The sequence below is a fragment of the Oncorhynchus nerka genome, linkage group LG26, assembly GCF_034236695.1.
Source record: "Oncorhynchus nerka isolate Pitt River linkage group LG26, Oner_Uvic_2.0, whole genome shotgun sequence".
Taxonomy (NCBI): domain Eukaryota; kingdom Metazoa; phylum Chordata; class Actinopteri; order Salmoniformes; family Salmonidae; genus Oncorhynchus; species Oncorhynchus nerka.
Genome location: NC_088421.1, coordinates 21,928,927 through 22,064,359, shown reverse-complemented (window position 1 = coordinate 22,064,359; position 135,433 = coordinate 21,928,927). Strand labels below are relative to the sequence as shown.

At 45.9% G+C, this 135,433-nt stretch overlaps 6 protein-coding genes and 1 pseudogene across 9 annotated transcripts; 3 read left to right on the top strand and 4 right to left on the bottom strand.

Annotated features, from left to right (window-relative positions):
* Nucleotides 1–38,875: 38,875 nt before the first annotated feature.
* Nucleotides 38,876–53,223, top strand: LOC115110720 (serine/threonine-protein kinase SBK1-like). Its single transcript, XM_065010249.1, has 4 exons — nt 38,876–39,142; nt 44,282–44,520; nt 48,788–48,990; nt 49,415–53,223. Exons 2-4 carry the CDS (start codon nt 44,334–44,336, stop codon nt 50,195–50,197), a joined length of 1,173 nt encoding a protein of 390 aa, XP_064866321.1. The 5' UTR covers nt 38,876–39,142; nt 44,282–44,333; the 3' UTR covers nt 50,198–53,223.
* Nucleotides 53,224–62,016: 8,793 nt separating this feature from the next.
* On the bottom strand, nt 62,017–69,025 carry LOC115110716 (transcription factor 20-like). 2 transcript variants are annotated; one of them, XM_029636580.2, is made up of 6 exons: nt 68,899–69,025; nt 65,960–68,005; nt 65,521–65,614; nt 65,379–65,428; nt 65,028–65,099; nt 62,017–63,258 (listed from the first exon to the last, which is right to left on the bottom strand). In XM_029636580.2, exons 2-5 carry the CDS (start codon nt 68,000–68,002, stop codon nt 65,058–65,060), a joined length of 2,229 nt encoding a protein of 742 aa, XP_029492440.1. In that variant the 5' UTR covers nt 68,003–68,005; nt 68,899–69,025; the 3' UTR covers nt 62,017–63,258; nt 65,028–65,057. The 2 variants fall into 2 exon arrangements, with proteins under 2 accessions (XP_029492440.1, XP_029492441.1); XM_029636581.2 differs by lacking the exon at nt 68,899–69,025 and adding an exon at nt 68,625–68,867.
* A 332-nt stretch (nt 69,026–69,357) lies between these two features.
* LOC135564674 (myosin phosphatase Rho-interacting protein-like) lies at nt 69,358–91,771 on the bottom strand. Of its 3 annotated transcripts, XM_065010248.1 has the most exons (23): nt 91,524–91,771; nt 90,455–90,532; nt 90,235–90,300; nt 89,575–89,726; nt 89,063–89,147; nt 88,732–88,897; nt 87,969–88,158; nt 86,838–86,943; nt 77,675–77,779; nt 77,380–77,436; nt 77,089–77,157; nt 76,862–76,951; nt 76,634–76,743; nt 75,937–76,471; nt 75,711–75,815; nt 72,926–75,583; nt 72,602–72,749; nt 72,321–72,438; nt 71,908–72,067; nt 71,551–71,652; nt 71,167–71,253; nt 70,811–70,970; nt 69,358–69,816 (listed from the first exon to the last, which is right to left on the bottom strand). In XM_065010248.1, exons 1-23 carry the CDS (start codon nt 91,647–91,649, stop codon nt 69,800–69,802), a joined length of 5,490 nt encoding a protein of 1,829 aa, XP_064866320.1. In that variant the 5' UTR covers nt 91,650–91,771; the 3' UTR covers nt 69,358–69,799. The 3 variants fall into 3 exon arrangements, with proteins under 3 accessions (XP_064866320.1, XP_064866318.1, XP_064866319.1); XM_065010246.1 differs by having other exon boundaries at nt 69,358–70,970; XM_065010247.1 differs by having other exon boundaries at nt 69,358–70,970; nt 75,937–76,468.
* A 1,592-nt stretch (nt 91,772–93,363) lies between these two features.
* On the bottom strand, nt 93,364–101,030 carry LOC115110719 (splicing factor U2AF 65 kDa subunit-like). The gene is made up of 11 exons (XM_029636585.2): nt 100,740–101,030; nt 99,822–99,996; nt 99,585–99,688; nt 99,270–99,421; nt 99,027–99,143; nt 98,778–98,916; nt 98,574–98,653; nt 95,782–95,904; nt 95,575–95,661; nt 95,228–95,470; nt 93,364–95,039 (listed from the first exon to the last, which is right to left on the bottom strand). Exons 1-11 carry the CDS (start codon nt 100,786–100,788, stop codon nt 94,902–94,904), a joined length of 1,407 nt encoding a protein of 468 aa, XP_029492445.1. The 5' UTR covers nt 100,789–101,030; the 3' UTR covers nt 93,364–94,901.
* Nucleotides 101,031–105,501: 4,471 nt separating this feature from the next.
* On the top strand, nt 105,502–107,539 carry LOC115110728 (dehydrogenase/reductase SDR family member 7C-B-like; annotated as a pseudogene).
* A 12,433-nt stretch (nt 107,540–119,972) lies between these two features.
* On the top strand, nt 119,973–124,506 carry LOC115110723 (heparan sulfate glucosamine 3-O-sulfotransferase 3B1-like). The gene is made up of 2 exons (XM_029636589.2): nt 119,973–120,708; nt 123,219–124,506. Exons 1-2 carry the CDS (start codon nt 120,260–120,262, stop codon nt 123,838–123,840), a joined length of 1,071 nt encoding a protein of 356 aa, XP_029492449.1. The 5' UTR covers nt 119,973–120,259; the 3' UTR covers nt 123,841–124,506.
* On the bottom strand, nt 124,340–130,409 carry LOC135564862 (germ cell-specific gene 1-like protein). Its single transcript, XM_065010939.1, has 4 exons — nt 130,109–130,409; nt 127,603–127,755; nt 125,852–125,963; nt 124,340–125,559 (listed from the first exon to the last, which is right to left on the bottom strand). The coding sequence occupies exons 1-4, from the start codon at nt 130,407–130,409 to the stop codon at nt 125,253–125,255; spliced, it is 873 nt and encodes a 290-aa protein (XP_064867011.1). The 3' UTR covers nt 124,340–125,252.
* Between the last annotated feature and the right edge of the window lie 5,024 nt (nt 130,410–135,433).

Genomic DNA, 135,433 nt, shown 5'->3' with positions numbered 1-135,433 from the left:
AAATGCAGCGGAGAGGGATCCTAACGTAGTGGGAAGCCTGTCCTCTGTGTCCGTTTAGAAGTGCAGCGGAGAGGGATCCTAACGTAGTGGGAAGCCTGTCCTCTGTGTCCGTTTAGAAATGCAGTGGAGAGGGATCCTAACGTAGTGGGAAGCCTGTCCTCTGTGTCCGGTTAGAAGTGCAGCGGAGAGGGATCCTAACGTAGTGGGAAGCCTGTCCTCTGTGTCCGGTTAGAAGTGCAGCGGAGAGGGATCCTAACGTAGTGGGAAGCCTGTCCTCTGTGTCCGGTTAGAAGTGCAGCGGAGAGGGATTCTAACGTAGTGGGAAGCCTGTCCTCTGTGTCCGTTTAGAAATGCAGCGGAGAGGGAACCTAACGTAGTGGGAAGCCTGTCCTCTGTGTCCGGTTAGAAGTGCAGCGGAGAGGGATCCTAAGGTAGTGGGAAGCCTGTCCTCTGTGTCCGGTTAGAAATGCAGCGGAGAGGGATCCTAACGTAGTGGGAAGCCTGTCCTCTGTGTCCGGTTAGAAATGCAGCGGAGAGGGATCCTAACGTAGTGGGAAGCCTGTCCTCTGTGTCCGGTTAGAAATGCAGCGGAGAGGGATCCTAACGTAGTGGGAAGCCTGTCCTCTGTGTCCGGTTAGAAGTGCAGCGGAGAGGGATCCTAACGTAGTGGGAAGCCTGTCCTCTGTGTCCGGATAGAAGTGCAGCGGAGAGGATCCTAACGTAGTGGGAAGCCTGTCCTCTGTGTCCGTTTAGAAATGCAGCGGAGAGGGATCCTAACGTAGTGGGAAGCCTGTCCTCTGTGTACGGTTAGAAGTGCAGCGGAGAGGGATCCTAAGGTAGTGGGAAGCCTGTCCTCTGTGTCCGGTTAGAAATGCAGCGGAGAGGGATCCTAACGTAGTGGGAAGCCTGTCCTCTGTGTCCGGTTAGAAATGCAGCGGAGAGGGATCCTAACGTAGTGGGAAGCCTGTCCTCTGTGTCCGGTTAGAAATGCAGCGGAGAGGGATCCTAACGTAGTGGGAAGCCTGTCCTCTGTGTCCGGTTAGAAGTGCAGCGGAGAGGGATCCTAACGTAGTGGGAAGCCTGTCCTCTGTGTCCGGATAGAAGTGCAGCGGAGAGGGATCCTAACGTAGTGGGAAGCCTGTCCTCTGTGTCCGTTTAGAAATGCAGCGGAGAGGGATCCTAACGTAGTGGGAAGCCTGTCCTCTGTGTACGGTTAGAAGTGCAGCGGAGAGGGATCCTAAGGTAGTGGGAAGCCTGTCCTCTGTGTCCGGTTAGAAATGCAGCGGAGAGGGATCCTAACGTAGTGGGAAGCCTGTCCTCTGTGTCCGTTAGAAATGCAGCGGAGAGGGATCCTAACGTAGTGGGAAGCCTGTCCTCTGTGTCCGGTTAGAAATGCAGCGGAGAGGGATCCTAACGTAGTGGGAAGCCTGTCCTCTGTGTCCGGTTAGAAGTGCAGCGGAGAGGGATCCTAACGTAGTGGGAAGCCTGTCCTCTGTGTCCGGTTAGAAGTGCAGCGGAGAGGGATCCTAACGTAGGGAAGCCTGTCCTCTGTGTCCGTTTAGAAGTGCAGCGGAGAGGGATCCTAACGTAGTGGGAAGCCTGTCCTCTGTGTCCGGTTAGAAGTGCAGCGGAGAGGGATCCTAACGTAGTGGGAAGCCTGTCCTCTGTGTCCGGTTAGAAGTGCAGCGGAGAGGGATCCTAACGTAGTGGGAAGCCTGTCCTCTGTGTCCGTTTAGAAATGCAGCGGAGAGGGATCCTAACGTAGTGGGAAGCCTGTCCTCTGTGTCCGTTTAGAAATGCAGAGGAGAGGGATCCTAACGTAGTGGGAAGCCTGTCCTCTGTGTCCGTTTAGAAATGCAGCGGAGAGGATCCTAACGTAGTGGGAAGCCTGTCCTCTGTGTCCGGTTAGAAATGGAGCGGAGAGGATCCTAACGTAGTGGGAAGCCTGTCCTCTGTGTCCGTTTAGAAATGCAGCGGAGAGGGATCCTAACGTAGTGGGAAGCCTGTCCTCTGTGTCCGTTTAGAAGTGCAGCGGAGAGGATCCTAACGTAGTGGGAAGCCTGTCCTCTGTGTCCATTTAGAAATGCAGCGGAGAAGGATCCTAACGTAGTGGGAAGCCTGTCCTCTGTGTCCGTTTAGAAGTGCAGCGGAGAGGGATCCTAACGTAGTGGGAAGCCTGTCCTCTGTGTCCGGTTAGAAGTGCAGCGGAGAGGGATCCTAACGTAGTGGGAAGCCTGTCCTCTGTGTCCGTTTAGAAGTGCAGCGGAGAGGATCCTAACGTAGTGGGAAGCCTGTCCTCTGTGTCCGGTTAGAAATGCAGCGGAGAGGGATCCTAACGTAGTGGGAAGCCTGTCCTCTGTGTCCGGTTAGAAATGCAGCGGAGAGGGATCCTAACGTAGTGGGAAGCCTGTCCTCTGTGTCCGGTTAGAAATGCAGCGGAGAGGGATCCTAACGTAGTGGGAAGCCTGTCCTCTGTGTCCGTTAGAAATGCAGCGGAGAGGGATCCTAACGTAGTGGGAAGCCTGTCCTCTGTGTCCGGTTAGAAGTGCAGCGGAGAGGGATCCTAACGTAGTGGGAAGCCTGTCCTCTGTGTCCGGTTAGAAGTGCAGCGGAGAGGGATCCTAACGTAGTGGGAAGCCTGTCCTCTGTGTCCGTTTAGAAGTGCAGCGGAGAGGGATCCTAACGTAGTGGGAAGCCTGTCCTCTGTGTCCGGTTAGAAGTGCAGCGGAGAGGGATCCTAACGAGTGGGAAGCCTGTCCTCTGTGTCCGGTTAGAAGTGCAGCGGAGAGGATCCTAACGTAGTGGGAAGCCTGTCCTCTGTGTCCGTTTAGAAATGCAGCGGAGAGGGATCCTAACGTAGTGGGAAGCCTGTCCTCTGTGTCCGTTTAGAAATGCAGAGGAGAGGGATCTAACGTAGTGGGAAGCCTGTCCTCTGTGTCCGTTTAGAAATGCAGCGGAGAGGATCCTAACGGAAGCCTGTCCTCTGTGTCCGTTTAGAAATGCAGCGGAGAGGGATCCTAACGTAGTGGGAAGCCTGTCCTCTGTGTCCGTTTAGAAATGCAGCGGAGAGGGATCCTAACGTAGTGGGAAGCCTGTCCTCTGTGTCCGTTTAGAAGTGCAGCGGAGAGGGATCCTAACGTAGTGGGAAGCCTGTCCTCTGTGTCCATTTAGAAATGCAGCGGAGAAGGATCCTAACGTAGTGGGAAGCCTGTCCTCTGTGTCCGTTTAGAAGTGCAGCGGAGAGGGATCCTAACGTAGTGGGAAGCCTGTCCTCTGTGTCCGGTTAGAAGTGCAGCGGAGAGGGATCCTAACGTAGTGGGAAGCCTGTCCTCTGTGTCCGTTTAGAAGTGCAGCGGAGAGGATCCTAACGTAGTGGGAAGCCTGTCCTCTGTGTCTGTTGTCCGGAGAGGGATCCTTAGTGGGAAGCCTGTCCTCTGTGTCCGTTTAGAAATGCAGCGGAGAGGGATCCTAACGTAGTGGGAAGCCTGTCCTCTGTGTCCGTTTAGAAGTGCAGCGGAGAGGATCCTAACGTAGTGGGAAGCCTGTCCTCTGTGTCCGTTTAGAAATGCAGCGGAGAGGATCCTAACGTAGTGGGAAGCCTGTCCTCTGTGTCCGGTTAGAAGTGCAGCGGAGAGGGATCCTAACGTAGTGGGAAGCCTGTCCTCTGTGTCCGGTTAGAAGTGCAGCGGAGAGGGATCCTAACGTAGTGGGAAGCCTGTCCTCTGTGTCCGGTTAGAAGTGCAGCGGAGAGGGATCCTAACGTAGTGGGAAGCCTGTCCTCTGTGTCCGGTTAGAAATGCAGCGGAGAGGATCCTAAGGTAGTGGGAAGCCTGTCCTCTGTGTCCGGGAAGCCTGTCCTCTGTGCAGCGGAGAGGGATCCTAAGGTAGTGGGTGTCCTCTGTGTCCGGTTAGAAATGCAGCGGAGAGGGATCCTAACGTAGTGGGAAGCCTGTCCTCTGTGTCCGGTTAGAAATGCAGCGGAGAGGGAGAGTGGGAAGCCTGTCCTCTGTGTCCGGTTAGAAATGCAGCGGAGAGGGATCCTAACGTAGTGGGAAGCCTGTCCTCTGTGTCCGGTTAGAAGTGCAGCGGAGAGGATCCTAACGTAGTGGGAAGCCTGTCCTCTGTGTCCGTTTAGAAATGCAGCGGAGAGGGATCCTAACGTAGTGGGAAGCCTGTCCTCTGTGTCCGGTTAGAAGTGCAGCGGAGAGGATCCTAACGTAGTGGGAAGCCTGTCCTCTGTGTCCGTTTAGAAGTGCAGCGGAGAGGGATCCTAACGTAGTGGGAAGCCTGTCCTCTGTGTCCGGTTAGAAGTGCAGCGGAGGGATCCTAACGTAGTGGGAAGCCTGTCCTCTGTGTCCGGTTAGAAGTGCAGCGGAGAGGGATCCTAACGTAGTGGGAAGCCTGTCCTCTGTGTCCGTTTAGAAATGCAGCGGAGAGGGATCCTAACGTAGTGGGAAGCCTGTCCTCTGTGTCCGTTTAGAAATGCCTAACGTTAGAAGCCTGTCCTCAGCGTTTAGGAGAGGGATCCTAACGTAGTGGGAAGCCTGTCCTCTGTGTCCGGTTAGAAATGCAGCGGAGAGGATCCTAACGAGTGGAAGCCTGTCCTCTGTGTCCGTTTAGAAATGCAGCGGAGAGGGATCCTAACGTAGTGGGAAGCCTGTCCTCTGTGTCCGTTTAGTGCAGCGGAGAGGGTCCCCTAACGTAGTGGGGAAGCCTGTCCTCTGTGTCCATTTAGAAATGCAGCGGAGAGGATCCTAACGTAGTGGGAAGCCTGTCCTCTGTGTCCGTTTAGTGCAGCGGAGAGGGATCCTAACGTAGTGGGAAGCCTGTCCTCTGTGTCCGGTTAGAAGTGCAGCGGAGAGGGATCCTAACGTAGTGGGAAGCCTGTCCTCTGTGTCCGTTTAGAATGCAGCGGAGAGGGATCCTAACGTAGTGGGAAGCCTGTCCTCTGTGTCCGGTTAGAAGTGCAGCGGAGAGGGATCCTAACGTAGTGGGAAGCCTGTCCTCTGTGTCCGGTTAGAAGTGCAGCGGAGAGGGATCCTAACGTAGTGGGAAGCCTGTCCTCTGTGTCCGGTTAGAATGCAGCGAGAGGGATCCTAACGTAGTGGGAAGCCTGTCCTCTGTGTCCGTTTAGAAGTGCAGCGGAGAGGGATCCTAACGTAGTGGGAAGCCTGTCCTCTGTGTCCGGTTAGAAGTGCAGCGGAGAGGGATCCTAACGTAGTGGGAAGCCTGTCCTCTGTGTCCGGTTAGAAGTGCAGCGGAGAGGGATCCTAACGTAGTGGGAAGCCTGTCCTCTGTGTGTTTAGAAATGCAGCGGAGAGGATCCTAACGTAGTGGGAAGCCTGTCCTCTGTGTCCAGTTTAGAAATGCAGAGAGGGATCCTAACGTAGTGGGAAGCCTGTCCTCTGTGTCCGTTTAGAAATGCAGCGGAGAGGATCCTAACGTAGTGGGAAGCCTGTCCTCTGTGTCCGGTTAGAAATGCAGCGGAGAGGGATCCTAACGTAGTGGGAAGCCTGTCCTCTGTGTCCGTTTAGAAATGCAGCGGAGAGGGATCCTAACGTAGTGGGAAGCCTGTCCTCTGTGTCCGTTTAGAAATGCAGCGGAGAGGGATCCTAACGTAGTGGGAAGCCTGTCCTCTGTGTCCATTTAGAAATGCAGCGGAGAGGGATCCTAACGTAGTGGGAAGCCTGTCCTCTGTGTCCGTTTAGAAGTGCAGCGGAGAGGATCCTAACGTAGTGGGAAGCCTGTCCTCTGTGTCCGTTTAGAATGCAGCGGAGAGGGATCCTAACGTAGTGGGAAGCCTGTCCTCTGTGTCCGTTAGAAATGCAGCGGAGAGGGATCCTAACGTAGTGGGAAGCCTGTCCTCTGTGTCCGGTTAGAAATGCAGCGGAGAGGGATCCTAACGTAGTGGGAAGCCTGTCCTCTGTGTCCGGTTAGAAATGCAGCGGAGAGGGATCCTAACGTAGTGGGAAGCCTGTCCTCTGTGTCCGTTTAGAAATGCAGCGGAGAGGATCCTAACGTAGTGGGAAGCCTGTCCTCTGTGTCCGTTTAGAAATGCAGAGGAGAGGGATCCTAACGTAGTGGGAAGCCTGTCCTCTGTGTCCGTTAGAAATGCAGCGGAGAGGGATCCTAACGTAGTGGGAAGCCTGTCCTCTGTGTCCGTTAGAAATGCAGCGGAGAGGGATCCTAACGTAGTGGGAAGCCTGTCCTCTGTGTCCGGTTAGAAATGCAGCGGAGAGGGATCCTAACGTAGTGGGAAGCCTGTCCTCTGTGTCCGGTTAGAAATGCAGCGGAGAGGATCCTAACGTAGTGGGAAGCCTGTCCTCTGTGTCCGGTTAGAAGTGCAGCGGAGAGGGATCCTAACGTAGTGGGAAGCCTGTCCTCTGTGTCCGTTAGAAGTGCAGCGGAGAGGGATCCTAACGTAGTGGGAAGCCTGTCCTCTGTGTCCGGTTAGAAGTGCAGCGGAGAGGGATCCTAACGTAGTGGGAAGCCTGTCCTCTGTGTCCGGTTAGAAGTGCAGCGGAGAGGGATCCTAACGTAGTGGGAAGCCTGTCCTCTGTGTCCGGTTAGAAGTGCAGCGGAGAGGGATCCTAACGTAGTGGGAAGCCTGTCCTCTGTGTCCGGTTAGAAGTGCAGCGGAGAGGGATCCTAACGTAGTGGGAAGCCTGTCCTCTGTGTCCGGTTAGAAATGCAGCGGAGAGGGATCCTAACGTAGTGGGAAGCCTGTCCTCTGTGTCCGTTTAGAAATGCAGAGGAGAGGGATCCTAACGTAGTGGGAAGCCTGTCCTCTGTGTCCGTTTAGAAATGCAGCGGAGAGGGATCCTAACGAGTGGGAAGCCTGTCCTCTGTGTCCGGTTAGAAATGCAGCGGAGAGGGATCCTAACGAGTGGGAAGCCTGTCCTCTGTGTCCGTTTAGAAATGCAGCGGAGAGGGATCCTAACGTAGTGGGAAGCCTGTCCTCTGTGTCCGTTTAGAAGTGCAGCGGAGAGGATCCTAACGTAGTGGGAAGCCTGTCCTCTGTGTCCATTTAGAAATGCAGCGGAGAGGGATCCTAACGTAGTGGGAAGCCTGTCCTCTGTGTCCGTTTAGAAGTGCAGCGGAGAGGATCCTAACGTAGTGGGAAGCCTGTCCTCTGTGTCCGGTTAGAAGTGCAGCGGAGAGGGATCCTAACGTAGTGGGAAGCCTGTCCTCTGTGTCCGTTTAGAAGTGCAGCGGAGAGGGATCCTAACGTAGTGGGAAGCCTGTCCTCTGTGTCCGGTTAGAAGTGCAGCGGAGAGGATCCTAACGAGTGGGAAGCCTGTCCTCTGTGTCCGTTTAGAAATGCAGCGGAGAGGGATCCTAACGTAGTGGGAAGCCTGTCCTCTGTGTCCGGTTAGAAGTGCAGCGGAGAGGGATCCTAACGTAGTGGGAAGCCTGTCCTCTGTGTCCGTTTAGAAATGCAGTGGAGAGGGATCCTAACGTAGTGGGAAGCCTGTCCTCTGTGTCCGGTTAGAAGTGCAGCGGAGAGGGATCCTAACGTAGTGGGAAGCCTGTCCTCTGTGTCCGGTTAGAAGTGCAGCGGAGAGGGATCCTAACGTAGTGGGAAGCCTGTCCTCTGTGTCCGTTTAGAAATGCAGCGGAGAGGGATCCTAACGTAGTGGGAAGCCTGTCCTCTGTGTCCGGTTAGAAGTGCAGCGGAGAGGATCCTAACGTAGTGGGAAGCCTGTCCTCTGTGTCCGGTTAGAAATGCAGCGGAGAGGATCCTAACGTAGTGGGAAGCCTGTCCTCTGTGTCCGGTTAGAAATGCAGCGGAGAGGGATCCTAACGTAGTGGGAAGCCTGTCCTCTGTGTCCGGTTAGAAATGCAGCGGAGAGGGATCCTAACGTAGTGGGAAGCCTGTCCTCTGTGTCCGGTTAGAAATGCAGCGGAGAGGGATCCTAACGTAGTGGGAAGCCTGTCCTCTGTGTCCGGTTAGAAGTGCAGCGGAGAGGGATCCTAACGTAGTGGGAAGCCTGTCCTCTGTGTCCGGTTAGAAGTGCAGCGGAGAGGGATCCTAACGTAGTGGGAAGCCTGTCCTCTGTGTCCGTTTAGAAGTGCAGCGGAGAGGGATCCTAACGTAGTGGGAAGCCTGTCCTCTGTGTCCGGTTAGAAAGTGCAGCGGAGCGGGATCCTAACGTAGTGGGAAGCCTGTCCTCTGTGTCCGGTTAGAAGTGCAGCGGAGAGGGATCCTAACGTAGTGGGAAGCCTGTCCTCTGTGTCCGTTAGAAATGCAGCGGAGAGGATCCTAACGTAGTGGGAAGCCTGTCCTCTGTGTCCGGTTAGAAATGCAGAGGAGAGGGATCCTAACGTAGTGGGAAGCCTGTCCTCTGTGTCCGTTTAGAAATGCAGCGGAGAGGGATCCTAACGTAGTGGGAAGCCTGTCCTCTGTGTCCGTTTAGAAGTGCAGCGGAGAGGATCCTAACGTAGTGGGAAGCCTGTCCTCTGTGTCCGGTTAGAAGTGCAGCGGAGAGGGATCCTAACGTAGTGGGAAGCCTGTCCTCTGTGTCCGTTTAGAAGTGCAGCGGAGAGGATCCTAACGTAGTGGGAAGCCTGTCCTCTGTGTCCGTTTGGAAATGCAGTGGAGAGGATCCTAACGTAGTGGGAAGCCTGTCCTCTGTGTCCGGTTAGAAGTGCAGCGGAGAGGGATCCTAACGTAGTGGGAAGCCTGTCCTCTGTGTCCGGTTAGAAGTGCAGCGGAGAGGGATCCTAACGTAGTGGGAAGCCTGTCCTCTGTGTCCGGTTAGAAGTGCAGCGGAGAGGGATCCTAACGTAGTGGGAAGCCTGTCCTCTGTGTCCGTTTAGAAATGCAGCGGAGAGGGATCCTAACGTAGTGGGAAGCCTGTCCTCTGTGTCCGGTTAGAAGTGCAGCGGAGAGGGATCCTAAGGTAGTGGGAAGCCTGTCCTCTGTGTCCGGTTAGAAATGCAGCGGAGAGGGATCCTAACGTAGTGGGAAGCCTGTCCTCTGTGTCCGGTTAGAAATGCAGCGGAGAGGGATCCTAACGTAGTGGGAAGCCTGTCCTCTGTGTCCGTTTAGAAGTGCAGCGGAGAGGGATCCTAACGTAGTGGGAAGCCTGTCCTCTGTGTCCGGTTAGAAATGCAGCGGAGAGGGATCCTAACGTAGTGGGAAGCCTGTCCTCTGTGTCCGGTTAGAAATGCAGCGGAGAGGGATCCTAACATTGGTGGGAAGCCTGTCCTCTGTGTCCGTTTAGAAATGCAGTGGAGAGGATCCTAACGTAGTGGGAAGCCTGTCCTCTGTGTCCGTTTAGAAATGCAGCGGAGAGGGATCCTAACGTAGTGGGAAGCCTGTCCTCTGTGTCCGGTTAGAAGTGCAGCGGAGAGGGATCCTAACGTAGTGGGAAGCCTGTCCTCTGTGTCCGTTTAGAAATGCAGCGGAGAGGGAGAGTGGGAAGCCTGTCCTCTGTGTCCGGTTAGAAATGCAGCGGAGAGGGATCCTAACGTAGTGGGAAGCCTGTCCTCTGTGTCCGTTAGAAGTGCAGCGGAGAGGGATCCTAACGTAGTGGGAAGCCTGTCCTCTGTGTCCGTTAGAAGTGCAGCGGAGAGGATCCTAACGTAGTGGGAAGCCTGTCCTCTGTGTCCGGTCAGAAGTGCAGCGGAGAGGGATCCTAACGTAGTGGGAAGCCTGTCCTCTGTGTCCGTTTAGAAGTGCAGCGGAGAGGGATCCTAACGTAGTGGGAAGCCTGTCCTCTGTGTCCGGTTAGAAGTGCAGCGGAGAGGGATCCTAACGTAGTGGGAAGCCTGTCCTCTGTGTCCGTTTAGAAGTGCAGCGGAGAGGGATCCTAACGTAGTGGGAAGCCTGTCCTCTGTGTCCGGTTAGAAGTGCAGCGGAGAGGGAACCTAACGTAGTGGGAAGCCTGTCCTCTGTGTCCGTTTAGAAGTGCAGCGGAGAGGGATCCTAACGTAGTGGGAAGCCTGTCCTCTGTGTCCGGTTAGAAGTGCAGCGGAGAGGATCCTAACGTAGTGGGAAGCCTGTCCTCTGTGTCCGGTTAGAAGTGCAGCGGAGAGGGATCCTAACGTAGTGGGAAGCCTGTCCTCTGTGTCCGTTTAGAAGTGCAGCGGAGAGGGATCCTAACGTAGTGGGAAGCCTGTCCTCTGTGTCCATTTAGAAATGCAGCGGAGAGGGATCCTAACGTAGTGGGAAGCCTGTCCTCTGTGTCCGTTTAGAAGTGCAGCGGAGAGGGATCCTAAGGTAGTGGGAAGCCTGTCCTCTGTGTCCGGTTAGAAGTGCAGCGGAGAGGGATCCTAACGTAGTGGGAAGCCTGTCCTCTGTGTCCGTTTAGAAGTGCAGCGGAGAGGGATCCTAACGTAGTGGGAAGCCTGTCCTCTGTGTCCGTTTAGAAGTGCAGCGGAGAGGGATCCTAACGTAGTGGGAAGCCTGTCCTCTGTGTCCGGTTAGAAGTGCAGCGGAGAGGGATCCTAACGTAGTGGGAAGCCTGTCCTCTGTGTCCGGTTAGAAGTGCAGCGGAGAGGGATCCTAACGTAGTGGGAAGCCTGTCCTCTGTGTCCGTTTAGAAATGCAGCGGAGAGGATCCTAACGTAGTGGGAAGCCTGTCCTCTGTGTCCGTTTAGAAATGCAGAGGAGAGGATCCTAACGTAGTGGGAAGCCTGTCCTCTGTGTCCGTTTAGAAATGCAGCGGAGAGGGATCCTAACGTAGTGGGAAGCCTGTCCTCTGTGTCCGGTTAGAAATGCAGCGGAGAGGGATCCTAACGTAGTGGGAAGCCTGTCCTCTGTGTCCGTTTAGAAATGCAGCGGAGAGGATCCTAACGTAGTGGGAAGCCTGTCCTCTGTGTCCGTTTAGAAGTGCAGCGGAGAGGGATCCTAACGTAGTGGGAAGCCTGTCCTCTGTGTCCATTTAGAAATGCAGCGGAGAGGATCCTAACGTAGTGGGAAGCCTGTCCTCTGTGTCCGTTTAGAAGTGCAGCGGAGAGGATCCTAACGTAGTGGGAAGCCTGTCCTCTGTGTCCGGTTAGAAGTGCAGCGGAGAGGATCCTAACGTAGTGGGAAGCCTGTCCTCTGTGTCCGTTTAGAAATGCAGCGGAGAGGGATCCTAACGTAGTGGGAAGCCTGTCCTCTGTGTCCGGTTAGAAGTGCAGCGGAGAGGGATCCTAAGGTAGTGGGAAGCCTGTCCTCTGTGTCCGGTTAGAAATGCAGCGGAGAGGGATCCTAAGGTAGTGGGAAGCCTGTCCTCTGTGTCCGGTTAGAAATGCAGCGGAGAGGGATCCTAACGTAGTGGGAAGCCTGTCCTCTGTGTCCGTTTAGAAGTGCAGCGGAGAGGATCCTAACGTAGTGGGAAGCCTGTCCTCTGTGTCCCGGTTAGAAATGCAGAGGAGAGGGATCCTAACGTAGTGGGAAGCCTGTCCTCTGTGTCCGGTTAGAAGTGCAGCGGAGAGGATCCTAACGAGTGGGAAGCCTGTCCTCTGTGTCCGGTTAGAAATGCAGCGGAGAGGGATCCTAACGTAGTGGGAAGCCTGTCCTCTGTGTCCGGTTAGAAATGCAGCGGAGAGGGATCCTAACGTAGTGGGAAGCCTGTCCTCTGTGTCCGGTTAGAAATGCAGCGGAGAGGGATCCTAACGTAGTGGGAAGCCTGTCCTCTGTGTCCGGTTAGAAGTGCAGCGGAGAGGGATCCTAACGTAGTGGGAAGCCTGTCCTCTGTGTCCGTTTAGAAGTGCAGCGGAGAGGGATCCTAACGTAGTGGGAAGCCTGTCCTCTGTGTCCGGTTAGAAGTGCAGCGGAGAGGGATCCTAACGTAGTGGGAAGCCTGTCCTCTGTGTCCGTTTAGAAGTGCAGCGGAGAGGATCCTAACGTAGTGGGAAGCCTGTCCTCTGTGTCCGGTTAGAAGTGCAGCGGAGAGGGATCCTAACGTAGTGGGAAGCCTGTCCTCTGTGTCCGGTTAGAAGTGCAGCGGAGAGGATCCTAACGTAGTGGGAAGCCTGTCCTCTGTGTCCGTTTAGAAATGCAGCGGAGAGGGATCTAACGTAGTGGGAAGCCTGTCCTCTGTGTCCGTTTAGAAATGCAGAGGAGAGGGATCCTAACGTAGTGGGAAGCCTGTCCTCTGTGTCCGTTTAGAAGTGCAGCGGAGAGGATCCTAACGTAGTGGGAAGCCTGTCCTCTGTGTCCGGTTAGAAGTGCAGCGGAGAGGGATCCTTACGTAGTGGGAAGCCTGTCCTCTGTGTCCGGTCAGAAGTGCAGCGGAGAGGATCCTAACGTAGTGGGAAGCCTGTCCTCTGTGTCCGTTTAGAAGTGCAGCGGAGAGGGATCCTAACGTAGTGGGAAGCCTGTCCTCTGTGTCCGGTTAGAAGTGCAGCGGAGAGGATCCTAACGTAGTGGGAAGCCTGTCCTCTGTGTCCGTTTAGAAGTGCAGCGGAGAGGGATCCTAACGTAGTGGGAAGCCTGTCCTCTGTGTCCGGTTAGAAGTGCAGCGGAGAGGGAACCTAACGTAGTGGGAAGCCTGTCCTCTGTGTCCGTTTAGAAGTGCAGCGGAGAGGGATCCTAACGTAGTGGGAAGCCTGTCCTCTGTGTCCGTTAGAAGTGCAGCGGAGAGGATCCTAACGTAGTGGGAAGCCTGTCCTCTGTGTCCGGTTAAGTGCAGCGGAGAGGATCCTAACGAGTGGGAAGCCTGTCCTCTGTGTCCGTTTAGAAGTGCAGCGGAGAGGGATCCTAACGTAGTGGGAAGCCTGTCCTCTGTGTCCATTTAGAAATGCAGCGGAGAGGGATCCTAACGTAGTGGGGAAGCCTGTCCTCTGTGTCCGTTTAGAAGTGCAGCGGAGAGGGATCCTAAGGTAGTGGGAAGCCTGTCCTCTGTGTCCGGTTAGAAGTGCAGCGGAGAGGATCCTAACGTAGTGGGAAGCCTGTCCTCTGTGTCCGTTTAGAAGTGCAGCGGAGAGGATCCTAACGTAGTGGGAAGCCTGTCCTCTGTGTCCGTTTAGAAGTGCAGCGGAGAGGGATCCTAACGTAGTGGGAAGCCTGTCCTCTGTGTCCGGTTAGAAGTGCAGCGGAGAGGGATCCTAACGTAGTGGGAAGCCTGTCCTCTGTGTCCGGTTAGAAGTGCAGCGGAGAGGGATCCTAACGTAGTGGGAAGCCTGTCCTCTGTGTCCGTTTAGAAATGCAGCGGAGAGGGATCCTAACGTAGTGGGAAGCCTGTCCTCTGTGTCCGTTTAGAAATGCAGAGGAGAGGGATCCTAACGTAGTGGGAAGCCTGTCCTCTGTGTCCGTTTAGAAATGCAGCGGAGAGGGATCCTAACGTAGTGGGAAGCCTGTCCTCTGTGTCCGGTTAGAAATGCAGCGGAGAGGGATCCTAACGTAGTGGGAAGCCTGTCCTCTGTGTCCGTTTAGAAATGCAGCGGAGAGGGATCCTAACGTAGTGGGAAGCCTGTCCTCTGTGTCCGTTTAGAAGTGCAGCGGAGAGGGATCCTAACGTAGTGGGAAGCCTGTCCTCTGTGTCCATTTAGAAATGCAGCGGAGAGGGATCCTAACGTAGTGGGAAGCCTGTCCTCTGTGTCCGTTTAGAAGTGCAGCGGAGAGGGATCCTAACGTAGTGGGAAGCCTGTCCTCTGTGTCCGGTTAGAAGTGCAGCGGAGAGGGATCCTAACGTAGTGGGAAGCCTGTCCTCTGTGTCCGTTTAGAAATGCAGCGGAGAGGGATCCTAACGTAGTGGGAAGCCTGTCCTCTGTGTCCGGTTAGAAGTGCAGCGGAGAGGGATCCTAAGGTAGTGGGAAGCCTGTCCTCTGTGTCCGGTTAGAAATGCAGCGGAGAGGGATCCTAAGGTAGTGGGAAGCCTGTCCTCTGTGTCCGGTTAGAAATGCAGCGGAGAGGGATCCTAACGTAGTGGGAAGCCTGTCCTCTGTGTCCGTTTAGAAGTGCAGCGGAGAGGGATCCTAACGTAGTGGGAAGCCTGTCCTCTGTGTCCGGTTAGAAATGCAGAGGAGAGGGATCCTAACGTAGTGGGAAGCCTGTCCTCTGTGTCCGGTTAGAAGTGCAGCGGAGAGGGATCCTAACGTAGTGGGAAGCCTGTCCTCTGTGTCCGGTTAGAAATGCAGCGGAGAGGGATCCTAACGTAGTGGGAAGCCTGTCCTCTGTGTCCGGTTAGAAATGCAGCGGAGAGGATCCTAACGTAGTGGGAAGCCTGTCCTCTGTGTCCGGTTAGAAATGCAGCGGAGAGGGATCCTAACGTAGTGGGAAGCCTGTCCTCTGTGTCCGGTTAGAAGTGCAGCGGAGAGGGATCCTAACGTAGTGGGAAGCCTGTCCTCTGTGTCCGTTTAGAAGTGCAGCGGAGAGGGATCCTAACGTAGTGGGAAGCCTGTCCTCTGTGTCCGGTTAGAAGTGCAGCGGAGAGGGATCCTAACGTAGTGGGAAGCCTGTCCTCTGTGTCCGTTTAGAAGTGCAGCGGAGAGGGATCCTAACGTAGTGGGAAGCCTGTCCTCTGTGTCCGGTTAGAAGTGCAGCGGAGAGGGATCCTAACGTAGTGGGAAGCCTGTCCTCTGTGTCCGGTTAGAAGTGCAGCGGAGAGGGATCCTAACGTAGTGGGAAGCCTGTCCTCTGTGTCCGGTTAGAAATGCAGCGGAGAGGGATCCTAACGTAGTGGGAAGCCTGTCCTCTGTGTCCGTTTAGAAATGCAGAGGAGAGGGATCCTAACGTAGTGGGAAGCCTGTCCTCTGTGTCCGTTTAGAAATGCAGCGGAGAGGGATCCTAACGTAGTGGGAAGCCTGTCCTCTGTGTCCGGTTAGAAATGCAGCGGAGAGGATCCTAACGTAGTGGGAAGCCTGTCCTCTGTGTCCGTTTAGAAATGCAGCGGAGAGGGATCCTAACGTAGTGGGAAGCCTGTCCTCTGTGTCCGTTTAGAAAGTGCAGCGGAGAGGATCCTAACGTAGTGGGAAGCCTGTCCTCTGTGTCCATTTAGAAATGCAGCGGAGAGGGATCCTAACGTAGTGGGAAGCCTGTCCTCTGTGTCCGTTTAGAAGTGCAGCGGAGAGGATCCTAACGTAGTGGGAAGCCTGTCCTCTGTGTCCGGTTAAGTGCAGCGGAGAGGGATCCTAACGTAGTGGGAAGCCTGTCCTCTGTGTCCGTTTAGAAGTGCAGCGGAGAGGGATCCTAACGTAGTGGGAAGCCTGTCCTCTGTGTCCGGTTAGAAGTGCAGCGGAGAGGGATCCTAACGAGTGGGAAGCCTGTCCTCTGTGTCCGTTTAGAAATGCAGCGGAGAGGGATCCTAACGTAGTGGGAAGCCTGTCCTCTGTGTCCGTTTAGAAGTGCAGCGGAGAGGGATCCTAACGTAGTGGGAAGCCTGTCCTCTGTGTCCGTTTAGAAATGCAGGAGAGGGATCCTAACGTAGTGGGAAGCCTGTCCTCTGTGTCCGGTTAGAAGTGCAGCGGAGAGGATCCTAACGTAGTGGGAAGCCTGTCCTCTGTGTCCGGTTAGAAGTGCAGCGGAGAGGGATCCTAACGAGTGGGAAGCCTGTCCTCTGTGTCCGTTTAGAAATGCAGCGGAGAGGGATCCTAACGTAGTGGGAAGCCTGTCCTCTGTGTCCGGTTAGAAGTGCAGCGGAGAGGATCCTAAGGTAGTGGGAAGCCTGTCCTCTGTGTCCGGTTAGAAATGCAGCGGAGAGGGATCCTAACGTAGTGGGAAGCCTGTCCTCTGTGTCCGGTTAGAAATGCAGCGGAGAGGGATCCTAACGTAGTGGGAAGCCTGTCCTCTGTGTCCGGTTAGAAATGCAGCGGAGAGGGATCCTAACGTAGTGGGAAGCCTGTCCTCTGTGTCCGGTTAGAAATGCAGCGGAGAGGGATCCTAACGTAGTGGGAAGCCTGTCCTCTGTGTCCGGTTAGAAGTGCAGCGGAGAGGGATCCTAACGTAGTGGGAAGCCTGTCCTCTGTGTCCGGTTAGAAGTGCAGCGGAGAGGATCCTAACGTAGTGGGAAGCCTGTCCTCTGTGTCCGTTTAGAAGTGCAGCGGAGAGGGATCCTAACGAGTGGGAAGCCTGTCCTCTGTGTCCGGTTAGTGCAGCGGAGAGGGATCCTAACGTAGTGGGAAGCCTGTCCTCTGTGTCCGGTTAGAAGTGCAGCGGAGAGGGATCCTAACGTAGTGGGAAGCCTGTCCTCTGTGTCCGTTTAGAAATGCAGCGGAGAGGGATCCTAACGTAGTGGGAAGCCTGTCCTCTGTGTCCGTTTAGAAATGCAGAGGAGAGGGATCCTAACGTAGTGGGAAGCCTGTCCTCTGTGTCCGTTTAGAAATGCAGCGGAGAGGGATCCTAACGTAGTGGGAAGCCTGTCCTCTGTGTCCGTTTAGAAGTGCAGCGGAGAGGGATCCTAACGTAGTGGGAAGCCTGTCCTCTGTGTCCGGTTAGAAGTGCAGCGGAGAGGGATCCTAACGTAGTGGGAAGCCTGTCCTCTGTGTCCGTTTAGAAGTGCAGCGGAGAGGGATCCTAACGTAGTGGGAAGCCTGTCCTCTGTGTCCGGTTAGAAGTGCAGCGGAGAGGGATCCTAACGTAGTGGGAAGCCTGTCCTCTGTGTCCGTTTAGAAATGCAGCGGAGAGGGATCCTAACGTAGTGGGAAGCCTGTCCTCTGTGTCCGTTTAGAAGTGCAGCGGAGAGGGATCCTAACGTAGTGGGAAGCCTGTCCTCTGTGTCCGTTTGGAAATGCAGTGGAGAGGGATCCTAACGTAGTGGGAAGCCTGTCCTCTGTGTCCGGTTAGAAGTGCAGCGGAGAGGGATCCTAACGTAGTGGGAAGCCTGTCCTCTGTGTCCGGTTAGAAGTGCAGCGGAGAGGATCCTAACGTAGTGGGAAGCCTGTCCTCTGTGTCCGGTTAGAAGTGCAGCGGAGAGGGATCCTAACGTAGTGGGAAGCCTGTCCTCTGTGTCCGTTTAGAAATGCAGCGGAGAGGGATCCTAACGAGTGGGAAGCCTGTCCTCTGTGTCCGGTTAGAAGTGCAGCGGAGAGGATCCTAAGGTAGTGGGAAGCCTGTCCTCTGTGTCCGGTTAGAAATGCAGCGGAGAGGGATCCTAACGTAGTGGGAAGCCTGTCCTCTGTGTCCGTTAGAAATGCAGCGGAGAGGATCCTAACGTAGTGGGGAAGCCTGTCCTCTGTGTCCGTTTAGAAGTGCAGCGGAGAGGGATCCTAACGTAGTGGGAAGCCTGTCCTCTGTGTCCGGTTAGAAATGCAGCGGAGAGGATCCTAACGTAGTGGGAAGCCTGTCCTCTGTGTCCGGTTAGAAATGCAGCGGAGAGGATCCTAACGTAGTGGGAAGCCTGTCCTCTGTGTCCGTTTAGAAATGCAGCGGAGAGGATCCTAACGTAGTGGGAAGCCTGTCCTCTGTGTCCGTTAGAAATGCAGCGGAGAGGGATCCTAACGTAGTGGGAAGCCTGTCCTCTGTGTCCGGTTAGAAGTGCAGCGGAGAGGGATCCTAGAAAAGCGTAGTGGGAAGCCTGTCCTCTGTGTCCGGTTAGAAATGCAGCGGAGAGGATCCTAACGTAGTGGGAAGCCTGTCCTCTGTGTCCGTTTAGAAGTGCAGCGGAGAGGGATCCTAACGTAGTGGGAAGCCTGTCCTCTGTGTCCGGTTAGAAGTGCAGCGGAGAGGGATCCTAACGTAGTGGGAAGCCTGTCCTCTGTGTCCGGTCAGAAGTGCAGCGGAGAGGATCCTAACGTAGTGGGAAGCCTGTCCTCTGTGTCCCGTTTAGAAGTGCAGCGGAGAGGGATCCTAACGTAGTGGGAAGCCTGTCCTCTGTGTCCGTTTAGAAGTGCAGCGGAGAGGATCCTAACGTAGTGGGAAGCCTGTCCTCTGTGTCCGTTTAGAAGTGCAGCGGAGAGGATCCTAACGTAGTGGGAAGCCTGTCCTCTGTGTCCGTTTAGAAGTGCAGCGGAGAGGGAACCTAACGTAGTGGGAAGCCTGTCCTCTGTGTCCGTTTAGAAGTGCAGCGGAGAGGGATCCTAACGTAGTGGGAAGCCTGTCCTCTGTGTCCGGTTAGAAGTGCAGCGGAGAGGGATCCTAACGAGTGGGAAGCCTGTCCTCTGTGTCCGGTTAGAAGTGCAGCGGAGAGGATCCTAACGTAGTGGGAAGCCTGTCCTCTGTGTCCGTTTAGAAATGCAGCGGAGAGGATCCTAACGTAGTGGGAAGCCTGTCCTCTGTGTCCATTTAGAAATGCAGCGGAGAGGGATCCTAACGTAGTGGGAAGCCTGTCCTCTGTGTCCGTTTAGAAGTGCAGCGGAGAGGGATCCTAACGTAGTGGGAAGCCTGTCCTCTGTGTCCGGTTAGAAGTGCAGCGGAGAGGGATCCTAACGTAGTGGGAAGCCTGTCCTCTGTGTCCGTTTAGAAGTGCAGCGGAGAGGGATCCTAACGTAGTGGGAAGCCTGTCCTCTGTGTCCGGTTAGAAGTGCAGCGGAGAGGGATCCTAACGTAGTGGGAAGCCTGTCCTCTGTGTCCGTTTAGAAATGCAGCGGAGAGGGATCCTAACGTAGTGGGAAGCCTGTCCTCTGTGTCCGGTTAGAAGTGCAGCGGAGAGGATCCTAACGTAGTGGGAAGCCTGTCCTCTGTGTCCGGTTAGAAGTGCAGCGGAGAGGATCCTAACGTAGTGGGAAGCCTGTCCTCTGTGTCCGGTTAGAAATGCAGCGGAGAGGATCCTAACGTAGTGGGAAGCCTGTCCTCTGTGTCCGGTTAGAAATGCAGCGGAGAGGATCCTAACGTAGTGGGAAGCCTGTCCTCTGTGTCCGTTTAGAAATGCAGCGGAGAGGGATCCTAACGTAGTGGGAAGCCTGTCCTCTGTGTCCGGTTTAGAAATGCAGCGGAGAGGGATCCTAACGTAGTGGGAAGCCTGTCCTCTGTGTCCGGTTAGAAATGCAGCGGAGAGGATCCTAACGTAGTGGGAAGCCTGTCCTCTGTGTCCGGTTAGAAATGCAGCGAGAGGGATCCTAACGTAGTGGGAAGCCTGTCCTCTGTGTCCGTTTAGAAATGCAGCGGAGAGGGATCCTAACGTAGTGGGAAGCCTGTCCTCTGTGTCCGGTTAGAAATGCAGCGGAGAGGGATCCTAACGTAGTGGAAGCCTGTCCTCTGTGTCCGGAGAGGGATCCTAACGTAGTGGGAAGCCTGTCCTCTGTGTCCGTTTAGAAATGCAGCGGAGAGGGATCCTAACGAGTAGGGAAGCCTGTCCTCTGTGTCCGTTTAGAAGTGCAGCGGAGGGATCCTAACGTAGTGGGAAGCCTGTCCTCTGTGTCCGGTTAGAAGTGCAGCGGAGAGGGATCCTTACGAGGGAATCCGGTCAAGTGCAGCGGAGAGGGATCCTAACGTGGGAAGCCTGTCCTCTGTGTCCGTTTAGAAGTGCAGCGGAGAGGGATCCTAACGTAGTGGGAAGCCTGTCCTCTGTGTCCGGTTAGAAGTGCAGCGGAGAGGATCCTAACGTAGTGGGAAGCCTGTCCTCTGTGTCCGTTTAGAAGTGCAGCGGAGAGGGATCCTAACGTAGTGGGAAGCCTGTCCTCTGTGTCCGGTTAGAAGTGCAGCGGAGAGGGAACCTAACGTAGTGGGAAGCCTGTCCTCTGTGTCCGTTTAGAAGTGCAGCGGAGAGGATCCTAACGAGTGGGAAGCCTGTCCTCTGTGTCCGGTTAGTGCAGCGGAGAGGATCCTAACGTAGTGGGAAGCCTGTCCTCTGTGTCCGGTTAGAAGTGCAGCGGAGAGGATCCTAACGTAGTGGGAAGCCTGTCCTCTGTGTCCGTTTAGAAGTGCAGCGGAGAGGATCTAACGTAGTGGGAAGCCTGTCCTCTGTGTCCATTTAGAAATGCAGCGGAGAGGGATCCTAACGTAGTGGGAAGCCTGTCCTCTGTGTCCGTTTAGAAGTGCAGCGGAGAGGATCCTAAGGTAGTGGGAAGCCTGTCCTCTGTGTCCGGTTAGAAGTGCAGCGGAGAGGATCCTAACGTAGTGGAAGCCTGTCCTCTGTGTCCGTTTAGAAGTGCAGCGGAGAGGGATCCTAACGTAGTGGGAAGCCTGTCCTCTGTGTCCGGTTAGAAGTGCAGCGGAGAGGATCCTAACGTAGTGGGAAGCCTGTCCTCTGTGTCCGTTTAGAAATGCAGCGGAGAGGGATCCTAACGTAGTGGGAAGCCTGTCCTCTGTGTCCGTTTAGAAGTGCAGCGGAGAGGGATCCTAACGTAGTGGGAAGCCTGTCCTCTGTGTCCGTTTAGAAATGCAGCGGAGAGGATCCTAACGTAGTGGGAAGCCTGTCCTCTGTGTCCGGTTAGAAGTGCAGCGGAGAGGATCCTAACGTAGTGGGAAGCCTGTCCTCTGTGTCCGGTTAGAAGTGCAGCGGAGAGGATCCTAACGTAGTGGGAAGCCTGTCCTCTGTGTCCGGTTAGAAGTGCAGCGGAGAGGGATCCTAACGTAGTGGGAAGCCTGTCCTCTGTGTCCCGTTTAGAAGTGCAGCGGAGAGGGATCCTAACGTAGTGGGAAGCCTGTCCTCTGTGTCCGGTTAGAAATGCAGCGGAGAGGGATCCTAACGTAGTGGGAAGCCTGTCCTCTGTGTCCGGTTAGAAATGCAGCGGAGAGGGATCTAACGTAGTGGGAAGCCTGTCCTCTGTGTCCGGTTAGAAGTGCAGCGGAGAGGGATCCTAACGTAGTGGGAAGCCTGTCCTCTGTGTCCGTTTAGAAGTGCAGCGGAGAGGGATCCTAACGTAGTGGGAAGCCTGTCCTCTGTGTCCGGTTAGAAGTGCAGCGGAGAGGGAACCTAACGTAGTGGGAAGCCTGTCCTCTGTGTCCGTTTAGAAGTGCAGCGGAGAGGATCCTAACGTAGTGGGAAGCCTGTCCTCTGTGTCCGGTTAGAAGTGCAGCGGAGAGGGATCCTAACGTAGTGGGAAGCCTGTCCTCTGTGTCCGGTTAGAAGTGCAGCGGAGAGGGATCCTAACGTAGTGGGAAGCCTGTCCTCTGTGTCCGTTTAGAAGTGCAGCGGGAGAGGGATCCTAACGTAGTGGGAAGCCTGTCCTCTGTGTCCATTTAGAAATGCAGCGGAGAGGGATCCTAACGTAGTGGGAAGCCTGTCCTCTGTGTCCGTTTAGAAGTGCAGCGGAGAGGGATCCTAAGGTAGTGGGAAGCCTGTCCTCTGTGTCCGGTTAGAAGTGCAGCGGAGAGGGATCCTAACGTAGTGGGAAGCCTGTCCTCTGTGTCCGTTTAGAAGTGCAGCGGAGAGGGATCCTAACGTAGTGGGAAGCCTGTCCTCTGTGTCCGGTTAGAAGTGCAGCGGAGAGAGGATCCTAACGTAGTGGGAAGCCTGTCCTCTGTGTCCGTTTAGAAATGCAGCGGAGAGGGATCCTAACGTAGTGGGAAGCCTGTCCTCTGTGTCCGTTTAGAAGTGCAGCGGAGAGGGATCCTAACGTAGTGGGAAGCCTGTCCTCTGTGTCCGTTTAGAAATGCAGTGGAGAGGGATCCTAACGTAGTGGGAAGCCTGTCCTCTGTGTCCGGTTAGAAGTGCAGCGGAGAGGGATCCTAACGTAGTGGGAAGCCTGTCCTCTGTGTCCGGTTAGAAGTGCAGCGGAGAGGGATCCTAACGTAGTGGGAAGCCTGTCCTCTGTGTCCGTTTAGAAGTGCAGCGGAGAGGGATCCTAACGTAGTGGGAAGCCTGTCCTCTGTGTCCGTTTAGAAATGCAGCCGGTTAGAAGTGCAGCGGAGAGGGATCCTAACGTAGTGGGAAGCCTGTCCTCTGTGTCCGTTTAGAAATGCAGCGGAGAGGATCCTAACGTAGTGGGAAGCCTGTCCTCTGTGTCCGGTTAGAAGTGCAGCGGAGAGGGATCCTAACGTAGTGGGAAGCCTGTCCTCTGTGTCCGTTTAGAAGTGCAGCGGAGAGGGATCCTAACGTAGTGGGAAGCCTGTCCTCTGTGTCCGGTTAGAAATGCAGCGGAGAGGATCCTAACGTAGTGGGAAGCCTGTCCTCTGTGTCCGGTTAGAAATGCAGCGGAGAGGGATCCTAACGTAGTGGGAAGCCTGTCCTCTGTGTCCGTTTAGAAATGCAGTGGAGAGGGATCCTAACGTAGTGGGAAGCCTGTCCTCTGTGTCCGTTTAGAAATGCAGCGGAGAGGGATCCTAACGTAGTGGGAAGCCTGTCCTCTGTGTCCGGTTAGAAGTGCAGCGGAGAGGGATCCTAACGTAGTGGGAAGCCTGTCCTCTGTGTCCGTTTAGAAATGCAGCGGAGAGGGATCCTAACGTAGTGGGAAGCCTGTCCTCTGTGTCCGGTTAGAAATGCAGCGGAGAGGGATCCTAACGTAGTGGGAAGCCTGTCCTCTGTGTCCGTTTAGAAGTGCAGCGGAGAGGATCCTAACGTAGTGGGAAGCCTGTCCTCTGTGTCCGGTTAGAAGTGCAGCGGAGAGGGATCCTAACGTAGTGGGAAGCCTGTCCTCTGTGTCCGGTTAGAAGTGCAGCGGAGAGGGATCCTAACGTAGTGGGAAGCCTGTCCTCTGTGTCCGTTTAGAAGTGCAGCGGAGAGGGATCCTAACGTAGTGGGAAGCCTGTCCTCTGTGTCCGGTTAGAAGTGCAGCGGAGAGGGATCCTAACGTAGTGGGAAGCCTGTCCTCTGTGTCCGTTTAGAAGTGCAGCGGAGAGGGATCCTAACGTAGTGGGAAGCCTGTCCTCTGTGTCCGGTTAGAAGTGCAGCGGAGAGGGATCCTAACGTAGGGAAGCCTGTCCTCTGTGTCCGTTTAGAAGTGCAGCGGAGAGGGATCCTAACGTAGTGGGAAGCCTGTCCTCTGTGTCCGGTTTGCAGCGGAGAGGGAAATGCAGCCTGTCCTCTGTGTCCGGTTAGAAATGAGCGGAGGGATCCTAACGTAGTGGGAAGCCTGTCCTCTGTGTCCGTTTAGAAATGCAGCGGAGAGGGATCCTAACGTAGTGGGAAGCCTGTCCTCTGTGTCCGGTTAGAAATGCAGCGGAGAGGGATCCTAACGTAGTGGGAAGCCTGTCCTCTGTGTCCGGTTAGAAATGCAGCGGAGAGGATCCTAACGTAGTGGGAAGCCTGTCCTCTGTGTCCGTTTAGAAATGCAGCGGAGAGGGATCCTAACGTAGTGGGAAGCCTGTCCTCTGTGTCCGGTTAGAAATGCAGCGGAGAGGGATCCTAACGTAGTGGGAAGCCTGTCCTCTGTGTCCGTTTAAGTGCAGCGGAGAGGGATCCTAACGTAGTGGGAAGCCTGTCCTCTGTGTCCGGTTAGAAGTGCAGCGGAGAGGGATCCTAACGTAGTGGGAAGCCTGTCCTCTGTGTCCGGTTAGAAGTGCAGCGGAGAGGGATCCTAACGTAGTGGGAAGCCTGTCCTCTGTGTCCGTTTAGAAGTGCAGCGGAGAGGGATCCTAACGTAGTGGGAAGCCTGTCCTCTGTGTCCGGTTAGAAGTGCAGCGGAGAGGATCCTAACGTAGTGGGAAGCCTGTCCTCTGTGTCCGTTTAGAAGTGCAGCGGAGAGGGATCCTAACGTAGTGGGAAGCCTGTCCTCTGTGTCCGGTTAGAAGTGCAGCGGAGAGGGATCCTAACGTAGTGGGAAGCCTGTCCTCTGTGTCCGTTTAGAAGTGCAGCGGAGAGGGATCTAACGTAGTGGGAAGCCTGTCCTCTGTGTCCGGTTAGAAGTGCAGCGGAGAGGGATCCTAACGTAGTGGGAAGCCTGTCCTCTGTGTCCGGTTAGAAGTGCAGCGGAGAGGGATCCTAACGTAGTGGGAAGCCTGTCCTCTGTGTCCGTTTAGAAATGCAGCGGAGAGGGATCCTAACGTAGTGGGAAGCCTGTCCTCTGTGTCCGTTTAGAAATGCAGAGGAGAGGGATCCTAACGTAGTGGGAAGCCTGTCCTCTGTGTCCGTTTAGAAATGCAGCGGAGAGGGATCCTAACGTAGTGGGAAGCCTGTCCTCTGTGTCCGTTTAGAAATGCAGAGGAGAGGGATCCTAACGTAGTTGGAAGCCTGTCCTCTGTGTCCGTTTAGAAATGCAGCGGAGAGGGATCCTAACGTAGTGGGAAGCCTGTCCTCTGTGTCCGGTTAGAAATGCAGCGGAGAGGGATCCTAAGGTAGTGGGAAGCCTGTCCTCTGTGTCCGGTTAGAAATGCAGCGGAGAGGGATCCTAACGTAGTGGAAAGCCTGTCCTCTGTGTCCGGTTAGAAATGCAGCGGAGAGGGATCCTAACGTAGTGGGAAGCCTGTCCTCTGTGTCCGTTTAGAAGTGCAGCGGAGAGGGATCCTAACGTAGTGGGAAGCCTGTCCTCTGTGTCCGGTTAGAAATGCAGCGGAGAGGGATCCTAACGTAGTGGGAAGCCTGTCCTCTGTGTCCGGTTAGAAATGCAGCGGAGAGGGATCCTAACGTAGTGGGAAGCCTGTCCTCTGTGTCCGTTTAGAAATGCAGTGGAGAGGGATCCTAACGTAGTGGGAAGCCTGTCCTCTGTGTCCGTTTAGAAATGCAGCGGAGAGGGATCCTAACGTAGTGGGAAGCCTGTCCTCTGTGTCCGGTTAGAAGTGCAGCGGAGAGGGATCCTAACGTAGTGGGAAGCCTGTCCTCTGTGTCCGTTTAGAAATGCAGCGGAGAGGGATCCTAACGTAGTGGGAAGCCTGTCCTCTGTGTCCGGTTAGAAATGCAGCGGAGAGGGATCCTAACGTAGTGGGAAGCCTGTCCTCTGTGTCCGTTTAGAAGTGCAGCGGAGAGGGATCCTAACGTAGTGGGAAGCCTGTCCTCTGTGTCCGGTTAGAAGTGCAGCGGAGAGGGATCCTTACGTAGTGGGAAGCCTGTCCTCTGTGTCCGGTCAGAAGTGCAGCGGAGAGGGATCCTAACGTAGTGGGAAGCCTGTCCTCTGTGTCCGTTTAGAAGTGCAGCAGAGAGGGATCCTAACGTAGTGGGAAGCCTGTCCTCTGTGTCCGGTTAGAAGTGCAGCGGAGAGGGATCCTAACGTAGTGGGAAGCCTGTCCTCTGTGTCCGTTTAGAAGTGCAGCGGAGAGGGATCCTAACGTAGTGGGAAGCCTGTCCTCTGTGTCCGGTTAGAAGTGCAGCGGAGAGGGACCTAACGTAGTGGGAAGCCTGTCCTCTGTGTCCGTTTAGAAGTGCAGCGGAGAGGGATCCTAACGTAGTGGGAAGCCTGTCCTCTGTGTCCGGTTAGAAGTGCAGCGGAGAGGGATCCTAACGTAGTGGGAAGCCTGTCCTCTGTGTCCAGTTAGAAATGCAGCGGAGAGGGATCCTAACGTAGTGGGAAGCCTGTCCTCTGTGTCCGTTTAGAAATGCAGTGGAGAGGGATCCTAACGTAGTGGGAAGCCTGTCCTCTGTGTCCGTTTAGAAATGCAGCGGAGAGGGATCCTAACGTAGTGGGAAGCCTGTCCTCTGTGTCCGGTCAGAAGTGCAGCGGAGAGGGATCCTAACGTAGTGGGAAGCCTGTCCTCTGTGTCCGTTTAGAAGTGCAGCGGAGAGGATCTAACGTAGTGGGAAGCCTGTCCTCTGTGTCCGGTTAGAAGTGCAGCGGAGAGGGATCCTAACGTAGTGGGAAGCCTGTCCTCTGTGTCCGTTTAGAAAGTGCAGCGGAGAGGGATCCTAACGTAGTGGGAAGCCTGTCCTCTGTGTCCGGTTAGAAGTGCAGCGGAGAGGGACCTAACGTAGTGGGAAGCCTGTCCTCTGTGTCCGTTTAGAAGTGCAGCGGAGAGGATCCTAACGTAGTGGGAAGCCTGTCCTCTGTGTCCGGTTAGAAGTGCAGCGGAGAGGGATCCTAACGTAGTGGGAAGCCTGTCCTCTGTGTCCGGTTAGAAGTGCAGCGGAGAGGGATCCTAACGTAGTGGGAAGCCTGTCCTCTGTGTCCGTTTAGAAATGCAGCGGAGGGATCCTAACGTAGTGGGAAGCCTGTCCTCTGTGTCCGTTTAGAAATGCAGCGGAGAGGATCCTAACGTAGTGGGAAGCCTGTCCTCTGTGTCCGTTTAGAAATGCAGCGGAGAGGGATCCTAACGTAGTGGGAAGCCTGTCCTCTGTGTCCGTTTAGAAATGCAGAGGAGAGGATCCTAACGTAGTTGGAAGCCTGTCCTCTGTGTCCGTTTAGAAATGCAGCGGAGAGGATCTACGAGTGGGAAGCCTGTCCTCTGTGTCCGGTTAGAAATGCAGCGGAGAGGGATCCTAACGTAGTGGGAAGCCTGTCCTCTGTGTCCGTTTAGAAATGCAGCGGAGAGGGATCCTAACGTAGTGGGAAGCCTGTCCTCTGTGTCCATTTAGAAATGCAGCGGAGAGGATCCTAACGTAGTGGGAAGCCTGTCCTCTGTGTCCGTTTAGAAGTGCAGCGGAGAGGGATCCTAACGTAGTGGGAAGCCTGTCCTCTGTGTCCGGTTAGAAGTGCAGCGGAGAGGATCCTAACGTAGTGGGAAGCCTGTCCTCTGTGTCCGTCTAGAAATGCAGCGGAGAGGATCCTAACGTAGTGGGAAGCCTGTCCTCTTGTCCGTTAGAAATGCAGTGGAGAGGGATCCTAACGTAGTGGGAAGCCTGTCCTCTGTGTCCGTTTAGAAATGCATCGGAGAGGGATCCTAACGTAGCGGGAAGCCTGTCCTCTGTGTCCGGTTAGAAATGCAGCGGAGAGGGATCCTAACGTAGTGGGAAGCCTGTCCTCTGTGTCCGGTTAGAAGTGCAGCGGAGAGGGATCCTAACGTAGTGGGAAGCCTGTCCTCTGTGTCCGGTTAGAAGTGCAGCGGAGAGGGATCCTAACGTAGTGGGAAGCCTGTCCTCTGTGTCCGGTTAGAAATGCAGCGGAGAGGGATCCTAACGTAGTGGGAAGCCTGTCCTCTGTGTCCGTTTAGAAATGCAGTGGAGAGGATCCTAACGTAGTGGGAAGCCTGTCCTCTGTGTCCGTTTAGAAATGCAGCGGAGAGGGATCCTAACGCAGTGGGAAGCCTGTCCTCTGTGTCCGGTTAGAAGTGCAGCGGAGAGGGATCCTAACGTAGTGGGAAGCCTGTCCTCTGTGTCCGTTTAGAAATGCAGCGGAGAGGGATCCTAACGTAGTGGGAAGCCTGTCCTCTGTGTCCGTCTAGAAATGCAGCGGAGAGGGATCCTAACGTAGTGGGAAGCCTGTCCTCTTTGTCCGTTTAGAAATGCAGTGGAGAGGGATCCTAACGTAGTGGGAAGCCTGTCCTCTGTGTCCGTTTAGAAATGCATCGGAGAGGGATCCTAACGTAGCGGGAAGCCTGTCCTCTGTGTCCGGTTAGAAATGCAGCGGAGAGGGATCCTAACGTAGTGGGAAGCCTGTCCTCTGTGTCCGGTTAGAAGTGCAGCGGAGAGGGATCCTAACGTAGTGGGAAGCCTGTCCTCTGTGTCCGGTTAAGTGCAGCGGAGAGGGATCCTAACGTAGTGGGAAGCCTGTCCTCTGTGTCCGGTTAGAAATGCAGCGGAGAGGGATCCTAACGTAGTGGGAAGCCTGTCCTCTGTGTCCGTTTAGAAATGCAGTGGAGAGGGATCCTAACGTAGTGGGAAGCCTGTCCTCTGTGTCCGTTTAGAAATGCAGCGGAGAGGGATCCTAACGTAGTGGGAAGCCTGTCCTCTGTGTCCGGTTAGAAGTGCAGCGGAGAGGGATCCTAACGTAGTGGGAAGCCTGTCCTCTGTGTCCGTTTAGAAATGCAGCGGAGAGGGATCCTAACGTAGTGGGAAGCCTGTCCTCTGTGTCCGGTTAGAAATGCAGCGGAGAGGATCCTAACGTAGTGGGAAGCCTGTCCTCTGTGTCCGTTTAGAAGTGCAGCGGAGAGGGATCCTAACGTAGTGGGAAGCCTGTCCTCTGTGTCCGGTTAGAAGTGCAGCGGAGAGGGATCCTAACGTAGTGGGAAGCCTGTCCTCTGTGTCCGGTTAGAAGTGCAGCGGAGAGGATCCTAACGTAGTGGGAAGCCTGTCCTCTGTGTCCGTTTAGAAGTGCAGCGGAGAGGGATCCTAACGTAGTGGGAAGCCTGTCCTCTGTGTCCGGTTAGAAGTGCAGCGGAGAGGATCCTAACGTAGTGGGAAGCCTGTCCTCTGTGTCCGTTTAGAAGTGCAGCGGAGAGGGATCCTAACGTAGTGGGAAGCCTGTCCTCTGTGTCCGGTTAGAAGTGCAGCGGAGAGGACCTAACGTAGTGGGAAGCCTGTCCTCTGTGTCCGTTTAGAAGTGCAGCGGAGAGGATCCTAACGTAGTGGGAAGCCTGTCCTCTGTGTCCGGTTAGAAGTGCAGCGGAGAGGGATCCTAACGTAGTGGGAAGCCTGTCCTCTGTGTCCGGTTAGAAGTGCAGCGGAGAGGGATCCTAACGTAGTGGGAAGCCTGTCCTCTGTGTCCGTTTAGAAATGCAGCGGAGAGGGATCCTAACGTAGTGGGAAGCCTGTCCTCTGTGTCCGTTTAGAAATGCAGAGGAGAGGGATCCTAACGTAGTGGGAAGCCTGTCCTCTGTGTCCGTTTAGAAATGCAGCGGAGAGGGATCCTAACGTAGGGAAGCCTGTCCTCTGTGTCCGTTTAGAAATGCAGAGGAGAGGGATCCTAACGTAGTGGGAAGCCTGTCCTCTGTGTCCGTTTAGAAATGCAGCGGAGAGGATCCTAACGTGGTGGGAAGCCTGTCCTCTGTGTCCGGTTAGAAATGCAGCGGAGAGGGATCCTAACGTAGTGGGAAGCCTGTCCTCTGTGTCCGTTTAGAAATGCAGCGGAGAGGGATCCTAACGTAGTGGGAAGCCTGTCCTCTGTGTCCATTTAGAAATGCAGCGGAGAGGGATCCTAACGTAGTGGGAAGCCTGTCCTCTGTGTCCGTTTAGAAGTGCAGCGGAGAGGATCCTAACGTAGTGGGAAGCCTGTCCTCTGTGTCCGGTTAGAAGTGCAGCGGAGAGGGATCCTAACGTAGTGGGAAGCCTGTCCTCTGTGTCCGGTTAGAAGTGCAGCGGAGAGGGATCCTAACGTAGTGGGAAGCCTGTCCTCTGTGTCCGTCTAGAAATGCAGCGGAGAGGGATCCTAACGTAGTGGGAAGCCTGTCCTCTGTGTCCGTTTAGAAATGCAGTGGAGAGGGATCCTAACGTAGTGGGAAGCCTGTCCTCTGTGTCCGTTTAGAAATGCATCGGAGAGGGATCCTAACGTAGTGGGAAGCCTGTCCTCTGTGTCCGGTTAGAAATGCAGCGGAGAGGGATCCTAACGTAGTGGGAAGCCTGTCCTCTGTGTCCGGTTAGAAGTGCAGCGGAGAGGGATCCTAACGTAGTGGGAAGCCTGTCCTCTGTGTCCGGTTAGAAGTGCAGCGGAGAGGATCCTAACGTAGTGGGAAGCCTGTCCTCTGTGTCCGGTTAGAAATGCAGCGGAGAGGGATCCTAACGTAGTGGGAAGCCTGTCCTCTGTGTCCGTTTAGAAGTGCAGCGGAGAGGATCCTAACGTAGTGGGAAGCCTGTCCTCTGTGTCCGGTTAGAAGTGCAGCGGAGGGATCCTAACGTAGTGGGAAGCCTGTCCTCTGTGTCCGGTTCAGAAGTGCAGCGGAGAGGGATCCTAACGTAGTGGGAAGCCTGTCCTCTGTGTCCGTTTAGAAGTGCAGCGGAGAGGGATCCTAACGTAGTGGGAAGCCTGTCCTCTGTGTCCGGTTAGAAGTGCAGCGGAGAGGGATCCTAACGTAGTGGGAAGCCTGTCCTCTGTGTCCGTTTAGAAGTGCAGCGGAGAGGGATCCTAACGTAGTGGGAAGCCTGTCCTCTGTGTCCGGTTAGAAGTGCAGCGGAGAGGGATCCTAACGTAGTGGGAAGCCTGTCCTCTGTGTCCGTTTAGAAGTGCAGCGGAGAGGGATCCTAACGTAGTGGGAAGCCTGTCCTCTGTGTCCGGTTAGAAGTGCAGCGGAGAGGGACCTAACGTAGTGGGAAGCCTGTCCTCTGTGTCCGGTTAGAAGTGCAGCGGAGAGGGATCCTAACGTAGTGGGAAGCCTGTCCTCTGTGTCCGTTTAGAAGTGCAGCGGAGAGGGATCCTAACGTAGTGGGAAGCCTGTCCTCTGTGTCCGGTTAGAAGTGCAGCGGAGAGGGACCTAACGTAGTGGGAAGCCTGTCCTCTGTGTCCGTTTAGAAGTGCAGCGGAGAGGGATCCTAACGTAGTGGGAAGCCTGTCCTCTGTGTCCGGTTAGAAGTGCAGCGGAGAGGGATCCTAACGTAGTGGGAAGCCTGTCCTCTGTGTCCGGTTAGAAGTGCAGCGGAGAGGGATCCTAACGTAGTGGGAAGCCTGTCCTCTGTGTCCGTTTAGAAATGCAGCGGAGAGGGATCCTAACGTAGTGGGAAGCCTGTCCTCTGTGTCCCTTTAGAAATGCAGAGGAGAGGGATCCTAACGTAGTGGGAAGCCTGTCCTCTGTGTCCGTTTAGAAATGCAGCGGAGAGGGATCCTAACGTAGTGGGAAGCCTGTCCTCTGTGTCCGGTTAGAAATGCAGCGGAGAGGGATCCTAACGTAGTGGGAAGCCTGTCCTCTGTGTCCGTTTAGAAGTGCAGCGGAGAGGGATCCTAACGTAGTGGGAAGCCTGTCCTCTGTGTCCGGTTAGAAGTGCAGCGGAGAGGGATCCTTACGTAGTGGGAAGCCTGTCCTCTGTGTCCGGTCAGAAGTGCAGCGGAGAGGGATCCTAACGTAGTGGGAAGCCTGTCCTCTGTGTCCGTTTAGAAGTGCAGCGGAGAGGGATCCTAACGTAGTGGGAAGCCTGTCCTCTGTGTCCGGTTAGAAGTGCAGCGGAGAGGGATCCTAACGTAGTGGGAAGCCTGTCCTCTGTGTCCGTTTAGAAGTGCAGCGGAGAGGGATCCTAACGTAGTGGGAAGCCTGTCCTCTGTGTCCGGTTAGAAGTGCAGCGGAGAGGGACCTAACGTAGTGGGAAGCCTGTCCTCTGTGTCCGTTTAGAAGTGCAGCGGAGAGGGATCCTAACGTAGTGGGAAGCCTGTCCTCTGTGTCCGGTTAGAAGTGCAGCGGAGAGGGATCCTAACGTAGTGGGAAGCCTGTCCTCTGTGTCCGGTTAGAAATGCAGCGGAGAGGGATCCTAACGTAGTGGGAAGCCTGTCCTCTGTGTCCGTTTAGAAATGCAGTGGAGAGGGATCCTAACGTAGTGGGAAGCCTGTCCTCTGTGTCCGTTTAGAAATGCAGCGGAGAGGGATCCTAACGTAGTGGGAAGCCTGTCCTCTGTGTCCGGTTAGAAGTGCAGCGGAGAGGGATCCTAACGTAGTGGGAAGCCTGTCCTCTGTGTCCGTTTAGAAATGCAGCGGAGAGGGATCCTAACGTAGAGGAAGCCTGTCCTCTGTGTCCGGTTAGAAATGCAGCGGAGAGGGATCCTAACGTAGTGGGAAGCCTGTCCTCTGTGTCCGTTTAGAAGTGCAGCGGAGAGGGATCCTAACGTAGTGGGAAGCCTGTCCTCTGTGTCCGGTTAGAAGTGCAGCGGAGAGGATCCTTACGTAGTGGGAAGCCTGTCCTCTGTGTCCGGTCAGAAGTGCAGCGGAGAGGGATCCTAACGTAGTGGGAAGCCTGTCCTCTGTGTCCGTTTAGAAGTGCAGCGGAGAGGGATCCTAACGTAGTGGGAAGCCTGTCCTCTGTGTCCGGTTAGAAGTGCAGCGGAGAGGGATCCTAACGTAGTGGGAAGCCTGTCCTCTGTGTCCGTTTAGAAGTGCAGCGGAGAGGGATCCTAACGTAGTGGGAAGCCTGTCCTCTGTGTCCGGTTAGAAGTGCAGCGGAGAGGGACCTAACGTAGTGGGAAGCCTGTCCTCTGTGTCCGTTTAGAAGTGCAGCGGAGAGGGATCCTAACGTAGTGGGAAGCCTGTCCTCTGTGTCCGGTTAGAAGTGCAGCGGAGAGGGATCCTAACGTAGTGGGAAGCCTGTCCTCTGTGTCCGGTTAGAAGTGCAGCGGAGAGGGATCCTAACGTAGTGGGAAGCCTGTCCTCTGTGTCCGTTTAGAAATGCAGCGGAGAGGGATCCTAACGTAGTGGGAAGCCTGTCCTCTGTGTCCGTTTAGAAATGCAGAGGAGAGGGATCTAACGAGGGAAGCCTGTCCTCTGTGTCCGTTTAGAAATGCAGCGGAGAGGGATCCTAACGTAGTGGGAAGCCTGTCCTCTGTGTCCGTTTAGAAATGCAGAGGAGAGGGATCCTAACGTAGTGGGAAGCCTGTCCTCTGTGTCCGTTTAGAAATGCAGCGGAGAGGGATCCTAACGTAGTGGGAAGCCTGTCCTCTGTGTCCGGTTAGAAATGCAGCGGAGAGGGATCCTAACGTAGTGGGAAGCCTGTCCTCTGTGTCCGTTTAGAAATGCAGCGGAGAGGGATCCTAACGTAGTGGGAAGCCTGTCCTCTGTGTCCATTTAGAAATGCAGCGGAGAGGGATCCTAACGTAGTGGGAAGCCTGTCCTCTGTGTCCGTTTAGAAGTGCAGCGGAGAGGGATCCTAACGTAGTGGGAAGCCTGTCCTCTGTGTCCGGTTAGAAGTGCAGCGGAGAGGGATCCTAACGTAGTGGGAAGCCTGTCCTCTGTGTCCGGTTAGAAGTGCAGCGGAGAGGATCCTAACGTAGTGGGAAGCCTGTCCTCTGTGTCCGTCTAGAAATGCAGCGGAGAGGGATCCTAACGTAGTGGGAAGCCTGTCCTCTGTGTCCGTTTAGAAATGCAGTGGAGAGGATCCTAACGTAGGGAAGCCTGTCCTCTGTGTCCGTTTAGAAATGCATCGGAGAGGGATCCTAACGTAGCGGGAAGCCTGTCCTCTGTGTCCGGTTAGAAATGCAGCGGAGAGGGATCCTAACGTAGTGGGAAGCCTGTCCTCTGTGTCCGGTTAGAAGTGCAGCGGAGAGGGATCCTAACGTAGTGGGAAGCCTGTCCTCTGTGTCCGGTTAGAAGTGCAGCGGAGAGGGATCCTAACGTAGTGGGAAGCCTGTCCTCTGTGTCCGGTTAGAAATGCAGCGGAGAGGGATCCTAACGTAGTGGGAAGCCTGTCCTCTGTGTCCGTTTAGAAATGCAGTGGAGAGGGATCCTAACGTAGTGGGAAGCCTGTCCTCTGTGTCCGTTTAGAAATGCAGCGGAGAGGGATCCTAACGTAGTGGGAAGCCTGTCCTCTGTGTCCGGTTAGAAGTGCAGCGGAGAGGGATCCTAACGTAGTGGGAAGCCTGTCCTCTGTGTCCGTTTAGAAATGCAGCGGAGAGGGATCCTAACGTAGTGGGAAGCCTGTCCTCTGTGTCCGGTTAGAAATGCAGCGGAGAGGGATCCTAACGTAGTGGGAAGCCTGTCCTCTGTGTCCGTTTAGAAGTGCAGCGGAGAGGGATCCTAACGTAGTGGGAAGCCTGTCCTCTGTGTCCGGTTAGAAGTGCAGCGGAGAGGGATCCTTACGTAGTGGGAAGCCTGTCCTCTGTGTCCGGTCAGAAGTGCAGCGGAGAGGGATCCTAACGTAGTGGGAAGCCTGTCCTCTGTGTCCGTTTAGAAGTGCAGCGGAGAGGGATCCTAACGTAGTGGGAAGCCTGTCCTCTGTGTCCGGTTAGAAGTGCAGCGGAGAGGGATCCTAACGTAGTGGGAAGCCTGTCCTCTGTGTCCGTTTAGAAGTGCAGCGGAGAGGGATCCTAACGTAGTGGGAAGCCTGTCCTCTGTGTCCGGTTAGAAGTGCAGCGGAGAGGGACCTAACGTAGTGGGAAGCCTGTCCTCTGTGTCCGTTTAGAAGTGCAGCGGAGAGGGATCCTAACGTAGTGGGAAGCCTGTCCTCTGTGTCCGGTTAGAAGTGCAGCGGAGAGGGATCCTAACGAGTGGGAAGCCTGTCCTCTGTGTCCGGTTAGAAGTGCAGCGGAGAGGGATCCTAACGTAGTGGGAAGCCTGTCCTCTGTGTCCGTTTAGAAATGCAGCGGAGAGGGATCCTAACGTAGTGGGAAGCCTGTCCTCTGTGTCCGTTTAGAAATGCAGAGGAGAGGGATCCTAACGTAGTGGGAAGCCTGTCCTCTGTGTCCGTTTAGAAATGCAGCGGAGAGGGATCCTAACGTAGTGGGAAGCCTGTCCTCTGTGTCCGTTTAGAAATGCAGAGGAGAGGGATCCTAACGTAGTGGGAAGCCTGTCCTCTGTGTCCGTTTAGAAATGCAGCGGAGAGGGATCCTAACGTAGTGGGAAGCCTGTCCTCTGTGTCCGGTTAGAAATGCAGCGGAGAGGGATCCTAACGTAGTGGGAAGCCTGTCCTCTGTGTCCGTTTAGAAATGCAGCGGAGAGGGATCCTAACGTAGTGGGAAGCCTGTCCTCTGTGTCCATTTAGAAATGCAGCGGAGAGGGATCCTAACGTAGTGGGAAGCCTGTCCTCTGTGTCCGTTTAGAAGTGCAGCGGAGAGGGATCCTAACGTAGTGGGAAGCCTGTCCTCTGTGTCCGGTTAGAAGTGCAGCGGAGAGGGATCCTAACGTAGTGGGAAGCCTGTCCTCTGTGTCCGGTTAGAAGTGCAGCGGAGAGGGATCCTAACGTAGTGGGAAGCCTGTCCTCTGTGTCCGTTTAGAAATGCAGCGGAGAGGGATCCTAACGTAGTGGGAAGCCTGTCCTCTGTGTCCGTTTAGAAATGCAGTGGAGAGGGATCCTAACGTAGTGGGAAGCCTGTCCTCTGTGTCCGTTTAGAAATGCATCGGAGAGGGATCCTAACGTAGTGGGAAGCCTGTCCTCTGTGTCCGGTTAGAAATGCAGCGGAGAGGGATCCTAACGTAGTGGGAAGCCTGTCCTCTGTGTCCGGTTAGAAGTGCAGCGGAGAGGGATCCTAACGTAGTGGGAAGCCTGTCCTCTGTGTCCGGTTAGAAGTGCAGCGGAGAGGGATCCTAACGTAGTGGGAAGCCTGTCCTCTGTGTCCGGTTAGAAATGCAGCGGAGAGGGATCCTAACGTAGTGGGAAGCCTGTCCTCTGTGTCCGGTTAGAAATGCAGCGGAGAGGATCCTAACGTAGTGGGAAGCCTGTCCTCTGTGTCCGGTTAGAAGTGCAGCGGAGAGGATCCTAACGTAGTGGGAAGCCTGTCCTCTGTGTCCGTTTAGAAGTGCAGCGGAGAGGGATCCTAACGTAGTGGGAAGCCTGTCCTCTGTGTCCGGTTAGAAGTGCAGCGGAGAGGGATCCTAACGTAGTGGGAAGCCTGTCCTCTGTGTCCGTTTAGAAGTGCAGCGGAGAGGGATCCTAACGTAGTGGGAAGCCTGTCCTCTGTGTCCGGTTAGAAGTGCAGCGGAGAGGGATCCTAACGTAGTGGGAAGCCTGTCCTCTGTGTCCGTTTAGAAGTGCAGCGGAGAGGATCCTAACGTAGTGGGAAGCCTGTCCTCTGTGTCCGGTTAGAAGTGCAGCGGAGAGGGATCCTAACGTAGTGGGAAGCCTGTCCTCTGTGTCCGGTTAGAAGTGCAGCGGAGAGGGATCCTAACGTAGTGGGAAGCCTGTCCTCTGTGTCCGTTTAGAAGTGCAGCGGAGAGGGATCCTAACGTAGTGGGAAGCCTGTCCTCTGTGTCCGGTTAGAAGTGCAGCGGAGAGGGACCTAACGTAGTGGGAAGCCTGTCCTCTGTGTCCGTTTAGAAGTGCAGCGGAGAGGGATCCTAACGTAGTGGGAAGCCTGTCCTCTGTGTCCGGTTAGAAGTGCAGCGGAGAGGGATCCTAACGTAGTGGGAAGCCTGTCCTCTGTGTCCGGTTAGAAGTGCAGCGGAGAGGGATCCTAACGTAGTGGGAAGCCTGTCCTCTGTGTCCGTTTAGAAATGCAGCGGAGAGGGATCCTAACGTAGTGGGAAGCCTGTCCTCTGTGTCCGTTTAGAAATGCAGAGGAGAGGGATCCTAACGTAGTGGGAAGCCTGTCCTCTGTGTCCGTTTAGAAATGCAGCGGAGAGGGATCCTAACGTAGTGGGAAGCCTGTCCTCTGTGTCCGTTTAGAAATGCAGAGGAGAGGGATCCTAACGTGCAGCGGAGAGGAGTGGGAAGCCTGTCCTCTGTGTCCGTTTAGAAATGCAGCGGAGAGGGATCCTAACGTAGTGGGAAGCCTGTCCTCTGTGTCCGGTTAGAATGCAGCGGAGAGGGATCCTAACGTAGTGGGAAGCCTGTCCTCTGTGTCCGTTTAGAAGTGCAGCGGAGAGGGATCCTAACGTAGTGGGAAGCCTGTCCTCTGTGTCCGGTTAGAAGTGCAGCGGAGAGGATCCTAACGTAGTGGGAAGCCTGTCCTCTGTGTCCATTTAGAAATGCAGCGGAGAGGATCCTAACGTAGTGGGAAGCCTGTCCTCTGTGTCCGTTTAGAAGTGCAGCGGAGAGGGATCCTAACGTAGTGGGAAGCCTGTCCTCTGTGTCCGGTTAGAAGTGCAGCGGAGAGGGATCCTAACGTAGTGGGAAGCCTGTCCTCTGTGTCCGGTTAGAAGTGCAGCGGAGAGGGATCCTAACGTAGTGGGAAGCCTGTCCTCTGTGTCCGTTTAGAAATGCAGCGGAGAGGGATCCTAACGTAGTGGGAAGCCTGTCCTCTGTGTCCGTTTAGAAATGCAGCGGAGAGGGATCCTAACGTAGTGGGAAGCCTGTCCTCTGTGTCCGTTTAGAAATGCAGCGGAGAGGGATCCTAACGTAGTGGGAAGCCTGTCCTCTGTGTCCGGTTAGAAATGCAGCGGAGAGGGATCCTAACGTAGTGGGAAGCCTGTCCTCTGTGTCCGTTTAGAAGTGCAGCGGAGAGGGATCCTAACGTAGTGGGAAGCCTGTCCTCTGTGTCCGGTTAGAAGTGCAGCGGAGAGGGATCCTAACGTAGTGGGAAGCCTGTCCTCTGTGTCCGTTTAGAAATGGATACTCATAGAAATATAACAAATGAACGCCGTTGCCTCGGGCACATGCTCTCCAGTACTCTGGTCACATTCACCGCCTGATTTAGTGCATTCGGGGGAAAAAATGTGAGTGGATGCAATTGCCTACCCGTCACAATAGTTTGAAATATGCGTGCATTGCTATCTACAAATGAACAGCACACCAATTCTCCACCCTCACATGCCAGCAATTTGCAATTGACTAATAACGGTAAATGCTGATTGTGAGAACGTGATTCAATGCAAAAACGGAAATTCTGAACTAGCCTATTCAGCAATGAAGTGGCCTACTCTCAGACTCTAGTCTCTGGCTCACTCCACATAGTCACAGCTTTATACTGGTTCAATGTCACGAAGGCACACTGAGGATGGAAAGAGCTGCCAGGGCAGATCACGGTCAGCAGTACACTGTAATCTTTATGTGGGAATACTTTACTGCCTTGCCATGGTAGAATTCTGCTGTGACCATGAATCAAACTCTCTGAGACATCTTCTCTGAGACCACCACTAAAGGCTACTCCCACTCCACACTCATGATCATCTTCTCTGAGACCACCACTAAAGGCTCCTCCCACTCCACACTCATGATCATCTTCTCTGAGACCACCACTAAAGGCTCCTCCCACTCCACACTCATGATCATCTTCTCTGAGACCACCACTAAAGGCTCCTCCCACTCCACACTCATGATCATCTTCTCTGAGACCACCACTAAAGGCTACTCCCACTCCACACTCATGATCATCTTCTCTGAGACCACCACTAAAGGCTCCTCCTCCCACACTCACTCCACACTCATGATCATCTTCTCTGAGACCACCACTAAAGGCTCCTCCCACTCCACACTCATGATCATCTTCTCTGAGACCACCACTAAAGGCTCCTCCCACTCCACACTCATGATCATCTTCTCTGAGACCACCACTAAAGGCTCCTCCCACTCCACACTCATGATCATCTTCTCTGAGACCACCACTAAAGGCTCCCTCCCAGACTCACCACACTCATGATCATCTTCTCTGAGACCACCACTAAAGGCTCCTCCCACTCCACACTCATGATCATCTTCTCTGAGACCACCACTAAAGGCTCCTCCCACTCCACACTCATGATCATCTTCTCTGAGACCACCACTAAAGCCGCCTCCCACTCCACACTCATGATCATCTTCTCTGAGACCACCACTAAAGGCTCCTCCCACTCCACACTCATGATCACTTGTCTTGCACGATTGCCTCTGACATGGACCTGCTATGGGTCAACCTTGCTTGACCTGCCTGTCTGTGAATTTCAATTACATTTATTATGTAAATAATATCCTTGACTCACTTATTCATTCCCTTGAGTATGTTTGACAATCTAAATGCATGCCTTGTTCTGATTCAGAAGTTGACAATGACAATTCAAACGCCATGCTTTGGCTACTCTTTGTCCCATGGGACATGGTGGTCTAGAATGTAATAGGCCTGCTTTCAGTACCATTTTGACTGCTGCACTAAAGCATCCATAATTGGCATCATTTCAAAAGCCTATGTCCAAACTCCTGACCTGTCAATCACTTGTCCACCTGTCCATATCCTGATGCAGTCACTTTTACCCTGCCTTCATGTACATATGCACCCACTCTCTGCACATTGACCTGGTACTGGTACTCCCTGTATGTAGTTCCATTCTCATGTATTTTAGTTGATTCCTCTTGTGTTTCTATTTTCTATATTATGTTTTAACTCTGCATTGTTGGGAAGGGATCATAAGCAAGAAATTCATGGTAAAGTCTGCACCAGTTGTATTCAGCGCATGTGACAAATACAATTTGATTTGATTTTGACACCTGCTGATACTGTTCCTAGGCCGTCATTGAAAATAAGAATTTGTTCTTAACTGACTTGCCTAGTTAAATAAAGGTAAAATAAAAATAAAATAAAATACCAACACCTGTTCCACACACATTTGTATACTATTTAAACGTCCTGGGTCAAATATTACTCAAATACATTACATTATATCTGCTCCACTCGTTTTTTACTTGTTGTTTATTCCCATTGCGCAAAGAGAGAGAATGTTGGGTATCTGTATGGAGACACAAGACCCCCTCCCTCCCTTATGCCGCGCCGCTGCTGCTTCGCTCTGCTCTCCGATTGGACCGCCGCTGCGGAGGGCTGGCGTTAATGCAGTCTCGCTGCCTGGCGGTAGTTGCATCTAGCAGCCGTAGGCCGACAGAAACAATAGGGCAATACAGTCTGACAGAGGTACTGACGAAGCAGACAGAAGCACCAGCAAGGTGATATTATTGTGCGCCGCTGTGCATATCGGCAACAAAGCGTTGAATCTGCACTATTCAGAGACACGATTTTGCACAGAAAATCAGACCAGTCCTGTAACGGTTTATCCTGCTATACAATTAAAGTTTCTGCTGAACGGAATGACAGCACCAGCTATTGCATGCAGCGCAATCTGAGAGGTAAGAGACATTGATAACAAGGAATCATCATTGTTGGTTGGATCATAACAATTTCAATCAATTTATCAGTGCTTTTATTTTGATTTTATAGACCTGCTTGTTGATTTTGCATAATGTTTCACACATTCATTATTCCTGCTGGTCTGTTTTCATCCCTTAATGGCATGTTTACAAGCAAGTCGATGTGCTTTAACATATGGTTTAGAATTAGCTTGGTGGTTTAAATTGTGTGCTTACATCTCTCAAATGGTTATTTGTTGTGCATTATTGTCTTACAGTAACCTATTATTTAATACCTCTAGGGCATCGTAACATGTAGCCTGAGACCTGTATGTATAGTCAACTGTAGGAGAAGGACAATGGGTATGATAGCCTATGGCTGAAGCCATTTGGCTTGACAGCATCATAGTGAAATAGCCTTCCAATGAATTGCAGTGATATTTGTGTATATTAATACATACCTGTGCAGAAGGCCATTTGAAATGGATATGATGCGCTCAAGTGCTACATATGTCATTGTAAACTGTTGTGTGTTGGTGTGGATGTTCCTATACTCCTCTCCTCAGTGCCTTATCTGTTTGTCTGTTCACACACACACACACACACACACACACACACACACACACACACACACACACACACACACACACACACACACACACACACACACACACACACATTTACCTTTTACACAAATTATTTTTCTATTCTTTTAACACCTACAGTAAAGTTCCATATGAATCCTCCATGCTGCTTGTAGACACAAAATGTCATTGTTCTCGTCGGACGCTGTAGATAATAGTGTCTGACGATAATAGTGTCTATGCTTTGTCTGTGCTGGGACAGGTGATCCAAAGACTTGTGTGTTCTGTGGTCACTTAGCCAGAGCGTTCAGAGGATATCTATTCTAACCTTTGCCTTTGTCAGCTTCATCTCACACTGGCCATACAGCAGTGTGAGATGGAGAAACAGCTGTAGCATTCAGAGCATATGCAAACTATATTCTCTGTGAAGTGTCCCTCACTGACCATACTGTAGATGTAATGGGGATCATATTCAGATACTCAGCATTACCCAGAGCAGCAGGTTGGATGACTTTCCTCTCAGACAGACAGTGACAGTGTTATGTAAGCAATGTGAGTGAAAACAGTTGACTTTGCCGTTGGTGGAGGTTGGATAAACCCCTCTGGTGATTTTGAATGGTTTGTGAGAGACAACAGAAACCCATCCCTCTCTTACGACGCAAACTTAATTCTAGATGTACCGTTATATCGTTCAAATTGTGAGCTTTGTGATTTGAGAGCTGCTGGTTTGGGGGCATTGTGGGTGTTTTCTTACTGGCACTCACCTGTTTTGTATTGGACAATAATACACTAAGGGCATCAAGGTGCCAGTCTGTCTGGCATTTCTCCTTGACTGTGAGAGGGAACAACAGTGGCACCCAGTTCACCTAGTCCTTGGGATAAAGCCAATTTGACCAGTGGACAGACCCCAGGAGAAGGACTTCTGCACTGTTCTATCTTTTGGTCTAAATTGCTCACTGTTACAACACCAAATAAACCATGTTGACCCTTATTATTCATAGGTGTTATGAGTCATGACAACTAAAGCACCCTCCACACAGGCTAACCTATTCTGCACATTAGTTCTGGTACTATACAAACACACAAAACTATATTCACATCCCCTAGCTGTTTGGAAATGTAGGACAATGTACTTTTTTGAGGATGGTAAAATGGGCTGTGTTAGATTCGTTCAAACATTTACAGCAAATACAGGCGAATGGCCCCCACTCCGTAGTTAAACAAAGAAAACAGTACATTGGCTGGATGTTCTGTTTGGGTTTAGGACAAACTCCAACAGCCTGCCAACATGGTCAATGGCCCAGGTAATTGAACTATCTACCAGACCAGCAGAACTCAAATTGCAATCTCACTGCATCAACGGCCTTCCGTCCAGTAAAGCTGTAGTAGGACTTCTCTAAGTAACTGTGATACCTTTGTTGGAATACCTACTGCACTGAACAACAACACAGAGAACATGCTATGCACACACAATCCACTGTAGATGGATGCTGTGTTGCATCCATGGATGAATACATTTTACAACATCAAAGACCATGTCACAGTTTCCATTCGAATCTAAATGGCTAAGCAAGACAAGGCAGTGAACGTGTGTTACAGAGGACATGGGACACGTTTATAAGAGTGCCAGACTCCTCATTTAATCAGGGACTGGGCGGCAATCATCCACATCATAACTGTGGGAGACAGGCAGTGCCATGAAGAATAAATCACAAAACTGTGATCCCATTTCACAGCCAGTCTCTTGATTTGTGTAGATTTTGACATGTTAATCAGTCATCAGTCATTTACATTGTTGTTTCCCCTCTAGAAAATCATACTTAATCACATCAAATCTTACTAACAAAGCTTGAGATTCACAATTTACACTGCATATCTACAAATGAATCACTCCGGCACAGTGATGGTAACATTTTGTAGGTGGATTACCTCTTTACTCCCAAATCTATTGATTAGACATTAGACATTATTATTAGGTGTAAATACTCAAGAATGGACCTTGGCAGGCAGCATTGATCAACTGGCCAAGGCAGCTCTTGCTGTGCTGCTCTTTCTGTTGTGTGCGGGGTGTGTTTGTGCTAGTGTAAATGTGTCTGCGTGCACGTGTGTGAGTGTGGAGAGCAGGAGGCAGATTGCTCAGCACTGACCATTGCTCAGCACTTTATACGGGTTGTCACGTATCCTACCTATAGTCACATAGCACCCAGACTGTAAGTCAATATCCCTGGCATCACCAGCAATTAACTACAGCCTGTCTGCCTGCCTGTCTGCCCTCTATGAGCTGTGAGCTGCATGCAGAAAGGCGACAAAAATGTCCTCAGTGTCCAGGCCTCTCACTGCACTGCTCAGCCCCTCCCCCATCTGCAGTACTACCCAGCCCCTCCCCCATATGCAGTACTACCCAGCCCCTCCCCCACGTGCAGTACTGCCCCTTGGGCCCTCCAGTCACCAATCCTCATCGACCACCTTTTCTCCAGTGTGTTATGCAAAGACCAGCGTCACATGGGGATACAGAAGGAGGAGGGGTGGGGATGAGGGCTGTGACTCAAGGTACACCAGTCAAACTGTGCTCCGTCTGTGCTTTGAATACAGATGAGCTGAATCCCATTGAGAGAAGACATGGCACGGTGGTCACAGTGCTCTATCTGTGTGACAAACAGAGCTTGGTGCTCCCAGAGGTCCTCCTGGCAATAGCGGTGGCATGAATATTCCTGGGACGAGGACTGGGGGCATGAATAATCTGGGGACGGGGACTGGGGGCAGGAAGCGGGGACGGGGACTGGGGGCATGAATAATCTGGGGACGGGGACTGGGGGCAGGAAGCGGGGACGGGGACTGGGGGCATGAATAATCTGGGACGGGGACTGGGGGCAGGAAGCGGGGACGGGGACTGGGGGCATGAATAATCTGGGGACGGGGACTGGGCAGGCATGAATAATCTGGGGACGGGGACTGGGGGGCACGGGGACTGGGGGCATGAATAATCTGGGGACGGGGACTGGGGGCAGGAAGCGGGGACGGGACTGGGGGCATGAATAATCTGGGTACGGGGACTGGGGGCAGGAAGCGGGGACGGGACTGGGGGCATGAATAATCTGGGGACGGGGACTGGGCGCATGAATAATCTGGGGACGGGGACTGGGGGCAGGAAGCGGGGACGGGGACTGGGGGCATGAATAATCTGGGGACGGGGACTGGGGGCAGGAAGCGGGGACGGGGAGCAGCGAGGGAGCGGGCCTGGTGGCTGCTGTGGGGTTGAGTCAGGGCTGCAGCAGAGGAGCAGAGCTTAATTACCACTGTTTGACTCTCCTTTCATCTCCAGACTCTTTGATATGCCACAAACCATGCAAAGTGTGTGTGTGTGTGTGTGTGTGTGTGTCTGTGTGTTTGAGGCGCTGGTTCATCTTCATATGTAGAAGAGAAATGGGCTGGGCTGTTGTGTGTTTTAATAACCTCGTCAGTGGGATGCTGACTGGACTGCTGCTAGTAGTCATAGTACTGCTCTGATGGACAGCCAGCTGGCTCCCCTGTTGAAACAGCCCCCTCAGTGAATTGTCACACATGTACAATGCACAAACTCACAGAAAAACAAGTACACACACACACACACACACACACACACACACACACACACACACACACACACACACACACACACACACACTGTGGAACCGTCCCTGAGGCATACACAGATGGACTATCCACAGGATGTCTCTCGCATCCTGTCTCATTCAACACATTCTTATCTTCATTAATGAGAGATGGCACAATTCTGCTGTACCATCAGGGCCGTGAAGTTCATTCAGTCATTCAGAGATTTGTCTGCCTGGGCGATGAAAGAAAGGATATTGCAAATGAGTGTTTCTTGGCTTGTCGTTACATGGTCTTGGATCAGACGGCCGACTGAAACAGATCTGCGATGAGCTGAGCTGACAAAATTTCACCGGCAGGCAAGATAATGAAAGTGCCTGTCAAGAATGAACCACTGTTGTCGCTGTGTCTCTCCTTTTCCATGCAAGTGAATGTTGAGTTGATGCTCTGAATAATTTGAGGCTCAGACCTAGACTAAAGGTTTTATGGATCTCACAGAACTCTAACAGGAGCTGTGCCCTCCAAAGTTTTGGAGGGCACAGAAGAGTAACAGAAGAAGCATAACCAAATGATCTGAATCCAGAGTGCGAGTGACTGATTAGTGAAGTGGAAAGGGAATTAGTTCTCTGTTCTTTCCTCTTCAGTGGTTGTGTGTTTCCCAGCACTGTTCTCTGGGTGGAAACAGAGGCCTGTGATCTCGGTCACTTGAAAGGGGCTTCACACAGCGGAAAGTAGATCTGTGTTTAATGCAGAATGCAATGGTTACATAAGAGCTTATTTGTCTCGGATACAAAACACTCATTGTCTTTGATGTTGTCGATAAGCGAGGTGTGTGTCTCTCTGTGTGTAGAGAGAGGTGAGACACAAAAGCCATTGGTGTATCCACCATTTTCACTGTATAGGCTACGTGCCTATCTCTCTTTAACCTGGCATTCCTTCCTGCTCATCCTGTTACCTTCTTTAGGAACAACAGCAGTCACCAGATCCCTGTGCTCCAGGCATCTCTCCCAGGCAGAATGAGCTCCTCTCCCCATGGGTCCCACGGGTCTGGGTCCCGCGTCTCCAACGACATCCTGGAGGAGCTGCAGCTCATTGCTGCCCAGAACCTGGAGAAGCTAGACATCAGCAAGTACTATGAGGTCATCAGGGAGCTGGGTAAGGGCACCTATGGGAAGGTGGACCTGGTCATCCACAAAATCAGGGGTGAGTTTGTCTCTGATGGAAGCTACCTGCGCCGTTGAGAATAACCAATGTGTTATATTCATGTTAGTTGGTCTATTCCAGACAGACCATCAACAGAGCTCAACAAAACAGAAACATTGCTTGCTGATGTGAAAAGAAATGAAAAATTCTGGGGTTTTATATCAGTGTTTACAATCAGAACATTTCGATTCACTCCAGATTCCATCTAAAATGTTTTTAGTTTTTTACATGTTTTCCACGGTCACAGTAATCTTACACATCTTTGAAGTATTTAGATCGCTCCACTCTTTAAAGAATTCATTTGTGGACCATAATTACAGTGAATGTGGCGTCCCTAGTTTCGGAATAGCAGTGAAGCACAAACCCCATCCAGATTGCTCAACAAAATGACCCATTTTAGCAAATCTTTTCAATCTTTGTGACATAAAATGCAAGCCACAATGTCAACCATCTGCTCAAAACTCAAAAGTGTGGGGGGGGGCAAATGACCCTCCTACATCTAGCGGAATAAAGACATACACAAGCCACCAAAGTGCACAGTTTGTCCTCCGCTCTTTTAACAAAAAGGACACACCATCTGGAACTATCCAAAACCACTATCACTGGGTTGTCATTAGACCTAAATCATGTCCAAAACCACTATCACTGGGTTGTCATTAGACCTAAATCATGTCCAAAACCACTATCACTGGGTTGTCATTAGACCTAAATCATGTCCCAAACCACTATCACTGGGTTGTCATTAGACCTAAATCATGTCCAAAACCACTATCACTGGGTTGACATTAGACCTAAATCATGTCCAAAACCTAAATCATGTCCAAAACCACTATCACTGGGTTGTCATTGGACCTAAATCATGTCCAAAACCACTAACACTGGGTTGTCATTAGACCTAAATCATGTCCAAAACCACTATCACTGGGTTGTCATTAGACCTAAATCATGTACAAAACCACTATCACTGGGTTGTCATTAGACCTAAATCATGTCCAAAACCACTATCACTGGGTTGTCATTAGACCTAAATCATGTCCAAAACCACTATCACTGGGTTGTCATTAGACCTAAATCATGTCCAAAACCACTATCACTGGGTTGTCATTAGACCCAAATCATGTACAAAAACCCGCCGTGATTGGGAGTCCCATAGGGCGGCGCACAATTGGTCCAGCGTCGTCTGGGTGTGGCCGGTGTAGGCCGTCATTGTAAATAAGATTTTTTTCTTAATTGACTTGTCTAGTTAAATAAAGGTAAAACATATTTACCCAGCTCTCGGATTCCACGCTGCCACCATATTACATTCCCAAATTCAAACATTTGACACTATCAGCTCAGGACATACATAATGAAAAGACTTCTTGCCGTCAGAGATGTGTTGAATAGTATTTATATGATGACTTCTAAATCATGCTGCTGTGTAATTAGGGTGGCTGTAAATTTGGGTATAATCTCAGATTAGCATGATTCATAGGAGAGACCAATCTTTATTTTATAGTTTGATGATGGCTTTGATAATGCTCACTCAATCCATCACACAGGTGGATATTCGCTTGAATGTAGAGCTGTCGTTCTGGAATAATTCATTGCATATCAGTCATCATGTGGGATTACCACAATTCAGCAGAAATGTATATTAGGAAATCAAATCATTTTGAAGCAAGCTATCAAAACAGTTCTTCACTTTCAAATCTGATTTAGTTAGAATTAATATTCACAATTTCTCTGTGAGTGAATATCCATCTAAATCTCTTCAAAATGTACAGTATGTTCAATTAATATTTAGTGTTCACTTTTGTATACGACTATAGAGAGACAATATTAGTTATCTTCTATTTGCAGTGCAAATATTTTCCCGATACAATTTTCTCTATTGATTTTAATAGTTCAACATTCCGTTTTTACCAACATTCCGTTTTTACCAACATTCCGTTTTTACCATATCAACGATCATATCATTTGGTGTAGTTTTAGTTTCATTTATTCACACACAAAAAGACAAGTGAAAGACAAACAGTGACATTAACAAAACAAGGTACAGTAAAGATGTGTGCAGGGGAGGTTAGAAACCCAAGAGGACTGTTATGAAGAAATATACAGTGCATTCTGAAAGTATACATGTTGTTATGTTACAGCCTTATTCTAAAATGGATTCAATAAATACAATCCTCATCAATCTACACACAATACCCCATAATGACAACGAGAAAACAGTTTTACATTTTCTTTTGCAAATGTATAAAAAATCTAAACAGAAATACCTTATTTCCATAAGTATTCAAGACTCTTTGCAATGAGACCTGAAATTGAGCTCAGGTGCATCCTGTTACTATTGATCATCCTTGAGATGTTTCTACAACTTGATTGGAGTCCACCTACAGTAAAGTAAATTGATTGAAAATTATTTGGAAAGGCACGCCGGTCTATGTAAGGTCTCACAGTTGATAGTGCATGTCAGAGCAAAAACCAAGCCATGAGGTTGAAGGAATTGTCTGTAGGGTTCTGAGACAGGATTGTGTCAAGGCACAGATCTGAGGAAGGGTACCAAAAAATGTCTGCATCATTGAAGGTCCTCAAGAACACAGGGGCCTCCATCATTCTTAAATGGAAGAAGTTTAGAAAGACCAAGACACTTCCTATAGCTGGCCACCCGGCCAAACTGAGCAATCAGGAGAGAAGGGCCTTGGTCAGGAAGGTGACCAAGAACCCAATGGTCACTCTGACAGAGCTCCAGTTCCTCTGTGGCGATGGGAGAACATTCCAGAAGGACAACCATTTTCTGCAGCACTCCACCAATGGAAGCCACTAGATGGAAGCCACTTCTCAGTAAAAGGCACATGTCAGCCAGCTTGGAGATTGCCAAAAGGCACCTAAAGGACTCTTAGACCATGAGAAACAAGATTCTCTTGTCTGATGAAACCAAGATTGAACCCAAGCGTCAGGTCTGCATGCTCACTACTTTATGCTCTGACCAGAGCTGAGGTGGTGCTATTGGAGAAGCTTCTCTTTTCCCCTGAGCTCACAGAGCCACTGTGGCACCAGGGAGAGACAGACATTGAGGCATTTCTATCTGGCAAATTTCCATCTCCTAGTCTTGACCTTGTCCCATTCCCATATTTCCTCTGCTAATTTCTGTTTTCCTGTCATTCAGGGAAATAGGCTGTGGTCGGTAGAAGGTTCTGAGACATTTCCTTCCAGATTGCTCTGCGCTATTCCTCCCAGACGACAGAATCCATGTCATGCTTCCTGTGCCTTTATATTATACACTGCATATACCAAACATTAGGAACACCTTCCTAATATTGAGTCCCCCCCCCCTTACCATCAGAACAGCCTAATTTCATTGGGGCATGGACTCTCAAGGTGTCGAAAGTGTTCCACAGAGATGCTGGCCCATGGTGACTCCAATGCTTCCCACAGTTGTGTCAAGTTGGCTGGATGTCCTTTGGGTGGTGGACCATTCTTGATACAGCCGGGAAACTGTTGAGGGTGGAAAAACCCAGCAGCGTTGCAGTTCTTGACACAAACCGGTGCGCCTGGTACCTACTACCATACCCCATTCAAAGGCACTTAAATATTTTTTCTTGCCCATTCACCCTCTGAATGGCACACATACACAATCCATATCTTCAATTGTCTCAAGATTTAAAAATCCTTCTTTAACCTGTCTCCTCCCCTTCATCTACACTGATTGAAGTGGATTTAACAAGTGACATCAATAAGGGATCATATCTTTCACTTGGATTCACCTGGTCAGTCTGACATGGAAAGGTGTTCTTAATGTTTTTTATACTGAGTGTATATGAATCACAAGGATTTACAGACAGGTAAAGGAAAAGCATCTCCCCTCCCAATCATTGGCTCTAATTTGATTAGTGTTGCACTTACTGGCTCTATTTCAGTATGTGTTTACTGCAACACTTTTGTATGTAATCACTTTCAATTTACTGCCAAATCCGCTGCATCAAAGCTGAAGTGCCCATGCAGCCCCATCCCCTCCTCTCTGTAGGTAAAGAGGATGGTGTCATGACTAAACTATTCTGACAGAGGCTTTGGAATATTTATAAATATATTTATAGATCCCCCCCTCAGTGAAAAAAATGTGGTCTTGGATGAAATCCTGTAACCTCACTAAATTGAATTACTCCCAGACAGGTTTTGTAATTAATATCAGTTTAATTGATTTACAAGCCTAAATTTGGTGCCGCTAACTGTCTCATGGAACTCACAGAACATTTCTCATCCAGTACTGTACATTATGTTCTAGGCACTAAGATGGCTCTGAAGTTCTTGAGGAAGAAAACAACCAAACTGAAGAGCTTCTTAAGGGAGTACAGCATCTCTCTCTACCTGTCTCCCTGCCCCTTTATCATCAACATGTTCGGCATTGCCTTTGAGACAGACGACTACTACGTCTTCGCTCAGGAGTATGCCCTGGCAGGAGACCTCTTCGACATCATTCCCCCTCAGGTGAGATGAACAGAGGTGTGTTCATCTGCTGTTACAATAGAAGGTTCTCAACATAATGTCAGAAATAGGAATAACATAAAAGCTATTTTATTTCCAGCTGAAGGATAATGTACAGATTTTACATGATAAATGTTCATGTGTAAAATTAATGTGAGATATTAGTGCTGTATATCTATTTTTAGAAAAAGCTCAGATAGCAACATAATCCAAGTCATTATCTAACCACTCGTCATCCATTGAAGACTATTTATAGAAAGTTATTTTCTATAACTAATGTAATACTTGATAACCCCTAGTCAACATGTACTGTGGAGAGTTACATAAAATCCTTGGCCTATGGCCAAACACACATTCTCATGGACGGATGAAATGTTTTACTTGCTGGTGGATTGTTTGACCTCAGTGTGTACTCGTCTCTGTTTAGGTGGGTCTTCCAGAGACGGTGGCTAAGCGTTGTGTCCACCAGGTCGCCATCGCCCTGGACTACCTGCACTGTAAGAAGCTAGTCCACCGGGACATCAAGCCTGAGAACATCCTCATCTTTGACAAAGAGTGCCGTAAGGTCAAGCTGTCAGACTTCGGCATGACGCGGCGTGCCGGCTCCCCAGTGAAGCGTGTCAGCGGAACCATCCCATACACGGCACCGGAGTTGTGCGACGCCTCGCAGCACGAGGGCTTCTGCGTGGACTACAGCACTGACGTGTGGGCCTTCGGTGTCCTCCTCTTCTGCATGCTCACCGGCAACTTCCCCTGGGAGAAGGCCCTGCCGTCGGACGCCTTCTACCAGGAGTTTGTGCGCTGGCAGCGGCGCCGGACGGGCACGGTGCCCTCTCAGTGGCGGCGCTTCACAGACGAGGGGCTGCGCATGTTCCGCAGGCTCCTGTCCATTGAGCAGGAGCGCCGCTGCTCCGTTAAGGAGGTTTTCAGCTACTTCAACCACCACTGGATGCTGGACAATGAACCGGGCAGCAGCGTTGCGGGAGGAGGGTCAGTGGGCAGTGGGCCCCAGGTGGAGCTCAGCTCGTCGTCATCTGAAGAGGATGTACTGGTGGACAGGCTAAAGCAGCAGAGCCTGATAGAGCCCATGGGCGGACACTACTCCTCCACCGGCTCCCCCTCCTCCACCAGTAGCTACGAACGAGTCTCCCGTGACAATGGAGGGGCCGGACACATCTTGGTCGCCACGCCCATTGAAATCTGTGTGTAGAGATTGGCTATGTGCACACACATACACACACACTAACATACGAAGGTCAAATAACAGAGAACAATCTTCCTGGTTAAAGGAAGAGGTGTGAGAACAGCCTGGTCTCATAGACTAGAAGTAACATCGTAAATGTAAATCCTCGACACTGAAATTATTATGATATGTTACTTTTTGTAAGGTTACATAAGACAGGTGGTTACTTAAGGCAAAAACGAAAGTTGGGTGGTTGGTCAGGCGTATGACTCGAATGTCTAGCAACCCAAAGGTAGCAAATATGAATCTCATCACAGATAACTCTAGCAACTTTTGAACTACTTACTACTTTTTAGCTACTTACCATGTTAGCTAACCCTTCCCCTAACCTTAACCCTTTTAGCTATCCCTAACCCTGACCCCTAACCCCCAGCCTAGCTAACGTTAGCCACCTAGATAGAATTCGTAACATATAGTACCTTTTGCAAATGTGTAACTTAATGTACGTTTAGAAAATTTGTAATATATAATACGAAATGTAATTCGTTATATATCATACGAAATGGGTGATGGACATCCACAAATTATACATACCATACGAAACGAAACTTAACAGATCATGCTAAATGGAGTGTCACGGATTTATGTACAGAGTAATACGAAATGCTCTGAGACCAGGTTGGGGAGAAAGGAAGATGAGGAAAAATGATGGTTGGTGCTTGAAGGAGGTGGTTGTTTCACTATAGATTCTGACAGACATTCCTATTGACGATTAACTCTGAGGGAATGACAAAAGACAATCACAACCAGTACTGATTACTGAACAGATGTGTGGGCGTCTGCAGGCATTTATTGATGTATTGTACTGTAGCTATATTCAGACTAAAATGTACAACAAGATCGGACAGAGACAACAAACATGTGAAGGACAAAACAAGCTTTTACAGAATAGCAACATAATGTCCTAGTAAGTTGTATTAGAGCTCACCAGATCGTAAAGCAATATGTTCAAGCAATTTCTCTGCAAAAATGACTTCTCTGATAAATTGCTCATGGAATAATGGAAGAAATTAAACCATTTTGAATCTGATGTAATTGCATCAGTAAAAGATCATTAGAGAGTGTTGGCTGTCATTATGACTTTTACCATAGTGCAATGTGAAACAATGGTACTATGGTGTGTTTGTATTGTATACCCTTATGTTCTGTGGGTATAAGAGCTTTATGTAATGTAGTTTTTGTTAATATTATTTATTTGAGTCCTTGATTTCTGAACATATATTGTTTCTATTTATTTTATAAAGTAGCATTAGAGATTTGACTTTTTTTGATACTTTACGTTTGCCAGTGTTTTACTGCTAGTGCCATTTAAGCAGCCATTTTGAAAAGGGAAACTGCATTTGACCTTCCCCCATAGCAATGTCATATAATCCCATGGAACTGCTTTTCATCTCATGTGAATGGATTATGTTGATGTTGGCCATTACCTCTTTAGCAGTAGCTATAGTGCATTATTCTGTCAGTCCGAGTGTTGAGTTCACCTCCTCTTGTCTGCGTGCTATGCCTGCTAGGCCTGGTACACCATGACAGTAATGCAGTAATGGATAAGAACACTGATGCTGACTTTACGTGATAGCCTGCAGTATACATAACCATTAGAAGCTTAACGCTACTATGGTTTTACTTTAGTTTATTGACTGTTGTGTCATGGTGACATGAGGACGAAATGTTCATGTTTTATGTAAAGCATAAAGTGGTTTCATTTTGTTTTCTCAGGTATACACTTTATAATGTATTATACCATATGGGTAAAAATAAAAACTACAATACACACCATATACATCCTCTTTTGGGGATGATTTAAAACCTCCAGCTGAACCTAAATGTTCTGTGGGCATGTCGTACCATAACTCATTTCTTATCTTTTTAGCTTTTAACTGTAGGTAAAAAGGGCAGAATCCTAAAAATGAATTTCCTTGACTGGTCTCTTATTTTACACATTAGTTTGGCAAATGTGTACATGCAGATGTCAGATGAAAGCATCAAAGGATGAATGGATGAGCATTTTCTTAATTGCATGGTTTATAAAGAAAACATGTGTGAAATCAGCTCGTACAGTAATTGTTCAAGTGAAAAATATGTGCAAAAAAATGGTTGTATAGTGAAATTTTGCTGTGGCACAAATTTGCATAATTTGATATTGTTCTCAAAACAAAATCTAGGGCTGAAATAGCAAAAAAGAATTGTTCCATTGTATTTGACGTGCTGTATTTGTATAGGCTTCCATCACAAGATCACAGACGATGAAGTGGGACTATGGGGATACTACCTACATGTCCTCAAGAACGTTTGGGATGTGACTTGAATTATTTGTTTTATTTTGTGTGGCTTACCTTTAAAAGGGAAACAATATAAAAGGTGGAAAACAGGATGGGATACTGGATATAATGTCCACCTTGGAAAATCTTAAATACATGAGGCATTTGGGAGAAATGCACAACAGTTCATTTTAGAATAGACTCGACTCTCTCTGCGTGTTGTGTTTTTCAGAAATGTTTGCATGAATCAATATTGCTCTGGAGGAACGCTGTTGAAATAAATCTCTAGAGTGAAAAGTTGCAGTATTTATTTTTCTGCCACTGGAGAAAATACTTATTGTATGTAAACAGAGGCAAACACACTGGGCCCTGTTTCCCCCTCTGCCACACCCACCACCCCCTCAGAAACACACTAGACTGATCAGGAGAAAAATACATTCAGTACTTTTTTGTCTTTAAATAAACATCAATGCATTTTGAAAGCAGCCGTCCAGTTCTGTTGCCTCTCAGCTGCTGATATATTCCCATGAGTAGATATTTCATAAATCTGTTATTTATGTGTTTTGTTATTAGTAACGTTATGGGATTTCCTTGTCTTTCTGTGCCGTGTAATTTTGTTGTGGAGTTTGTCTGTAGAACATGCGCTGCTAGAACTCATCTCTTATTCACTCCATCCAATAGAATGCTGTCTTCCCTAAACTTTCCTCTCCTTTCATTCAAAATGAAATAAAGCAATCTGAAATGAAGCTTGAATCTGTTGTGTGGTTTTGAAGTGTGCGGTGCCTGAGAGGCTGCAGCATGGCTGGCTGGTGGCGACAGAAAGGAGATGTGCTACTAGACTAGATCGCGGTGGAAATGACCACTGTGTTGTGTTGAAAGTATAATTCATCTGGATGAATCATGGTTCTGGTGTTTATTTAAAAGGTATTTTAGAGAGCCCACTCAATGACGCCCCACTCAATTCTGAAACCACTGATGCATTGTTTCTGCTCAGTTGTGATGTACAGTAAAGTGATTCTATCCAAAACAGGGCTGGTCTGTATTATACAATCCCAGATGGGTTTTTCGACAAATGTGACCCAGGATTTCGAGTTAAACCACATTAAACCCTCACTACTAACCAATAACTACTTGCAAAAGGCTTATGTAGTCTAATAATGTAGAGTGTAGTTCGGAGACTACTGGCCACAAAATGTTGCTAGCTCATTTGAAAAATATATATATATTAGATTTTTTTCTCCCCAATTTCTATCTTGTCTCATTGTTGCAACTCCCCAACGGGCTCGGGAGGTCGAAGATCGAGTCATGCGTCCCCCGAAACATGACCCACTAAACTGTGCTTCTTAACACCCGCCCACTTAACCCGGAAGTCAGCTGCACCAATGTGCCTGAGGAAACACGGTTCACCTGACAACCGAGGTCAGCCTGCAGGCGCCAAGCCCGCCACAAGGAGTCGCTAGAGCGTGGTGAGCCAAGTAAAGCCCCCCCAGCCAAACCCTCCCCTAACCCAATTGTGCACCGCCCTATGGGACTCCTGATCACGGCCGGTTGTGATACAGCCCAGGATCAAACCTGGGTCTGTAGTGACACCTATAGCACTGTGATGCAGTTTCTTAGATCGCTGCGCCACTCGGGAGGCCTGAAAAATAGTTGATATTCTTTCTGGGGCCTACACTGTGTATCACATTGATGAAGCGTGTGGAGATAATGAGAAGGGGTGAGTGAAGAGGGTGAGCATCAGTGCTTGAGACAACCAGTACCAGGGCAGGCCTGTGGATCTGCTTGGATGCAGCACAGCAGGGAAACTAACAGCTCACCCTGGCCAAGGCAGTGCTGCTGCTGCTGGAGTGGAAATCATCAGGACTGCATGTTCAGCATAGCAATTACTATAGAGCACTGCACTGCACTGTCATGTTTACTGTCTCTACTGTAGCTGTGGCTAGTAGGGGGAGAGCGGCTGGGAGGATAACGGTTTGATACATCCTTAAATACTATTTGAATGTTACTTCTAATGAAAAAAATACAATGATGTTCAGTCTCCTTAGCTAATCATGCACACAAAGTGTAAGACCACAGAGATGACCTGTACAGATGTAGGATCTTAATTCAATCACCCTGTTACAGGAAAACTTGTAGTGTATTCAAGGTTTAAAAAGGCTTCTGAAGTTTGTAATTTCCATTTCGAAATTTCAGACTTGATTTTGTGTATCAACACCGACAAAAATGTCCATTAGTTATAATCCACATAATCATTTTCCTGCTGTAGCAAACTGACTCAAATGAAGATTTGACATCTTTAGATGTGAATAAAAAGAGTGTGATACTGTATCTAGGGATATTAAACTGGACACAGTGTGCCTGTTTAGACTGTGTGGAAGAGCCTTTATAAGAGCCTTGAGCAAGTGTGTAAGAGCGTGTGAACTCATTGCCAAGTAGAGAGAGGAATGGTTTACAGGTCTAGTGGAACTGTACATTTCATCTCCAAGTACTGGAGGTTGGAAAACCTTGAGGGGTAAACATGCAGGAGGCTTTTCACATCCACAAGAGCATATTGTTGGGAGCAAGTCCTCTACATATAGACATCTCAAATCAAATCAAATATAAAATCAAATCACAGTTTTGCAGATGTTATTGCAGATACAGCTAAATACTTATGATTCTAGCTCCAACAGTGCAGCAATATCTGCTAACACCAATAGACACATAATAATAAAAGAGGGAGAACAAGAAAGACTGGTGTGAAATGGACTCAAATTATAAAAAATATTTTAAAAATCTGACTCAAGCAATAAAATATAATCTGACTCAAACTATGAAAAATAATCTGACTCAGATTATGAAAAATAATCTGACTCAAATTATAAAATAATCAGACATAAATTATAAAAAATAATCTCTATTAGGAAATTATCCATTACAACATGAATAACTATTTTTCAAAGAGTAGATTGAGTCATGGTTACAGGACAATAAAATATTAAATGTGAAGGCGATTCCACGACTTCTTTCACTGAGGATACTAGGTCATTGAACCCAGGGGAGAGAAGAAGCCATCCCTCATGGTCCAACATGTATCACTGTGTCCAATACGTCAACCTGATGCACTCCGTAATTCTCCAGGTTATTTTTGGGCTTCAACAACACAAGCCAATAAGAATTGTAATAGTGTGGTGAAATATTGATTCCCGATTGCGTGCTGCCAAAATGACTCGCGCCGCTGACAAAGTACAGAGCTGTAACCTATGTCACGATGATATACTGTGGGGGCACTTACATGATTTGCAAAGATGGTGTTTGATCTATACTGCCTGGATTGTTGCTGTCTGGCTGGTGGTGCATGTGTGCCTCAAATGTGTGACATCTGATTATGTAACAGAGAATTTGTGAGGGCAGATATTTTGGCAGAGATAAAAGAGTTCTAATGATGTTATTTTGTGTCTTCACGTTTTGTGCATTAGGCATAGGGCATAGGCATGGGTGGACCCCCCCCCCCCCCCCCCATAATTTTAGTTGTCTTTGTTGTTATGAATCCACTGCCCATCCTTAAATTCTCATCTATGCTTCAGAATAGTTGCTTGTCTTGATTGTTGACCAATGACCAATCAATGGTATCGGGTCGCGCATATCCAGATAAGTGACCAGAATTATTTTTCCATTTTGCCAGGCAAAACATAGTAGGCCTACGTTTATCATCCATATAAAATACAGTTTGCCAGAACAATAGTCTACCTGACAATTTGATTTATCATTTCATATTTCTGACCAAGTTTGGGTGGCTTCTGTCTAAGGATAAGCAGCTGCAACATGCCTTCAATATTATGGGATGAAGATGTAACATATTTTGGAAAATGTATTACAATATTTGTGAGGAAGAACAGGGCAACCCTGCTGCCAATGAGCACTCCGCAGGCAGGATGTTCTCCAAAATGATGGCGTGGTGCAGACACAGCATGCTTTCAATCAGATCCTGCAACCTCCACTTATAGTATGCTACAAGCACGCCGTATGATTGCTCTGGACTCCAGAGAAATGACATGATATACCCCAAGTTCATATTGGCTGCTAACATGAATGAATTTCAGCTATAAATGCAGGTATAAAACGTAGTTCTGTAGTCTATATTGCGTTTTGAAAATGCATCACTGTTTATGGCTGTAATGACAGGCTACATTTGTACAGCGACTGTGCGCGCATGTGCATGTTCGTGTGTACACACTGTGCATGTGCTTGCGTTGGGGTCGGGGGTTTTGTACCAGTCCTTAATCGGGGTCATGGGTCAAAAAGTTTGAAAACCACTGGGACACATGATAGTGACAACAAATGGAGTTGGGTTGGATATAGCCTAGTAATGGTAGGCTACATTATTTCAAATGGAGTTGGGTTGGATATAGCCTAGTAATGGTAGGCTACAGTATTTCAAATGGAGTTGGGTTGGATATAGCCTAGTAATGGTAGGCTACAGTATTTCAAATTGAGTTGGGTTGGATATAGCCTAGTAATGGTAGGCTACAGTATTTCAAATGGAGTTGGGTTGGATATAGCCTAGTAATAGCCTAGTTGGGTTGGATATAAGCCTAGTAATGGTAGGCTACAGTATTTCAAATGTTGAGTTAGTAATGGTTGATATAGCCTAGTAATGGTAGGCTACAGTATTTCAAATGGAGTTGGGTTGGATATAGCCTAGTAATGGTAGGCTGCAGTATTTCAAATGGAGTTGGGTTGGATATAGCCTAGTAATGGTAGGCTACAGTATTTCAAATGGAGTTGGGTTGGATATAGCCTAGTAATGGTAGGCTATAGTATTTCTTATCTTCTATGATGACTGGAATTGTGTTGATTTTTAATAAGTGCAGCATTTATTTCAGTTCAAAATAGTTTAGCAAAATACTTTACTCATAAGATTGTGCTGCTTTCCTCTGTTCTTGTAATAATTGATGCGGGACATTTTTGGGGGGAGAGACCTTTTTTTTCATTGACCCCAAATGGTCTGTGCATGGCCCTGTTGTGCATCCGTTATTTTGTGACCCTGGATGATGAGATTCTGAGTGACCTGCAATGGCATTGTGCTGCTGTGCTGAGCTGCTGAGATAGTGGGAGGGATTGTGATCGAATGAGCCTGTCAGAGTCCTGGGAGCTGAGATAACACTGCGCCCAGAGCTAAGGCTGCTGCATGCACAGAGAGAGGAAGAGGGGTGAGAACGAGACGGAGAGAGCGGGAGGGAGAGGAGAGAGAAAGAGAGGGAGAGAGATGGAGAAAGGGAGTGAAAGGGTGAGAGAAGTGTGGGCCTTAGGCAAAAACATAATGAGATAATTTAGCGTGACAGAGCTCTCCCTGTCTCTCTTAACTTAATCTCAAAGATAAACAAGCGATTATTTATCTTAGATACAGCTAAAACGCTTGTCCTAACAAAACACTTGATACAGAGTTAAATGATAGCTCTTACAGGTCACTCCATTCACTGAAATGGCCCAAAGTCAAACAAGGTTAGCAATTATGATGCTGGCATTTTGCTGTGTTTACAACTTACACCTACGTTAAATACATTTTTCTTATACCCAGTTAACATTTGAAAAGGCTTTTGTCATGGAACTGCCCTAGTTACAGCACTATCTGATGAGTTCTACTGGGTTTACAACCTACGACTACGTTATATGAATATCTCTTATACCCAGTTAACATTTGAAAAGGCTTTTATAGTGGAACTGCCCTAGTTACATCACTATCTGATGAGTTCTACTGGGTTTACAACCTACGACTACGTTATATGAATATTTTATACCCAGTTAACATTTGAAAAGGCTTTTATAGTGGAACTGCCCTAGTTACATCATATCTGATGAGTTCTACTGGGTTTACAACCTACGACTACGTTATATGAATATCTCTTATACCCAGTTAACATTTGAAAAGGCTTTTATCATGGAACTGCCCTAGTTACATCACTATCTGATGAGTTCTACTGGGTTTACAACCTACGACTACGTTATATGAATATCTCTTATACCCAGTTAACATTTGAAAAGGCTTTAATCATGGAACTGCCCTAGTTACATCACTATCTGATGAGTTCTACTGTGTTTACAACCTACGACTATGTTATATGAATATCTCTTATACCCAGTTAACATTTGAAAAGGCTTTTATCACGGAAATGCCCTAGTTACATCACTATCTGATGAGTTCTACTGGGTTTACAACCTACGACTACGTTATATGAATATCTCTTATACCCAGTTAACATTTGAAAAGGCTTTTATCATGGAACTGCCCTAGTTACATCACTATCTGATGAGTTCTACTGGGTTTACAACCTACGACTACGTTATATGAATATTTTCTATACCTAGTCAACATTTGAAAAGGCTTTTATCATGGAACTGCCCTAGTTACATCACTATCTGATGAGTTCTACTGGGTTTACAACCTACGACTACGTTATATGAATATTTTCTATACCTAGTCAACATTTGAAAAGGCTTTTATCATGGAACTGCCCTAGTTACATCACTATCTGATGAGTTCTACTGGGTTTACAAAAACGTTATATGAATATTTTCTATACCTAGTCAACATTTGAAAAGGCTTTTATCATGGAACTGCCCTAGTTACATCACTATCTGATGAGTTCTACTGGGTTTACAACCTACGACTACGTTATATGAATATTTTCTATACCTAGTCAACATTTGAAAAGGCTTTTATCATGGAACTGCCTTAGTTACAGCACTATCTGATGAGTTCTACTGGGTTTACAACCTACGACTACGTTATATGAATATCTCTTATACCCGGTCACAGCATTAACTGATGTGTCAACTTGTTGTATTCCACACATTGGTGATAGAGGACAGGGGTTGGGGAAATACTTACAGTAGGGTACTGTAGGAAAAATGTGAAATGTCATGGAATTTATGCAGGAAGCAAATATTTCCACTGTCATAAGGACTGAAATACAACCCACATTATGTTGGATGATGCAAGTGTTTCATAATTGCCCAATGAGGCATAATACATGTTTGGTATTTTCCACCAAACTCTTCAGCATCTGTCATCTTCAGACAGACATCCAGCATTATCAGTCCCCTACAGGTGTAGGATCTTAATTTGATCTATATTGTCACAAGAAATTAATCTAGCCAAAAGTATGCTACATGAAAAGTGCTGCTGTTAATATACATTAATACCTTCGGAAAAGTATTCCAACCTCTTGACTTTTTTCACATTTTGTTGCGTTACAACTTTATTCTAAAATGTATACAATTGTTTTTTCCCCCTCAACAATCTACACACAATAGCCCATAATGACAAAGCAAAAAAATTGTATTGACATTTTTGCAAATGTATTAAAAGTAAGAATACTGAAATATCAAATTTACATAAGTATTCAGACCCTTTACCTTTGCCAGTGATTACAGCATTGAGTCTTTTGGGGTATGATGCTACAAGCTTGGCACACCCATATTTGGGGAGTTTCTCCCTTTTTTCTCTGCAGATCATCTCAAGCTCTGTCAGGTTGGATGGGGAGCTTTACTGCACAGGTATTTTCAGGTCTCTCCAGAGATGTTCGATTGGGTTCAAGTCCAGGCTCTGGCTGGGCCACTCAAGGACATTCAGAGAATTGTCCCCGAAGCCACCCCTGCATTGTATTGGCTGTGTACTTAGGGTCATTGTCCTGTTGGAAGGTGAACCTTCACCCCAGTCTGAGGTCCTGAGCACTCTGGAGCAGGCTTTCATCAAGGATCTCTCTATACTTTGCTCCGTTCATCTTTAACCTCAAGCCTGACTAGTCTCCCAGTCCCTGCTGCTGAAAAACATCCCCACACCGTTATGCTGCCACCACCATGCTTCACTGTAGGGATGGTGCCAGGTTTCCTCCAGACTTGACACTTGGCATTCAGGCCAAAGAGTTCAATCTTGGTTTCATCAGACCAGAGAATCTTGTTTCTCGTGGTCTGAAAGGCTTTAGATGACTTTTGGCAAACTCCAAGCAGGCTGTTATGTGCCTCTTACTGAGGAGTTGCTTCCATCTGGTGGCTTCCATTGGTGGAGTGCTACAGAAATGGTTGTCCTTCTGGTAGGTTCTCCCATCTCCACAGAGGAACTCTAGAGCTCTGTCAGAGTGACCATCGGATTCTTGGTCACCTTCCTGACCAAGGCCCTTCTCCCCCGATTGCTCAGTTTGGCTGGGCGGCAGCTCTAGGACGAGTCTTGGTAGTTCCAAACTTCTTCCATTTAAGAATGATGGAGGCCACAGTGTTAGTGGGGACCTTCAATGCTGAAGAAATGTTGTGGTACCCTTCCCCAGATCTGTGCCTCGACACAATCCTGTCTAGGACCTCTATGGACAATTCCTTCGACCTCATGGCTTGGTTTTTGCTCTGACATGCACTGTCAACTGTGGGACCTTATATAGACAGGTGTACCTTTCCAAATCATGTCCAATTAATTGAATTTACCACAGGTGGACTCCAAACAAGTTGTAGAAACATCTCAATGATGATCAATGGAAACAGGATGCACCTGACCCAAATTTTGAGTCTTAAAGCAAAGGGTCTGAATACTTATGTAAATAAGGTATTTCTGTTTTTTTTAATACATTTGCTTTGTCACTATGGGGTATTGTGTGTATATTGCTAAGGATTTCTTTCAAATCCATTTAGAATAAGGCCGTAACCAAATGTGTAAAAAGTCAAGAGGTCTGAACATTTTCTGAAGGCACTGTGTGCTAGTGTGGGTTTTCAGTGAATTTATGTAAATCACAAAGTTCATCGGTACTTCTTGCAGTGCAGGAGCATTCTCAGCAACAAAAGTGCTAAAATGAAGATCCTACATCTGTATGCTAAGATATCAAACTGTTAGCATATGGAGCTGCCATTCCAAATGGCTGTCCATGTGTAAACCCTTGTAATGAAAGGCAGCTAAATATAGTCTCATCTTCCATGGGGAGGAAACACAACAGCTGTTTGAATATTCTCTGTGGAAATTGGCTGCTTAAAATGCAGAGGTTTGCTCAGTTAAACCCTCTTCCTGGAGACAAAGCCACAGCTCTCTCACACAGGAATGGGATGCCCGTCTATTTTAGAAGGTGGGAACACGGTTATATTCTAGGTTCAACAAGGTGAGATATGCTCTGTGTGCACCACCCACCAGGTCAGGATGACACCCAGTTTAAAGTGAGGCAGACACGCGCAGTAAAACATTGAGAGCAGATTATTGAGGAATAGATGAATAGGTCACAGAAGGCGTCTGAACAGTTTGCAGAATAATTATTCGTACAAGGAAAGGGTGAATGGTTCAAAATGACCGTAGCAGTCTATAATAAGGCAGTTATCTACAATTACTGTACTTACATAAAGAGAACATAAACAGCACGGATACATCCAGACTTCCCTTTGTTGTATGCAACACAAGTTCAACATATGTTCGAGCATTTTTATATAGAAAATCTTAACCTAACCTGTCCCACTGAATCACGGATACATCTAATAAAAGAGATGAATTATGATAAAAATGATCACATCTTAAAACACAGGAATGTCAGCTTTTATTCAAACAGGTGACAAAAAGGCAACAGTTGCAAGCTGTTACAGACAATTAATTCCATGTGTTAGCCATCTCTTCCTCACACATATGTAAGACTGGAACACCCATACATTTCCTTAATGGACTGCATTAACAGAACCCAGTATAAAATGATAATCTCTGGAGCCAATGATATCAGGTCAAATTCAAAATCACTTCACACTGGGCACAGACATCAATGCAACGTCTATTCCACAGTGGTTCAACATAATTTTATTGAAATGACGTGGAAACAATGTTGATTCAACCAGTGTGTGCCCAGTGGGTTGAACCTTTGCAAACTTTGTGCAACATTGTACCTTTTCCTCATTGAGCAGCACTACCACCATGTCAGCTGAACATTACATAAATAAATATGCACAACATGATTAAATCATAAATAGAAAATAAATATGCCTTTATGACTGAATTTAGCCCAATTCTGATATATTCTTTTACTAAAATGGTCAAAAGACCAATTAGTGGGAAAAAAAATCAGAATTGGGTTGCCTGTGTAAGCGCAGACATAGAAGCCTTTCTGGAGATCCATCACTTCCTCTGTTGCCATTTAGTTCCGAATGATTACCAAAGCATACCACCAGGATAATCTGAGATGCAAAAATCCTTATAGTAACATACAGAAATCTGAATTTCAAAGTAGCAATCTTGCAAAACAAGTCATATTATCAGGGGAGTGACTGGTTGGCCTTTCAATCACTGTTACCGGTAATTAGGATGAATACTGAACTCAACTATTGTCCTCTCAAGGTTCCTATTAAATAAAGGTTCCTATCAAATAAGGAAACTATAGCAAGTCTGTCACACATTGTGAACACAAACACACGTCAATCGTCATTTCAGTATTAAAAGGTAAAAAGACCAAACATAGATATAAAACTTCAACAAAATAAAAAAGAGGACCAACAGTGATATTTTGGTCTTTCAACAAAGCAAACAGCACAACAAACCTGGCAACACAACTCTCAAGCTTCCACAGTGGAGACGGGCCAAAAAGACTACAGCCATCTGCAGGCAGACACACAATAAGAACATTTGGCTTCATTGGTACAATCAATTCAGAATCATTAATAATACTAAAGTAACATGGACTCAATGTAAACATTCAAGAGATAAAAGAAAACATGAATAGAATGTTGCAGTTCTTCCACAGCCTCTTATCTGGGGTGAAGGAGAGTATCTATCCGATGCTGTCAGGGAAACACAAGGGAACAGTGACACTGTTATAGAATTGGACAAAAATAATCAGTTACTCAAGTTTAACGTACACTTATATAGTAGCTAGGGTCACACACTGAAATAGACATGGGTGTGAAAGTACATATTTTATGCACCACATTCACTCATTTATCTCTTGTGAAGCCCGAGATAAATTATTTTTTTTTTTTTACAACTGCAGAGCAAATCAAATCAGTTTCAACATGGTAGGCTATGAATGTTAACCCAGAAGCCCTTGCAGCAGATTGAGGATATTCTTTTAGCACAGTTGGCAAATCAGTGCCATTGCTTTTTCACACCTTGTTCTGCCAGGATCCCAATAACTAGGTAGGTTCTCATGTTCCACACAGCTCATCTCACTGAGGGAAGGTCTACCTGCACTCATCAACAGCAGAGCGACTGGCTGTGCCTCTAAACCTTCCTGTTAGGATTCTTAAATGGAATTCAAACCTCTTTAAACTTCAAAGTAATCATCATGGCCTTTCTACCATTTCTGTGCACAATCCCTGTCAAACGGACACTGTAGATTGTGTGTGTGTTCCTTAATCAACTAATAATCCAAATTGAATTTGGAATCCTCTAGAGCAGGGGGTGGCAGGTTTGAATCCCCGAGCCAACTAGGTGAAAAATCTTTTGATGTTTTCCCCTTGAGCAAGGCACTTAACACTAATTGCTCTTGTTAGTCGCTCTGGATAAGAGCGTCTGCTAAATGACTAAAATGTAAATGTTAATGTTCCCAAACATTTTAGCTTTGCAATCCACCTTAAGTGTTTGAGCTGTGATAAAACATACACAGAAAGAACAAGTAAAAAATACAGTATAAAAATAATACACTAAACAGAAAATAACAACGTGAATTTACAAAACCGAAAAAACACTCACACGGAAACAAACACCCACAAACCAAAAGTGAAACCCGGGCTACCTAAGCATGATTCTCAATCAGGGACAACAATTGACAGCTGCCTCTGATTGAGAACCATACTAGGCCGAACTCAAACCAACATAGAAAAACAAACATAGACCCCAACTCAAGCCCTGACCATACTAAAACAAAGACAAAAACAAAGGAACTAAGGTCAGAAAGTGACATTAGTGCTGTATTCCAATGCTCAAACATTATAACAAAATAAAGCTAAAAGATTATAGGCTATTATTTACAAATATATAGGTGCAATATAATTTCTACATATTTTCTATTTGGTTTCTATAATTTAAATTCACACAAAGCATTTTTCTATCCCAAAAATGTATCACCAAAAAAATGATGTTTTTTGGTAAAAATGCAATGGACAAAAAATATAATCCCACGACCCACCTGGACCCCTGCCACAGCCGACAAGTGGGTCCTGACCCAGTTTGGGAACAAAGTGCTCCAGAGGATCATTAGCACAAACTTGTTTGAGTTTGATGTCACTTTGAACAATAGTGAAATCTTACCCTAAGTCCTGTTTTAAACATACTGTGGGTAAAGATGCTCAACTTATTTGTGGAGAAAACAATCAAATCAACACAGTCTTAGCGAAGCCTAGCTGTCCCAAACACTAAAACAGGCTCTAACACGATGCACAATCACAGATCTCTCACAGACTGACTGATGAGCATCAATGACTAAATACCGTCCTATTTATAAATAAACCCGGAGCTCTTCCAAAGGACACACATCTATAGTTAGTACATTTTAAATCGTCTGGTCTCACATGATGAATGTAACATGTCAAGGGCATAGAAAATCACATACCTTCCATGGTGTCCAATTCCTTCTCTCCTGTCATCTGTTGTCTGGCATGTTCACACCTCTGAATGATTTATTCTGGAAAGGACAAAAGTGCAATATTTCAGAAACACTGCGCTAGTAGGCTAGATCTCAGATCAAAAAGTAATGATCTTTAGGCAACCCTATATTTTAAGGGTCCATAATAAACCATTTATAAGGCATTTACAAACCGTTTGCTCACCATTTATTAATCATTACACCTACATTTGTAAATGTTAGTAAGATAGCTATTCACAAATGTACATATATTTCCTTAAACATCCGGTGTTTTGTTATTTTACCAGGTACTGCTGGAATGACAACTGCTACATCTACCTTGTGCTTTGGACATCTCATGGAGAAGTTTTCCTCGTTAAGCACACAGCCTGCAAAGATAGATAGAAAATAAAACATTTAGTCAACACAATGTTTCTTCATTGACATAATTGTACATAGGCAGAGCAGGACAGCTTCCCACCTGACTGAGCTGCACAGCAGTAGTGGTACTTATTGGGGCACCCTTTCTGGAAGCAGCCCATGGTTGCACCTGCTGCATGGCATGTTGAACACACCTGGAAAAGAAAGGAATTGTAAAAAAGCATATTTGCATAAAGCTGTATTTGAGAGGCCAAGGAAACAGTGAAGGAGTAAGGCACTGTGTGTTACCTAGTCACAAGCATAATGGTCCTCTGTCTATCTGAGCTGCTTCAGTTTGACCTTGTTTACATATTTTGATAAAGTGAGGCAAACCGAACCTACATTTCAGGAATGTTAGGAAGACACCAATGCATTTTGATTTAGCATACACAGCAATATGATCATATTATCAGTTATGTTCTCATCTATGTTGCACTCGAGATATGCAAGCACAAATGCACATTATCTCAAACAAAGACGTATCGTTGAATTTGACTCACTGTTTCTTGGGCGAACCGAACAGCCTCCTCCAAGCCGTAGAGCTTTCCTTTAACCAAGAAAACACCTGTGGACCATATGCCACAGTCCTCGTGGATCCAGCATTCATTGGTGTTGTGGGGCACCATAGGCAGACTGTGGCCGTCCATCACGCAGCCATTTGTTCTGAGCTTTTTGGCTGAAGGCAATGTGGAGCTTTCACTATCACTGACTGTGATGCAGCAGTCATCAACTACAGCCTCTACTCTAGGCACATTGCTCAGTTCATGTAACCCATTCTCCCCTACCTGACCACATAGGCCTATCTTACAATCTACAGACAGTTCACTGTCCTTGTATTCTTCCCTCTGGGCCTGCTGTTTGCCTTGTTCCTCCAAAGCAGGTTCAGTTGGATAGTAAGGTCCGTGTAGGTCCCCTAGGCCCACAGCATTAGCAGACCCACCACACAGGCAGCATACCATTAGGGGCTGACACTTACTCTTTGAGCTGAGGCGACCCAGACGATAACAAGACGTCTTAGGAACGACACCAGACAAAGACCCAGTTGGTTGTTGTTGCTGTCCTTTGTTCCGCCTCACATCCTTCTCCTCCTGCTGATCGTTGATCACTGTACAAGCAGAGTACTCCCTCTGCTCCATGTGCACAAAAGGGCAAAAATCCTCTGATTTACTGGCCCTTTTGTCCTGTTTGTAGTTTGCATATTTCAGCTTGATTTCTGCCTCTTCATGGGAGAACATGGAGGATGAGCCGGCTTGTTTGTGTTTCTCCCTCCTCCGTTTTGTTTTACTTGCTGCTGCTTTTCTACTACTTGAGGCCTGCTTTGCTGGGCTTCTCTGGTGGGTTTTCTGCTTGGTTCCTGACCTTTTGCTCCTGGGTGAAGAGGGCTTTGTCCACTCCTGTTGGATGTCTTCCACATGTGTGGCCTTGGTCCATGACTCTGTAGCAGGTGATGATCCTCTCTGTGGCCTTCTAAAGGAACGTAGGCTCTCAGAGGGGTCCTGTCGAACTGTCCGACGGTCCACATCAGAGTCATCAGATTCTACTACACACCTGTACAGGTAGACAGTTGGCTGTAACCAAGACTCATCCTCTGAACTAGATGACTTCTCTTTTGAGTCCATTGTGTCGCCAGAATGTTCCTTGGGTAATACTCTACTTGAGTTTTTGGTATGTAATTTTGAATGATGGCGAGTGACATTGTTGGTGAGTTTCTGAGCGCTGACCCCAGGCTGTATTGTTCTAGGATGTGTTGAAAGGCTTTTTTTTACAACATTACTAGCTTCACCTGTCAGCCTTTTCTCATTTTGAACATCAACAGGTAAACTGCGAATCTTTTTCTTTTCATTGGTGATGGGAACTTCAATGACATCACTATCATCACTTGAGAGATCCACAGGAGACCTGACATATTTCCCATAAACAGCAGCTAATTCCGACAGGTTAAGAACAGGTTTTGCATTCACTGACATCTCCTCTGTGCTTTCAGATGAATCCTCTGAATATGTATTGTCAGGACTGGGGGAACTCAGTGTCTGGGGCAGTAGAAAACAACCTTTAGCTTCACCCAAAGAGACAGCGCCAGGGGATGGAGAATCCACTAAGGGACTAACAGATCCCCTGTCTAAATAGTCCTGAGGTGAGGGTGCTTCCTTAGAACTGGAAACAAGCAAAATGACATCAGAGTCACTCTGGCTCTCGTCTCCCTCAATACTTTCAGAAATGGGGCTCTCTGCATTTAGGCTTTCTGTAGGGTGTGGCTCGTACAACCCTGAGTCCCGTAAGCTTCTGTCCATACCATTATGTAAAAGGGGGGAGCGAACACAAGTCCTAGTCCCGTAGGAAAGTCTGACACCTGTGTCTGTTAGTGTTTTCTCAGAGAGGAGCTGCATGCAGGGCATGGACACATGGTCATCAGTGATGCTGTGCCAGCTGGGCTTCTTCATCAGGTCCAGAACCTCTGTGGTCCTGGGATTCAGATGACTCTTCCCACATCTCTTTGAGAGATCCAAAGCCATAGGATGAGGGTCTTGAGACGACAGCTCCATAACCTTAAGACAGATACAGTCACAAAGACGGTTAAGCCCATAGGTTACTCAGTAGGCAAACTTTAAACCTAGCCTATTTAGACAGAATTTCAAAAGCAGCTTTTCTACACAATAGATGTAGGATTTTAATTTGAGGCAGTTTTCTACAGCAGGAATATAATCATGAAGCAACAGGAAATGTGAATTATTAGCTATGTGGATTATAATTAATGAACATGTTTTGTAGGGATTTATACATTTTTGATTAGGGCAAATCATGTACGACATTTTAAAGCTAAATTACAAACTTTAGAAGCCTTTTAAAACCTTGAATACACTTTTAAGTTTGTATTTCCTGCCGTGCAGGAAAATTCTCATCAACAAGAGTGATCAAGTTAAGATCCTACATCTGTACTATTAATGCATCACTATAACAACAATTTATCGTTAAACCAAGCATTAATATTATTATTGATGACTATCAATTTGCAACTCGTGACAGCAAATTCAGTCTACAAAATGTAAGGTCGCATTGCGTGATACCATTTCGAGATAGAATCCATTTCTGAAATATTATCTCTTTCTAACGTTGTTACTAGAGAAAAATGGGAGCTGCCCGTTCAACATAGTACCGGTTACCTACCCTTCGTCGTTCCTTGCTGCAGGTGAGTGTACTGACGGTAGCTGGCTAGTGACTAGCTAGCTACTTGCATCCAGGCCTTTGTAAACAGTGTGTAAACAAAGCCGCAATATAACCACAGCTAACGTTAGCCAGCGACCGTGTTGACAACCCGACTTTAGCTAGCTAGCTGGAGTTAGCTCGCTATTCATCCATAATAACATGCGTTATTACAAACATGTTGCCGAGGACCCACTTATTGGAAAATAGTTGTAAATAAACGAACTATTTTACCTACCTTATTAAAATTAATCAAGTAAGCTGAAGGGGTGCTCCCTTTCCAAAAAGAGCATATCGTAGTTTACTTGCATTGGTAAAGAACTCAGCTGGCAGCTGGTGGTAAACGGGCAATGCATTATGGGAGAGGAGAGTTTTGTCAGTTTCAGTTGATGTAGACCTAAACAAATATTTTATTAATAATGATAAATGTATGCATTTCCATTCATGATAAAGATCATATTTTTTTGTTGTAAAATAAAATATAATACAGTTATATAATATGTTGTATATTTCCCTGTCCTCTGATGATTTGATTATGTGATGATTATTCAGTAGCAGACTGATAAAAGGTCATGCAATTATTTAAAATAAATCCATTTAATTTATCATTAGATTACCTGACATGAATAAAGAACATCAAAATGTGTACTAGCAGGACCAAGATAAACGCCTCCAAATAAAACCACCCACTCACAAACAAATAATACTTTTACATTATAGACTCAGACGGTACATTCATACTTGTTCATGTATTTCACAGGTAAGAAAATCAAACTTAATCTGAGTTGTCTTTAGAAATATCCCCGTTCAATAACTGGATTGGACAAAGCAGTGTAATAATTGTACACATTTTACAAACTTCTTGAGATAAATGTTAGTCGTCAGGAAAACGTCTACAAAATGTCTAACCTATCTACAGACGCAGACAGGCTAAATAGTAGTGTGCGTTTAGATACAATGATGTAAAAATACAGAATCCTCAAATAATGCGCTTTTAAAATTCTGTAGTACAGCAACGGTAGATAGGACATAAAATGTTTGACAATATAACTTTGGATCTCTAAGTGCTAAATGGTGTAAACATGGATAGACCGATGAACAATCCATGTTGTGCGTTGTGTCTCTTTGTTCAGCTGCAGTTATCTTCCTTGACACTCTACGGAGAAAGAAACAAATATCAGAAATCAGATCCAGCATCATGACTATTAAATCATAATGGTAAAGCTTGTGTTTCAAACGTGATTACTGTCAGGCCACATAAAGAATCACCAACATCTTTTCTAATACTGGCATGGCATACTATTTTTTTCGCTGACATTCCTACATTTCGCAGACATGCAGAAAATACAAGAACATTACACCATTCACTGAATTTGTAGAATATCATTCACAAGGTGCAGCCATGCCCAAAATGTTGGCTACATTACCAGGACAGTCCGTTCTATTATTCAGTCTAACAGAACTAGGGAGTATATGATGGATGAAAGAAGGATGAAAACCAATAGTTGCCTTCAGTATAAGGATTAAAACCATTAGTTTCCTCCAGTATAAGGATTAAAACCATTAGTTGCCTCCAGTATAAAGATTAAAACCAACTAGTTGGCTCCAGTATTGAGAGGTCAAAGTGCATGTATGAGGAAGAATAACGGACAACCACACCCCTAAGAGACACTGTAAAGGCAAAACAGATGTTTCAGATATGTATTATACATGTGTACCCAAAGTAGATCTCTATAGGGTTATGCTGCACCACTGTACAAGATTACTTCTAATTAGAGCCCCTTTCTTTCATTTGTGTAAGAAATGGACAGAACGTCAAGGGTTATTCAAAATCTAAAGGACTAACTGACATGCTACAGCAAACTGCACAGATAACAGTCAGAGGATTCAGATACATCCAATATTATTAAGACACATAACAGAATGAGGTTATTCACAAATTGTCTGTATTACGCAATGAATGACATCCGTACGATACAGACTAGTGATGCTGCCAAAACCAGAGGTGGTTGGGGAAACATCCAGCGAGACTTGGCTGTCATGTAGGTTTTGGCCTCAGAGTGGCAGCACTCAACACCTTGTCGTTTTCACATCAGTGGTTCATCTCTGAATCCCTGAAGTCCGGGCCACCAGCTTAATGTCATGTATACCATTATTATCTGTGTCCACTGCAGGTGAGAGCTCTCCTAGTGCTTTGTGGGCCAACATCAGGTTCTCCCTGAGATGTCCCAGGTCTCTCTCTGCCTTGGCCCTCATGATGCTTAGCTCTGTGTAGATGTCCTTGTACGTCTCTGTTGCATACCTCTTATCCTGGGGGGAACAGGGATTAGGCTATAAACAGGCACTATTACCAGGTTAAATAGAGTATGACCCATGCTAATATTTGTACAGTAATACATGGCAATAGCAGGACAATAGTGTTGTCCATCTTATATCTACTCTTCATACATTTATACAGACAAAGGCTATTGTTATTCTGCCAGTGTGTGCTGTGCTGTGATCTCACCCTGTGGGCTGTCTGGAGTTCATCCTTGAGCGAGGTGATCTTCTGCTTGAGGCACTGCACCTCTGACTCCTTCACACGCAGGGAGATCTAACAGTCAGACAGAATCACAGTTGATGCCTCAGACACAGGTACAACACCAGAGGACCAAGGTGCCATAGATCAGCACAGAATGTACAGCACATGAGTATATCATATGTTTTAAAGGCTGTAAGTTGGTCATGTTGCTAAGGGTGACATCTAGTGGTGTTACCAGTCAAAGGCAGATACAGTTTACCTTTACATCAAACTTTACTTGACTGGACTAGATAAAGATTATATCCAACAATTTTTTGTTATACTTAAGCAGCATAGCTATTGTGCAGTGAAGTACTACTGAAGACTTACCTCCAGCTCATACACATTTCTCTCCTGACTAAGAGGGAAGGCGTCCTGCTTGGCCAGAGAGCAAAGTCTGGTGATCTCTGCAGCAAGATGGCCACTCAGCTCCTGGAAAGACAACCACAGTCATCATTACTAACACTGCTACTTTGTATTTGACAAAGACAGAATTGGGAAATACTAAGGGAAATGTAAGGGACCCTCAAGGTTTTGTTGCAGAGTGTTGTAACAGTCTGATATGACGTTTATAAAAGTATGCGTTATGCATTCTACTATGTGTGTTAAGACAGAGGACCCGGCAGCAGATTTAGTTGGCTTGGAGCAGAAACACTTGTGATGATACATGGTCATAATGTGACTGACCTGGTTGCGAGTTCTGAGGTCCTGGTTCTCCTGCTGACACTGACACAGAGCCTGTCTCTCTGCCTCCAGGGCCTGGCCCAGGTGGGAGCTCTCCAGACACTTCAGAGAGTACTGCTGGGACAACACCTCCAGCTCCCTGTGACAGGAGAGCAGCTCCTCACTACACACACACACACACACACACACACACACACACACACAAAACATGATCCTGAGAGCTGAAAACCACAGCCAGGACTAGACACAAGGTGCACTGTGTGTTATACAGACAGACATATACAGAGTCAAGGACAGGTAGAATGCAGATTATCAGTCCAAAACTCAAGTGTTTGTCAGCCAATCTAGTGTACTATCTGGCCATGTGCTTTCCTTGACGATTTACAACCACATAGATCAACAGGTAGTACATTTACCTGTGTTGCCTGCATATTTCTCCAAGATTCACATCTCCTGCATTGCTGTTTTCATGGCATGCCCTCTGTATCTCTCTCTTGAGTTCGGCACGGTGAGCGTTCTTCATTGCTTCAATTGCTAATTCCACAATAAAAGGGGATATGTTCACTCCATTAGAGTGGCATGGGAATGTGAGCTTATCAATATTCTGAGAAACTCTGCCTTCACACATACTGTAAATATCCTAAAAACATTTAACCTTTAAACATACACACACAACACACACACTGTCCCCACTCACCTGTGATAGTAGCAGCCGTCTCCTCCTCCAGCAGTCTGTCTGTGTCTAACTGCAGGCGCTGCAGGTCCTGCTGGTGTCTGTGTTGCAGTTCCCCCACGATCCTCTGCTGGGACTCCTCCATGGTGACAAAGCCATGCTCATATGTGGCCTGCAGGGGCAAACACAGACGCAGTGGACTGTTAGGTGATTCATCCACAGATCCATTGTTATAATGGTCACTACTCCCTGGGGTTGGTTCATTACATCTTAATTCTAGTGAATTCAGGAACAACCAAAAATATAATTGATGATCATCGACAATTGTTATTATGGGAGTTGCCCTACCTTTAGCTTTTCTATGTCCTCCTTATGGTTCAGCTGGAGAGATGCCATTCTCCCATCATGCTCTGCTTTCATGTTGGCCATGACAGACAGCTGCTCCTCCAGATCCTTCACACGACCTCTCATTGATGATAACACAATCTCCAGCTCCTCCTCCCCCACAGTGTTTGCTTCTTCATGGGGTTCAGTAGTGCTCCTCTCCTCTACATCCTTATCAGTGTCAACTTCCTGGATTCCTTTCTCTACCTCATCTACCCTACTCTCTACCTTTATCTTTGAACTCTCAATGCTGTTGGTCAGGAAGTCACCCTCCACCACCTCTGCACACCTTCTAACCCAGCACACTTCCTCTACTGCAGTCACTCCCTGGTTTGGGCTTTCCACCTCCATTTTACCTGCAGCATTCATTGCAGGCGTCTCTGTCTTCTGCTCACTTGCAGTGTCTAGTAGCTGTGTGGCTGTTTGCTGTGAGTCTATGTGTTCTCCCTGCCTCAGGGGGGTCAACCCTAATCCCAGTGAGGAACTCCCCTGTCTCTCCAGGTCTGACTGTCTGGCCCCAAGCTGCTGGTTTTCACTCAGCAGCCCAGCACATCTGCTGCACATCAAAGGAGAAGAAGCAATGAGCAGTCCCTGTTGAATCTCTTGAAATTGGCTCTGGTGTAGAGTGTTAAGCCTACTGAGACGATAGGATGAGAAGGCTTCCATGGCGGTGCAGTGTATGGAAGCTAACCGGGGCTCATTTACATTGTGGAAATTACAAAGTCTTTGTGCCAGGGACTGGAGCTCGTCATTGGCCGAGGCTCCGACTGAGGAGGTGATTTGGTTGAGCAGGAAAATTCTCTCCTGTGTGATCTCTGTGAAATGTCGGCTTATGAAGTCATCGGTGTCATTATGCTGGTTGTACACATTCCATATCCTCTCATCATCACCTTCCTCTTTCATTTCTGAACCTGTTTCACCTGCTATGTTTCCAATGATGTCCAGGTCTCTCAAAGAGCTGCATCCATTCATCCTGTCCAGGCCTCCGGTGTTTATGTTTAATTCTGTCTTATTATGAGAAAAAAGAGTATGAGCTAGGAGGAGCGTTTGCTTTTCCACTACCATGTGTTCTAAAATCTGACTTAGAATCACATCTGTGAGTTTATCCTCATTGGACTGGGATGGGTTGACTTTCAAACTGTTCAACAGCCTTCCCCAAAACTCCTCCTCTAACTGAAGCTGCCTGACCACTGTCTTGTTCACCTCCACACACTTTCTATCTAATGGCATCTTTACCACATCCATATCTGACCTGTCAATCACCTGCACTACTCTCCCTAAGGTTCTGGACATCAACCTTATCCCTTCCATCACTTGCTGAACCCTTTCTTCACCTGAATCCAATATTACCTCCTCCTGCCATTTGCCTTCACTGCTACACCTTAATCCACTTTCTTTCTCCACCGTCCTTTCCTTCTCTACTTCCTCATTAAACCTTACGATGTCACCCTCTGCCTCCATGGCTCTCTGGCTGTACAACCGCTCAGCCTCTCTGAGTTGTGTGTTGTGGGCCTGCAGCTCCCTGCAGGTCTGTTCTGTGTGCTGGAGCTGTCTCTCTAGTTCTAATTGCTTGGCCTCCATGGCCTGCAGACACTGTTGAAGGTGTTCCCGCTCCTTCTCTCCAAGGTGGTGTGTGTTGATATTCTCTTCCCCAGCTTCCTCCTCTTCATCATCATCATCATCATCATCCTCTTCTGCTGGGAAGCCCAGGTCTTTGAAAGTGTCCTCCCTGAGCTGCAGCTGTACCTCTGTCTTCTTCAGATGCTGGTCCATTGAGGCTAGTAGGGACTGGGCCTCCTGGAGCTGCTCATCTCTCCTGCGCAGCTCCTTCTCCAGGCCTTCCACTTTGGTCTGGCTGTGCTGCTCTGCCTCAGGGAGGAACTGAGGCCCACTGTACTGAGTGATAAGCTCTGCTCTCAGTCTCTCTATCTCTCTGTCTGCCTCTGTCAGCTGGTTGAGCATCTCCTGGTTGCGCTGGTTGAGGGCCTCGTTCTGGCTGCTGAGCAGCTCTACCTCCTGGGATAGTCTCCTCATCACGATGGCCTGGTCTGGGTCTACGTACTCCTCCGTGGGTCTGGGTGTCTCACAGCATAGTAGGTTGTCTATTCTCACGCTGTTGGCTCTTTCCTGAGTTTCCCCCATGCTCAGTGAATCTGGGCTCCATGCACAACTTTTTGTGTGCGATTCTGGAATCGATGTCTGTTGATGGCTTCCATTTTCAAACTGTGTCTGAGAGCTAGTTTCACTGCCCAAGTTAGGCCCTCTGTTCTCACTTCCATTCTGAGGCACAGAGTAGGATGAGAGTTCTGTGTCTGAGGTTGATGACATGACAGGTGTGTTTACTGATATAGGGCAGTCAGGGAACAGATCCTCCAGCCCCTGGAGGTTTCCCTCGGTGTCATGTAGCCAGATACTGGGTGGTGGTGATGGGTAAGTTCCAGGGGAGCTGTGTTTCTCCAGAGGGGCCGATGACAGGGCCAGGCCAAGCTGCTCCTGGAGCTGCTCCTGTATGTTCTGTTTCTTCAGCTCCTGTTGCTGGAGGAGCTCTCTGGTCTCCTTGTACATGTCAGTCAGGCTTTTCAAAGAGGGAAGATCAGCTTCTGGGCACATTGGGGCCTCAAGCTTACAGGAGGAGGCAAGACAATTGTCTATAATTAGGTAGTTATCATTGTTGCAAAGTGGAAGTATTATAGATGGAAATACAGAGCATATCCATACTATGTATAGGCCAATATATACTTTGCCTTACCGGCAGGGAGGCATGATGCTGGCGTCCTAATGCAGTGCTCAAATGAGCCTCCAGCTCAAGCCTGCGATGGTCTGACTCTGCCAACTGGCCCTTCAACTCCTCTACCTTTAATCACAAGACACAGAGATAAAGTAAGTCCACCGTTAAGCCAACCAGCAGCAGAGAAAGCACCTCATAACGTTAACATTGTTCCTGTTAGGAATCATTTTGAGATACACAGACTCACCCTCCTGTGGTAGGTCTCCAGCAGAATCCCCATATCCTCTTTATCCTTGCCCTGGGACTCAGTGTACAATGGAACAGTCTTCTCCTGTCTAAAGGCAGTCCTTTCCACCTGCTGCCAGCACTGTTCAATCTCCCTCTGTACCCTCTGGTGAGTCCTGGGTGACCTGGGACTGATACCTCCTCTGTCACAGTCCATCTCCCAGCCCACAAGGAAGCCTAGCATGCTGTCATACCTCCTCCTCCTCTCCTCTCGCCTCCTCTTCCTCTCCAGGTCCCCTACCTCCATCCGAAGAGGCTCCTTTGTCTCCTGCTGCACCTCCTGCTCAGAGGCTAGCAGGGCCATAGGGCTGAACTCAGCCCAGTCAAAGGTCTTGGAGCGCCCTTCGCGTCTCCTCTCACGGATGCGGCTCTGTTTGGGCCCCTGGACTCTCTCTGTAGGGACCTCAGAGGAGGGGGAGGAGTCCTGGGTCACGTCTGGCTTAGGAAGGGGCAGTGACTCTGATGGGCTGCAAGGGACGTGATGGACTGGCAAGCTGCTTTACAATCACAACAGAATAACACAAATACTTACTGACGGAGGAAATTAGGCATTCTGTCGAAACAAAGGCAGAGACCTTCCCATCACTACTATAGAATGGTGGTAGTCTACTAATGTATTACTATGTAGTAGTGAGGCTGGTATTACAGACGCCATTTACCTGGCTACATCAGGAGCGTTAGATGGATGGACATTCTTCATGAGGGCCTGGATCCAGTTTCTCCGTATCCCTGCAGTCATGGCTGACAGAGTGAAGACACACTTCTGGGTCTGAGGGAAGACATTAGGAATATTACTTTGATTGAGTATAGGAGACTTACTGTATGTATAGAATGGATCAACATTCATCTGTTGATTTCAATTTTTGTAAGTATAGATTTAGTCTAACATGGATCTGAAAGCCGTAGTTCCTCTGGACCTGGTGCTCTGAGACATTATGACACTTGGTCAAATCAATCTCCCCCTCCAAATCTGAGTTCTAACAAGAGAAGATGACAAACATCAATTCAAGACTTGGGATGAAAAACAAAAACAAAACCATGTTTCCCTGTCCTCACAAAATCACATATCTGTGTGTACTTCATTCAGTAAAAATGAAAATGCACATGAACTTGCCTCCTCTGCGAAGGAATCCTTGTAGTACCTCAGACTGTCAGCTGACAGCACAAACCAGTATTTCCTCCACTAGAGGGGAGCAGACAGACATTATAAGGGATATTAGACACAGAAACCTACATAATACATTTGAACTGTCAGGCTTCACCTTCATAGCAAGGATCCACAGCACCTTAAACATCACTAAATGTACACACACACATTCCGGATCCATGTGCCTTTGGGGTAGAAACGTGGGAAGGTGTTCAGTGCCGAAAGTAAAAGACATTCTGGATCTGTCCATTCCTATACCTGATCCTCCTTATCCAGGTTCATCATCCACCCTTTCTTGAAGTTCAGCAAATCAGGCTGTAAGGAAGATAAGACAGTAAGTTAGTCAGGAGTTCAAAGAGGCACGGTCATACAGTTGTTTTCAGACACTTCAACATAAAAGTAAACTGCCGTCAATCCACTTGGGGCTTTCATTTTTACTTGTATAAATTATGAGAGCGTCCTTGTTTGAACTGTGACAGTTTTCTGACATGTTTTACAACTTGGCCCCATGTGCTTTCAGTGCACAGAAATTCCAGAAGTATTAAGCACTCACAGTCATGACAGACTCCGAGGTCCTGCGGTCCAGTGACTTAGCTCTTCTCTGAGGAGGAGGGACGGTGAGTTGACCTGGGCGTAGATCTCCACACGACTGCAGTTTCTGGGTGTAACAACAGGACACTATCAATTACTGAAAGTAACAATGTAGAAGGTGTCAGATGGATTAGCAAATGTGATCATGTCCTGTATTACTGTAAGCTTGTTGCAAATAAAAAACAAGATGTCGTTTCCCTTTAGTCTATCATGACTGAGACAGCTTGGACGTGTGCATTGTATCAAGCAGAGAACCCACAAGTCATGGCAGGTCTCTGGCAGGCAGTGTTGTGAGATGTAAGGCTTGTTGTGGGACACAGCAGGAGACAGGAAGTGCTCTCTATACAGGGGCTATTAAACCGTACTCACATTAAGAATGAGTTCCACTCTGGTAACTGGGATTGGCTGGGGAGTGTATGAAAAGACGTTGGAGGCTGTATTATCCCTGATGGCCCCTGGCATCCAGTCTCACAAGCCCAGGGATGTTAAAAGTCCCAAATCTCTGTCTTGACAAGATTCCCACATCCCTGACTGTTACCTACCAAAGCTACCTCATATTGGGTTTCATCCTGGCTAACCAAATAGCTCTAAAAAACACATCAGAGAGTCCCTTTAAATCTAGATTAGCCAGCGCTAAATGAAACTAGAGACAGCGGCACCATATGAAACAAGATTATTTTCTCATTTACTTGAGCCTTCAACAGCCTCATTCTTTTTACTCTTATGTAATAAAAGAAAAGGGAAAACGAACACTTCAGTAAATCCAGAACATTCTTCGTCTTGTGCCCAGCTATTTGCATAGAAAACTATCCAAGGACACATAACAGTAACATGAGGGAGAGAACACTCTGCTCCAGCCAGCAGTGTGAACTAGCCTCCTGTCTTCTCCAACAACACTGACCATTCTGGACAGTTGCTGTCTTCCAATGAAGTCTCTTTTCCCTAGGATAGGATGAGAAATGGGAAGTGAGGGGGATTCTGGGGAATCTGAACCTGGGGGACAGAGTGAACTGTGAACAGGCATTTGACCTCTCACTCCAATACCCCCCCCCCCCCCTGCAACAAAAAAAAACTACTGGAACTGGAGGAACATAAATGATCACATGGGATAATATGTTCCGTCGGGCAGGAATTTAAGAGAAAAATCCTACAGAGGGATTTAATCAGAGATTAACATTAAACCTTTGACCCCATGGGATGGCCATACTGTGTATGATGTGTCTAACTAAATCATATTACTGGGTTCAACAGTTCATACAGTATCTCATATTATAAACAGAAATATATACAGTACACCAGCCATAGTCTGTGAAAAATCAACTACAAGCGGCCGGTTGCACCTTAATTGAGGAGGACGGGCTCATAGTAATGCCTGGAAGGGAAGGAGTGGAATGGTATCGAACATATCAAACACATGTTTCCAGGTGTATGATGCCATTCCATTTACTCCGTTCCAGACATTATTATGAGACGTCCTCCCCTCAGCAGCCTTCTGTGACATCAACAGTATGTTTTCTACATACAGTACAATGTGCATACTGTGTACCAGTATGGACTATACATGTGTTCTATACTGTAGTGATAATCCTAAATGCTGGTCATGTGTTTGTTGTTGTCGGGAGTAGACAGACTGATACTTATGCTTTAGTCACTACCTTAATCACCGGAGCCAGTCTGAGAACATGGTGACTGTCATTTCACAAACAGATGTGCACTTGACTCAGGAGATACTGTTCAGTGATAGTCCCTCCCAGCCTCAAACACATGACCAACAGCAGCTCCCTACAGACACAACAGCACCCTACAGATACAACAGGTCCCTACAGATACAACAGCATCCTACAGATACAACAGGTCCCTACAGATACAACAGGTCCCTACAGATACAACAGGTCCCTACAGATACAACAGCTCCCTACAAATACAACAGCTCCCTACAGATACAACAGCTACTTACAGATACAACAGCTCCCTACAGATACAACAGCTACTTACAGATACAACAGGTCCCTACAGATACAACATCTCCCTACAGATACAACAGCTCCCTACAGATACAACAGCACCCTACAGATACAACAGCACCCTACAGATACAACATCTCCCTACAGATACAACATCTCCCTACAGATACAACAGCTCCCTACAGATACAACAGGTCCCTACAGATACAACAGCACCCTACAGATACAACAGGTCCCTACAGATACAACAGGTCCCTACAGATACAACAGCTCCCTACAGATACAACAGGTCCCTACAGATACAACAGCTCCCTACAGATACAACAGCACCCTACAGATACAACAGCTCCCTACAGATACACCAGCTCCCTACAGATACAACAACTACTTACAAATACAACAGGTCCCTACAGATACAACATCTCCCTATAGATACAACAGCTCCCTACAGATACAACAGGTCTCTACAGATACAACAGCACCCTACAGATACAACAGGTCCCTACAGATACAACAGCACCCTACAGATACAACAGCTCCGTACAGATACAACAGCTACCTACAGATACAACAGCACCCTACAGATACAACAGGTCCCTACAGATACAACAGCACCCTAAAGATACAACAAGTTCCTACAGATACAACAGCTCCCTACAGATACAACAGCACCCTACAGATACAACAGCTCCCTACAGATACAACAGCTCCCTACAGATACAACAGGTCCCTACAGATACAGCAGCACCCTACAGATACAACAGCTACCTACAGATACAACAGCACCCTACAGATACAACAGCTCCCTACAGATACAACAGCTCCCTACAGATACAACAGGTCCCTACAGATACAGCAGCACCCTACAGATACAACAGCTCCCTACAGATACAACAGCTCCCTACAGATACAACAGGTCCCTACAGATACAACAGCTCCGTACAGATACAACAGCTACCTACAGATACAACAGCACCCTACAGATACAACAGCACCCTACAGATACAACAGGTCCCTACAGATACAGCAGCACCCTAAAGATACAACAAGTTCCTACAGATACACCAGCTCCCTACAGATACAACAGGTCCCTACAGATACAACAGGTCCCTACAGATACAACAGCTCCCTACAGATACAACAGCACCCTACAGATACAACATCTCCCTACAGATACAACAGCTCCCTACAGATACAACAGCTCCCTACAGATACAACAGCACCCTACAGATACAACAGCACCCTACAGATACAACATCTCCCTACAGATACAACAGGTCCCTACAGATACAACAGGTCCCTACAGATACAACAGCTCCCTACAAATACAACAGCTCCCTACAGATACAACAGCATCCTACAGATACAACAGGTCCCTACAGATACAACAGGTCCCTACAGATACAACAGCTCCCTACAGATACAACAGCACCCTAAAGATACAACAGGTCCCTACAGATACAACAGCTCCCTACAGATACAACAGACAGATACAACAGCTCCCTACAGATACAACAGATACAGATACAACAGCTCCGTACAGATACAACAGCTACCTACAGATACAACAGCACCCTACAGATACAACAGCACCCTACAGATACAACAGGTCCCTACAGATACAGCAGCACCCTAAAGATACAACAAGTTCCTACAGATACAACAGCTCCCTACAGATGTCCCTACAGATACAACAGGTCCCTACAGATACAACAGCTCCCTACAAATACAACAGCTCCCTACAAATACAACAGCTCCCTACAGATACAACAGCTCCCTAGCTCCCTACAGATACAACAGCTCCCTACAGATACAACAGCTACTTACAGATACAACAGCTCCCTACAGATACAACAGCTACTTACAGATACAACAGGTCCCTACAGATACAACAGCACCCTACAGATACAACAGCTCCCTACAGATACACCAGCTCCCTACAGATACAACAACTACTTACAGATACAACAGGTCCCTACAGATACAACATCTCCCTACAGATACAACAGCTCCCTACAGATGCAACAGGTCCCTACAGATACAACAGCACCATACAGATACAACAGCTACCTACAGATACAACAGCTACCTACAGATACAACAGCACCCTACAGATACAACAGCACCCTACAGATACAACAGGTCCCTACAGATACAACAGCACCCTAAAGACACAACAGCACCCTACAGATACAACAGGTCCCTACAGATACAACAGCACCCAACAGATACAACAGCTCCCTACAGATACAACAGGTCCCTACAGATACAACAGGTCTCTACATATACAACAGCTCCCTACAGATACAACAGCACCCTACAGATACAACAGCTCCATACAGATACAACAGCTACCTACAGATACAACAGCACCCTACAGATACAACAGCACCCTACAGATACAACAGCACCCTAAAGATACAACAGGTTCCTACAGATACAACAGCTCCCTACAGATACAACAGTACCCTACAGATACAACAGCACCCTACAGATACATCAGCTCCCTACAGATACAACAGCTCCCTACAGATACAACAGCTCCCTACAGATACAACAGCTCCCTTCAGATACAACAGCACCCTACAGATACAACAGCTCCCTACAGATACAACAGGTCCCTACAGATACAACAGGTCTCTTTGGATATAACAGCTCCCTACAGATACAACAGCTCCCTACAGATACAACAGCTCCCTACAGATACAACAGGTCCCTACAGATACAACAGCACCCTACAGATACAACAGGTCCCTACAGATACAACAGGTCCCTACAGATACAACAGCTCCCTACAGATACAACAGGTCCCTACAGATACAACAGCTCCCTACAGATACAACAGCACCCTACAGATACAACAGCTCCCTACAGATACACCAACAGATACAACAACTACTTACAAATACAACAGGTCCCTACAGATACAACATCTCCTATAGATACAACAGCTCCCTACAGATACAACAGGTCTCTACAGATACAACAGCACCCTACAGATACAACAGGTCCCTACAGATACAACAGCACCCTACAGATACAGCAGCTCCGTACAGATACAACAGCTACCTACAGATACAACAGCACCCTACAGATACAACAGGTCCCTACAGATACAACAGCACCCTAAAGATACAACAAGTTCCTACAGATACAACAGCTCCCTACAGATACAACAGGTCCCTACAGATACAGCAGCACCCTACAGATACAACAGCTACCTACAGATACAACAGCACCCTACAGATACAACAGCTCCCTACAGATACAACAGCTCCCTACAGATACAACAGGTCCCTACAGATACAGCAGCACCCTACAGATACAACAGCTCCCTACAGATACAACAGCTCCCTACAGATACAACAGGTCCCTACAGATACAACAGCACCCTACAGATACAACAGCTCCGTACAGATACAACAGCTACCTACAGATACAACAGCACCCTACAGATACAACAGCACCCTACAGATACAACAGGTCCCTACAGATACAGCAGCACCCTAAAGATACAACAAGTTCCTACAGATACACCAGCTCCCTACAGATACAACAGGTCCCTACAGATACAACAGGTCCCTACAGATACAACAGCTCCCTACAAATACAACATCTCCCTACAGATACAACAGCTCCCTACAGATACAACAGCTCCCTACAGATACAACAGCACCCTACAGATACAACAGCACCCTACAGATACAACATCTCCTACAGATACAACAGCTCCCTACAGATACAACAGCTCCCTACAGATACAACAGCACCCTACAGATACAACAGCACCCTACAGATACAACAACAGATACAACAAGTCCCTACAGATACAACAGGTCCCTACAGATACAACAGCTCCCTACAAATACAACAGCTCCCTACAGATACAACAGCATCCTACAGATACAACAGGTCCCTACAGATACAACAGGTCCCTACAGATACAACAGCTCCCTACAGATACAACAGCACCCTAAAGATACAACAGGTCCCTACAGATACAACAGCTCCCTACAGATACAACAGCACCCTACAGATACAACAGCTCCCTACAGATACAACAGCACCCTACAGATACAACAGCTCCGTACAGATACAACAGCTACCTACAGATACAACAGCACCCTACAGATACAACAGCACCCTACAGATACAACAGGTCCCTACAGATACAGCAGCACCCTAAAGATACAACAAGTTCCTACAGATACAACAGCTCCCTACAGATACAACATGTCCCTACAGATACAACAGGTCCCTACAGATACAACAGCTCCCTACAAATACAACAGCTCCCTACAGATACAACAGCTCCCTACAGATACAACAGCTCCCTACAGATACAACAGCTACTTACAGATACAACAGCTCCCTACAGATACAACAGCTACTTACAGATACAACAGGTCCCTACAGATACAACAGCACCCTACAGATACAACAGCTCCCTACAGATACACCAGCTCCCTACAGATACAACAACTACTTACAGATACAACAGGTCCCTACAGATACAACATCTCCCTACAGATACAACAGCTCCCTACAGATGCAACAGGCCCCTACAGATACAACAGCACCATACAGATACAACAGCTACCTACAGATACAACAGCTACCTACAGATACAACAGCACCCTACAGATACAACAGCACCCTACAGATACAACAGGTCCCTACAGATACAACAGCACCCTAAAGACACAACAGCACCCTACAGATACAACAGGTCCCTACAGATACAACAGCACCCTACAGATACAACAGCTCCCTACAGATACAACAGGTCCCTACAGATACAACAGGTCTCTACATATACAACAGCTCCCTACAGATACAACAGCACCCTACAGATACAACAGCTCCATACAGATACAACAGCTACCTACAGATACAACAGCACCCTACAGATACAACAGCACCCTACAGATACAACAGCACCCTACAGATACAACAGCACCCTAAAGATACAACAGCTCCCTACAGATACAACAGCTCCCTACAGATACAACAGTACCCTACAGATACAACAGCACCCTACAGATACATCAGCTCCCTACAGATACAACAGCTCCCTACAGATACAACAGCTCCCTACAGATACAACAGCTCCCTTCAGATACAACAGCACCCTACAGATACAACAGCTCCCTACAGATACAACAGGTCCCTACAGATACAACAGGTCTCTTTGGATACAACAGCTCCCTACAGATACAACAGCTCCCTACAGATACAACAGGTCCCTACAGATACAACAGCACCCTACAGATACAACAGCTCCCTACAGATACAACAGCACCCTACAGATACAACAGCTCCTACAGATACAACAGCTACCTACAGATACAACAGCTCCCTACAGATACAACAGCACCCTACAGATACAACAGGTCCCTACAGATACAACAGCACCCTACAGATACAACAGCTCCCTACAGATACAACAGCACCCTACAGATACAACAGCTCCGTACAGATACAACAGCTACCTACAGATACAACAGCACCCTACAGATACAACAGCACCCTACAGATACAACAGGTCCCTACAGATACAACAGCACCCTAAAGATACAACAAGTTCCTACAGATACAACAGCTCCCTACAGATACAACAGCTCCCTTCAGATACAACAGCACCCTACAGATACAACAGCTCCCTACAGATACAACAGGTCCCTACAGATACAACAGGTCTCTTTGGATACAACAGCTCCCTACAGATACAACAGCTCCCTACAGATACAACAGCTGCCTACAGATACAACAGCTCCCTACAGATACAACAGCTCCCTACAGATACAACAGCAGACTACAGATACAACAGCTCCCTACAGATACAACAGCAGCCTACAGATACAACAGCACCCTACAGATACAACAGGTCCCTACAGATACAACAGCACCCTAAAGACACAATAGCACCCTACAGATACAACAGGTCCCTACAGATACAACAGCTCCCTACAGATACAACAGCTCCCTACAGATACAACAGCAGCCTACAGATACAACAGCTCCCTACAGATACAACAGCTCCCTACAGATACAACAGCAGCCTACAGATACAACAGCACCCTACAGATACAACAGCTCCCTACAGATACAACAGCTCCCTACAGATACAACAGCACCCTACAGATACAACAGCACCCTACAGATACAACATCTCCCTACAGATACAACATCTCCCTACAGATACAACAGCTCCCTACAGATACAACAGCTGGGTCATTGTACTGTAAGATACCATCACCGTTATGAGTTAGCAGAGGTTTGTCTGGGACTTACAGGCAGATCCCTAATTACATAGTATCCATGTTTAGGTAAATGGAAAATGTGTCTAAGAGGAATGCCATTCTGAGATTACAACACACAACATGAAGTGCAGACGGAGCCCCGTCAGAGCATTATACAACCAGTTTAGTTAGAGAACACAACACAGTCCTTAATTATTCACCTTCTCCCTGTCTTACTCACACACACTAACACATGCCTCAACACGGCTGATGGGAGGATTGACTTAGCCATGCCAAACTCCTGCATTTCGGCATGGAACTAAACACACATATATTGGCACACGTGGCACACACACACACCTGACAGTGTGGACACATGTGGTACACACACACACCTGACAGTGTGGACACATGTGGTACACACACACACCTGACAGTGTGGACACACGTGGTACACACACACACCTGACAGTGTGGACACACATGGCACACACACACACCTGACAGTGTGGACACACATGGCACACACACACACCTGACAGTGTGGACACATGTGGTACACACACACACCTGACAGTGTGGACACACATGGTACACACACACACACCTGACAGTGTGGACACATGTGGTACACACACACACCTGACAGTGTGGACACACATGGTACACACACACAAACCTGACAGTGTGGAATGTAAGAGCAGCAATTCATCCCTGTCCATGAGCCTTACACACCATGCATTCAGGCCAGAGCCGAAACATTTGAGGTGATATCTTTGCCTCTCCAACACCTGGTCTTATGAGTCATGTCCAAACAAGTCCTATGGAGATGGTGTTATAGTGGAGGAATGTGACAAGCCTTACCGGGAGTGGGAGGACTGACTGCAATGTAAAAAGACTGTGACGGTGTGACTGATACCTCTCTCTGGTTGCTGCGATCTTCACTCCTCCCCTTCCTGGATCCAGCCTGACCCAGGTCCTCTCCCACAGCACTCCTCCCAGCCTTCCCTGGCTCATTGTAACAGCTGAAAAGCAGGAAAATCAAGCCTGTCATTCAACAAACAGCCATGGTGTCCTCCATGATCCCTCACAGGTGGGCTGTGACATCACTTCCTGCAGGAAGAACTTCAGAATGACAGCTGAATAATGTCACCGCCACTTATTCTGTACCCCCAAGCTGGGCCTAGACTGAGGACATCCATGTCACCTACATCCATCTAGTGCTACTGTTGAATTGGAATTTCAAGTGACATCCTCACCTCCAGTGTCATGTTTTGTTTAGAAAGATAGCAGATTTACATAGATGGAATTCCCTAGAAGAATCCGTTTGTTTAAACAGTATAACCACAAAAGCGAATACTATCTTTAATAAACTGTGGGTGTAGCATCTGTCCTGTTATAACAGGGATGGTAAATTCTTGTTGAGGCATGTATGTATCTGTATGAGTTGGCACAAACATAATACTGGGCCCTCAGTCAGTGTAATGTCTTGCCTTGACATTTCTCCTATTTTCTGTTGACTGGCAGTTTGTGAGGAACTCAGAAATAGAATTCCTTCAAAATATCTAATTACACAATACTTTAGGAATTTCGAGGCCTTATTCAGGGCAAGGATTCTGTCTGTCCTTAGAAGGCAATGAATGAAACACACAGACCAAGGAGGTATTCCCATCACGTAGCCCAAATACTGTATATGCTGTTAGTTAGGGAACAAACTGGGAGTGCTTCTATAAGCTACATTTAAAAACCATTACCTCCCTAATGGAAGAATATGGATGTTTGATGTGCTGTTGGGCTGTGTGTAATGTGTGTACCATTTTATACAGAGAGAAACAGGGAGGCATCTGCTGTCCTTTAGTGCTAATTGCTAGCACATTTGGTCCTAGCCCATGCCAAACCCGTTTTATGCCTGTTAGCATTTTCATGACAACACACAACAAATACAAAACCAAATAAATAGAATTGAAACTAATGTCCAAGAACATTGCATTCATTATAGATCTCCCAATATCAGACACAACTGATAACATGTCTTCTCCATGATTCTCACCTTCTCTCTGCCATGTTGTTCTTGTTGGCCGGTGGGTGGTCTCTGTATGGCGTAGGCTCTGTGGGCTGGCTGTCGCTGCTGGTGTCAGTCCCCTTGCTGGCCACAGAGTCCAGGGAACTCACAGAGCTACTGATACAGGAGCCGTTGGAGAGCCGCAGACTACCGTCAAAGGTCAGGGAGTCACTGGAGGCTGAAGGGAGTTAGTGGGGATCATGACTTGAGGAGAGTTATTAAATAAAGAGGTTTGTTTTCCGACTGTGACTGCACAGGTTAGGTCTATGTTTTGCATGATACTTTAGGTCATTGCTTTTGGACCGAAACACAAATAGCAAGATTTTTATGAGAATCCTGTTCTGAAAAATCTAACTTCTAAGACTTGTTATATGAGGAATCTGGTCAGATAGTTACTATAATGTCTCCCATCTAAGGAAGTGTCACGTTTGACCATAGTAGACATTTGAGGGACACCCCTACATAGTGCCACTATAAAGTTGCACCTAACAGACCACAGCTCATTAAAGAGATGCCTCCAGTTTGTTTTCCTTTTCATCTGCTCCCAGGCCATGGAAAAGCAGCTGGAAAAACTTGTCTGTTTAATAAAGGCCTAATAAATAAAGGCCAACTTTCTCATCCTGTATGCATGACCACCTGCAGGAAGTTAGGACAGTGTTAGACGGCAGGAAATGGCTTTGAATGTCTGACAGACTTGAAAGCCTGTCTGAGTGTGTGTGTATATGTGTTGGCTCGTTTCCTTCTTCCACACCTGCAGGGGTCTCGTCCAGGCCCAGGGGATCAGTATCTGTCACAGTCCAGACAGGGGCCACATCTGGACCCCCACTGGGCCGCTCTCCCTGCCACAGGCGAGGGTCACCACTTTTCATGACTGAGAAACTGGGCTCAGTGGCAGCCATCTTTGCTGGGCTGGGCTCCTGATGAACACAATAAGTTTTCATTGTCATTATGTGTAGAGGTATAACACATCATTGACATATACAGTAGTTGACATATTTTTCTGCAATATTTTCAAACATGTATTTAGACCATCGGTGACCAGGCATCTTGGTTACAATTTTATGAAAAGAAGAAGTTATCACCTGGGAAGTAGTGGGTTCTACTTTACGTTTCTTCTTCTGATTCTGCTTATAGGTCTGTGGGTAAACGACTAGTTGTTCACTCCAGCTGGTAAAAAGGACATGACAGGGATTCAAAATATTGTCCATCAAAGACAAGAATTTACAGAAAAGATAAATCAGAAGTGATATCATATCATATTGTAATTTCAGAGAAGTTAAGTCAGGAGTGATATCATATCATACTGTAATATCAGAGAAGTTAAGTCAGGAGTGATATCATATCATATTGTAATTTCAGAGAAGTTAAGTCAGGAGTGATATCATATCATATTGTAATTTCAGAGAAGTTAAGTCAGAAGTGATATCATATCATATTGTAATTTCAGAGAAGTTAAGTCAGGAGTGATATCATATCATACTGTAATATCAGAGAAGTTAAGTCAGGAGTGATATCATATCATAATGTAATATCAGGGAAGTTAAGTCAGGAGTGATATCATATCATACTGTAATATCAGAGAAGCATTACTGACCCATTGATGATCTCCTTGTTCTCCCCCCGAATAAAGAACTCCTGTTCAGGTGTGATGATGCACAAAGCGTTCCTCTGGCCTGTCTTAGGCTCTGCGTCAATCACCGCTGTACACAGATTCATGTTCACTGTTCCTTGTGGCAGAGTGCTTGTCTAAAGGAATGATACACAATGTAAATAGTTTTGTCTGACTGGAAATTCTGGAAGAGATTATGATGCTAATCATGGTATCTTTTGTACACCATCTAGAAATATAAAAAAATATAAATAGAAAGATATTTTGGAGGGTTAAAGGACATCACGAACAAGACATTACCCGTTGCAACTGAGTTTTAAAACAGGCTATATAGAGTGACATGAAAGAGAGCAGAGGAGGAGATTTCAGAAGATCAGTGAGAGAGGGGGATGTGGAATTAGAGGACAGATTAATCCCAAATCATCTGCTCTGGTACTACACACAACATCTGGCTAAAAGATGCATAGTGAATCCTCTTATAAAACATTAAAGGACAATATACATCAGGACAATATACTGTAGTTAACCTCTATTAATGTTGGATGATCTGGTTTGCTTAGCTTTTTGGTGTATGTGTGTGTGTGTGTGTGTGTGTGTGTGTGTGTGTAGGTGTGTGTGTGTGTGTTCAAATACAGAATCTCTTACCAACTCATCCAGTGCAAAGCTCATGCTGCCATGTTCATACAGGATGAAGAATCGTCGCTGCCATTTCTGCCATTAAGAGAGAGAGTTGTTATGGATAATGTTGCAATAATGCCTCAAATATTGAATAACTTGCAGGTCTATTAGAATATAAGATAGTACTACTGATACATTTCTGTACAACCATAGTCCAAGACTAGATAGTTATTTGTCATTCTCTTACCCTTGACCTCTGAATTGGATTGTCAAAGTCTGTCCCCTCAGCAGCCAAGCAGAGCCAGCCTCCATAGATGGGTTTGGCCTGTCAAGCATGGGAACACAAGGAGAAATGAGTTGTGTCTTGACCTGTGAAGGTTCTATCTAATGAAATCGGTTTTCTATGCCATCCTATGGGTCTTGGCTTTTTCTGGCAGGGAGCATCAATACTCGTTGATTCATGTTTTGAATGTCAAAGGAATAACAATCCTATCTTTTTAGGGAATGTCCGTTGTAGGATTAGCCAGTGACCGTTCGTGATTCAGTGTTCTTATAGTGATATGCTGCATTTACAAAATGTGTGAACAGATTAAGTTTGTCCATGCAATAGGCCGTAAACAAGAGGCAGGGTAATATTGTTGACATGGAAAAGAGAAGATAAACTGCTCTTTGTGCTCTTTTTGAGTCCCCAAAGCCTGGAATGTTCTGACTCTCTGCCAGTTACTCAACTTGCTCAACCTTTTGTCAGAGAGTTTTGTTTCTTGTGTTATGAGTGCTTCTCAACATGAGATAATTCTTTCCTCACAAGTTCCAACAGACTTGGATATTTATACTTAACCTTCACACCTGAGTCAGATGCTTTAAAACAGGAGCTTACTTAGCTGACGTTCAATGACCAATGGCTCTAAATTTACAAGGCACACAGAGATGAGCACAAAATAATCAGATAGCAATGGTGTATATGTTTTGTAAAAGAATAATAAACTGTTGTGGCCTATGGCACGCTGAGTGCTGACAGATGGGCTGTCAACGGTCTCTTTACAACAGTGTGGGAGGTGTGTGGTGACAAATATTTGACTCATGCATTGGGGCCATTCAGTCAAATTGCTTCATTTTCTACAACAGATAAGTTTGGCTATTACGTTATGTTCATTACATTTCACAAATGAACGTGATACCTGACACAATATGAAGGAATGTCTCTGTCTGATATAACATTGGGTGCATGCCCATCTGTCATCCCTGTCATCAACATTCAGAAGAGTAATAGCCAAAGTATTAAAACTAATAAAACATAAATATGTTTGTTCACTTACCTGGTCCTTACCATGATCAGTTGGAAGATGCAGCTCCCGAGACTTGAAGCAGTTCTGACATTTACTTTTATAAAAAATGTTCGCTTGGAATTTATTACACGGATTCGCACTCTTTTGTCCTGACATTTTGTCGTATATGGGCTACCACTATGTAAATCTGAAATGCTCCCCAATTCTCTCGTTGCGGTGCAGTTTATCCGATTCGAACATCTGTCAAATCCTGTGCGCTTTGAGCTCTCCCCGACCGGTCGAAATCTGGGATGTCCTAGGCAGCTGAGGAGTTGGCTATATAAATCCAACCTAGACTCATGGGTTTACGTAATATACCAAACGAAAATCCGTGAGGCTAAAATCAGTATGATACGTTACATTTGGTATGCATTCATTTGTGGATGTCCATCATCCATTTCGTATTATATGTTATAAATTACAATTCGTATGATCTGTTACAATTCGTATGTTATCTTACAAATTGTAATCCGTACTATATGTTACAAATTGTTGTGGCTAACGTCAGCTAGGTGGCCAATGTTAGCTAGGCTAGGGTTAGAGGTTACAGATGGGCAGTAACTCTGTTACAAGTATTTGAAATATGTATTTTGTCATTTGTATTACACTGGGTTGAACTACACTCCAATGTATTTTGTAATAAGATACTTTCGAGAGCTGTAAATTGTATTTTCAAAATACAAAATACCTTTCTATATATATATTTTTAGAGTGGTTTACAATTTTGTTGCCCCCTTTCACCCTGCATTGGTATCGTAAGTCTCATGGCACTATGGTGTGATAAGAGCATCTGCTAAATTAACTAAATATAAATGTATATGTAAAAATGGACATGTGCAAAGCATGCTAAGTATTATTCCAATGAGCTCCACCCCAAAACAAGGTACCTTATTATTACAAGGTAATAATACCCAGTATGCTTTGCAGTTCATTTTGGTATGTTCATTTTCACATATACATTTTGGTAATTTAGCAGACACTCTTACCCAGAGTGACTTACAGTCATGGCATTCAACTGAGGAAGATAAACAACAACATTTCACAGTTATAGCATGTAAGAAGTGTCTTTAATGTTATTGTTATTCTGGGCCGGCTAATTACAAATATATTTCTGTATTTTAAAATACAAAATACATGTATTTTAATTAAATACATTTCAAAATAGAAGCATTGTGTGGTTTAATTTGATACGATATTTATGGTATTTTGTGTATTATATTTTGTAATTGTATTTTGTACATTTTACCCATCCCTGGTTAAGATTAGGGTTAAGAGTTAGGTTAAAGGGTTAAGGTCAGGGTTAGCGAAAGGGTTTGTTAACATGCTACGCAGTTGCAAAGTAGCTCAAAAGAAGAAAGTGGTTGCAAAGATACAAAATAGCTCAAATGCTTGTCCGTGATGAGATTCAAACATGCAACCTTTGGGTTGATACACATTTGTGTTATATATACCCTCCTTTCGTTTTTGCCTTAAGTAACCTTTTTTCTTAGGTTTTATTAACACATTATACTAATTTGAGTGTCCTGGATTTTCGTTTACTATGTTATGTCTAGTCTATGAGACCAGCCTGATAAAGCTACATTTTGCTGCCTTCTACTGACAGATAGCTGAACTGATAATCAGTCTGGTGTACGTTCACAGTGTATTCACATTTCCTCACCTGATCTGATATCACAAGATGCCTCTGTCCTGAAATTGACATACATTTACATTTAAGTCATTTAGCAGACGCTCTTATCCAGAGCGACTTACAAATTGGTGCTTTCACCTTATGACATCCAGTGGAATCAGCCTTATTTCATAGCTACAATAATGATACTATAGACTGACAGAAGATGCAGGCATTTATTCAAGGCATGGCAGTGGCAGGTTAGATGTGTACATAAAAATGCTTTCAGTTTTGGCACATTCAAAACCACATTTACAAAAACAGTAATTATAATTATTTTGAATCAATGAACTGGATTTCATTAGTTGAAAGCTGATTTCCAATGTACCCATAATGAAGCATACTGTTTTTGTTGTAATCGTATGTGATATACAGTACATAATAAAACACTCAAAGGTAGTCTCACTGTAATGATGAATGATATGAATTACTGTCATACAACGACAATGTTGGATCAACTCACGTCTGCAATTTTCATGAAGCTTAAAAAACCTTTGGGTAAAAATAAATTAACCAATTTTCTTCCATACAATTACGAAAGCATCAGATAACAAAAACACAGGATATACATTAGCTACATACATTATTTACATCAATTGAAAGCACATATTCTAAAATCTCCTCGTCCTTTCCTGTAGGATGACCAAATATTTCTTATTAAAAAAACTATGCATAATGTCCCTTTCTATGGCCAGTGTGGTATTGTGACCTTGTAATTTTTTGCTACAATCTAAATGACACAAATTCTTAATCCAGAGCACGAACACAAAACAATCCGCAAATGTCAAGGTTATGGGTTTAAACCGCTGTGAAAATGCCCAAATCATGACTTTGTTGAAACAATTGTTTTGTTCACTGTTTGTAAATATTAGTGTTCAGTGTTTATCTAACACACGTTTTTTGGTGTTTGAGTTTTAAACTTCAGGATTGTGGAAATGTTTTGTACTTCCCTAGAGTGAGATGAACCTGTGGAAACCATTTTTATGTCTCTACATGCATTTTGAAGGAAGTTGCTAACTAGCGTTAGCTCAATGACTGGGAGTCTATGGTACTTGGCTCGTGAAACTACCTCTAACTTCCTTCATACTGGATGCAGAGACATAAACATGGTATTCACAAGTTCATCTGACTCTGGGGGGTATAAAATAACACTTCACTGTTAGTTACTTCTCAGAATCACACGGTGAAAGTATGATAGCTATCAAATATAGGTTCATCTCGACTTAACAATTCTTTAAGTTAAGAGACAAAATAAGCTTGTGCTCAGAATAGAAATCTAAACATTTCACTTTTGTATCATCTCATTGATTCCAGAGTTAAGAAAGACCGCAACATTGGCTATGTTACAGTCTGGTTTTTAGATCTAAGCACACATGACATTCATACTACTTCTGCAAAGGGAATCCTACACAAATAGCATGGTTTTATTTATTTGTATACATTTCATTAAATTCATTCACTGCACACAGATATTTTTTGTTGATGTAATATATCAGGTAGAGTATCTAAAAGACACATGTAAAAATCTAGTATTTTTCCCCAAAAATCTGTACTACTGTAGTAATTGAGGATAGGGTTACAACGTACTAGCTGTGAATACTGGAGAGAGAACACACGATACTGAAGAGCTGAAACCAGGTTTGAGGAAGCAGGAAAGAGGAGGTCCCAGTTAATTCCATGTATTGCCTCCTGTTTCCCCTCTACCCTGAGAACTCCTGTCTGTGATACATGTCTGGATCATAGTATTTGGTTACCACCACTCTGTTGGCAAACTTGCGGCCAGTGAGGGCCTGCATGGCTTTCTGACAGTCTGCAGTAGAAACATACTCCACAAAGATCTGAAACAAAAAGAACCATCAACTTCATCAGGATCCAAATAGCAGATACATACATGTTACTTCAACAACAATTCATACTTCCTGTGGTGTATTAGTTTTTTATTTTGTTCAGACCAATTACTTATGTTTAACAACAGTGAAGAGCAGAGTCCCATTCTGTATTGAATAACCTCAGTTCAACCTTTTACCTTGCCACAGCCAGGGAACTCCACTCCTTCGACAGGCCGGGGAATCTCGATGGAGCGCACGCTGCCGTACTTGCAGCACTCCTCACTGATGTCCTCCAGGATCTCCTCGTAGTCCTCGTCTTCCACCAGCTCCTCAGGCATCACCATGTTGAGCAGGCACAGCACCTCCGTGGGCAGCCCAGAGTTCTGAAGTCCCTGCAGCCCAGGCACCTGCAGCGTCACCGGGGTCTCGATGATGGCAGTCTAGGTGGGAGGAAGGAATACAGCCCAGACAGACGACACATTTAGACTGCTGGTACTCACATTTGTTTCTTGCAATTCAAAATGCACAAGGGAACTGCGCTCACCGGATTGGCGTTTTTGGCTCCCACACTTGCTCTCTGGACGATGAGCTTTTTGTCACCCAGTTGCATGCCATTGAGCCCAGCCACCGCCTGACAAACATACACAGAAACTTTTCAAATATGGAATAGAACCTTAAAAACAAGATTGATTTGACACCAAAAAATGATAAACCATAACCATGAGAAAGCATAGCATTTGCTCATCCGTACCTGATCAGTCGCACTGATGTCAACATATTCACAAAAGGCATAACCTTTGGAAAGTGACGTGGCACTGTCCTTGACAAGGTTGAAAGCTTTGAGTGGTCCGAATGATGTCAAGAGCTCCTTCACCTGCATAAGAGATGAAGACAAGCAGAGGCATAAGCAGGGTAATATGAATCCACCACATTTTCTACTGAATGAATTCTAAGCCTCCATTTAAAAGTCATGAGGAGAGAAATCATATCAAGGTGAATGGCCTGGAGAAGTGCGATAAATGACATGGTCAAAGAAAACAAAATATTTGTATCTTGTATTAAAAAAATAAAAATAATTGTAGAACGTTTATCAGTTTCAGTGTGAAAACGAAGCAAATCAATTGTTTGTTAATAATTTGTTAATAATTTGTATATGCATACAACGGCTGATGTTTTACAGATGAACTCTATTTAAGTATGACATATACTAAATCCACAATAATCCAGGGAAACTATATATGAGATTTTTGAAAGAGCCCTGAATGACTGATTTTCTGTATGACAAAACAGGTACAGATAGACAGAAATGGATTTACAAACTTTGTGTAATGTATTTCATTTGATTCATATTTTACCAGAAATGGATTTACAAACTTTGTGTAATGTATTTCATTTGATTCATATTTTACCAGAAATGGATTTACAAACTTTGTGTAATGTATTTCATTTGATTCATATTTTACCAGAAATGGATTTACTTAACAATAAAAGTTATTAAACAGTAATAACACAAGTTGTGCTGAAAATTGTGCACTGATTATAAAATCCAATAATGATGAACCCATCATCAAAGTAAACTGATTGGCTATCACCTCATCTACAAAATGCACTCGTTTCATGACAGTACATCATGTTAACACAGTCTTAACTTTATTTTTAAGGCTGAGAACCACCCCAAAACCTAACATTAATCGGGTATCTGTTTATTTTATCCCACCCCTAACTAATTTAGTCCTTAACGCGTTTCAAAAGAGTGATGGAAGAGAGAGAAAGAGTAGCCAGGAAGGGAACCTGCTGGCTAGGAGTGTATCCGTGGGAGGAACGGAATGTCTTACTTGCCTTGTGTTACATGTTGGCATGGCAGCAGTAGATCAGTACTACTGAACAAATTATGAGCGCAGACTTAACGATCTTACAGGCCCCTAGCTGGGGACAAAGTGGGGGAACAAAAATGAAAGAGCTGTGAGTATCAAAGCAGTAGCAGTGACTGCAAGAGTAAAAAAAGAATAAGAAAATAAACACCAGGGTACAATCAGGGTACTGTTTAGAAAGAAATCAGGAGGAATGGAAAGTTAGAATCCAATTAATTTAGTGCACAACAACAACATTGCAGAACTATGCCGTTTCCCAATCTCTCTGGAACTTGGAGTGAAGATGTAGCAGTCAGGGCTTAATATGTTTAGTGTGAGGAATCATGGAATACGGTTGTTGGCAACCATTTGACTTAACCAGGAATTTTACTCTAGCCTGCATATTGTGATATCTAGGACATGTTACCTCGCTCCATCTTATGAACTGGACTTTGCTTACCTTTGTCAAATAAGCATGGTTAAAATGAGAAATTAGCATACAGCTGAACAGTTACACTTTTCACTCACTGGAGTACTGATAATCAAGCCTATTAACCCACCAATTCATATACTTATAGCTCCTGCTAGCAGGGGGTCACGCATTTATCCCATTCAAAAGTATCTTTTCATGGGACCATTAGTGACTATAAACTACTTATCTGATAGAGATACTATTGTTCTCTCTGAAATCAAGTGAACGAAATGAAACTGTGTTGATGATTATGCATAAATAATATGTGTAAATACTAATTCACAATTTAGTTCAGTCATGAAATCACTAGCTGAGTTTTTATTCAAACACATCAGAGCGATTCATGGAGTGAAAAATAATGTCTTCACATTAACTAATGCTAATGAATAATGCTAATGAAATGTAATCTCATGATTGCTAACAGAAGTGTAAAAACAAACTGCATAAAAGGAGGAGTTACTGGCATCTTCACAAATATCAGACATAAATACTACGTACATTCATATTTGATTTCCATACAACACTGGTCAAATTGTAGACACAATGAAAACAGAACCTGAAAAAATATTAATTTTAAGAAAATTGTAATTCAATTGAAGGTCAATTATTCAATGTTTTTCAAACAGCAACTTCTCCTTTGGGTAGTACATTGTGCTTAGCACAAAAGCACTCTCACACCTGCAGGGTGTGACTGAAGCAAATGCTGTCAGTGCTGAATGTGTTAGTTCCTATAAGCATCTCTACACTACTAAATGCCTGCCATGGACTTATGGCCAGGGAAAGAGCGTCAGCTAGTTAAGATACTGTCTACTTTAGGCCAAATGTTATTCCCATTGTTACTCCCTAGTATGTTTTATTCACCTGTGCCTATAAGCTTTATTTAGCTCACTGTATCTCAACCAGTGGAGGCTGTTGAGGGGAGGATGGCTCATAATAATGGCCAGAAAGGAGCAAATGGAATGGCATCAAACACCTGGATCCCATTCCACTGATTCCGCTCCAGTCATTACCACAAGCCCGTTCTCCCTAATTACGGTGCCACCAACCTCCAGTGGCCTCAACATGGTTGTAAGTGTAAAGGACAAAGGTCACTTCTCCCCCAACCAACCAGAACAGAATACTGTAAGTCTGTCACTTCAGTGACCAGTTCAAGAAAGTAATACAAATGAGGGTAAGGTATGCTTGTGTTGTCAATGTGAAATGCCTGTTTGAGTGAAGTACCTGATCATCATTGAGATAGTTGGGTAGGCCTCCAATAAACAGTTTATGTGGGGAGTCTGGTACCACTGTGGACACGACACCTACAGAGACAAAAACAACAATAAACACGTTCAACTGCAATATACCTGTACTGTATAGCTGATATCTACTGGTGCTATGAATGTGAACTACATAACTAAGAAAGCATGTTGCCACTGTACAAACCTGGGACATGAAAAGCAGGTTGCTCTGAAATGCCAGGTAAGGGCCGGTAGTCATGTGGTCGTCTTATCTTCAACGACTGACCTTGGAAAATGATTCCATCGAAAGCCATGGCCTGTGTGGTCTCATCGACAGACCGGAACTGGAGAGGAAGATGCCAAACAGGGAGTTAGACAGTTTAAGTAAGTTATGCAAGGCAACTAATGTTACACACCAACATATACAGAAGAGAGAGGACACAAGGCAACCTACCTCTAGGAATGCAAAGTTTTTATCCTGATTTATCTGCACAGCAAGCACAGGGATGCTAGGGGCTTGCGATAGGCCTGCAAGCCTCATTTGGGCATTGAAGAATTCTGCCATGGACTCCTAAAAACAGAAATAAATAAAGGAAAAAATATCAGCTGAAACCCATACAGTAACTGCAAAAATACTGTGAAATACGATGTTGTCACTTCAATGTGCAAGACAACGTAAGTCCTCTGGGAAGTTTACCTCTGTCACACCAAAGGGAATATTGCCAACATAGAGACGTCGAGCCTGCCTAGTCATCTGACTGCCAACTATGGGCACTTGGGTGGGTGTTACTGCCAACCCACTCATGGCAGATGATGCCAGCAGGGCTATTGTGGGTATCTGCCCAGCCACTGAAGGGAAAAGTAGAGAGTAAGAGAAACTTCACACAACCTTAGTAACTGGCACTGTTCTGGACAATTAATTCTTACATGTATGAACTTAACAGGAAATAAATAAAACAGGGGAACATTACAGTAGGATATTAGCCACAGGCAAAGAGAAGCTGACAGATACCTTGCATAGCTTTGTACTGCAATGGTGTGATGTGTTCAAAGCCAGGGGGAGGCACATCCCAGTATCTGCAGGTCCTTTTCCTCCTTGTTCTTCGTGGAGAATAGCTGAGTAAACGGAATACATGTTGGCTCATTGTTGGCAAAGGTAACACTGAAAAGGCAATACCTTAGTATACCTGACATGCTGCTTTCTGTCAGTGAGTGGCTCCAGGTACTGTATCAGGGGCTAAATACTCACCTGTGCTTCTTGTGATCCCGCGAGGTGCTCCTCTGCTCCCGGCTCTTCCTGTCTCTACTGCAGCTTCGCTTCTCTCGGCTCCGGTTGCCCCGGTCTTTGCTCCAGCTGCAATGTTTCTCACTGCGGCTCTGAGACCCACTGCCGCTCTTCTTCTTGCGTCTCTCCTTCTCTCTCTCTATGTCGGTGGGAAGAGAAAGGATGGAACATAAGCCAAGCTTTTGGTAGCTATATACAATCATGTTTCAGCATCATTAAGCACAATGGGTCACTATAATACACCGGACATACCTAACATGCATAGAAGGGTTGTAATAAGCTAGTATGAACTCTTGAATAAACTTAATTTGATCGGGGTAAAATCCACAGAAGCAGCTTCCAGCTATGTGAATAGATTTGACAGAAATGAGTTCATAACATTCCAGTGGGATGCTTATTATGGACCAAGATATAGCTAACCTACCTGCAAGCTGACCAAGCAAACGAGATGGATCAGTCAGTCTGGGATAGGTAGCTTGCTTATCTTGGTAACTAGCTAGCTAACTCTAGCTGGCTAGTGCAATAGATCAGTGAGTGCATCTAGATATCTGGTGCAGCTATAGTTCGCTAGTTAACTATCAATTTAGCTAGGTAACGTTAGATAAGCTAATTCACTCGAACTATAGCCATGCCATGTTTGCTAATCAATAAATTAAGTGGCTAATGGTTAAATTAGCTAGCTAGTCAAATAAGCTACATCTGCATACAGCATGACTAGCTCTTCTAGCAAAGCTATCTAGCTAACTTGACAACTAGCTACATAACCACAGCAATGCATGCTAGTTAGCTAGCTAACGTTAGTTAGCTATCAAAAAGCTTCTAGATAGTTAGAACCATTGCAACACATCCAAAGTTGAAGGCTGAAATAAAATGGGAAATCACCCTGTCGGTTTTCGCTCAGCTGTTTTTCGAATTCCTCAAAATCAGCCATGATTAATGCAATATTTTAAATCGATGATATTCTGTATCTGCCTGATTGCCTTGACGGACCAGACTGTCCAGAGTCCAGCTAGCTGTAACTCCCCAGTACTGTAGTAGACGGCTCCATGGATTTTTCCAGTCGTCCAGGCAAACTGCTTGCGCTACCCATTCCACAGAGTGATAGAACATAGCTACCCAGATGAGAGAGTAGCCAAACATTCCAACAGGGTGCAGATCAGGGAATATAATAGAAACGATGCGCAAGGGGAGCGTTCAAGAGCAAGCACACTTTGTACGTAGAGCAATCACACTTTGTAGAGTTTTAGTCAATCCTGTAATCGTAATCAATATCAGAAACTGAATGCCACGTGAGGATTAATTAGTATAAAGATGAGAAGATAGTAACATGTTTTCTCTACAACACTTATAATAAAGTTTATTTGATACAGGTTGGAGATGGAGACATTGGGTCAACATTTGGGATGGAATAAGACAGCTCAAAGAAGCTGTGAAGCTGACAAAACAGTGCATGTGTGTGTGTGTGTGTGCAGGGCTGGACTGCACATCTGGGGCCGATGTGCCTTGCTGTTTTAAAGCATTTAAAAAAACTATTCTATATATTTTGATGAAAATAATCATGGCCTCTAAATCATCAAGCTGCATACTGGACCCTATTCCAACTAAACTACTGAAAGAGCTGCTTCCTGTGCTTGGCCCTCCTATGTTGAACATAATAAACGGCTCTCTATCCACCGGATGTGTACCAAACTCACTAAAAGTGGCAGTAATAAAGCCTCTCTTGAAAAAGCCAAACCTTGACCCAGAAAATATAAAAAACTATCGGCCTGTATCGAATCTTCCATTCCTCTCAAATCTTTTAGAAAAGGCTGTTGAGCAGCAACTCACTGCCTTCCTGAAGACAAACAATGTATACGAAATGCTTCAGTCTGGTTTTAGACCCCATCATAGCACTGAGACTGCACTTGTGAAGGTGGTAAAATGACCTTTTAATGGCATCAGACCGAGGCTCTGCATCTGTCCTCGTGCTCCTAGACCTTAGTGCTGCTTTTGATACCATCGATCACCATATTCTTTTGGAGAGATTGGAAACCCAAATTGGTCTACACGAACAAGTTCTGGCCTGGTTTAGATCTTATCTGTCGGAAAGATATCAGTTTGTCTCTGTGAATGGTTTGTCCTCTGACAAATCAACTGTAAATTTCGGTGTTCCTCAAGGTTCCGTTTTAGGACCACTATTGTTTTCACTATATATTTTACCTCTTGGGGATGTCATTCGAAAACATAATGTTAACTTTCACTGCTATGCGGATGACACACAGCTGTACATTTCAATGAAACATAGTGAAGCCCCAAAATTGCCCTCGCTAGAAGCACGGGTTTCAGACATAAGGAAGTGGATAGCTGCAAACTTTCTACTTTTAAACTCGGACAAAACAGAGATGCTTGTTCTAGGTCCCAAGAAACAAAGAGATCTTCTGTTGAATCTGACAATTCATCTTAATGGTTGTACAGTCATCTCAAATAAAACTGTGAAGGACCTCGGCGTTACTCTGGACCCTGATCTCTCTTTTGAAGAACATATCAAGACCATTTCAAGGACAGCTTTTTTCCATCTATGTAACATTGCAAAAATCAGAAACTTTCTGTCCAAAAATGATGCAGAAAAATGTATCCATGCTTTTGTCACTTCTAGGCTAGACTACTGCAATGCTCTACTTTCCGGCTACCCGGATAAAGCACTAAATAAACTTCAGTTAGTGCTAAATACGGATGCTAGAATCCTGACTAGAACCAAAACATTTGATCATATTACTCCAGTGCTAGCCTCCCTACACTGGCTTCCCGTCAAGGCAAGGGCTGATTTCAAGGTTTTACTGCTAACCTACAAAGCATTACATGGGCTTGCTCCTACCTATCTCTCTGATTTGGTCCTGCTGTACATACCTACACATACGCTACGGTCACAAGACGCAGGCCTCCTAATTGTCCCTAGAATTTCTAAGCAAACAGCTGGAGGCAGGGCTTTCTCCTATAGAGCTCCATTTTTATGGAATGGTCTGCCTACCCATGTAAGAGACGCAAACTCGGGTCTCAACCTTTAAGTCTTTACTGAAGACTCATCTCTTCAGTGTGTCATATGATTGAGTGTAGTCTGGCCCAGGAGTGGGAAGGTGAACGGAAAGGCTCTGGAGCAACGTACCGCCCTTGCTGTCTCTGCCTGGCCGGTTCCCCTCTTTCCACTGGGATTCTCTGCCTCTAACCCTATTACAGGGGCTGAGTCACTGGCTTACTGGGGCTCTTTCATACCGTCCCTAGGAGGGTGCGTCACTTGAGTGGGTTGAGTCACTGATGTGATCTTCCTGTCTGGGTTGGCGCCCCCTTGGGTTGTGCCGTGGTGGAGATCTTTGTGGGCTATACTCGGCCTTGTCTCAGGATGGTAAGTTGGTGGTTGAAGATATCCCTCTAGTGGTGTGGGGGCTGTGCTTTGGCAACGTGGGTGGGGTTATATCCTTCCTGTTTGGCCCTGTCCGGGGGTGTCCTCGGATGGGGCCACAGTGTCTCCTGACCCCTCCTGTCTCAGCCTCCAGTATTTATGCTGCAGTAGTTTATGTGTCAGGGGGCTAGGGTCAGTTTGTTATATCTGGAGTACTTCTCCTGTCCTATTCGGTGTTCTGTGTGAATTTAAGTGTGCTCTCTCTAATTCTCTCTCTTTCTCTCTTTCTCTCTTTCTTTCTCTCTCTCGGAGGACCTGAGCCCTAGGACCATGCCTCAGGACTACCTGACATGATGACTCCTTGCTGTCCCCAGTCCACCTGGCCGTGCTGCTGCTCCAGTTTCAACTGTTCTGCCTTATTATTATTTGACCATGCTGGTCATTTATGAACATTTGAACATCTTGGCCATGTTCTGTTATAATCTCCACCCGGCACAGCCAGAAGAGGACTGGCCACCCCACATAGCCTGGTTCCTCTCTAGGTTTCTTCCTAGGTTTTGGCCTTTCTAGGGAGTTTTTCCTAGCCACCGTGCTTCTACACCTGCATTGCTTGCTGTTTGGGGTTTTAGGCTGGGTTTCTGTACAGCACTTTGAGATATCAGTTGATGTACGAAGGGCTATATAAATACATTTGATTTGATTTGATGTTAGTTTGCTATCTGGGGGCCCTCAACCGATGTGTTCATAATATGCTATCTGGGGGGCCTGACCTCCAGGCTGCTCTCAACGCCCCAAAATAAAATAATAATATTAACCTTTATTTTGGGGGGAGGGGAGGGTTGGAGTCCCCTGGAGGTCGGGGCCCCATGGCACGTGCCCTGTGTACCCATTCGGTAAGCCGGCCCTTTGTGTGTATGTGTCTGTCTTTCTGTCTGTGTGTGTGTGTAGGCTATGCATGCTCACTGTGTGAGTGTGTGTGACTCAGTTTGTTTTCTATGCCATATCCTTGCTTTGTGGTGCACTAAATGAAAACAGAGCTAAATAGAGCAAGGCCTTAGCAATGGGACACCATCTCCCCCACGACCTCTGCCTCCTGGAGGTGTGAGCTGCCTTGCCATGCTAAACATAACATGTATACAACATGCATGGAAAATGACTGACTCAGATGTGCACTATTAAAAGAGCTCAATTCCCAAAGTATTGCTGGGGGGATGGGGACTGCTGGTCAGAGCTACAATCTGTGTGGGCTGGGGCTGGGAACATTGCCCCAAATGCTAGCAGACATTTTTCCACCAGAGGTCTAGCCACCCCAAACCGTAAGTGGCAGCTGTGGGAATGGTATCAAACCATACTATAGGTGTGAAATGGAGACAGTCAGCCAATGACACACGGCCAGGACAGTATTTGCACGTTTTGTGTTGAGACACAGGGAAACTTGTTACTGTAACTGTATAGTTCCATGTTCTGATTTCATTGTAGTTTGTGTAGGGATGGCAGGATAACATCTATGATTACGGTCCTTCGTTTTTTTCCACAATGTGTCTTTATTGCATTTGTTTCATTCATGTTATTCTTGGATCTATTACATTTATCGTGGAGTTGTGCTGATGTTACCGTACAGCTTTTGAAAATAATGTTGCTATAGTATTTTTAGGTCAGGGTATATTTGGAGCCTCCCTTTGGACAGACACACACTGTACAGTACATGGTAAACTGTGGCTTAAGTGCTATTACAACACTCAGTAGAACAAATACTGTGGACCAATCACACTTAAACTGTAATGGGACAAACTGGGATTGTCGTAGGTGGTTATTGCAAAGATATATTAATCTGAGGAAAGAAAGTTACTGTAAGGTGACTGTATCTTATACTGTATGAATGAGCTATGAAATGTTGAGTCACCTTGACTGTCTGACATATTCGGTATGCTTCACATTGACACTGTCCTAACTGAAGATGGGTTTCACTTTGCCCTTTGTGATAATTTGAGGTCATGTATCAAGGAGTATGTTTAGCTCCTTCTGATGAAACAACCAGACAGCATTTATTAGAGTGATCATACGCGCGCTGTTTTAATTTTCTCTGTCACTACAGTACATGGTCAATATCTGTCTCGGCTGTTTCCATTTCAGGCTTAAAGACCCAGTGCATTCAAAAATGTGATTTTTCTGCGTTTTATGTATATTTCCACACTATGAGGTTTGAATAATACTGTGAAATTGGGAACATGATGATAACGCCCTTTAAGGCGCATATTTCTATAAGGATACACTGCATACTTCTGAACAATATATTTACTGCCTGTATTTTTAATTGAAAACTATTACGTTTTCTCACTAAACACTAAAACATGACACTATATGCTACTGAAAATTATATTCCCATTGGTCTTTTCCAGAGTATGGACCCAGCTGCAATTCTGCTGGTGCATGTTGTGGTGGTGGTAACAGCAGTGGTTATTTTCCTGCACAGTCTGGTGCTCAAATTCTTGTCCACAGCAACGGTACGCAACAAGGTGGTCGTGATAACAGATGCCTTAACAGGACAGGGAAAGGGCAAATCCTTTATTTTGATTTTGAAAAACAAAGCTCAGATATGAAGTGCATGTAGAAAACTGTTACATTGTTACTAAAACAGTATTCTGTCTGTAAATGTATTAATCCAAACCTTCGCAGAATGTGCAAAGTTGTTTCACGAGTGAGGAGCTAGAGTCATCCTTTGTGGAAAAACTTGAAGGTTTTGCTGATAACCTGACTAGCGCTGCAGACCCTAAATTAGTAAGTATGTCATAACTCTTAAACCCAACAGAGCAATTATATGGTCTTTATATGCCTGATACAAAGTTACGTTTTATTCGCATTTATATGAATATGCATAAATTGTAAAGCGATCATGAATATCCTAAAGATGAATAACCATATATTACAATAATTTGGTCCTTGCATCATTGTGAAATCCTCTTTCCCTTTCCTAGACCTTCCCTCCTAAACTTGTGCTGGTGGATTTCGGTGACATGAACAGCATGCCAGATGTGATCGCAGAGACGCTGGAGTGTTGTGGCTGTGTGGATGTGCTCATTCTCAACAGCAGCCTTAAAGTCAAGGCCCCAGTACAGAGCACATCACTGAAGATGGACAGGCTAATTATGGACAATAACTACTTTGGCCCTATCACAGTGGCTAAGGGTACTATATCACAACAGAGCATAATTGAACTCAGTTAAAAGGAATTTGAGTTTGAGAGTTGTGTTACATTGGTCCCTTCCACAGGTCTTCTGCCATCCATGATGTCGAGGAGGACTGGCCATGTGATTCTGGTCAACAGCATCCAGGGCAAGCTGGCTATGCCTTTCCGTGCCACTTGTGAGTTCAGTCATTTTCATACCGACAGTAGGCCTACTTCTGAATGTAGTTTGATGAAATTTGAATTAACAGGTATTCAGATGTACAGTATGAGTTCCCTCAATAATGAAACAATTGTATGAGCGGGAGATCAGGGTCTGAATTTGGCTTTTGCTGGGTTTCAGATGCTGCCTCTAAGCATGCAGTCCAAGCCTTCTTTGACTGTCTGCGGGCTGAGGTCCGGGAGTATGGCATCTCTGTCAGCACTGTCAACCACACCTTCATCATCTCCCCTCCATTTGGGGAAAATTGTTGGTCTGACTACTCTAACCAACCTTAACCCCCCCCCCAGTCTTCTCCAAACAGAAGGTTATGGACATCACACCAGCAGAGGCTGCCAATGAGATCCTGAAGATTCTGAACAGCAAAAAGAGAGAGGTGGTCATGGCTCACTCCCTCCCCAAGATGGCCATCTATGCCAGATCCCTTTTCCCAAATGTATTTTTCGCTGTGATGGCTGCAGGAGTGAATAATGTTGCAGGAGTGAATCATGTTGCAGGAATGAATAATGCTGCAGGAATGAATGATGCTGCAGGAGTGAATAATATTGCAGCTTTAGCAGACTCAGAGGAGCTGTAGTCAACATAGCATTGGATTGACACTGGATTCTGGATACACACCACATAGAACTGGGAATAAGATGATGTGTTGGGCCAGCACTTATGACTGTCAAATATGAAGGACCAGCTGAGACCGGAATGAAAAGACAAAACGATTATTGAAATGTTGGAATGTTTTCAATGCTGAATGGACACAGGTGACTGAAAAAGATGTTGGAAAAATGTTTACTTGTAAACTAAAATAACTTGGGTATTTCAAGTTACAAGTTGCAACTTGCTTCAGCAGAACTGTCATATAGCAGAAATGAGGGAAACTGTTGTTTGTGTTATTGGGAACTGTATATTAGGCCTACAGAACCTAGAAATAAACCTTGTTTTGAGCTCTGTCTCCTTGTCTTTACCTTTCATAATATATGTAACATTGGTAAAGAGACCACTTTGTAGCCTACAGATGGAATTGAAGACTCATATTTGTATTTTGTGACAGAGGTGGATGGTAATTTAATTACAATCTCAACTCATTATAGTCATGAAGTAACTATTTTACGCTGGCTAGTGGACATCAATGGAATTGCATTGGAAAAGACTGCGCACAGCCACGAGCGAGAACTGACTCTTGAACAAGACAATAGATATGGCTTTACGAAAATGTATTTTCCGCGTCTATGCATTGAACAGCACACGTCATTCTGTAAAGGTTTTGAATACTCTTTAGTGTATTGAGTCCTAACTCCGACTTGAGAGTAAAACATGACCGATACAACCTCTGCTTTTCTATCAACCTGGACGGCGAAGGTGAGCGTGAAACAGAGCAGGATTCCCATTTACAACCAGGGGTTATGAGCGTGAAACAGAGCAGGATTCCCATTTACAACCAGGGGGTTATAGTAACTCGAGGCCGGTGTTCGACGGCGAAGGTGAGCGTGAAACAGAGCAGGATTCCCATTTACAACCAGGGGGTTATAGTAACTCGAGGCCGGTGTTCGGCGGCGAAGGTGAGCGTGAAACAGAGCAGGATTCCCATTTACAACCAGGGGTTATAGTAACTCGAGGCCGGTGTTCGGCGAAGGTGAGCGTGAAACAGAGCAGGATTCCCATTTACAACCAGGGGTTATAGTAACTCGAGGCCGGTGTGAAGGTGAGCGTGAAACAGAGCAGGATTCCCATTTACAACCAGGGGGTTATAGTAACTCGAGGCCGGTGTTCAACGGCGAAGGTGAGCGTGAAACAGAGCAGGGATTCCCATTTACAACCAGGGGGTTATAGTAACTCGAGGCCGGTGTTCGACGGCGAAGGTGAGCGTGAAACAGAGCAGGGATTCCCATTTACAACCAGGGGTTATAGTAACTCGAGGCCGGTGTTCGACGGCGAAGGTGAGCGTGAAACAGAGCAGGGATTCCCATTTACAACCAGGGGTTATAGTAACTCGAGGCCGGTGTTCGACGGCGAAGGTGAGCGTGAAACAGAGCAGGGATTCCCATTTACAACCAGGGGGTTATAGTAACTCGAGGCCGGTGTTCGACGGCGAAGGTGAGCGTGAAACAGAGCAGGGATTCCCATTTACAACCAGGGGGTTATAGTAACTCGAGGCCGGTGTTCGGCAGGGATTCCCATTTACAACCAGGGCGAAGGTGAGCGTGAAACAGAGCAGGGATTCCCATTTACAACCAGGGGTTATAGTAACTCGAGGCCGGTGTTCGGCGGCGAAGGTGAGCGTGAAACAGAGCAGGGATTCCCATTTACAACCAGGGGGTTATAGTAACTCGAGGCCGGTGTTCGGCGGCGAAGGTGAGCGTGAAACAGAGCAGGGATTCCCATTTACAACCAGGGGGTTATAGTAACTCGAGGCCGGTGTTCGACGGCGAAGGTGAGCGTGAAACAGAGCAGGGATTCCCATTTACAACCAGGGGGTTATAGTAACTCGAGGCCGGTGTTCGACGGCGAAGGTGAGCGTGAAACAGAGCAGGGATTCCCATTTACAACCAGGGGGTTATAGTAACTCGAGGCCGGTGTTCGACGGCGAAGGTGAGCGTGAAACATAGCAGGGATTCCCATTTACAACCAGGGGGTTATAGTAACTCGAGGCCGGTGTTCGACGGCGAAGGTGAGCGTGAAACAGAGCAGGAATTCCCATTTACAACCAGGGGGTTATAGTAACTCGAGGCCGGTGTTCATGCATGGCCCACTTGGGAACGTTCCTAGTTAGGAACGCATGACTGTGGGGAATATAATATGTTACACGTATAAATAACATTTGACTCTCTTGGCACAGGACATCAGGATAGCGCGGTGCTGCGCTACAAATTTACGAGCAAGAAGGAGGTAGATCTACTGTCAACTTATGTACCCGAGTCTTTCAGGGGCAAAGGTGTTGCAGCTCTTTTGTCAAAGGTAAACTGTCGTGACTATGGAATCCCATGAAGTCAAAAACGTGTTTTACTGTGTTTTATATATATTTACACACAGGTTTGAATAATACTGTGAAATTGTGAAAATTATGATAATGTCCTTTTAGTGTAAGAACAGTTTGAAATGTCATTCTGTTTTGGTGGGATGGAGTTTTGGCCTGCCTGGTGACATCAACAGGCGGTAAATTAGTTAATAGTCCAATTACATATTGTTCCAAACTACTCTGCCAATAACAACTCATTTTCAGTTTTTCCCTCCCTACTCAGACCACTCCCAGACAGTCCTAGCAAAATTATTGCTTGAGAAATTGCTCTTTGCTAATTGAAAACAATTTTGAAAACAATCACTGTAAGGTACTTCATTGTTACCCAGCAATGATTTGATATTGAGAATTTAAAAAACGTCTGCATTTGACCTTAGAAAATTATTATACTATCTAAACATTTCTAGGTAGTATCTACACATTTTGAGATAGGTAAGTCAACATTTTGAGATACTTTTTTCTAACCTTAATTTGACTATTCAAGTCAATTAATAACAAATTATTATTTACAATAACGGCCTACGAAGAGGCAAAAGGCCTCCTGTGGGGATGGGGCCCAACTTGTTTAAATGTAGGACAAAACACACATCACGACAAAAGAGACACCACAACACTACATAAAGAGAGACATAAGACAACAACATAAAATGGCAGGAACATGACAATACATGGTAGCAGCACAACATAACAACAACATGGTAGCAGCACAAACATGGTACAAACATTGTTAGGCACAGACAACAGCACGAAGGGCAAAAAGGTAGAGACAACAATACATCACGGGAAGTGTCAGTAAGTGTCCATGATTGATTGAGTCTTTGGATGTAGAGATTGAGATAAAACTGTCCAGTTTGAGTGTTTGTTGCAGCTCGTTCCAGTCGCTAGCTGCAGCAAACTAAAAATAGGAGCGATCCAGGGATGAGTGTGCTTTGGGGACCTTTAACAGAATGTGAATGGCAGAACGGGTGCTGTATGTGGAGGATGAGGGCTGCAGTAGATATCTCAGATAGGGGGGAGTGAGGCCTAAGAGGGTTTTATAAATAAGCATCATCCAGTGGGTCTTGCGCCGGGTATACAGAGATGACCAGTTTACAGAGGAGTATAGCGTGCAGTGATGTGTCCTATAAAATGTTGAAATATTAAGTCTTCGCCCTAGGGAGGACTCCTGGTCCTTTACACAGACACAGAGACAACAACTGTTAGTGGTCAATAGAGCTAAGTGCTGAGCTTGCTTTATGCAGGGTTGCATCATGTAGGACTTTGCATCTGTAATTAAAAAGATAATCACACAACAAACCATCGCTATTGTGTTGATTGATTAATTGGTCTATGTAGCTTAGCTGCACAAATTTCGAATATAAATCAGATTTGATCACATTCATATTTTCTCTTAACACAAATAAATTGGTCTATATTTAATATATAATTTAGTTTGTAAATACATAGCTTAGGCTATAAATACATGACGTTACTGCTTTGTTTCCCTTGCCCAGAGTGAATCAGAGTGCTTAGGCTTCTCTGGCTACCTGCAGCTGTGGTTGTTATCAGTAGGCTACAGTTGATCAGTTTGTGCTCAAGTTGACAGATGGAAATCACCACACAATGCTACAAATAAATAAACATGGCATGGCAGGTAGCCTAGTGGTTAGAGCGTTGGGCCAGTAACCGAAAGGTTGCTGAATCGAATCCCCAAGCTGACAAGATTTTAAAAATCTGTTTTTCTGCCCCTGAACAAGGCAGTTAACCCAGTGTTCCTAGGCCGTCATTGTAAATAAGAATTTGTTCTTAACTTGCCTAGTTAAATAAAGGTTAAATGTAAAAAATATATATATACTATATGCATGATTTACCATCACTACATTTTAGATAGTATTGACTTATTTTTATGTGGTGGGAATTGGCTTCCACACATGACTCATTATGCCTGTGGTAACAAATAAATAGTTGCATGTTTGGTCCTATTTTTTAATTGCAATATTAATATTATTATGTGTTAGTACATTTTAACCATTCTCTCCTCTATTCAGGCTGCCATTGATTTTCTGGTGGAAGAAAACCTCAAGGCCCATATATCTTGTTGTTATATTAAGAAATATGTTGAGGAAACCCCACTTCTTGGTTATAAGCATCTTATTATATTCTGAATAAACTGCATCCTTGATGAATAGTGGTTGGAAAGAATGGTAATTATAAAAATACAAAATACTTTAAAATAATGTATTCAGTATATACAGTACTAGTCAAAAGTTTGGACACACCAACTCATTCAAGGGTTTTTCTTTATTTTTTACTATTTTCTACATGGTAGAATGAAATAACACATGGAATCATGGAGTAACCAAAAAAGTGTTAAACAAATCAAAATATATTTTAGATTCTTAAAGGTAGCCTTGATGACAGCTGACAGATGACAGAAACGGAAGTCCACAATTACTTTAAGACATAAAGGTCAGTCAATCCGGAAAATGACAAGAACTTTGAAAGTTGTACAGTCGCAAAAACCATCAAGAGCTATGATGAAACTGGCTCTCATGAGGACCACCACATGAAAGGAAGACCCAGAGTTACCTCTGCTGCAGAAGACGAGTTCATTAGTTACCAGCTTCAGAAATTGCAGACCAAATAAATGCTTCACAGAGTTCAAGTAAAAGACACATCTCAACATCAACTGTTCAGAGGAGACTGCATGAATTAGGCCTTCGTGGCCAAATTGCTGCAAAGAAACCACTACTAAAGGACACCAATAATAAGAAGAGACTTGCTTGGGCCTAAAAACACGAGCAATGGACATTAGACTGGTGGAAATCTGTCCTTTGGTCTGATGAGTCCAAATGTGAGATTTTTTGTTCCAACCACTGTGTCTTTTTGCGACACAGAGTACGGATGATCTCTGCATGTGTGGTTCCAACTGTGAAGCATGGAGGAGGAGGTGTGATGGTGTGGGGGTGCTTTGCTGGTGACACTGTAATTCATTTATTTACAATTCAAGGCACACTTAGCCAGCATGGCTACCACAGCATTCTGCAGTGATACGCCATCCCATCTGGTTTGCGCTTAGTGGGATTATCATTTGTTTTTAAACAGGACAATGATCCAACACACCTCCAGCCTGTGTAAGGGCTATTTGACCAAGAAGGAGAGTGATGGAGTGCTGCATCAGATGACCTGGCCTCCACAATCACCCGATCTCAACCCAATTTAAATGGTTTGGGATGAGTTGGACTGCAGAGTGAAGGAAAAGCTGCCAACTAGTGCTGAGCATATGTGGGAACTCCTTCAAACTGTGGGGAATGCATTCCAGGTTAAGCTGGTTGAGAGAATGCCAAGAGTGTGCAAAGCTGTCATCAAGGCTACCTTGAAGAATCTAAAATATATTTGGATTTGTTTAACACTTTTTTGGTTACTACATGATTCCATGTGTTATTTCATAGTTTTGATATCTTCACTAGTAATCTACAATGTAAAAATACAAATAAAGAAAAACCCTTGAATGAGTAGGTCTGTCTAAACCTTTGACTGGTACTGTATGTATGTATATGTGTGTATATATACAGTGCCTTGCGAAAGTATTCGGCCCCCTTGAACTTTGCGACCTTTTGCCACATTTCAGGCTTCAAACATAAAGATATAAAACTGTATTTTTTTGTGATGAATCAACAACAAGTGGGACACAATCATGAAGTGGAACGACATTTATTGGATATTTCAAACTTTTTTAACAAATCAAAAACTGAAAAATTAGGTGTGCAAAATTATTCAGCCCCCTTAAGTTAATACTTTGTAGCTCCACCTTTTGCTGCGATTACAGCTGTAAGTCGCTTGGGGTATGTCTCTATCAGTTTTGCACATCGAGAGACTGACATTTTTTCCCATTCCTCCTTGCAAAACAGCTCGAGCTCAGTGAGGTTGGATGGAGAGCATTTGTGAACAGCAGTTTTCAGTTCTTTCCACAGATTCTCGATTGGATTCAGGTCTGGACTTTGACTTGGCCATTCTAACACCTGGATATGTTTATTTTTGAACCATTCCATTGTAGATTTTGCTTTATGTTTTGGATCATTGTCTTGTTGGAAGACAAATCTCCGTCCCAGTCTCAGGTCTTTTGCAGACTCCATCAGGTTTTCTTCCAGAATGGTCCTGTATTTTGGCTCCATCCATCTTCCCATCAATTTGAACCATCTTCCCTGTCCCTGCTGAAGAAAAGCAGGCCCAAACCATGATGCTGCCACCACCATGTTTGACAGTGGGGATGGTGTGTTCAGGGTGATGAGCTGTGTTGCTTTTACGCCAAACATAACGTTTTGCATTGTTGCCAAAAAGTTCAATTTTGGTTTCATCTGACCAGAGCACCTTCTTCCACATGTTTGGTGTGTCTCCCAGGTGGCTTGTGGCAAACTTTAAACGACACTTTTTATGGATATCTTTAAGAAATGGCTTTCTTCTTGCCACTCTACCATAAAGGCCAGATTTGTGCAATATACGACTGATTGTTGTCCTATGGACAGAGTCTCCCACCTCAGCTGTAGATCTCTGCAGTTCATCCAGAGTGATCATGGGCCTCTTGGCTGCATCTCTGATCAGTCTTCTCCTTGTATGAGCTGAAAGTTTAGAGGGACGGCCAGGTCTTGGTAGATTTGCAGTGGTCTGATACTCCTTCCATTTCAATATTATCGCTTGCACAGTGCTCCTTGGGATGTTTAAAGCTTGGGAAATCATTTTGTATCCAAATCCGGCTTTAAACTTCTTCACAACAGTTTCTCGGACCTGCCTGGTGTGTTCCTTGTTCTTCATGATGCTCTCTGCGCTTTTAACGGACCTCTGAGACTATCACAGTGCAGGTGCATTTATACGGAGACTTGATTACACACAGGTGGATTGTATTTATCATCATTAGTCATTTAGGTCAACATTGGATCATTCAGAGATCCTCACTGAACTTCTGGAGAGAGTTTGCTGCACTGAAAGTAAAGGGGCTGAATAATTTTGCACGCCCAATTTTTCAGTTTTTGATTTGTTACAAAAGTTTGAAATATCCAATAAATGTCGTTCCACTTCATGATTGTGTCCCACTTGTTGTTGATTCATCACAAAAAAATACAGTTTTATATCTTTATGTTTGAAGCCTGAAATGTGGCAAAAGGTCGCAAAGTTCAAGGGGGCCGAATACTTTCGCAAGGCACTGTATATATATAATAATAATACATATGGATTATTTTGCAGTCTACCTATAGACGTTATTGATTGAATCATCCCAATTCAGGATTTGTACAGAATAAAAATAGGATAAATAAACACGATGTTTTTTTGCAAATCAGATTACAGTTTTTAATCTAGTCATAGATAGGGATCCTGTATTAATCTCTGAATACTCAAGAAGTAAAGAGTAATCTCCTTTAAAATAGTATTATCTGGAAGTGACAGTGGGTTTAAGGGCTTTAGTTCTAATCAAGAGGATATTGCCTTTCAGGACAGCAGTATAGTGCTCAGACCTTATAACTCTACACTTACTACTGTACCAGGGGGATTTGGAAAGTAACCTTATCTTTTGGACTGGTTTTTGGAGAGACAAAATACGGTTATTGTAATGGTACCCCACTGATGATACAAGGACAATGTTTGTTGAAAGAGCTGCTATTACTACAGTACGTTACATACACTTTTTTTAGTTCCAATTAATGTAACATTTTGTATTAAATATTCATTGGACATGTTGAGGGCAGTTGTGTGATAATAAGGAAAGATTATTGTGGGCCAGTGGTGACTAATTCATTTTCTGGGGGTGTTTTAAGATGACATGATTGGGTATAGACCAAAGATCCTTGAAGAGCAATACACCTTTTGAAAATAACATGACATCACAATCTCTTAGTACTCAGCTCAGAGGTCAAGAGTCGTATCTGTGATTGCAGCATGGGGAGGCGTACAAGCTAAAAATGCCACATGTGGGGCCACATTAGCGTACTATTGTGAACATGCCTCTGCATACATTTAAGAAGATCTCTATAGGTAATCTGCTGGATTCAGAGAATTGGGATTGAGATTCAGCACGTTGGAAGAGAAGAGGAGCGGGTTCTATAGAAACAGTTAACAATGACTATTATAGTCATTTGTTTAGGAAAGTTTACCTTTACAAAGCCCTAAGAACTAAAACAGAACCACAAGCCATGAAATAATTATTTGGAAGAAGTATTACAGCACAGTGTTGATTTAACCTCACAACAGACCAATTATGACTTGCCTTGGAGCTGTGAGAAAGACCTGTCATTTCAGTTGCAGAAAAATCTCTTCCTGTTAACTACTGAGAAGCAGCTCTGCTTCGTTATGAAGTAAGACATAGCACAAATATATTGATCACACTTACATGTATCTCCCTTCAGAGTTTGAGTGAGTTACCATCTATATTTCCTGAGACTAACAATTCAACAGATGACACTTACCACTTAGCAGCAAACCTACAGTGGACAAATATCTCTATCACTCATTTAACTTGATTTGAGTGTCACAATAATATTGCAGTGGTACTGTGTAACTTAAACTCAGCAAAAAAGAAACGTCCTCTCAGTCAACTGAGTTTATTTTCAGCAAACAACATGTGTTAATATTTGTATGAACATGACAAGATTCAACAACTGAGACATAAACTAAACAAGTTCAACAGACACGTAACTAACAGAAATTGAATAATGTGTCCCTGAACAAAGGGGGGGCAGGGGGGTCAAAATCAAAAGTAACAGTCAGTATCTGGTGTGGCCATCAGCTGCATTAAGTACTGCAGTGCATCTCCTCCTCGTGGACTGCACCAGATCTGCCAGTTCTTGCTGTGAGATGTTACCTCACTCTTCCACCAAGGCACCTGCAAGTCCCCGGACATTTCTGGGGGGAATGGCCCTAGCCCTCACCCTCTGATCCAACAGGTCCCAGACGTGCTCAATGGGATTGAGATCTGGGCTCTTCGCTGGCCATGGCAGAACACTGACATTCCTGTCTTGAAGGAAATCACACAGAATGAGCAATGTGGCTGGTGGCATTGTCATGCTGGAGGGTCATGTCAGGATGAAGCTGCAGGAAGGGTACCACATGAGGGAGGAGGATGTCTTCCTGTAACGCACAGCGTTAAGATTGCCTGCAATGACAACAAGCTTAGTCCAATGATGATGTAATACACTGCCCCAGACCATGATTGACCCTGCACCTCCAAATCGATCCTGCTCCAGAGTACAGGTCTCAGTGTAACACTCATTCCTTCAATGATAAATGTGAATCCTGTCTGGTCCAGCGACAGTGGGTTTGTGCCCATAGGCGACGTTGTTGCCAGTGATGTCTGGTGAGGACCTGCCTTGCAACAGGCCTACAAGCCCTCAGTCCAGCCTCTCTCAGCCTATCGCGGACCGCCTGAGCACTGATGGAGGGATTCTGCGTTCCTGGTGTAACTCGGGCAGTTGTTGTTGACATCCTGTACCTGTCCCACAGATGTGATGTTCGGATGTACCGATCCTGTGCAGGTGTTGTTACACGTGGTTTGCCACTGCGAGGATGATCAGCTGTCCGTCCTGTCTCCCTTAGGCATCTCACAGTACGAACATCGCAATTTATTGCCCTGGTCACATCTGCAGTCCTCATGCCTCCTTGCAGCATGCCTAAGGCATGTTCCCGCAGATGAGCAGGGACCCTGGGCATCTTTCTTTTGGTGTTTTTCAGAGTCAGTAGAAAGGCCTCTTTAGTGTCCTAAGTATTCATTACTGTGACCTTAATTGCCTACCGTCTGTAAGCTGTTAGTGTCTTAACGATGATCGTTCCACAGGTGCATGCTCATTAATTGTTTATGGTTCATTGAACAAGCATGGGAAACAGTGTTTAAACATTTTACAATAAAGATCTGTGAAGTTATTTGGATTTTTACAATTATCACACACACACACACACAATCAGATATGCTTGGGACATGTGAGGCTGTGGAATGTAAGCCGTAGGAAGGTGAATTCAGTAGAGGGTAGCAGCAGCATCCTCACATCTTCACCCATCATTTCTCCACCCTATAATCCAATGTGGTCATTTTCCAGAACAAACAGGGATTTATCTGAGATACAGACGCGTAGACATGTCTCTGCTTTCTAAAGTGATCTTTAATCCCTATGTATTTACAATGCACCGGGTCTTATTAAACAATGATGCCAGATGTGATGCAGAAACCAGGTCACCCTGCACTGCACAGCAGGTATCCTGCATGACTGAAACGCCTCGATCACACCGACAGCGTTATTGCATGTACCAGAAGTACATTCATTTCCAGTGGGACGCTGCGTTTGCCTTGCAGCATTGCGTTGCAGAGGCATTGCAGCGCATTCTGTGTGGTGCATACGTTGGATTTATCGAATGTATGCATCATACTGTGTGCGTAAACGGCTTGACAGAAATGGTAGCAGAAGGTGAATGTTGAACACACATATCCAGCTGATGCTGTGTATTTTAGGAAACCAGTGATGCACATTTAGATGAATTTAGATGTAGATGAAAGCCTCTATTATTTTGCTAACCTTCAGATGTGATTCTGGAAGAGAAAGACAGGGTCCCCGTTTTGAAGCCACATCATTGGTGGCAATACCCTGTGCTTTCACAGCAAATTCTCTCTTCAAATGAAATGAAATCAAATGTTATTTGTCACATGCGCCAAATGCAACAGGTGTAGACCTTACTTTGAAATGCTTACTTACAAGCCCTTAACCAACAATTCAGTTTTAAGAAAATACAATTAAGAAAATATTTTCTAAATAAACTAAAGTAAAAAATAAATGTAAAAAATAACCTATCTCACATGATCCTTGTCTCAAATGCAACAATACATGCTTTGTTTAAATGTGATGATGTTGAATAAATGTGGAAAACTGATTGGATTTGAATAAAGACATCAACGTAAGGGAATTTAGTCACTTTTAACCTAAATGTAAAGACATGGTGACATTTTTGTTGAACTGAAGTCTGTGCCCAGTGGATTATTTTCTCTGATATTTCCACAGCATATTATTTGATCCAATATGAATCTCCTGGTGACTTCATTTTTGCAAAGCTTGTTAAGGCTTCTCTCCACCTGAAGGCTTGTGAAGGCTTCTCTCCACCTGAAGGCTTGTGAAGGCTTCTCTCCACCTGAAGGCTTGTGAAGGCTTCTCTCCACCTGAAGGCTTGTGAAGGCTTCTCTCCACGTGAAGGTTGTGAAGGCTTCTCTCCACCTGAAGGCTTGTGAAGGCTTCTCTCCACATGAAGGTTGTGAAGGCTTCTCTCCACATGAAGGTTTCTCTCCACCTGAAGGCTTGTGAAGGTTTTCTCTCCACCTGAAGGCTTGTGAAGGCTTCTCTCCACATGAAGGTTTCTCTCCTTGTGAAGGTTTCTCTCCACGTGAAGGCTTCTCTTCAGCCTCTTGCGTCTATTGTTTGTCATAGCTTATAAGGATGTGCATTGGATTTCTGGTAAACTACATCTGAGTTTGAATCTGAAATGGCATTATTTTATTATAATAGCATGGATTGCTCTTTAAAGGTTCCACCAGAGTACACAGATCATATTAAATTAAGGGACATAAGTGGAGTTGGCTCTAATGTCAGATTGTACAGTGACCATTTCCTGGTAAACTGTGTAAGCTTACAATACACAGTTTCCTGTTCAGAGGAGATTTCACAGTATCAGAAGTGACCCATATGACCCATAATACAGTCATTATTGGGCTGTCCTTTCATAAAAAAACGATTTTCACTGTGATGCTGCGAAAAAAAGCAGAATCAGACACAAACCCCCTTCCTGTATAACTTAATACCTCTGCCAGGAGATTATCCTGGTTGTATTACCAATGCTTCCTATTACGTCATGATGCCTATGTACAGGGCTTTCTGTCTGTGGATGCAAAGAACAATATTAAATCATTGCAAAACAATGTGTGTTAAGTCATACAAGGAACACAAAAAAATCTGCATGGTCAGCTGTTCCCATATATGCCTCAAAAACTGTAATATGAATTGCATAAATCAATATTTATTGAGGAAATTGTCACCTGAAAATTATGTCAAAGCTGAAATGAGTTGCCTTGTGGTGTTATTTCCTCCTGACCAACATAATACCATAGCCTGAGGAAGGAAAGCAAATTGCCTGTCTACTGCAAACATTGAAAAAGAAAGTTATCCTAAAGCTGATGTTACAGGATCATGGCTCAACAGTTTAAGTTTGAGCAGTGAAACCCGCCTTCTCTACCATCCCTCCAATCAAGGTAGAGCAGCACTGAAAGATGCGCACAGCATCTCCAGATGATGGTTAATATAGCAGTGTCAGATGAGCAAGAACATACTATACTAACTGTGTGTCGAAAAATTACACCGTCGTTTATGTCCGACAAAATATTGTCATTATAGAAAGAAGGAACAATTTATTGCGATGAACAGTTTAGAGATCAACAACGTGTCAGTATGGGATGACAAGCGTATTTGGCACTTCGCTTGGAACAGCCGGTGCACCATGTTTTTGGGCATGGAATTATGATTATGTGCTTTTGCTTACAAGAATACCAGATGTACCGAAAGAAGAGATGTGTTGTTCATAGAATGGCTTCAATTTGTTTGTGGAAGAAGGTATGGCTGGTTCTCATCACCTTCAACAAGACGTTCCGCGACTCCTGCATAAACTTCTCTTCGTGTTCTCCCTTGCTGTGGTTTGCGCGTCGCTGTACTTCATTCTCTCCGGCTGCTGTGATTTTATTTTAGTGGATACTGCGAAACATTTGAAGCAAACCTCTCAACTTTTACCTTTGACTGTGCTGTTCCAAAGGAAGAATGCCTCATTTGAGAAGAGGGCTACAGATATCGGTGTGCGCTCAGCAGGTGCAGTTGGTGCGCAATCAGCCAATGTTGGTAAGGACTGGACCGCAGCAAGGAGACTACCCCAAGCAATCATCATAGGGGTGAAAAAGGGCGGAACACGAGCTCTTTTGGAATTCCTAAGACTTCATCCTGACATTCGAGCACTTGGCTCTGAACCCCACTTTTTCGACAGACATTACTCACGTGGGTTGAATTGGTACAGGTATGTACCTACCTACCTATCGATGATGATAATGGTGATGATGATGAGTATGATGATTAGAATGATTAAGAATGATAATGCTGAAACACACATTTGTTTTTGGTTGATATTTGTTTATATATATTTGATTGACAAGAGGGTTTCATTGTTTGCGTTCTGATTATGTTTACAACTTGCAAAAGGTGTAGAATGATGCACATTCTTCCTTGGAATTGCTGCTTGCTCATGGTCAGCCGTGTGTATAGGAAGTTAAAGGGGTTATTTAATGGATGGGAGAATTTCTCTATGGGCTGTCCTACATTTCCTTAAAACATTTTTATTTAACCTTTAATTAACTAGGCAAGTCAGTTAAGAACAAATTATTATTTACAATGACGGCCTAGCCCCAATGACGGCCTAGCCCCAATGACTGCCTAGCCCCAGCCCCATCAAACCCTAATCCGGATGTGCACCGCTCTATGGGACTCCCAATCACAGCCGGTTGTGATACAGCCTGGAATCGGACCAGAGTCTGTAGTGACACCCCTAGCACTCAGATGCAGTGCCTTAGACCGCTAGACCGCTGAACCACTCGGGAGCCCTACATGGCCCATACATACACTCTGAAGAACAACTGTAAAATCAGTAACACAGATATTATGCAGCAATGTTCTCTATGCCATTATTATTTTATCATTTTGACTGTTCTCCAAAAACAAATAAATGTACCAAACATTCCCCCAACTCCTGAACCTAACATCTGCTACATGATCACTCAATCAATCAAACTTTATTTATATAGCACATTTCTTACATCAAATGCATTTCAAGGTGCTTGGACCAACAGTGCCCCACAATATGGACATTGTTCTCTCCCTTGTTTGATGTCTGTGGTGAGCGGTTATTTTTATTTTTTTAAACTAATTTACCAACTTTGGTTCAATTATTTGAATTCCATTTTGTTCAGTTTTCTTCTGTGCGCTCAATGCGCTCATTGTACAGTTTCTCTAGAGATACATCAGATTTAGCCTCAGCTGTGCGATGTAGTAAGGAGTTGTAGTTTCCAACAGGCCAATATTCTATTGTTTAGTGCGTAAAACGTGAGAATTAACTACAATGACCACAATCCTTTGCGCATCTACTTGTCCGGTCTTTGTTTCTTTTACGCCTGCTATGGAAGAGACAGAAAAATGTGCGATAATGAGGTGCTATAGAGCAGCTGTTGCTTCACGAGGGTTTATCTCTACTGTACATGATCTAAGTGATTGATATTTGGCATTCAGCAGTCATAAAAGTATGCCTTATTTACTTTGAAGGACTACAAAATTGTGATTTTGTCAGACTGCATAGACAGCAGCTCAATAAAGATGAGATGATGACTTAGAATTAAATAATAAAGTTATTAAATAAAACACTTGTAATATACACAACAACTGAAATATTTTTATTAAAGTAATGTGAATAAATTATGGTTAATAAGGGATAAGCAGTATTGGACAGTCACTACCATCATGTGACTTTTATTGATGGTTTTATTGTCTTGTTACAGCATTCAGGCCACACAGTGCATAGTGCATTTAATGTTTAAAAAAATTATTGAAACTTGAAATTGAAAACCGTGATTATTTTTTTATAATAGGACCGAACTGACCTCCAAAAAGCACTAATCGTCAAAAAGCATTAATCGCTCAGCACTGTTGATGTCTGAAGTATCATACTGTCTGTTCCCAAAATGGAAATATTCATCAAGCTGCTTGATCAAAGTATAGCACCACATTGTCTAATGAGAATATGCACTGGTGTATACATTGTTTCTTCTGAGAGGAAAATAATCAAGGCTCTTTATTGAAACACTACCCATGGAATTGAACTCGATCTTGATAATGTTAGATAACAGCTCCAAGGGAGAAAAGCTGAGTGCAAATGCCAAGCGAGTCAATGCAACACAAAAACGACATATTCTGCCATCGGTCTCCAGGGAAAATCAAAAGTGGGCTCACTAATGGACTTTGCTTGTATTTGTGTTCTCCCTCCCTCCTCCTTTCTCCCAGTCTCTCTTTCTTCCTTCCTTCCATTCTTTCTCTCTTGTCCTTCATCTGGATTTCTACTCAGGCAGACAGCCGAGTGTGTCCTCTCTCTCTCCCTGGTAGCACATGCTCTTACAAGGGGTGTATACGAGTTTCAGTGCCCCTCAGCCCTCGTTCAGTTGAATGGGAGTGTATTAACATCCGGAAGGGAGGAAGAGCTGAGTGAGGCTGGAGAGCACACTGGGGAAAACTATATAACACCATGTAAATTATTAAGAACCAGCAGGCATGTTGGCTTCATTGGCACAGGATGACATAGAGATCTGTGGGGAGTGAGCATGACCAGATAGATCATGGTGTTAAGGGATGATTCAGTCCCTTGGATTGGTTGATCAAAGAATTAACCCTCTCTTCGATCTAAAACAAATGGATATGGTTATATTCTAATTTGGCTGTATTTTGTGTATTTGATATAAGATTGAACAGCCTTATTGTCCCTCACAGGAACCTGATGCCCAAAGCTCTGGAGGGCCAGGTGGTCCTGGAGAAGACACCCAGGTACTTTGTGACGGCGGATAGCCCCGGCCGGATCCACTCCATGTCCCAGGAGGTCAAACTGATCGTGGTGGTGCGTGACCCTGTGACCCGCGCCATCTCTGACTACACCCAGATCATATCCAAGACTCCTGGCGTTCCCAGCTTTGAGACCCTGACGTTCCATAACGGGACGGAGGAGGCGTTGAAAGTGGACTCCCTGTGGAGCCCCATCTGGATTGGCCTGTATGCTCTGCACCTGGAGAGGTGGCTGGCCCACTTCCCCTTGGAGCAGATCCACTTTGTCCATGGGGAGAGGCTGGTGAGTGACCCTGCAGGGGAGCTGGGCAGAGTCCAAGACTTTCTGGGACTTCAGAGGATCATCACAGACAAACACTTCTACTTCAACAAGACGAAGGGTTTCCCCTGCCTGAAGAAGCCAGAGGGCAGCAGCAAGCCCCACTGCCTGGGCAGAACCAAGGGCAGGCCACATGCTGACATCCACCCTCAGGTCATCCTCAGGTTACGTCAGTTCTACCAGCCACACAACCTGCACTTCTACCAGATGACAGGGCAGGACTTTGGCTGGTAAGATGGGAGCCTAGAATGAGGTGGAAAAAAGATGGTACCATCGTTACCGTTCAAAACACAGGCTGCACGAAGAGGATACAGGACAGAGCTTGAATTGGTGTATTTTGTGACAGTCCTGATGTCATCTGGAGTAACTCAAGTCCTCATGTAACCTGTATTGGCAAACAAATCAAAACAGTCACACTTTATTTTGTGACAGTTAAACCGCAAGAAGTAACGTGAGTAATGCCATAGGCCTTCTGTGTAACACCATGGACATACAGAGGAAAGTGACAGCAACATCCACCGTTGGAAAGCAGGTCCTCAGAACTCTAGTGTGAACTTACCCTTTACTCCACTAGATGGCAGTCCTTCCCCAACAGACAGTATTGTCGAAGTACTGTAAACTACTTGGAAAAATGTGGATTTGTGGTCATGATCGTCATACACATTTTTTTTTCTGTAGTCAGATTGAGCAAGTATTACCATAAGAAATTACATGGCATCCCTTAATTTAAATCCAAGACAATTCAAGGCAGCTGCATGGGCAAATACTTGAAATATTTAGTAGAGTCCTGCATTGATCCATTCAGTCTGTAGTCGTTTGCAGTTGGTTTTCTTTTAAATATTCCCTAGTTATGAGGGGCATTTAAACCCATTTCCTCAATATTACCAAGAATCATAGACAGATTCACAGTCTATATTGTCCTTAATTTCTGACAAAGTTTGTGTTCAATACATTTCCTGTGTATGTTTATGGGTGCTGCTTTTTCTTCATTACATTCTGAAGCAAATATTAAGATCCAACTTTCTCTCAAACACAAACTTACATACAGCACATATAAACATAAGCACCATATTGTAACCTACTGTACGTGTTGGAAATAGCCGTCTGTACACCAAGCATCCATATGGCAACTAGACTTGGCTGATATTTGCAGCCCCATGCCGAATGTGGCAACAAAACTACTAACATAGCTTGTAAAAACAGCTTTACCATCTGCTCCAGAATAACAGTAATGATAACAATAGTCATGGCCTTGGATCTAGAAACATACAGGAGGAATTTGGGGACAAGTGTTGTTTATTCAGTCAGCTCCATGTTCCTTTGGCCATAATGTTAGTAATGATCTTCTCAATGGGATCCCTTATGCCTTATATAGTCCAGTATGTATGGGATCCTGTATATGAGAGCCAATTTATGGTCATTTTAATTAAGAGGTCACCAAGCCTGGTCCTGTAAAGCCTTATAGATCTCCTAGGCCCTGTTCTGATATTGTGAAAATGGATCCTTTCTTCCTCCCCTTTGTGTTTTGAATTGGAACATATCCAATCATGTTGGAGCAGTCATAACCTCAATGAAGGGAGGATGGAAGGTACTTTCTAACAGTATTGGAATGGGGCCCTGCAGGCCCAGGGCTGGTGACCACTGTCTTAGCAGTAGGCCTCTCCCTGTGGTTCTGTCATGCTGTCCAGGCCCATTACATAGGCTGCTCCAGTGGAGGGTTTGTGCCCATTGACAGGGAGGTCCAGAGGGGAGGGAGGTCCCCTTGCAGGCACAGCCGTCAGGTACATGTCCCACATCTGCTCTGGCAGGTCCATCTCCAGCAGCTTTTGCTTGGTCCTCAGGTTCTTCTCAATGTTCCGCCGCTTGTACTTGAACTCTACGATGGTCTTGGTGTACCTGTTCAGTGCTGTCACCGCAGAAGCCATGCAGGTGGCGAAGGAGCCCCATGCTAAGCTGGGGAGGGGGAAGAAGAAGAAGTACAGAGGGTGTGATTAACCTCAGCATTGCATGCTCTCTCCATCATGACTGTGCTACTGTACATGGCCTCAGAATGCTAGCGTCGCTTAAAATTGCATGAGTATCACATAGCTGGGTATTAGAGTTTACATTTAACATTACATTTAAGTCATTTAGCAGACGCTCTTATCCAGAGCGACTTACAAACTTGTTGAATACAAGTTTAATCAGAGACAACTCCTATTGTACAGCACCTAGTGTAACGGTAAGTGACCTAGTCAGTACATACATGTAGGACCAGCTGTAGTCCCAGGTCTTGGGCCTCCAGTCCTCCGGACCCATAGCCACAGCCAGCTGAAAGGCCGTGGTGAACATCATGTGGGCAACCATCCCCAAAAGGCCTGGATCCCGAGGGACACAACACAATACAAAATGCAAATAATGTTGGTGAATGAAAACCTGAGATAATATATGAGACTATATATTTTTCATGTATAATGGTTGTACCTTTCAAAAGCACTGGTATAAGTACAGTAAAAAAAATTGTATCTGCAATTGATATTAGTAGCCACACGTGGCAGTATTGTACACGTTATGAATTGAGGGCTATCAGTTTGGATACCTTTCACTTATTTTAAAAACCTTGCATGAGGACAGGTGTTAGTGTGAACAACATTGAGTGCAGTCCATTCATTTTCTCCATGATCATGCTTCCTTGTTCACTGGATATTCCGTTTATAGTATTACTGGGGAAGCTGATACATCAATACAGTTGCAGCCATTCCCCTTCATAACAATGACAGATAGAAGAGAGAATGATGAAGAATCAAATTACAGCACAGTGTTCTCTCTACTCTCTCTTTCTCTGCTGCCTCTTGGCCATCTCTCTGCCAACATTCTGCTCGTCTACAGCTGCTTTACTTGGGATTAACACCCTAAAAACAAGAGGAGGGAGTCAGGGGAAGGTGGGAGGGGAGGGGTGGGGGTACTCCTCTGGGTAGGTCTTGTCTTGGCCCAAAACCACTGCCCCATCTCCAATCCGATTAGTCCAGAAACCAGCAAATCCCCAGAGGTATTGGACACAGACCATAGACCACTGCTCTACGCGCCACGTTAGCACTTAGCTAGGCTAGCTTCTCTACAACTGTACCTCCCTGAGCAAGGCTCCCATTTCACTCTGCTACTATTATTGCTCTGCTTTTCTGCTAACAAAATCATATTCATATTCACATTCATATTTGTTCCACGGACCCAAGGAGAGTTAGCTGTAGGGATTCCACAAATTCTGTAGTGCATAAACCACATTTTAAACATGTATATTCACTCCTACTTACCCCCACAATAGTTTGACAGATTGATAGCAACACAATAACCATGATTGACAATACAGTGAGTGAATCTAAATGAAAATGACTCCTGATTGACAAACATTTTCTCAACATCATCTTGATTCCTCTCCTATCAGCTTTGGAAATGGTCTTTGAAAGGATGAAAACTTAGAGTAGATTCAGCAGTGTACTGAATATCGTATCTGTACAATTGAAATAATCCATTTAGGATATGGACTAGCCACGGTCACTCTGGTCGGCCTCTGCCTGCCTGGGATGGTTAGTGGGTTGCATGCATGGTATTAGATGATGTAATCCCCTTGGTGGCTAGTGTTACACACAGACACGCTGGCCTCTGCTCTACTGTGTAGCTGGGACTCCCAAAGCCTGTCTACTGTAGGCTCTCTATCCAATTTGACCAGCCCAGTGCCAGCCTTAGTGTGATAGCGTGGCATGGAGGTTGACATGGCCTCTGGTCATTGAGAAACGGAGCCAGGGGATGTCCACTCACTAGTGTGCCCCCTCTGTGAAGCTGACTTCATAGTTAAGGATGCAGGGAGATAATCAACTCCTCAATGGCTGTTGATCAGCTTTGAGTGACTGTATGAAAGTATTCTTTGATGACTTGTTCACTTGACAAATGGTGAACGTCACATTTAAAAAAATATATATATATGACTGTGAACATCATTCCCAGGCACAGATGTGTTACCTGACAGGGCGGTGAACATGGCAGCAAAGGCGTTGAGCTTCAGCTTGTTCATGACGCTGAGGCAAGGACACAGCTCTAACCACATGAGTACACCACCCATGAACAGCAGGATGAGGTAGAGACACTCAGCTGTGATGCACAGCCACAGGACCCCTGGGAATAGAAGGAAGAGAGGAGTCAGTCAGAGTGAGTACTACTGTCGCCTCTAGAATCCACTTCCCTCTACTAAATAATCCCACATCAACTCCACAGACCCAGACAGGAAGAGACCCCTGAGCTCTCTGTAGGCCTGCTCCGGTGGGACTTGGATAGAGACGACAGGTGCCACTGATAAAAAGATGAAAGCTGCATCTAATGTAAAACTACTACAACAGCTTTACTTTTGTTTTTGGACTGTTGTTTTGGGTTTCCTATGGAAGCCCCGATTGGAGTCACAGTAGATTATGTTCCAGTAAAAGGCAAGAGTTGACGGACATTCCAAAAAAAGTTGCAGAGGAATAGTACACTTATGAAAACAATGAAATAAAGTCTATATATACTACCAATAACGTAGTGGGGTAGTGTTGCGTTTACCCATTCAATTATTGGGAGCAGATGAGACTGTCTTTATTTATTTTCACAGTAGATTATGAAAAATTGTTGATGCTTCATATAGATTTTGTTGAGAGTGAAAAAGGGGACACCTGCAAATGGCATCATCCTATAAAATCACTGTCTTGATATATTTTTGATGACTGGACTCATATAAAGTTGTGGTCAAGAGGACAATATAGATTTATCAGGGCTTTACACTACTAGACCGAAAGATAATCGTTTTATAAATGGGTTTTACCTACCTTTTTCATGGTCAGGTGCAATGTCTTTAAAGTCTCTGCAGTTAAAACCTGGAAGCAGAGAAACATTCATTTAGTTCATGTAGCCTAGTCTTGTTATTTGACTTATCTTCCAAAAATGTTTTACTCTTCTTTGTTATTTTCTATAACTGAAATATAAATGTGTTAGTATGCACAGAAGCATCAGCTCAATGGTTATGATCAGGATTTTCACCTTCATGTTGTTTGACCGATTACTCCCCAAGATAAATCGCTTACCACTTTTAAAATCAGACCCTATCCATTATCTGATAGTGGTGTCTCCAGTCCTCATGTCTCCAGTCCTCATGTCTCCAGTCCTCATGTCTCCAGTCCTCATGTCTCCAGTCCTCATGTCTCCAGTCCTCATGTCTCCAGTCCTCATGTCTCCAGTCCTCATCCAGTCCTCATGTCTCCAGTCCTCATGTCTCCAGTCCTCATGTCTCCAGTCCTCATGTCTCCAATCTTCAAGTCTCCAGTCTTTTTCTATCCCACTAAGCTGTTTGTTCTGTCACACCTCAGGACTGGCTACTGCTGACTCTCACAGCTGTTTGTTCTGTCACACCTCAGGACTGGCTACTGCTGACTCTCACAGCTGTTTGTTCTGTCACACCTCAGGACTGGCTACTGCTGACTCTCACAGCTGTTTGTTCTGTCACAGCTCAGGACTGGCTACTGCTGACTCTCACAGCTGTTTGTTCTGTCACACCTCAGGACTGGCTACTGCTGACTCTCACAGCTGTTTGTTCTGTCACACCTCAGGACTGGCTACTGCTGACTCTCACAGCTGTTTGATCTGTCACACCTCAGGACTGGCTACTGCTGACTCTCACAGCTGTTTGTTCTGTCACACCTCAGGACTGGCTACTGCTGACTCTCACAGCTGTTTGTTCTGTCACACCTCAGGACTGGCTACTGCTGACTCTCACAGCTGCTTGTTCTGTCACACCTCAGGACTGGCTACTGCTGACTCTCACAGCTGTTTGTTCTGTCACACCTCAGGACTGGCTACTGCTGACTCTCACAGCTGTTTGTTCTGTCACACCTCAGGACTGGCTACTGCTGACTCTCACAGCTGTTTGATCTGTCACACCTCAGGACTGGCTACTGCTGACTCTCACAGCTGTTTGTTCTGTCACACCTCAGGACTGGCTACTGCTGACTCTCACAGCTGTTTGTTCTGTCACACCTCAGGACTGGCTACTGCTGACTCTCACAGCAATCATAGTAAATCAATGTTGGGTCACAGAGTTTCTGCAAACATTCCAATTCTTGCACTCAATGACCTCCGTACTGTAAAACTCCTACTAAAACGGATGCATCATTATGTCAGTCCATTTCAGTAAAGTCAACACAAGTAACCTGATACCAAATAGAACATTACTTTTGGCTTACTTATTTTATCAAATCTCAAAGACAAAAAAAAGACAAAACAACATGATGATGTAATTCTGCAAGTAAATAGTAGACTGTCAAATCATTTGCATCTTGATATTATTTTAGTCTCTCCCAATGTACTTCCTCCTTCACTTCCTGTTGTAATGTACCCAAACCACATCAGGTTTAGAGGGCATGGTCACACAGCTGCTGAGCGGCCAACATAGTCGCATGTTCTATTTCAACATTTCTGCAAGTTGTACATGAACGTTATTTACCATTCATGTCAGCAGCCTGCTCACAGGAGAAGAAGATGCCGGTGTGGAACTTCCTCATCAGGAACTTCTCTTCTCCCGACTCCCAGATGTACTGCACCAGCCTGCTGTCATTGATGTTACTGCTGTTGAAGCGAATGCAGTACGACTGCCTGGTCGTCACCGGCCCCGTGCAGAAAGGCTTGACCACCTTCCTGGTCCCCTCACACCAGAAGCTAGTGGTCACTGCTGACAGGGCACACGTAAATGCTACAATGTTGAGGGTGAGCGCCAGGGACCCCCGCCGACTGCACTCTGTCCCCATGCTGGAGGCTGGGCAAAATGAAATGAAATGAAAAGGCAACTAATCCAGGCTTTCAATATGTCGCCGCCGTGTTTCGCCTCTCAAATATATCTCAAATCTTCATAATCTTGTGGCATTTGAGGTTCCTTGAGTGAGGCTGTATGCACATCTCTCCTGTGGCTCTAAGGATGTGCTGCCTGATACCTTTATTGAAGGATTCGTTCTCTTCCTTGCTTGCGCTCCCTTATACTCCCATCCTCCAATCACTCTTTTTGTCTCTCCCTTGTCTATTTGAACTCTCTCTCTCTCTTTTCTCTTCTGCTTGCTGTGGTCTCTTTTTCTCCCATCTTTCTCCACCCACTCACCAAATGCGTAATTTATTACACAGGACAAATTATATTCTAGACCTCCATTTTATTGTCATATCTAAACCTAGGCTGTTTCTGTGAGCATAGTAATAAAAAATGTTAATTTGGGTTTACTCTTTAATCTGGAACAAGGCTCTCGCCAATGCAAACATTGGACTGGACATGCTCTGGCATAGTTGGGCATTACTGATGCATGTTTTCACAAACTACAGTGAGTGTACAAAATATTAAGGACACCTGCTCTTTCCATGACATAGACTGAACAGGTGAATCCAGGAGATAGCTATGAATCCTGATTGATGTCACTGGTTAAATCCACTTTAATCAGTGTAGATGAAGGGAAGGAGACAGATGAATAAGTATTAGAAAGCCTTGAAACAATTGAGACATGGATTGTGTATGTGTGCCATTCAGAGGGTCAATGGGCCAGACAAAATATTTAAGTGCCTTTGAAAGGGGTATGGTAGTAGATGCCAGGCGCACCGGTTTGACAGTGTCAAGAACTGCAACGCCGCTGTTTTTTTTTACGCTCAACAGTTTCTCGTGTGTATCAATAATGGTCCACCACCCAAAGGACATCCAGTTAACTTGACACAACTGTGGGATGCATTGGAGTCAACATGGTCCAGAATCCCTGTTGAACGCTTTCGACATCTTGTGGAGTCCATGCACCGACAAATTGATTGAGGGCAAAAGGGGGCACAACTCAATATTAGTTTTGTACACTCAGTGAATAATTTAATCATACTGTACCTGCTATCATAAAGGTCAGATCAACTCAAAGTGTGACAGTGACTTTAGGTTGTGAAACACACATTATTGCATGAGGCTGCAGATCAAGTATCAACATGTGTGCATGCAAAGTAAATCTGTTCCTATTTGATAGCCTGGTGATTGGCTTATGCAGGATGTTACATGCAAATGTAGGCAAACTGCTATGGGAAATAGGCTTAAGAGATGTTGGGAGACAGATGTTGGGAGAAAGGATCCTGCATTTTCTTCAACTGATTTCTCTTGTCCATAACTACTCTCCACTAGGCCAATGAATACCAAGAGGGCAGCAAGTGCCACTTCCTTCACTGATCAGCAGTTGTGGCCTACCTATTGGAGTTCAGTGCATGGAGCTGACTTGAGTGACACAGAATGGATACAGGGTCACAGGTATCTAAAAATCTCCACTGTGTTGGTGAGGTGCAGTAATTCTTGACATGGAGCTAACATCCAACATCACTGAATGATTGTTTCTATTGAGAGAATTTGACACTGACATTTGTACTCAGATTTCTGAGAGACCAAACGTTTCTGCACAGACCGTAAAAACAAAGGACACAGAAGGATTGTTAGATCAGGGAATGAGGAATTCATTCCTCATGGCAGAAGTTATACAGTACACTGTGGAACTACCATGATAATGCTTAGTAATGATATTACATCTTATGTAATACCAAGCCTTAAATGTACTCTCTTGTGACTTAATGGGGCAGTGTCACTTAATAGATCCAACAGAAAACAGAGATGACAGAGATGACTCTGCAGATTCAAGTAGTGGGAAAACAGGGCAATAAAACGGATGTGTAATCAATCAATATTTGACATAATATTGGACACCTCCTATTGGAAAGTAAGGCAAACCCAGTGAGCTGAGAGTATACGATTGCAGCACAACAATGTTTTGTCAGAAATTCTGTGAACATAATCCGTATGTTGGTTTGGTATATTGCCTTCCATGTGCTATTCGCCTTAAAAAGGTACAAATATCAAAACATTGCTTTCAAGTGAGTGGAACCAGGCCGAGGGTTTGAGACATTTTTCTTTGTATTCTTGTGGTCATCTTTCAATTCTGTAGTATGTTGAGGGTTGGGTAATATTTTCCCTAGGAAATATAGTCTACCCTTGATTATGGGGCCATGTTAGTTGATTTACAATATTATGTGCAATGATATGCTTATGACCCAATTACTTTGATTCCATACTGTTTGAGGAGATTTTGATATATAATTTTGGAATGTACACTTGTCAAAGTGTATATCTTCACCAGCTTCAGAGTAGTGTTGAAAAACATTCACCAACAACTGTCTACTTCCAATTCCTCCTATTCTTATATAACAACCAATAAAAAATGAACATGATTTCCCCTCCCAACTATACCTGTATTGTTTTTGTTTTTGGCCAGAATCCACAATTTACAGAATCAAAAATGACCAGCAGTAGATGAAACATGCAACCTTAAATCTCAAAGCTTACGAAGGTATTCCAGCAAAAATCAGGATTATCCTCAATCTGAATCCTTTCATGTTTGCCAGGCCAACTGAGCACCATTGATGGATGAGGACACTGACCTTGTTCAACCCCATGTAGATACACAGTGCTCTGAACATGTCAGCACGCTCAGCTGTTGTGCAGGCTCCTGGATGTCATGAGAAACATGCATACACTGGGCTGTACAGAAGCAAGCAAACATAAAATAAGAACACATTTGGACATTTGGATATACTTGTGAGAGTTTAGATGCCAATGTAAGAAATGTTGATTTTGGCATCATGATGGTACTGTAGGCTGCTATGTCCTGAGGCTCTACAGGCAACACCACTCAGTGTGTTGTTATGGATTTAGATGTCCACTTCCTTCTTTTCCTGTAAATAGCCAGGAAATGATTATAACTGGAACTCAACTTACACTACTATATCCTGACCATTATAAAGAGATGAACATCAGTAATGACTAAAACATCAATCTACTTTCCCACCAACACTTTTTTTACAGTAGTATTTCTTAATGCTGCTTACATATATTTGAGATACTGTGATTGGGTTAACTTGCCATCTGATTATGCAAGAGAAATTCCAGATTGATGGCATAGGAGTGCTTTGAGTGCTTAATCCATTAAATGTTCAGTACATAAATATGAGTTAGGAATCCATCTGGCTGAACATTGCGCTCAGCAGTTATGATTTGCACAACTATGTTTGTGTCCCCTGTGTACCACTGCCACCACGTCAGACATAAGCTGGTTACACTAGCTTCATTCCCTCTATGACGTCAGTTGGTTTGATTAGGTAACACATTAGATCGAGACCTAAGCTGATATGAGCTCTGCTGGGGCTGCCAAAACTAAAATGAGATGCAGTTAAATTAATAACACATTCACACACACCATCCCACCAAAATACCCTGAAAACCCTAAAAGTTATTTAGCTACGGTATAAAGTTATAAAGATGCTGACATTAACACCAATACCATTTCCCCCATTGTGTCATATATGATCAGACGTACAGTACTGTAAACGCTTGCTTAGACTTCACTCTCTTGTAACAAGAGGGCAACGAAAATACCTTGAGCTGAGCTCAGCACACTGACATCTTAGCCTGGTACCTACACAACATACCACTAACACCATAACACACATAATGCTAATTGTCTCACTATCATTTACAGTTTTTATGCTGTTAATACCATTGCCAGTCATAACAATTTACTTGAAGATGGTATTATAGGCATCCATATTATTGATCATTCAAATAATAATTCTGAATTTCAAATCAATTACTCCAGAGAACGCGCTTCCACTGCTCCAGAGTCCAATGGCGGCGAGCTTTACACCACTCCAGCCGACGCTTGGCACTGCGCATGGTGATCTTAGGCTTGTGTGCAACTGCTCGGCCATGGAAACCCATTTCATGAAGGTCCCGAAGAACAGTTCTTGTGTTGATGTTGCTTCCAGAGGCAGTTTGGAACTCGGTAGTGAGTGTTGCAACTGAGAACAGATGATTTTTACGTTCTACACGCTCCAGCACTCAACGGTCCCATTCTGTGAGCCATTGTTGCTTCTAGACATTTCCACTTCACAATAACAGCACATACAGTTGACCGGGGCAGCTCTAGCAGGGCAGACATTTGACAAACTGACTTGTTGGAAATGTGGCATCCTATGACTGTGCCACATTGAAAGTCACTGAGCTCTTCAGTAAGGCCATTCTACTACCAATGTTTGTCTATGGAGATTGCATGGCCCTGTGCTCGATTTTATACACCTGTCAGCAATGGATGTGGCTGAAATAGCCCAATCAACAAATTTGAAAGGGTGTCTACATACTTTTGAGGATGTAGTATATAACAATGTTTCCTTGTTTAAATCCCTACCTTCTGTAACCAATACTGAAATAAAAATTAAGACTTGCTTTACCACACTACGTAAACAAACTTGACATCTGTCAATGACATGGCAATGTTGACATGGTCTGAGCAGGGTCATCTAATATGGGTGTCAATATTGGCAAAGACTCTGTGGAAACATGAATCATTTTCAGGAATTTAATCTAAATTAGCCAACTTTTCTAATTACGCTGAGCATTAGCCAGCTCTAGTAGAGGAGTGTATGATGCTGTGACAGAGCTGTCAGAGTAAAGCCATCACAGCACAGCACTTACACAGCTCAATTCCTGAATTCATTGAGGTCCAATTACTAAAACAGCAGATGGCCCAGTCATCTGCCATGAGACTGTTACAATGGAGAGACAATTCATCTCATCTCCCTATGCTAGCTACAGGGACAGCCCTGAGCAGCTTCACAGACACGAATACCCTGCTCTACAGGTGGGCTTAAACTTGCACACCTTTCACCCTGCTCATTCACATATCTTGTTTACCACAAACCAGGTAGCCGACAGGTAGCCTAG

What these genes read in the sequence shown, in the direction of transcription:
- LOC115110716 (XM_029636580.2), bottom strand. Translation starts at nt 68,002, where the DNA reads ATGGAGCTGTCGTCTCAAGACCCTCATCCTATGGCTTTGGATCTCTCA. An exon ending in CTGCTGTGCAGCTCAGTCAG is followed by an intron (nt 65,429 to 65,520) that starts GTGGGAAGCTGT and finishes CTATCTTTGCAG; the next exon opens with GCTGTGTGCTTAACGAGGAA. An exon ending in TGAGATGTCCAAAGCACAAG is followed by an intron (nt 65,100 to 65,378) that starts GTAGATGTAGCA and finishes TGTCCTTTCCAG; the next exon opens with AATAAATCATTCAGAGGTGT.
- LOC115110723 (XM_029636589.2), top strand. Translation starts at nt 120,260, where the DNA reads ATGGCTGGTTCTCATCACCTTCAACAAGACGTTCCGCGACTCCTGCAT. An exon ending in CGTGGGTTGAATTGGTACAG is followed by an intron (nt 120,709 to 123,218) that starts GTATGTACCTAC and finishes TGTCCCTCACAG; the next exon opens with GAACCTGATGCCCAAAGCTC.
- LOC135564862 (XM_065010939.1), bottom strand. Translation starts at nt 130,409, where the DNA reads ATGGGGACAGAGTGCAGTCGGCGGGGGTCCCTGGCGCTCACCCTCAAC. An exon ending in GCAGGCTGCTGACATGAATG is followed by an intron (nt 127,756 to 130,108) that starts GTAAATAACGTT and finishes TTCTATTCCCAG; the next exon opens with GGGTCCTGTGGCTGTGCATC. An exon ending in GACTACAGCTGGTCCTACAT is followed by an intron (nt 125,560 to 125,851) that starts GTATGTACTGAC and finishes CCCCCTCCCCAG; the next exon opens with CTTAGCATGGGGCTCCTTCG.
- LOC115110719 (XM_029636585.2), bottom strand. Translation starts at nt 100,788, where the DNA reads ATGGCTGATTTTGAGGAATTCGAAAAACAGCTGAGCGAAAACCGACAG. An exon ending in CGGGATCACAAGAAGCACAG is followed by an intron (nt 99,689 to 99,821) that starts GTGAGTATTTAG and finishes CCGTTTACTCAG; the next exon opens with CTATTCTCCACGAAGAACAA. An exon ending in GAGCCAAAAACGCCAATCCG is followed by an intron (nt 95,471 to 95,574) that starts GTGAGCGCAGTT and finishes CCTCCCACCTAG; the next exon opens with ACTGCCATCATCGAGACCCC.
- LOC135564674 (XM_065010246.1), bottom strand. Translation starts at nt 91,649, where the DNA reads ATGTCAGGACAAAAGAGTGCGAATCCGTGTAATAAATTCCAAGCGAAC. An exon ending in ATCCAATTCAGAGGTCAAGG is followed by an intron (nt 90,301 to 90,454) that starts GTAAGAGAATGA and finishes TCTTAATGGCAG; the next exon opens with AAATGGCAGCGACGATTCTT. An exon ending in AACTCCAGACAGCCCACAGG is followed by an intron (nt 70,971 to 71,166) that starts GTGAGATCACAG and finishes TGTTCCCCCCAG; the next exon opens with GATAAGAGGTATGCAACAGA.
- LOC115110720 (XM_065010249.1), top strand. Translation starts at nt 44,334, where the DNA reads ATGAGCTCCTCTCCCCATGGGTCCCACGGGTCTGGGTCCCGCGTCTCC. An exon ending in GGTCATCCACAAAATCAGGG is followed by an intron (nt 44,521 to 48,787) that starts GTGAGTTTGTCT and finishes ATTATGTTCTAG; the next exon opens with GCACTAAGATGGCTCTGAAG. An exon ending in TCGACATCATTCCCCCTCAG is followed by an intron (nt 48,991 to 49,414) that starts GTGAGATGAACA and finishes GTCTCTGTTTAG; the next exon opens with GTGGGTCTTCCAGAGACGGT.